Consider the following 130,193-nt stretch of genomic DNA (forward strand, 5'->3'; position numbering starts at 1 on the left):
GGCCCGCAGTGGCTGGCGGCGGAGTCCGCGCCCATTTCCGCCGGCTCCGAGCCCGGCCCCTCGGCCCCGCCGCGCTCTGGGCGCTCGCCACGGCCACCGCCACCTCCAGCTCCACCATGCCGGCGGCAGCGCTGGCCCTGGGTACGTGCTGATGGTGGTGGTGGGAGTGGGGGGGTCGGGGGGGACACGGGACGGGGCCGGGAGCGGGGTTGAGGCACGCTCGGGGCCGGCTTTGCGGAGCTTTTTGGGGTGGGGGGCTCCGTGGTACCGCGGGGCTGGAGCCCCTTTGGACCCCCCTCCCTGAGGCTCCCCGTTCCCCTAAAGGGGGGTTTGGGATCCTACAGGGTTCAGCCACGAAGCGGGGAGCCCCCCGAGCATCACCCGGAGGCACCAGCAGCCAAAGCAGCTCTCAGCATCGTTCCTCTTCCCCAATTCCCCCAAATTTTTGGCTGCCCTCCCTCCCCGAGGTGTTTTCCTGAACCGCTCCTCGCCCCTGGGAGCTCGGCTGCACCGACGGCCTCGACGGCGAAGGAGCCCGCTAAGTGCCTTTAATTTCTTCTAGGCTAGGCTTAATTAGCCGGAGCCTGCTTTGCAATTAAAAAAGCCCGGTGCTCCTTCGCTGGGGGCACCCTGCGATGAGAAAAAGGCTGGAGCCGGCGGAGGCACAGGTGCCGCTCGCGATGCTCGGGGAGCCCCACGGGATGGGGTGGATGGTGGGGACCTGCTCCAGGGGGGCCGTTTGCTGGGCTGCATCCCTTTTGCTTTGATATCCTGGAGGGAAAAGGGTTGTGAGTTGCTTGGGGTCAGCCACGGGGGGACCCGTGGCTGTGCTTGGGTTGGGGGGGACGCAGCATGAGGTGAGCGCCGCTTGGATTCGGGACCACTGCAGGTCTCAACCCCACGTCTCCCTTTTTGTGCTCCCCCCATCTCCCTGCTCTGCTCCCATCCCACTCCCTCCAGAGACCCCCAAACCCCTGGTTCCTATCCCAAAGGGCTCCAGCTCTGCACTGAGCATCCCTCCTGCGAGCACCCACCCCAAAACTCCGCTGTCCCGGCAGCCCCAGCCTCGATCCCTCAATTTGGGGACACCCAGATCGCCGCTGCTCCCGCTGCTTTGCTACCTGTGGGGTTTTTGAGCTCCTCCCCGGCCCCGGTGGTTGCCCACATTGGGGCCGAGCCGCGGGTTTCCCCTCGCAGCCAGCTCTTGGCTTCCCTCGGCGGTGGCGCTCCCGGGGCCGTCTGGCTTCTGTCGGCCTCGAGCCCGGTTTTGTTTAAGTCTCTGCGGTGCCCAGCTGCCGCCGCGTCCTGGTAGGAGCGCTTTTCTCAACCTTATCCAAACAATAGATTGGAGCCTTCGCTTAAAATAACGAGGGAAACCGGAGCCTCCTCCCCCTCGCCCTTCTCCCGCTCCATATATACGCACCTGGCGGCTGCAGAGGGCTAATCTCCAAAGCCGAGGGGAAAACATGAGCAAAGCTGATTAGGAGGGAAAAACTTGAGGCAGGGAACAACCCACGGCGCTGAGCGGGAGCTCCAGGAGCAGAGTTACCGGTCCTGAGCTGCTGGAAATGGGGCTGGGATGGATGGGGGCGCCTGGAGGGATGGTGGTCGTGGTTGGGACCACGATGGGGGCAAAGCCGGGCACGAGGTGGGACTGGGTCCATTGGCAAACCTGTGTCTTGAGCATCGGGCGTCCTGTGCCAGGAAGGTGAGTTTTTGGGAGATGTTCACTCCTTGATGCTGCTGTTGAGACCTTCCCAAACTCGATGGATGGCACAAAGATGGGAAGTGTTTGACGACGGCCGGGGTAACGGGGCCGAGAGCAGGCGTGAAGATCCCACTGGGAAAGGTGGTGTAGGGCTGGGGCGGTTGGGTTTTGGGGAAAGCGTCTTCATCCTGCTCACAGGGATTTGGGATTGGGAGGTGGGATAAGGGCAGGAACGCGCCGTGCTGGGGGGCTGCCCCGTGTCCACACAGAGCTCAGCCCCAGCCCTCAGGGGACTCACGGGGGGAGAGGAGCGGCCCTCGACCGGCGTCAGAACCACAAAACCCTTGCCAAGCGGAGAGCCAGAGGTGACGCAAAGGGGAGGTGGAGCAGCAAATAAGGCCGGGGTGAGCTCACGGGGTGAGCTGGGCTGCTTTTTTGGCTGGGCTCGGCCGGCCCAAACGGCTCGAGCGCGGGCGGGCGCTGTGCCCATCGGTGGAGAGCGGCGGGGGCGTCACCGCCGGAGCCCCCGGGGCCGAGCGCGGGCTCCCGGGCTGGCCAAACAAGAAAGCAGGAGGGGATGATGCGACCGCCCTATGACACAGGGATGAGCCATTTCCCAAAATAACGCCCGGAGTTTCCTCGGCTCGCGTGAAGGAGGGGAGAGGGGCAGGGAGGACGTTGCGCCGGCCGAGCATCTCCCGCTGCCAGCCCTGGCGTAACCCGGGTCAGCTCTGTGCGAGGGGGGGGAAAAAAAAAAGCTGGGAGGAGGCAGGGCACGGCCCCAAATGTCGCTTCCCTGCCAAATGTCGCTTCCCTGGGAAGAAAACACCGGGGGCAGGCAGGGGCTGTGGTGCCGTGGGGCAAGGTGCGACCGGGGCTGGTGGGGAGAAGCCAAAATGGGGAAAACCGCCCCGAAAAATAAACGGAGCGGTTGTTGGCTCGGTTTGGTGAGCCGCGGGAGCAAGCCTGCTGGTGTTGTCTCGTGCTCGTTGCCTTCAGCTGAAGCTTTCTGCGTGATTTAATTAAAGCCGTGCGAGTAATTGGGTCAAAGAGGGGTCTGCGGGCAGAGGTTGTGGGAGGCTCTGCTGCTCTCGACTGGCTTCACACCCCGGGGCCGAGCCACCCACTTAAACCCTCGGAGCCGGTGGGGCTTCCCAAACCCTTTTCCCTGCAAAAAGAGACAATGTGGGGGCTGTGTGTCCTCGAGCAGGGATTTCGGCACCCACGGGCCGGGGGTGGCTGGAGAAGGGCTGAGGAGATGCTGGGCCACTTGGGCTCGCAGCCACGGTCTCATGGTTGCCCAGGCTGGAGCTGGGGCGAGCAGGTGTCCTGCAGGTGCTGTGACAGCACAGTACACCCTGTGCTGCTTATCTTGGGATCCTCTTTAGGGTTTTTAGGGGAATTTTTTACTTCTTTTCTGAAGCCAAAAGAGTTTTTGTCCCAGCTGGGTTGGGACAGCTCCTCTGACCGCTCTCTTCTCTCTCCGCAGGCGTGCTGGTAGCCGTGTGCCATGCCCTGGAGAACACGACGTCGGCCCTGAGCGGTGAGTTTGTTACTCGCAATAATGCCACTGGAAAAGCAACAAAGAAAACCCAGCTGTGGTTTATCTGCTGTAACCCAGCCCACGATGGCTTCCTGCAGAGCCACGCGGGCTCCGGGTGGGCGCAGGAGCCCTGGCGAGCATCGGGGCTTGCGATGTGTCAGCGCCAGGGGCAAGGCATCGTGGTGCTTGCGGTCAGGTTTCCCCTTCCTCCTCGTCGGGACGGGAGCACGTCGGTGATTTGGAGGTTTCCTGCTTGGTTTCCCTCGCCGTGCTGCGGGCGCTGCGGTGCTGGTGCCGCAGGGGCGGGAGCGGAGAGCTCAGGGCTGCAGGGCACGGCCACACAGGGCGAATTCGGGGCAGTTTTCTCCGTTCAGGACCAGGCCTGTTCCCTGCAGCTATCCCAACAGAAAGCTTCGAGGATAAGCGATGCCCTGGTGCTGGCTGGAAGGAGAAAGGTTTTGCTGTGGCCAGGTTCTGGGGCAGCACCTTGCCCTGAGCCTCCGGAGGTGTGGTGTGAGCCTGGCTGCTCCATCTGAAACCAGCTGGAGCGTGAAATGCCGCTGGGGCGATGCCCAGGGTGCAGGAGCAGAGCCGAGTGCTGCCTGTTTTATTTTCCCTGGTTTGTAAAATGAGAGTTGTGCCGGAGCAGCAGCCCTGTGCCCGGCTCAGCGTCCCAAACCGGGTGGTGTTCAGCGGGGGGGAGCGATGCAAGAGCTGCTCCGTGCTTGGTGCTGGGTTTGCAGCCTCCCACCCGAGGGAAAAGCAGTGCCAGACCCCGGGGAGCGAGGCAAAAGGGCTCTGTGGTGGTGATTTCCAAAACTCCCTCCTTGTGGGGGGCGCATCCTAGAGAGCAGACGCTTGCCACGTGGGGAAACCTGGTCCTGCTGCAGCTTTGCGGCAGATTCGGCCGGGAGTGGGGCAATTTGGGCACTGAGGCTGCAGGGGCTGCGATTTGGGAAGCCCTGGGGAGAGGAATTGCTTCCCCTCGCCCCCGAGGTGGGATGCTGCTCGCCAGCCGCCCCGCAGCTCCCTCAGGGCCGGTGCCTGACGCTGGCTCACGGCGGCACCGAGCCCTTCGCGCCCGATAAATCGCTTCATTCATAAAAGCAGCACAATGGGGAGCCGGGAGCCTTCCCCTCTGATTCTCCTCGCCGCTGTTTCTCCAGCTCAGGTTGGGGCAGAAGCAGCACGAGGCGGTTTTGCCATGGGGATGGAGCCGGCTGCCGCGGCGTTCCGTGGTTTGTGGCTGCTCGAAGTGAAGCAGCCTCGGCAGGACCGCGAGCGGCCCGTTTCCTCCAGCACCGGGTTAAAAAGCAGCCACGGCTCCTGGCAGGGATCTGAAACCTCTCCGGGCTGGGAAAAGCGATGGGTCAGCCGTGCTTGCCAGCACGTGGTGAAGGAAAGCGGCTCCCCGAGCACCAGAGCAAGCATCTGGCTGGGCATTGACGGGGCAGGAGGTGAAGCTGAGCCCCACGAACCCGAAAACGGCCGGAGCTGGGGCACTGGGACCTGGGCCAGGGCTCGGTGGTGCTGCCCGCGCCGTGGCTGCAATGTGGCTGGCAGCTGCGAGCGCCGGCGGCTGCTTAATGCGAGCCAGGAGGACGCGGTGCCCCCGCGGGTGCTGAACACCTCCGAGCCGTCCCTACCGGTGCTGTTCCAGGTCCCTGCGAGATGTTTTCCCCCCAGGGATGCGGTGCAGGGGGTGAACAAGGCTTTTTTTCCCCTGATAATTTGGGGTTTTGGAGGATGGAGTGGTGTGTTCAGGATACTCAGGGGCTGGCACATCTCATCCCCATCCGGCTGTGCCGCTCGGGCACCTCTTCCCGTGAGCACAACCGGTGGCTGGGCTGCAAAAACTTGGGATGAACTCCCTTAAGGCTTGCCTGTGTGCATGAAAATCCCCCCAAAGGGCTGTTTTTTTGTAGGGCTGGGGAGGGTGAAGTCATGAGCAGGGAGGGACCGGGCTCTCCTAGATGAAACCACCCCCGAGGATGGGGTTTTTGTGGCGAGGGGCTCGATGCGCTGCAGCTTTCATCTCACAGAGGAAACATCCCAGAGCAGTCGGGGACTTCAACCGCTGCCCGCGCTGGGTTTCGGCGATGCCATCGTGAAGCCAGCAGCCTTTTTCCAAAAACAAAACCAAATCCCAGCTCCTGGCTACCCGAGGATGCTGCCCTGGGACCCACCTTGGGGATCCGAGCATCTCCCCGGGCCCGTGCGGGGTCTCTGCTCGCTGCGCCTCGCGCAGGACCCGGAAGCATTCGGCAGACGTGGGTTTAATTACCCCGGCCTGCCATAAATTCACGGCAACAGGAACTTGAGGTGGCTTTGAAACGACAGCGATCGGATGTGCTTTTATGCGAGGGCTAATCCGAAAGCAGGATATTTGTTTTCCGTCTCTGCTGCGGAGGATAATTTAAACCAGCGCGGGGCGTAATGGAAACCAGCATCCCCGGCGCGCGGCGCTGCTCCCTCCCCAAATTCGGGGCCGGGGCAGACCCGAGGCTGTTGGTTAACTCTCTCCACCCCCGTTTTAAGCTTTAAGCTCTTTAGTAAATTCCTCTAGTGCCTGCGAGGCTTATTTCCCACGGGGGGGCTCGGGTAGGACCGATGTGGGCTCATTTTGGTGGACGGAGACATCCAGCAGTCATGCCGAAATAGCAAAAAATACCTTTTTTTAAATTTCTTTCTATTTTTCATCCTTTTTTTCTCCCTGCTGCAGGTCCGCCGGTGGCGGCAGCGGTGCGGTCCCACTTCAATGAGTGCCCCGACTCCCACAGCCAGTTCTGCTTCCACGGGACCTGCCGCTTCCTCGTGCAGGAGGACAAGCCGGCGTGCGTGTAAGAGCCGCTTCGGAGAGGGGGGAGAACGGTACTGAGCCCCCCAAGAAGTGCCTCGGAGCACAAATTTGGCTTTGGAGCGAGGATGAGGAGCTGCAGAGCCACCAAGGGATGATCCCGAGGACCTGCTGGTGCCACGGGAACGATCTGGGGGTGCTGCCATAATGGGAGGGGGGTGACAAAATCCCAGCTGCAGCACCACGGGGTGGCACGTGCCCCGTTTCGCGGGGTGCCAACACCACCCCTAACTTCAGCGTGGGTTTGGCTGGGAAAAAGCACCCCAAACGCACAGTTTCTGCTTGAAATTTCCCCAAAGGGGTGGGACTTGAACCCGTCCCTGCCATCCAGGGGTGACACTGCTGTCCTCGTCCCGCTGCAGGTGCCACTCGGGGTACGTGGGGACGCGCTGCGAGCACGCCGACCTCCTGGCCGTGGTGGCCGCCAACCAGAAGAAGCAGACGATCACCGCCCTGGTGGTGGTGGCCGTGGTGGCCTCGGTCGTGCTCATCGCCGTCTGCGTGCTCATACAGTGAGTAGGGGGCCCCACGGCTCCCGATGGGGACATTTGGGGTGCGACGCAGGACCCCAAACCTCAATCACCGCCTCCCTTTTGTCCTGCAGCTGCTGCCGGCTGCGGAAGCGCTGCGGGTGCTGCCGGGAACCCCTCTGCGGCCAGGAGAAGCCGGCCGGGCTCCTGAAGGGCGGCGCGTCCTGCTGCCACGCCGAGACGGGTACGGGACGGCACCGGGGTTGGGCGGGCACGGCGGGGCCCCCCCTGACCCCGCTCCCTCCTTCTTCTCCTGCAGTCGTCTGACGCAGCCGGAGCTGCCGCAGCCGAGCCAGGACGCCGCGCCGGGGATGAACACAGCTTCTTTCCTTCGTTTTCCCTGTTTTTTTCCCCTTTCTTCTTCTTTTTTCTTTATTTTCCTTTTTTTTTATTTTTATTTTCCTGGTTTTTTTCCTCCCCACCGTGGGGGATGGCAGCAAGCCCCGCGGAGGGCCCACATCCCCCTTCCCCAAGGTGACGGCAGCGGGGGAACCGACGCAGCGGGCGCTGGCAGAGGAGGAGCTCCCAGTGCCTCCCAGTACCTCCCAGTGCCTCCCGCTCCATTCGACAATCCAGCTCCCACTGCCGTCCGTCCCCACCGCCAGAGCTTTCAGCCCAGAGTGCTGGAAATGGGGGAAAACACCCCAAAATCCTGCCTGCTGCGGAACCGGCCCCTGGAAAGCTTAATTTGTGTTTCTGGTTGTTGTTTTTTCCTTCAAATGCTCTTTTTTTTTCTCTTCTTTTTTAACCAAAAGGCAAAAAGAGAACCCAAACCCAGCCGAGCGCCGGGTCACTGGGTTTATTTTTCTACGAGCGTGCCTGCTGGAAAAAAAAAGTGCCGCCAAGCCCTCAGCTCGGCAATCCTCCAAAGCCCCAACGCCGCATGGACCTTTGGGGACAGATCTGCTCTTTTTAGGACGAATAAAACCGAACCGTAATCCTAGGGAACCTCCTCAAGCCGGTGCTCTAACCTCCCGTCGACTCGTTAATCCTTTCCGTAGTCTTTATCATAACCGACCCGAAGCTTTTTTTTTTTTTTTTTTTCCTTGGTTTTGTTTTTTGTTTTTGGTTTTTTTTTTAGTCATGGTTACTCTGTCTTCTGTATATGTTGCACTGAAAGTTAATATTTAATGTTTTAATTTATTTTGTGTGGTTTAAATTAATTTTGATTTCTATAATATGTTATTGTGATCGGCTGTCCTGTTATTATTTTTTCCCTTCCCCCCTCCCCCTAATATACCTGGATTAGAGTTATTTAAGTGATATAAAGGACACTTTTTTCAGAAGGCTGTGCCTGGGCTCTGGTTGTTGTGCTCACGGTTTGGTTTCTGGGGGGAGTTGAGTCCCTTTTGGGGTTTTTCTTTTTTGCTCTAAGCTCCAGGGTGGCAGCCCCTGAAGGAAGTTGCTTGCAGCTCTTTAGGGGCAGCAACGCGGTGTCACCACCCTACAGCGATGGAAACAACGGCAACGTTTGCACCTTGGACTTGCAAAGTAATGGGGGGGCCCTGCGGGACCCCGGCTGCATTTTGGGGTCCGGGATGGGATAAATGGGGTTGTGCATGCATGCTGGTGCTCCGCCGTGGCCGCCAGCTCCCGCAGCCTCCTGCTGGCTCATGCATTCTCCGGATTTTTGCCCCACGCCGTCACGGCGGTGGCTCCGGGCGCGGGCGGGCCGGGGCTGGCAGTGGCCCCGTACTGGGGATGTGGCCACCAGGCCAGGAGCAGGATGAGGCCGCGGGGGCTCAGTGCAGCGCTGGGGGGGGTTGAAGGGCTCGGTAAAGGCTCAGCACCGAGAGTAAGGGAGGGTGAGACCAGCCCTTGCTCTGTGGTGCTGTACGGGCATTGCATCACAGGCTGGGTGTTGCATCAGGGTGTGCACGTTGCATGGGGGGGGCACAGCAGTGCAATATGTTACAGAGCAGCACTGCATGGTACAGGGGTGCAAAGCAGCATGGCGTGCAGCAGCACAGCATTGCACGGGCATGCAGCATTGCATCTCGTGCAGTACAGTGCACTGGTGCAGCATTGGGCAGCAGGCAGCCTTGCACACCACTGTAGCATTGCACGATGTGCAGCATTGCACGACATGCACTATTGCACACCGTTACAGCATCACACATCCTTACAGTGCTGCACAGCGTGCAGCATCACCCACCAGTGTGGCATTGCACAGCATGCAGCGTTACACACCGTCACAGCACTGCACGCTGTTGCAGTATTGCACACTGTCATACTGCTGCAAGGTGCTGCAGCGTTGCATGCTTTGCAGCATTGTGCATGGTTACAGCGCTATGCACAGTTGCAATGTTGCATGCTGCTGCAACGTTGCATGCCATTGCATCATTCTGCACTGTTGCAGCATTGCACACGGTTATAGCACTGCATACTGTTGCAGCGTTGCACACCATTACAGCATCGCATGTCGTTGCAGCATTGCACATAATCGCACAGTTGCACGCTGCTGCAGCGTTGCAAACCTTTGCAGCGTTGCACACCCTTGCAGCATTGCACAGCGGGTGCCGCCGGGGCTCTCCCCGCCCCTTTCCCCATCCCTGCAGGGCGGTGCCGGGGCTCCCCCCGCCCTCTCCCTCCCCTCCCCTTTTCCCTCCCCTTCCCCTCTTCCCCCCGCCCCGGGGGCGGTGCTGCCGGGGCCGGCCCGGGCATGGCGGAGGAGGCTCAGGGCCGGGTGCAGGCGGCGGTGGAGAGCGCGGTGCAGGAGCTGGAGCGGGACAGCATCCGCGGCATGCAGGTACCCCCAGGGACCCCCCGCGCCCCCCCATCCTCTCCGAGTTACCCCTGCTCGAGCAAAGCCCCCCCGGCCCGTGCAGTTCTTGCCCCCCCCCTCCCACCCCATGCAACCTCTTCGGCTCTCCTGTGCATGCCTGCTGCACGCCCAGAGCCCCCCAGTACAAGCCCAGTGCCTCCCAGTCCAAGCCCAGAGTCCCCAAAGTGCCTGCCCTATGCAACCTTTGTGCCCCCCAGTTATTTGCCCTGTGCAATCTTTGCACCCCCCAAGTGCCTGCCCTGTGCAACCTTTGTGCCCCCCGATTGCTTACCCGGTGCAATCTTTGTGCCCACCCCAAACGTATGCCCTGCGTAAGCTTTCTGCCTCCCCCAACCCTGTGCAAGGCTGTGCAACCCCCTAGCATGCCCTGTGCAAATTTTGTGCCCCCCCTTCCCTCTGCAGCTCATGCCTTCTGCAACCTTTGTGCCCCCCAAGTGCATGCCCTGTGTAAGCTCTCTGTCTCCCCCCACCCTGTGCAAGGTTTGTGCCCCCCCCATGCTCTCTGCAAGTTTTGTGCCCCCCCAGTGCACCCCCACACCCCCCCAAGTGCCCGAGGGGGTCGCACCCAGCTCCATGCACAGCAGCACCGCGGGCTCTGCCTGCTGCAAGGCGCTCACACAAAGTGGGGGGTGTCCCTTGGGGGGGGGGGGGGCTGCACCTTGCTGACCCCATCTCTTTGCAGGGAGCCATGTTCCGGTGCAGCGCCCGGTGCTGCGAGAACAGCACGGCCTCCATGCAGCAGGTGCAGCAATGCATCGAGCGGTGCCACGCGCCCCTGGCCCAGGCACAAGCCATCGTCACCGGCGAGCTGGAGCGCTTCCAGGTGAGGAACAACACAACCACAGTGCAGAGCAGGGTGCACAGCACCGGTGGGGGTCTGCCTGAGCCTGCTGACCCCCTTTCTGTGTCCCCTTGTCCCCGTGCAGGACCGCCTGAGCCGCTGCACGCTGCATTGCAACGACAAAGCCAAGGACGCGCTGGAGGCGGGCGGCACGGAGGCGCGGGTGCGCGCCCAGCTCGACGCCTGCGTGGCCGCCTGCGGGGACGACCACCTGCGCCTCATCCCCGCCATGGCCAAGAAGATGAAGGACAGCCTGGCCGCCCTCCGGCAGTAGCGGGGCGCCAGGGGCGGCGCGCTCATTAAAGGCGAGGAGCCACACTCGGCCTGCTTGAGGGGTCGGGGGGAGCGCGGGGGTGCTCAGGGGGCTGCAGCCCTCTTGGGGGGGGGCTCCTGCAGCAGCAGCCGTGCAGGGGGAGCTGTGCAGATGTGCAACGGATCGGGTGATGCCTTTGTACGGTGTAGGGTGAGCCCCCACAGTGTGCACAGTGGGTGCATTTGGTGATGGTTGCATGTGTGCAAGGTGCCCCCTGTGTGTGTCTGTGTGTGTGTGCAATGGAGGGGTGATCCCTGTGCAGGTGTGCAATGGAGGCGTGGCCCCTGTGTGTGTGCTGAGCACAGCCTGCACATGGGTAGGCTGACCATCGGTGTGTGTGCATGGGGCAGGACAGCAGTGTGTGTGTGTGCAATGCAGGAAGTGCAATAAAGCGCAGTACGGCGAGTGCAATAATGTGCAATACAGATGGTGCAGTAGAGTGCAATGCAGGGGGCATGCAGTAACATCCGATGCAGGGTATATGCAATGCAGCAGGTGCCATAATGTTCAGTGCAGCAGGTGTGCAGTACAGTAGGTGTGTTATGTAGGGTGCATGCTGTGCAGTGGATGCAGTAACATGCATTGCAGTGGGTGTGCAATGCAGGGAGTTCACAATGGGGCAGGTGCGCAATGCAGTGGGTGCAATAACGTGCAATGCAGTGGGTGTGCTGTACAGGTATGTGCAACGCAGTGGGTGCAATAACTTGCAGTGGGTGTGCTGTACAGGTGTGTGCAATGCAGGGGTGCATTAAAGTGCAACGTAGTGGATGCAGTAACTTGCAATGCAGCAGGCATGCAATGCAGCGGGTGCAAAAAATGTAACAGCAGACCACAATGCAGCAAGGGTGCAATAATGTGCAATGCAGCAGGGGTGCAACGCAGGGTGCAACAACATGCAACACAGTGGGGTTGCAGTGCAGCAGGGGTGCAATGCAGGAAGCAATAACGTGCAATGCAGCAGCTGTGCAATGCAGGGTGCGTGCAGTGCAGGGTGCAGTAAGGTGCAGCGCAGCGGCTGTGCAATGCCCGGTGCAATGCCCCCTTTGCAGCCGGCGGTGCCGCCGCGCGCCCAGCGCCACGTGCCGCGGCGCCACGTGCAGAGCTGCGCCGCGCGCCTGCCCCTCCCCCCCCCACCCACCGCCGCCGCTGATTGGCTGCCGGGAAGGCGCGAAGGGCGGGGGGGCGGGGCGGGCGGCGAGGGCCGAGCGTGATTGGTGGGGGGCGCGGGGGGCGGGCGCGATTGGCCGAGGCGGGCGGCGTGCTGACGTCAGAGCGCGGCGCGGGCGGCTGCGTGAGTGAGGGCCGGCGGCGCTGAGGGGACGCCATGAGCAAGGCGCACCCGCCAGAGCTGAAGAAGTGAGCGCGGGGCCGGGCCGGGACCGGGACGGGACGGGGGGCACCGGAAGGCACCGGGAGGGGCTGCGGGGCCGGGGGGAGATGTAAAAATTGAGGGGGGGTGGGCACGGAGCCGCCCGCTGGGCTCCCGGCATGCCCCGCGGCCCGGTGTCATGGCGGCCGTGCCCCCCCCCAGACCCCTTTTCTCCTCAGACCACCCCCACCCCCTAAACTTACCCCTCAGATCACCCCCGTTTCCCCCAGATTTCTCCTCAGACCACCCCCATTTCTCCTCAGATCCACCCCACATTCACCCAGACCCCACCCCCTTAGGACTCCCCCCTCAGATCCCCCGTCACACTCCCCTTTTCCCTCAGACTCTCCCCTTTCCCCTATACTCCCCCCTCAGACCCCCCTTTCCTCTCAGACCCCCCCTTCCCCTATACTTTCACCTCAGACCCCCCTTTCATCAGAACCCCCCTTTCCCCTATACTCCAACCTCACACCCCCCCCCTTTCCCCTATACTCCCCCCTAGGCCCCTCCCCATTCCCGCTCAGATTCCCCCCTTCCCCCCCAGCCCCTCTCCCTTCCCCCCAGCCCTCCCCACACACCTCAGCACCTCTCACCTCTTTTCCCTTTCATTGCAGGTTCATGGACAAGAAGCTCTCATGTGAGTCCCGGCACCGCGCTGTGTCCCCGTATCACCCCCCTTGAGCCCCATTAATGCCAACCCACATCCCATCTCCTGCTTTAAGGAGTTTTTTTGGCCCCACGGCGATGCGATGCTCTAATTTCCCCTCACACACTAAAAAATAAACATAGAAGTTCCCTTGCGGGAAGAGCAGCTGCCTGCCCTTTACACCCAACGCGTTTCTTGCAGTGAAGCTGAACGGCGGCCGCCACGTGCAGGGCATTCTGCGGGGCTTCGATCCCTTCATGAACCTGGTCATCGACGAGTGCGTGGAGATGGCGCAGGGAGGGCAGCAGAACAACATCGGCATGGTGGTGAGTGCTGCAGGGGCGGGCAGGGGGCAACAAACTCTGCACCGCTGCGCAAACTTTAATCAATTGTGTCCAAAAAAGCCACGTTTTAAAAAGCCACAACTCCTGTGCCCAAAAAAAGCCACATTTTAGACTGTCACCTCACTGCTCTCGCCTTCTCTTTGCAGGTAATACGAGGGAACAGCATCATCATGCTGGAAGCTTTGGAGCGAGTGTAGAGCCAGTGAAACCCGCTGTGACGAGACCTAACCCGCCCTGTTTTGTGTACCCTTTTCCCTGAACCTGGAGTGAAGCGTTCAGGAGTGTAAACTTATTTTTTTTTTTAATAAATTTTGTAATGGTTGAAGTAACTCGTGTAAGATGGACTTTTTGTGTAGCCAGAGCGTGACTTTTGTGAGCAGAGCAGTGTGTTGGTAGCTTTAAACCTCAGGGAACACTCAGGATGCTAAATCTCTCCAAGAGGATGTCAAAATGGCTCTACCTTTGGTTTTCTTCCCTAAAAAACAGGCAACAAAGCTGAGCCTTGTTCACGGGGTCTCGATTGCCAAGAAAATGGTAAATTCCCCTCTGCTGATAGTGCTGGAGAACGTTTGTGCTCAAGGGGGCTGCCTGGCAGGAGGAAATGATTTAAATAAAGGTTTTTAAATTAACATTTTTGCTCTCTGTCTGCTCCATGGCATCACTGAGGCCGGTTTGTGCCAACGCTCCGGGACAATGGAGGTGCTTGTGGTGCATGCCCAGGGCCTGCAGAAATGTTGGGAGCTTCCTAAACAAAACTTGGCCTTTTTGGGGTGGTTTTGTGAGCCTGTCAATGCCCCTTCCAGGTCCTCAGTGAACAGGACTTTTTTTTCAGGTCCTTTTTTGTTACTTTTTTAACAAACCTTTTCCTCCAGCCTTTCCTAGCTACGTGACATTTTTGGGAGCCCGCTATGTACAGCGCCGCAGGCAGGCGCCGGGGCTGAGTATGTAACCCATAAATATTTAGGTACCCATCATATAGACGAGTATAAATATTTAGTTTGCTTTCTAGCCCCTCCACAGGGTGGCTTCCAGAAGCTGGAAGCCTTCAAACAGCGCGAAAGGAGAAAAGCAGGGACAGAAGCAGCAACTTGGACGCAATAAATGCGACCCCAGCTGAATTCCTCTGGTAGTAGGCAGGTTTACAAGCGTACAGCTGCCTTTTTGTCCTGCAATTTAGCTTTAATTAGCTAAATTCATCACTCCTAGCATGAGACAGTGCTCGTGGTGGCCTGCTGCTGAGCCTGAGCTCTCCAGGTGAGCGCAGCCTTGCCCCTGCAGCTAACTAACAGGCAATTAATTAACTTGTTCTCCATCAGGGAGGAGTTCCTGTCCAGAAAGCTGGGATTAGCCGCTAGCACCGACAGTATTCCTTCAGTTCTCATCCCTGCAGCACTCGCTGAGGATGACTACACCGCTACGTGGCTGATGAAGGCCCGGTAGCAGCTCTGTGAGAGCGCAACACAACCCAGACAGAGCTCCAGGCGACGCCTCCAGCTCCCTCCGAACCGTCACATTAATTTTATTTTAATGACAACCCGGTGCTTTCTGCATAGTTGGATGTGGTTGAGGTGTCGCAGCAGCGTTAGGTACGGTCAAGGGGACAGAAAGGCTTCTCCCGAAAAGTTGAGCTGCTAAAACCAAGCGGGGCCCTGCTGTAGGCAGCTAAACCTTGACAAAAAGTGGGCATTTTGCCTGCTTCCCACCCATTTTGGCAACTCCCCCAACTCCCTTAGCTAGAAGCAGACCCATCTCCCCCCCCCCCAGCTCACGGTACTTCTGGACGCAAATTAAAAGCTAAAAACGAAGCCACGATTTCCACTGCACCAGGCCCACCCCAAGAGCTAACTACTTGATAGATCCCCAAAAAAAAAAAAAGGTCCAGGCAGAAAAGTTCAGGGCCAAGACGTTGATTTTTTTTCCCCCAACTGAAGGAAATCGACACACACAGGTCTGGGGGGGGCTCAGCTGAGCACAGCGATGCAGATCTGGGGTTGGGCAGGCTCCTCATCGAGAAGGACACTTTAGGGTCAACGTGGCATTTACAGCTTGGGGGCAGAGCGAGTGTTTTGCATGAGAGCGCTCGTTTAAAGCGCCTGCCACCTTTTAATTACCACTCCAATCGAGCAGAGGCAGCTGGATGGCCTCAGGTCCGAGCGAGGCGCTCCTCGGGCTCAGAGCTCCGTCTTCAGCTTCTCGTGCAAGTCCTCCTGGTCGATCTTGTCGGCGTTGCCGTACCAGCGGTGGTAGGCGAGCAGCGCCGCGTTCTTGGCCGCGATGGCGCTCATCTCCATGGCGCTGGCGGCCCACTCGATGCCGTTGAGGTAGTAGAGCTGCTCGTGGAGGATGATCGGGGGTAACGGCTCCGGGGGGCTGTAGTGAGGGTACGCCAGCCACTTCTTCACCTTGACCGAGTCGTAGGAGGAGAAGAGCAAGTTGAGCTGCTCTTTGGTGAGCACTTCCTTGGAAAACACCTTCCAGACGGCCGACTGCAGGGGCAGCTTTCCTTCCTCGCCCTTTTTTTCCACCGGAGACACCACCCCTAAGCTGTTGATGAAGAGTTTGGGATTCTCCGTGGTGAAAATGGCACCAAAACGAAAGGCGGAAGGGTCCTGGTAACCGAAGAAGGAGGCGTTTAAGCGCCCGTGCACCAAGGTCGCCACGGTCTGGTGGTATGGGCTGGAGAACTCGGGGACGGGAGGGTTGAAGTTCTTGAAGGTGATGTTGGCCATCCTGCGGTTCAGCGGAGCAGCGATGACGACAATGTCGTACGTGTCCCCCGTCACCCCCGCCGTCGTGTTGTAGGTGACCTGGTAGAGCTTCACGGGGTCCCCTGGGGAGGAGAGAAGAGCTCAGTCATCCCGTTTCACCGCTGGGGGAAATCCCAGCGTCCTTCCCACTTTTGAATCCCATCCCACTGGGGTTTATTACGCTTTGTTGTCAGCTGAAGCTTTTTGAAGTATTACACGCTCAGATGGTGATCTCTGGCTTTGAAGAGAGCCCAGCTTTTTCATTTTAAAAGACCAAAGAAAGGCAAACAAATGCAACTCACCTGTGGATCTGGGTCTGGTTTTGGGCTCTATGGACAAAACCGTTCCGGAGATAACTTCTGCTTTCGAGGCGTAGATGAGGCCAGTGCAGACGAGTTTGTTTCCCCCTTTTACCGACCAAAGGCCCGATTCTGCCCCTGCCAGAGAGACAGCACCTACAAGGAAACCACGATCATTAGCACTACTTATCCAGCACCAGTCTGTAGGGAAATGCTTGAGGCAGCAAGTGGAAAATTAAAGGAAACGGTGTCCCATCGGGACACAGAGCTTGCTTAATGACAGGGCTAAGTAGGTCACTTAGCAAGCGATTGCTCATTTGCCAGAGTAACCCAGTAACCCAGCCAGGGAGGGCAGCGGAAGGAATCGTTCTGCGATAGGAAATAAATAAATGGGTTGCTGCCAGCCCAGCCCAGGAAGCAGGAACCCCAACACACAAGGTATGAAGAGCACAAGGTCACCAGGACATCATTCCGTCCCGTGTGCCCCTTTTCCCAGGGGGAGGACCTCGAAACACCCACCTACAAACCCGTTTATGTTGACACCTTGCCCGTAATTGACTCTCATGGTCGGGCAAACCACCTCGTTTATGAACTTGTGGGAGAAGCTGGCCTTCTGCATGGCTTCATCGATGGTTTGGTTCAGCATCTGGGTGAAATCGTTCCCTCCGAGGGCATGAAGGAGCCGCTCGTTGCTGCTGAAGGTGTAGTCGTACGTCTGGTAGCGATAGATCCTTTAACGGGAGAAAAGGAAATGCGCTCGCACCAGCTGCACAACACGTGCACCAGCCAAGGAGCTCTTATCGTGGAAACAGAATTCAAGCGTTCAGTTGCTGTTAATTATCTGCTGCCCTTGGAAAATGAAAAGAATCTCACGGTGCCTCCTGGGGTAGGGCTCCCGAGAGCCTTTGAAGGGAGCAGCAGGGCTCATACTTCCAGCCATGACCTAGCCTAAGTGGTAACAGGTCTAAGGAGAGCCCATTTTCAATCCGCTCACCTTTCCTAACCAAAGCACGTTGTGCACTGCTACAAATTCAACGACCTTTAGCACCCAGGTGCCAGAGCCATGGAACGTCTGATCCCCAACCCACGTTTCTGCCGGCAGCACGTTGCCTCATCTCCTTTAAGATTACAGGACTTACCTCAATCTTCCTCCTCGGGAAAAGATTACCAACAGAAAGAGAGCAACCAGAGCCTTGTTTCTCAGCGCCAACGGGACGATTTCACCCATTTTTGCAACTCGGCAGGCACTGCATCCATGCCATCAGCCAGGAACCTTGTCCTCCCTAACGCTCCTGCCACTCGTAAGTAACGTCCAGCGCTCAGCACATGGCTTCCAGCCACCGAGGTGGCCTCCTTACCGCATGAACTTGTCCAGGATGTCCTCCACCCACATGTACATTCGCAGGGGGTTGAAGCCGTAGTGCCAGAGGAGCTTGAGGACGTTGATGATGTACCAGCTGCTCTCCTCGAAGACGAACTCCTCTCCGTTGTAAATGCCCGCGAGGCCGCTGGAGACGGGGGCAGCGGAGAGACCTTGAGAAAAGGGGTGGGAAAAAAAAGGTTATTTAGTGAGGTTGGAATTTCAGGGCTTGGATTTTAGCTTCCTGAGAGGATTTCAGCTTCCTGAGGGGATTTTAGCTTCAGCTGGATGTTATGATTTGGTCCCGGAGCTGTTATAAAGAAGGGAAGGAGTTTGTTTACTTGCAGCCCCCCAGTAAAAGGGGCCCCACCTGCCTCAGACGAGCGTGTGGAATTGCCGGGGAGCTTCATGAGGGGGATTTTTAGGGTCAGGGAGGGGGAAAATAACAAAGCTTCGCCCTGGCTCACCCAGCTCCTTGACGAAGTGCTTCATGTGCAGGTTGAGGGGGTGCAGGACCGAGCCCCCCGCCTCGTAGCCCTCTCCCTCCACCTCCAGCGTGGCCAGGCGGCCTCCCACCGCCTCCCTCTCCAGCACCTCGATCCGGACGCCTCTCCCGAACTTCTCCCGGAGGAAATAAGCCGCCGCCGTGCCCCCGATGCCGCCGCCGACCACGGCTGTGAGGAAGAGGAACCATGAGGAGGAGGGGGAGGAGGATGAGGAAGGCAGCGCGGAGCCCCCTCAGGATCCCCTCCCGGCCCCCCAACCCCGCCGTTACCGATCCTCCCGGGGGCACCGCGCTGCTCCCCTCGGCCCAGGGCGGCCGGGGAGAGGGCGGCGAGGAGCAGCAGGAGGCTGGCGGCCGGCATGGCGCTGCGCGGGGCCGGGCCGGGCCGGGCCGAGCCGTGGGGCCGAGGCGGGGCGAAGCAGGGTTAAAGGCGGCGGGGCGGGGACCGGGCAGCAGCCGCGCCGCTGGTGTAGTGGTATCATGCAAGATTCCCATTCTTGCGACCCGGGTTCGATTCCCGGGCGGCGCACCCCTCTTTTATCCCTTTCTTTTTCTACTTTATTTTATCTTTTTAATTATTTTTATCGCCTAAGGGAGACGCAGGAACACTTTTTAACCTCGTAACACCGAGACGGGGACATAAAAACCAGCAATAACCCCACAATTAAACGGGAACCGGGAGCAAAGCGCATGCGCACAACCGCCGCCTCCCCCCCTCCCTTTTTATCCCCCCTCACGTCTCTTCCCCGCGCGCACGCGCACGCTGAGGTGGCGCGGGGCGCTCGTGCGCCTGCGCCGCCGCCGGGGAGGGGAGGGGGGAGAGGCGAGCGCTATTGGCCCAGCCCCGGCGGCGCATGCGCGCTGCCGCCCCCCCTCGGCCGGCCGGGCCCCCTTCGGCCGCCCGCCGCCATCTTGTGAGGACCCCCGGGCTTCCTGGGCGCGGCGGGGCCGGCGGCGCTCGGGGCTGCCGTGAGGCGCTGAGGGGGCCGGCTTCGGGCCTGAAGAGCCGGGGCTGGCCGGCGGAGGAGGAGGAGGAGCCGGCATGGAGGATGAAATGCCCAAAACCCTGTGAGTGGGGAGGGGGCGACGCCGCCGCTGCCGCCGCCGCCCTTTTGTTCCCGGCTCGGCGGGGAGGGGGAGGCCCCGGGCGCTCTCCTCACCTCCCCTCACGGCTCCTCCGCCACATCGAGGGGCCCGGCGGCTGCTCCCACCCTGGTTCGGGCCTCAGGGCAGCCGGCCCCGACCCCTCAGGGCCCAGCCGTGCCCCCCGCCCCATTCCCTTGGGGCCTCAGCCCTTCGCAGCCCCCCTTCCCCTTCCCCTCCTCAGCAGCTCCGAGCATCGGTCAGCGAGGAGGCAGCCCCGGCCTGGAAGGTGCTCGCCCAGCAGCGAGGTGCTCAGGAGCTTGAGGGAAAAACCCCGCGGAGCCCCAAATCGGCTCCTGGCCAAGTGCCCCTAAAGCACGCTGCGAGCCTCTTGGTTCCCGGGGAGCTGCTTGTAGCTGGGGGGCAGCTCCTCGCCTTGATAAGCACCCTAAATATTATTATTATTTTTTTTAATCACAATGAGTTTTTGCTGGTGGTGTTTGTGCAGCTGATGCCCGTCACTGTCAGTCAGGCTTTTGGTCAGCTGCTGCTCCTGTGGCTGGCTGGGTTTGAAAGGTGTTTGGTGCAGACAGAGGGGTGGGCTTCCCTCCTTCCCCTGGCAGCTTTACCTGGAGCAGTTTCCCTTAATTAACCTAGGATTTGGTAAAATCACAGGCTCACCAGCCTTTCTGTTCCATCAGTGTACCAGCTACCACCGTGAGCTTTGTTTCACGTTGGCGGGATGAACGAGGAGGGAGAGAGGCTCTTGCCAAGCTGAGGGGAAAGTTTCACCCTTGGACAACGGCCGCAGCTATCCCGAGGGCTGCTACATGGCTTGGCTGAGTACCTGGAGGAAAACAAGGCTCTTACGTGACTTAGGCCAGCTCCTCAGCTCCGGGCTTTCCTCAGTGGTAAACCTGTGTTTGCCTCCACGTGTCCTGGTTCGCGCCTCCAAACTATTCTTAGCATCTACAAACATGGGTCAGACACAGGCATGCCGGTGTGTTTATTTAGAGCACTGTTTTCCCTCCTCCGTCCCCGTGAAGTTGTTGCCTGCGGTGGTCTCGGCGGCTCACAGCTCGTGCTGGAGGGAGGGAATTGCCTGTGGTGGAGCACGTGCGGCGTGGTGCACAGCCACGGGCGGCTTTTGGAGCTGCAGAGCTCCCCGTTGGGCGACGTGATGGGAGCTACGTTCCCCTGACCTGCTTCAAGCAGCATCCCCGTGTCGGGCAGAGGGTTTTTTGTGGGGTTTGCAGCTTGGGTTGAGAGCGAGCAGCTTGAGGGAAGGAAAATGCTGCAGAATTCCGGCTCAGGTTTGAAGCGGGTGCTAAATATTTGCTCGCACCAGGATTTCTGGAGGTAGTGCTACAGAAATCCCATCTGGATGTGGGTTTTGCTGCTCCCTTGTAGAGTTTTGGTGTGTTGTGAGGCAAGGATCAGCTGGGTATCCACAGACGTGTTTTTTGAGTTCCCTTAGCATATTTAAGCAGTTTTTCTGGAACAGTTTCCAGATGCTGTTGGAAATAAGGCCTTGTTCTTGTGATGTCCCTGTAACCTGTTCCTTGAAGGGAGAGCCTTGATGTGCTGGTGAACGTTGGGAGCTGTGTTGCTTGTGTAAATGATTTCCTGGAGAAGGGGCTCCCTTCACGTGGCTGCTTACCATCCTCAAAAGTCGCTCTCCAACAGCAGAGATGATGAATCTGAAGAGCAGCTACAAGGCAGACAGCGTTTTTGGACTTGACAGAGAGCTCTTGTTTGTACTTTACATGCGTCTTGAGTTTGTGTACCTGATTTACTCTGTGCACCTAAAAAGATCAGGAAGTGCTAACAGTTCAGCAGTGCTTTTCAAGAAGACACGTGGTGATCTACACACCCTGAGTCGTGTGTAGGGTGCCCTGGATCCTTCATCTGCAGAGAAAAGCAGCACCTGGCTCGCTCCTGAGAATCCAATTAGCAGAAAACAGGGGTAAGAGGGTGCAGGAGGTGACGAGCCTCTCTCTCCGAAGATCTCTGCTCCAGGTGGAGCATCACCCGGCTCACTTCTTGGAAAATTCATGCAGGGCAGTGTCCGGGTGTGTGCTGCACAGAAGCAGGTTGATATCTGGTGTGTAATCACACAGATCGTGTATAATCAGCGTGCACATATGTTGCTGCACTTTATGAACACATTTTGAATGGTCTGGAGAGATTTGTGGGACTCTCAGGGACCTTTTACCGAAATCCCACGTTTTCCAGCCAAATCTAACCTGCGGGCAGGGAGTGCTTAATACAAGGTCTGGTTATCAAAGTGAAAATCCAGCGTTGGCGCAAAGGTCAGGGTGCAGACACCGTGTCTGGAAACTTGCAGTGATAAGTAAACTGTTCATAAACCCGGGAAGTCACGTGGGAGGGTCGTTGCTCAGTGCCTGGGCTTATTTATTAATCCTAATTGCGATAATATTTAAGGAGAGAGAAGAAGCCCTGCTCATTATCAAGCACGGGGTTCATTGTCCTAAGGACAGTGCACTAAACCCTCCTCGTGCCTCAAAGAGCTGATATTGATGAAGTTTGGAGCATGTAGCTGCTTAAAGTGGAGTGCAGCTCTGGCTCGTCCCTGAAATAGTTGCTCCCCTCGAGGTTTGCTGGCAGGGTTTGGGCCATGGTGTGGCTGAGGCGCTCCCCGCAGAGGCCGTGCTTGGCCACACGGCGTTCCTCTGGGGGAAGGTGCTGCTGAGGTTTCTGCCTGCTTCTCCGCATGCTTGCTTAAAAAATCCCGTGATTTGGGATTAAAAAAATAAAAATAATCCCTGTGGATTTACGTTTCCTTGCAGAGAGTGCAAAAGTGTTGTAAAAATCCCAAAGCAAGGTGAGGGGGTGAATTTGTGCTCCGTAAGGCTGATCCTTTCAAATGAAGGAAGATGAGGGAATGCCCTCACTTAGCACAGTCACCCTTGGTTGTTTCAGGGCTTTCAGAAGTTTTTTTTTAAAAGGAGCTGCCTAAACATTGTGTAAAACACTCGCTGAACACCAGATTTAGCTGTTAGGGTGGCTGGGGAAGTGGTGCTTACTGAACGATGGCTGCACGTGGTGGTTGTAACCATTTTTACGCGTGGAAATGAGGTCGTTGGGTGTCCCTATGGGGCTTTCTGCTTGGCTCTGCACCAGGGTAGCATTTTAGGACCGCAGACTTTTGGTGGGACCGAGGGTGCAGGCTGTTGCTGCCTGCCTTAAGTGACCCATTTCTGCCTGTTGTTCCCTGACTCGCTGTACGCCTCATTTTCACAGGCCAACCTGGTGGGGCTGGGTGTTTGAGGGACAACTTTCAGCGGTATTTGCTCCGTTACGTGGCTTTTGTCCCCTGGTGTCCCAGTGGCCGCGTTCCTACTGCTGCTTCAGATGCCAAATCTCTCTCTGGGGAGAGTCGGAGTTGGTGGTGACCTGACAAGGGTCTTGACTGCTTGCATTTCAGTTTTTCTGCTTAAAATCCCTCTTCTCTGCCTCCCCCTGCTTTTGCACCTGCACTTCTAACCTTTTATTTGGTTCTGTAGATATGTGGGGAACCTGTCAAGAGATGTGACCGAAGCTCTCATCCTCCAGCTGTTCAGCCAGATTGGACCATGCAAAAACTGCAAAATGATCATGGATGTAAGAGCCTTTGCCTAATTATTTCCGTGCTCGTTAGAGCAGATGGCTTTGGGTCTTCGAGTATTTCAGAATTCTCCTGGAAATACAGTGTGACCACCTTAAGGGGATGTAATAAAGGTGGAGGTCACAGTCACGTAGTTTTGGCCCAATTTCTGGTATAATATAAGGGGGGGGGTGGCATTTTGAAAGGGACTAAGCAGGTTAATCCATGGGGATATTCGGAATTAGGTTCAAAAAGTCCTTTTGGGCCATCCTTAAACCTTTTTACTTAAACCAAAACCTCCTGGAGCACTGTTCGTGTTTGGATCAGATGAGTTAGGTGTTCAGATTTAATAAGTAAGGGGCTGAGAATAATAGCGAGACTACAGCTTGAAGAGGTTTTGATCAGAAATCTTTTTTTTTTCTTTTCTACCAGACAGCTGGAAACGATCCCTATTGTTTCGTGGAGTTCTACGAGCATCGCCACGCGGCTGCAGCGCTCGCTGCTATGAATGGCCGGAAGATAATGGGTAAGGTAAGCTGTCATGTCTACAGGGTGAGTTGGAGCTGGAAAACACAGGCTGTACCTCAGATTGTGGGGGAGAAACCCCATGCGAGGCCAGGCGGATGCACTGCAGGCGTTAGGCACTTGGTTTGAACAGCGGCCTCAGCGTGGCTGACCAGAAAAGCCTTTTTGGCTGTTGTAGGAAGAATTCAGAATCAAGTGGGAATGTAGGATTGGGGAGGGCTCGGGGACAGCAGCCATAAAGAATATTTTAACTGCACTGGCCTTACCTGGACAACATCCCTTTCTCCTCATCCCTGAAAAAAAAACACTCGCACCCAGCCAAAATATTTAGGCAAGGCACGCTCACCTGCTGTGCTTTTAGCTAGCAGGATGCAGTTTAGAAGAACAAGCCCTCCCCCCAAAAAAAACACCTTCAGCTTAAGCTTTCCCCTGAATCTTGCACATCTGTAGCATCAGAATTAAATGCTGGTGGTGTCTGTGCTCGGTGGTGATTGCTGTGGTCTAACCTGGACAATTGATGTTTGCAGGAGGTGAAAGTGAACTGGGCAACAACCCCCAGCAGCCAGAAGAAAGATACGAGCAGTAAGTGTTGCTTACACATCGAGTTGTTGCCTGATTCGTAGCAGTAGCTTTTAAACATAAGCAGTAAGCATCGTGCGGTTCTGTGCAGTAATGTTTTGATCGTAATCCTAAGATATTATTTAATGTGTTTGTGTTAATGAACTTAAGAACAAATCTAATCTTTGTCATCAGGTAGTACCGTTGTCAACACACTGCGTTCGCAAGGTAATTGTGTCTTCTTAAACATAAAATGAAATCTCTCGAGGGTATTCACTAACCACCTGGAGCTGTGTGTGGGGTTTTGTTCATCATTATTTCATATTTTTTTTTATGAAGAGACTTCCCTTTCGTTTCCCTGTGGCATCAGAAAGCAGCTTAGTGTTCACTATTTAATTCTGGTGCTGGTGTTCAGGTGTTTTGTAGGATTGCAACTGTGAAATTAAAAAGAAATAAATATATATGTGTATAAAACAACAACAAAAAAAAATAATTTAAAAAATACACCTTTTCCTCTGCTATTGAGGCAGAATACTTGGCTCATTTTAACACTGCAGTATGCACTGCTTCAGACAGACTCCTTGGGAACGTGTAAACTTCTTCCCAAATGGGGCTTCTTCATTACCCACTCGTGGCAAGTGTAGCTAGCGCTGTTTTTCTCAGCAAGCTTTGAATTCCTGGAGCCAAGTGGGGTTAAACTCCATCAGCATCCCAGCAGCCTTGAAAGTTTCTTACCTGCTGCAGTGCAAATAAAGTACAAAAGTCTGTGTATTGCTCTAAGATGGTGCATGATGGATTGTTTGGTCGTAGTGGAGGAACTCAGATGCAGGATTTTTGTTTCTCTTTGGTGTGTGTTTCTAATGGATCTGATACAAATTGAAGGGATTACTCTTTCCGTTCTGTTGCCTTCAGTCTTAGTTCACTTGCACATGGATTCACACACATTGAATTCACGTGGATTCACATGGTGTAATGGCTGGGCAACCAAAACTCGGGGCTTTTGAGAACTCAAATTCTTTAACAGCAAACTGTTGCAATGCAAGGTATTTTTTTGATTTGTTCTTCACAACCTACGGTGTTAAATCGGACGTCTAGCAAGGTTCAAAGTATGTCCTGCTCTAGAATGACTGTAACCTGCATTTCTTGAAACTGTGAGGTGTTTCAGTTGATAAGATTTTATATAGTTTATGATCTTGTAACGTATCAAAACTTAACATTAGCGTACCAAGAGAGAGATTTTCTTGTAGTGTGGCACATTAAGTAAATAGCTTGAGACCTTTTATGGTAAATAGACTGGTCTTAAAAGCAGTTTGTAAAAACAAAATGTAAATGCCATATGTCACACTAACTTAAAGTTACTGACAGTATAGTGCTACCAAGCAGTGGATCTGTTACAAGCAGTAGTAAATTCTGTTTCATAGTGAACTCTAGTCTTCATGTAGCGTTTAAGACCTGGAAATCCATGCTATATGAGAGTGCTGTACTCTGTGTACGTGTCTGTGTGTGTGTGTGTGTTCAGGGGTTCTCTTCAAACTTTAAACTCCTTTTTTTTTTTTTCTCTTTCCCCAAAAGACCATTTCCATGTCTTTGTTGGAGACCTCAGTCCAGAAATCACAACTGAAGATATTAAAGCAGCTTTTGCGCCATTTGGAAGAATATCGTAAGTAACTTTAGAGGGTAAATAAACTAAAAGTTCTCTCTCCTAAATGGAGGCAGCCTCATGTTTCAGTAAGTAAAAAATGAGAGTTGACAGAGTGCAGGAATATACATTCATCTGTTCATACAGCAACTCGAGTCTGAAAGGTTGGGTGTTAAGCAGGATGTGTAAAGAGATGTCTTTAGAGTAGCTCATTCTGCTTTCCTAGAACAGTTGCACACGACTTGCTTTGGTTTCATACTCCTTGCATTGTTTGGCAAAGCAACAGTGGAAAAAAAAAGAGAGATAAACGTGGGGTTAAGCATTTAACTTGCCCTCTCAGCAACCACACAAGCATCACGCTTTATAGTTTGTGACTGAGTCCGTTTGCATGTTCACGTCTCGTGAGGCTTTGGAATTTTTGTTAGCCGTGGCGTGCAGGCCACCAGTAGCATCCGTTTTTTTGGCAGTTCAAAGTCCCACTCCCCCAAAATAAAAACCTTTCCAGCGCAAGGCTCCCTGTGGCACCTGAAGGCTGCAGCTCGAGCGGCCTCAAAGTGTTCGGCGCTGTGTCAGCCTGTAGGGCTTGGCCGAGTTGCACTCATCAGTTGTGCAGGGCGATGGTGTAACAAGCGAACGTGGTGCAAACGGGGAATTGTGGCCGCAGGTCTCTGCCTGCCGGTTTGTTGTATGCAGGGTGTAGCAGTAAGGAGCACTTCGTTCATTCCATCCTCCAAATGTAAACCATTAATTTTCCTTGTAGTGTTGTCTGTACTGGACATTGAAGTTTCTTGATGGTGATGTAAGAGAACGTAGAGTGCTTTGGAGTGTTGTGTAGTGAAGCATTTAATTGAAGTAAGTTTGTTTTTTTGTTTTTTTTTTTTTTGTTTTTCCCTCAGAGTCCAGTGTATTACTCTTTTAATGCCAGCTTGATTTCCTCTTATGATAAGGTTTTTAAAAAAAAAAAAAGATCTGAATGTCGCTTGCTTCAGAGAACTGTAAAGCTTGACTCCATCTCCTGTCATCTAGGCAATGTAGAGGGTCAGACTCTTAAGGAGAGTCAATTTATCCTCACGGCCAAATGTGCTCTGGATGGAAGGCTTGAGGGACTCTGAAGTAGATCCAAACTGGCGCTTTGCTGCTGGAATGAGAACGCAAGGCAGGGAGCAGTAGCTGGCTGCGCTGGTGTGAATGTGGTGGAGCTACGAACTAATTTGCCCCAACCTATTCAGCAGTAGGGTTCCGGGGTGACTCTCAGCAGATGTTCTTCTTTACCAAACAAATACTCCCCAAACAGAACTCCTCCTGAGCAAGGGGCAAAAAGTAACTTCTGATTATCCCCTGGGGGAGCAGAACTGATAGCAAACATTGCTCCACGATCCCTATTCCCCTTTGTTCCAGGAGAGCTTTTTGGATGCAGGGCTGCTGCCGTGTAGGAGCAGGGCTGCTGACTGGGCTCTGCAGAGCACAAGGTTTCTCTTCCCTAGCAGTGGTGGTGGCAGGGAAGGGTGAGCAGCGCTCTTTATTTTGTGTCCCTCAGCACACCACTGTGAAGCCAACAAATTGAAAGCTGCAGTTTGCCCTGGCTTAAACTGCCAGTCCAAAACGAGAGGAGTAGTTAAAAAGCGTCCCCATTTTAACTCCTAAACTCTTGTTCCCCCAGAGGGTCAAATAAATAGCAGAAGGGACCTTCATTTTCTACTTATTTAAATTTAACCTGAAGGAATAAATATTGCTACTGTCTCTTAAACAGTCGAATGAAGTTACTTGACTTGACTTGTTCCTCATCAGTGACTAGTTTCTGGAAATGTGGTGCTAATGGAATATTTCCTGATTATTTTTTTTAAACATTGTTTTTGTTGGTGTTAAACTGAGCTTTTTTTTTTCATGAAACCAAGGTTGAACTACTGCATGATTAGCACATAAGAAATTTTGGTAATTCTTTGCATCTGAACTTTTTAATCACTGTAAAAGCACACTTTCATTGTGGTTTCCTTTTATGCTTGCTGTACGCATGTTTTCACTTGTTCTCAAGTCTTATTTTCAAAGTTTTCAGTTGAGGGTAAGTAGAGATGAGTTTTTCCCCCCCTCCCTCTTTAGGCTATTCAGAGCAAACCGATCTAAAAGTACCCGAGTGGCTCTTCTCAGGCAATTTGTAACAAACTACCCAAATTCAGATCTAACCCAGGAAGGGAAATAAATAATTTTATTATTATTATTTTATTTATTTATTATTAAAAAAAAAAAAAAAAAACAATGGGAGGGGGGAGGTATTACAAAAAAATAAAGAAATAATGTTTCTAGCATTGGAAGAGGTATTTTCCTCGGGCCTTAACGATGGTGTCAGTGCTGTGGGCTTATGTGTACCAGAATAAGCTGATGATACACCATTTGCAGTTAATGTAAGGCTTAAAAGAAATAAATTAGTATAACGAACCTTCTCTTCATTGTGACTTTTCTCGCCAGTCTTGGAATGCTAAATGTTGTGCACATGTTACGCTAGTTTCTCTGACCCGTATAATTTTATACAGCCGTAAGTTACATTGCATGACTTTCTGACTGGTTTTCTGTTTTTGTTTCTGTTCTTTACTGCCTGTATGTGTGGGGCAAAGGAGGGGAGGAGAGGGTGGCCTGTAGGTGAGAGCATCTCAGCCCTTGGCTAACTCGTACGCAAATTGCCTGAGAAACACTGTAGAATGACGTTCCACGAGTGGGGTTTAGCTCTTGTAGCTGGGTTCTCTTTTTAACTCAATCTCAAATAATAGGGCTCTGGTTATTTTGCAGAGTGTCTCTGAAGAATGGACAGAATTGCCATGGCTAACTACAAGCTACAGTTCACAGTGGACAAACGTTGTAGTTTTCTTATTTACTTTTCTAAATTTTATTTTTCTTTTTGCTTTTTTATATCTTGTAGTTTCCAATCAGTCCTGTATGATTGCTGTTGTACAAATGCAGTTTAAATTATTTGTAATATGTAGTTTAAAACATAAATGTTTCGGTGTTTTATTTTCTTCAATAATTTCTGAAAATGTCAATCTCTCAAAATTTACAGCTGCCCACAGTCCAAAAAGGGGGTAACGAATTGACCTGAGAAAATTAAAGAATTCAGTTAACAGGCGACGTATGCCTTTTAATTCCTATCTTTTTTCATTTTTTCTATTTAATATTTTGAATGAGTAGGTAGAATGTGTTGGCAAATAGCAAGTTTAAAAATTGCATGGTTAAAGAGAGCCATTCAGCTAATGTTAGTCAGCTACGTGGCTTCAGTGATTCTTTTGAATAGCTGCTTTGACCATGCTTTGTGTCTTAACAGTATGTAAAAGCATTTGGAAGCGGGAGCCAACTGTCGTAAAGTACATACGTTTGTTAGAGAAGCTATTGATTTGCATGTTTACAAAATTAAGTTTAATTTTGCTACTACCTGGCAAAGCATTAGTAAAGTTCTGTTTAGAAAAGAAGCCATTTGCTTTGACTGTGTTGCTGGTGCAATAAACAGTTGACTTTAGTAGAGGTGAAACGTGAGAATAAGCTGTACATGTGACTCAAGTTGTCATTTGAGCAAGGTTGGCTTCGCAAGGTGCTAAACTGCCTCTTGTTTCTGCTTTTTAAGGGATGCGCGTGTGGTTAAGGACATGGCAACGGGAAAATCCAAAGGCTATGGCTTCGTTTCCTTCTTCAATAAATGGGTAAGATTTGGCACGGTCTGGAGCACCTCTGAAAAGTGGGTGGTGGTTTTCAGCAGCTGCTCCAGGGAATGAGAATTTTTGGTCCCCAGCTCGCCCTGTTTTCTGTTTCCCCTCCTGCTGAGGGGCAAATGATTTTGTCTGTTTGGCGAAGCGCTTTAGTATGGCTTCAGTGTTTCAGCCTTGATGGTGAGTGACATCAGAATGAGTGAGGTACAGGAATGACAAAGAGAACATCTCTGGTATATCAGGTGGGATGACCTGTCTGTGTCTTCTTGGAAAGAATTAGGGCAAAGTGTTAAATGCTGTTCATTGGCAATGAGTTAATAGCAAAAGATCTGGGCTGCCTGAGGTTAAGGCGACCTGCTTGGAAGACTGCCTGCCAGCTGAGCTGAAGGTTTTGGTACTTGTTTTGGTGAAGAAACCTTGCTAAAATGTCAGCTGGATGGGGTGTGACTTCAGAAACCAGAGGTCCTGCTGTAGGCAGCCTTTGATGTGCTCCGTGAAGCCGAACAGTGCCCCTTCTCCTCCCTAAAACCCCTTCTTTGAAGGTTTCTTTTGGCAAACTGCAGATGTCAGACAGGGGAGGTGTGTGGTGACTTCACTCCTGTGCCTGTATCTCAAAAGGCAGAAATGTCAAGAATGTTTTTCTTTTTCCCCTCCCTCTCTCGTGGGCAGGATGCAGAGAATGCTATTCAGCAGATGGGTGGCCAGTGGCTCGGTGGAAGGCAAATCAGAACAAACTGGGCAACAAGGAAACCTCCGGCTCCAAAGAGTACCTACGAATGTGAGTGTGTTCAGCTGGGCCTTCTGCAAACCTCCCACCACACACATGGGGAGGAAAACTGTGAAATCCACACATTTGGAGATGGGGGGAGAAGGGAAAGTGGGTACTCAAATGCAAAAAACTCTTGAACACTTCCGAAACTCCTGAATAAATCAAGTGATGGTGATTGTATTAATGTTACCACTAGGGGGATCCATCAAGCTTCTGCATGCTTAGTTTGGGAGCTGTCTGTCAGCACAACTGAGATGGCTGTGTTGGTTGTTTTTTTTTTTTAACTTTGCTCCCTCATTTTTATGGCTTCCTGCTGTGGTAGAGAGCAGATAGGGCTGCATTAAAGCATTTCCACAGGAGAGATTTTAAATGAGGTGTATCGGACCTATTAGATAGCCCTGTGATGTGAATTTAATTTCACAGCACTGTCCCTGTCCCGAGCAGCCTGTCCCACGTGGGAGCTGTTGCCAGAAGTCACGTACTGGGGACCAAACTTCCCTCCTGCCCTGTGCCACCCTTTGTTTTCAGGGTGTTGGCGAGTTGTGCCCAGTGTCTTGTGCCTATGAGTAAACACTCCAGTGCTTAAGAAGAACTTGTTGCCCTGTGTTTTATAGAGCAAAGGTCTGGAGGCTGTGTCTGTCTGAGACGTTAATTCACCACTCTGTGGTTCAGATAGACGGCCAGACATACCCAAGTGAAAGTGCTGACCTTGGTAAATATTTGTCACGAGCTCTGGCGGCCTGGCTCCTTCCTGGAGGCCTGTTGGGATCAGAGTTGTTGCATAACGCGTGTGCGATCGGCTGAAAAACTCTCTAAAAAAATCTCTTGCAGCAAACACCAAACAGCTGTCTTACGACGACGTGGTCAATCAGTCCAGCCCGAGCAATTGCACTGTGTACTGCGGGGGTGTGACTTCGGGACTGACAGGTATCGTGTCTCCGAAACGCGGCGTCCCGTTGTGTGACGCCGAGTGACGCCGCCGTCACCTCATTCTGATGCTCTGCTTCTTGTTGCTTCAGAACAGCTAATGCGCCAGACCTTCTCTCCGTTCGGGCAGATAATGGAAATCCGAGTCTTCCCTGATAAAGGATACTCCTTCGTGCGGTAAGGCTGTGAAGAACTTCGTGAAAATTAAGGGTTCTCTGACTGCAGCCTGGTCTGAAGAGTGAGTTAGGGCTTGGAGAGCTGCTGGCACGAGCAGAAGAAAAAAAACTTAACTCAGTCTAAACAACCTTGGCTATAAACAACCCGGTGTGCTTGTAGCCACATCTGTCTGCTGCCTGAGATGTGTCTTGCAGAAGACTCCTGCTTTCTGACTTAGGGTGATTCTGCTGGCAAGGGTTGTTGGGAAGACCCGGCCTTAGTCCCATGACTACCAGTGCTGATACTCAAATCTGGGACCGGTTTATGCTGCTCTGCCCTTCCCTAGCAGTGCTGCAGTAGCCTTAATCATAACAGATCCCCGACTATTCCTTTTTTTTGTAATTTTCCAGTTGAGTTACTGAGGCAGTCAGTCAGTTTCAGTGACATTTCTGGGAGCACCCTTATCTCTTAGTTGACAAGGCTCCAGATAATAAATAATTATTGACTTGCTCTCCGTGCTGTTAAATTTTTTAACTTATTTACTGAGTGATAATGGAACGAGTTACAACACTGAGACAGGAAAACCGACCTTAGCCTGGCAGTCCTTCCGCTTTGGGGGTGATGAAAAAAAGTCTCTGCAGCCAGCCTGCTCTTCTAGCAGAACTTAAACCCGTGCTGCTGGCTGTGGGGCTCTCTGGGGTTTACTTCCAGATGTTGCTCACCAAATTGTTCATGTTGGTATGATTTCTGTGTCAACAGGTTTAATTCTCACGAGAGCGCTGCACACGCCATCGTTTCTGTCAACGGAACAACTATAGAAGGGCACGTGGTGAAGTGCTACTGGGGCAAGGAAACACCAGACATGATCAGTCCGGTCCAGCAGGTCAGAACTCTCTGCCAATATCAAAGACAAAAGCTTAAAGTTTGTCCCATAAAAACCTGTTAAAAGGCTGTAAAGCCTTTGTGCTTGCTAGTTCGATGATGCAGCACGTGTGAGTTCTGTGTTACCGCTTATTTCAAGTATTTCTCTGAAGCACAGTCAGGGATTTAAAATCCTTTGGAAGATGTGGAATCTTGTTTCTTAAAAAATTGTGATGCAGAATTTAAGAAAACTTGCAGGTAATTGTCCACATGTGGCATTATCTTCTCTGCCAGGAAGGTAAACGGTGCCGTTCCTCTGTCCTGGATCTCTGTGGAAAGGCTCTGGGAGACAACTGCCTTGTTTATGGCTGAAACTTGAGCAATTAAATGTTTGTGCACCGAAGGAACATCCTACTAAATATCTGCATTTCCATTTCTGAATGACTTTTAGCAAGCTTCCAGTTGCAGGCAGATGGGGCAGGCGGGATGAGTCGTGAGGCTGTAAATCGCAGCGTTCCCGGGCACTGCTTAATACGAGGCCGTTTGTGCTTGCAGAATCAAATCGGCTACCCGCAGGCGTACGGGCAGTGGGGCCAGTGGTACGGCAACGCGCAGATCGGTCAGTACATGCCCAACGGCTGGCAGGTCCCGGCGTACGGGATGTACGGGCAGGCGTGGAACCAGCAGGGCTTCAAGTGAGTACTGGGCACGGCCCCGGTGATGGGGATTTCCTACGGGGGAGCGTGTGCTCTCTTCTCCTTTGGAGAGCAGCACGGGGATTTCTGTTTTCCAGCCAAGGCGTTTTCAAAGTGGTTCTTGAGCTTGGATGGGAGTTGAATTGTGTTCTTGCCAAGCAGGGAATGTGCCGTGGGTGTGAAATCCTCTGATTTTGCTGCTGGTAACAGCTGCCATGTTTCTGAGCAGTGACATCAAATGCAGTTCAGGTGGAAGCAGTGAATGCAGATCACTGTGCTAAATCGTGGGCTTCTGAGTGATAGTAGAGTGGTTCTGTTTGGGAGGCAGCAAACCTCTCAGCTCTGGCTGAGCAGTGAAGAGTTCTCCTCCTCTTTCCGGACTGCTGTCAACAAATTCTGATTGCTGTTTTCATTTTGAGTGTTCCTCTTTCTGACTGCCCCTAATTCCTGCACGTCAGGAACGCGTGAGCTTCTCCAGCACCTCTAGGGGCTGGGCTGGGGAGCCCCAACAGTTTCCCACTGTCATGGGGCTGAGCGTTTGGGGTGAAACTCCTTTCCATCCCCTTTTGTAGAAGCACCAGTGCTTGATATCCCTGGTAAATCTGGATCAGGTGCCAAGGCGTGCTCGTTGTGGGCTTGAGTAAATCAGGAAATGATGTGCAGATCCCGGATGGCAACACTCGGGGCTCACACGGGCACGTCCGTTCTTCCTCCGAGTCCAAACCTCACCTAACGTTTTGATTTCCTCCCCTACAGCCAGACGCAGTCTTCGGCAGCGTGGATGGGGGCGAACTACGGAGTTCAGCCACCCCAGGGGCAGAACGGGAGCGTGATCACCAACCAAACTGGATACCGCATGGCAGGCTTCGAAACGCAGTGAGAAAAGGACTCTGAAGCCGAAGGCTGCTGGGCTCGAGGCTGCGAGGAGTGCTGCAAAGCCTTTTGTTTACTGCAAAGAATTACCAGATCAAGTCAGTGCAAGTGTCAGATACAGTGTATTTATTTAAGAGAGAGAGAGAAAAAAAAAAAAAGCGTTTTTAATCATGAAATTGTCATCCACATTGTTTAAAAAAAAAAAAAAAAAAGAGAAAAAAATCACAAAAAACGAGATGCTGGATGTCTGCCAACTTTTGCCTTCTTTTCCTCCTTTCTATATGTGTTTCTTAAGATCCACGTTTGAAACACAGCAAATGCAGGGACTACTGCCACTTAAAATTGGGGCAGGAAATTGCACAATTGTCAAACTTTTTTTCCTTGGAAGTAGCGTGCAGTTTTAGTTTGCATTCCGAATGGTTTAAAAGTGTATTATAAAAGCCGTTGTACAAAAAGAAAAGCCAAAAGCGTGTGAATTCTGGGGACGGCTCCGTCTCCAGCCTTTGCACAAGTCTGTTTTAAAAGAGCCTCTTGTATAAAGCGTCCATCTCTCCGCTTTTGTTACACCGGGTTTTCCACTCTAAGTTATTCGTTTACATCGTTTTGTACCGAAGCGTTTTCTCAGAGTTGTCTTTTTGCCTTACGACCGTGACCGAAGCTCTCACCCCGCGGGGGGACGCGTGACGCTCGCTGCTCAATCGGCTCCCGACCCCTCCGAGGGACCGAACGTCGTGGGCGTTGTGTTCCCCGCGAGCAGGTGCCTACAGCAACCCCCGCCGGGCTCGCGCGAGAGGATTTTTAATCTTCTGGTGGAAAAATCCCTTTTGCGATGTGTACCGGGACACCGAAAACCCTGTTCCAACTCTTACTAAAATGTGATGAATACCTACGAACCAGCTTGGGTTTTGTTTTTTTTTTTTTTTATCTTATCGATTTCTACATTTACATGTACTGATTATGTAAAATATTTTAGCAAATTAATATTTTGCACAAACGTTAGCAAACTTTGTATGTTTCCTTATTTAAAGGTAGGATGCAGAGTCCTTGATTTATGCATAATTTTTTTTTTTTTTTTGCATGTGGATATCAAATATACACTTTGGTAGTCTTTGAATACAACCTCATCTTCTCTTGTTTTTAATAACTTTAAAAAAAAAAACACCAAAAACACCAAAAAAAAGCTTCCAGGTGGCTGCAGGAATGTCTCGTGCTGAGGAAGCTGCTGTCATGTCAACTGGGCGAAGCGTTTTGTGAGGTTCGGAAGCCAAACCACATTTTTCTGTCCTACCTCTTGACCAGCCTTCAAAAAAAAAAAAAAAGAAAAATGGAAAAAAAGGGAAAAAAAGGAAAAAAAAGAACAAAAAAAGGCAAACCTGAAGCTTGGTCTGTGCTCTTATTTATTTCCCTCTATTACTGCTCCGGGCGGGCTCTCCCTGCGGGAGGACCTGCCGCTCGGGTCACTTTTTGGGTGGGAAAGCGCCGAAATCGCCCTTTTTCACCCCATTATTAAAGGGCTGCCCCCTCGGTGGGCACTGCGCCTGCGCGCTGCGGCGCGCCTGGAACTACATCTCCCGGCGCCCCCCGCGGCGCGTCACGTGGGCGCGGCGGGCCAATGGGGGCGCGGCGGCGGGCGGGCCGGCGCCATGGCGGAGGCGGGGGGGCGCTGAGCGGCCTCGCGGCGGGCCCGGGCTGGAGCGGGGGGCGCGCGCCCAGGTAACCGAGGGGAGGGGGGGGGCGGGCGAGCGGCCGCGGGGCAGGAAGTGACGTCAGAGGGGCGGGTGGAGCGGCGGGGAGGGCCGCCGGGCTTCCCTCCCCCCCCCTCCCTCCCCTCCCTCCCGGCGGGGGGCGACGTCACCGCCGTGACGTCACCGCGCGACCTCCTGAGGGGAGGGGCTGAGGGGGGGGGAACAGCCCCTGAGGGGAGGGGGCGCCCGGCCTGCACCAGTGCCTCCCAGTGCAAACCAGTGCCCCCAGCACCTCCCAGTCTCCCCCAGTGCCCCCCAGTACTTCCCAGTCTCCCCCAGTTCCATACAGCCTCTCCCAGTGCCCCTAATCTCCCCCAGTACCTCCCAGTCTGCCCCAGTTCCACACAGCCTCCCCCAGTACTTCCCAGTCTCCTCCAGTGCCCCCCAGTCTCCTCCAGTGCCCCCAGTCTCCCCCAGTTCCACACAGCCTCTGCCAGTGCCTCCCAGTCTCCCCCAGTGCCCCCCAGCCTGGTGGTTCCTGTCCAGTTTTGGGGTCTGGGGGGCTCAGAATCGCCCTCCCTGGTGGTTTCTGTCCTCTTTTGGGGTCTGCTGAGGATGGAATCACCATCCCAAATGATTTCTCTCCATTTTTGGGGTCTTTTGGGGTCAGAATTGCCCTCCCTGGTGGCTTCTGTCCTCTTTTGGGGTCTGGCAGTGATGGAGTCGCTCTCCCAGGTGGTTTCTGTCTGCTTTTGGGGTCTGGTGGGGTCAGAATCGCCCTCCCTGGTGGTTTCTGTCCTCTTTTGGGATTTGGTGAGGACAGAGTCGCCCTCCCAAATGGCTTCTATCCAGTTTTGGGGTCTGTTGGGGACAGAACCCCCTTCCCAAATGGCTCCTGCCCACTTTTGGGGTCTGTTGAGGACGGAGCCGCCCTCCCAACCGATTCCTCTCTGCTTTTGGGATCTCCTGAGCCCACCCCATTTTCCGAAGGCCCTGTAGGTGTCACCAGCACCCCACATCCCCCACGTCCCTTCTGTGACTTCCTCTCCCCATTTCTCTCATCCCCTCACAGGTTTTCCCCCTTTGGCAGGATGGAGCCGGCTCCGGCGAGGCCGAAGGCCCCGTCCTTCCTCTCGGACCTGGGCAAAGCGACGCTGCGGGGGATCCGCAAATGTCCCCGCTGCGGCACCTACAACGGCACGCGGGGGCTGAGCTGCAAGAACAAGACCTGTGGCGCCGTCTTCCGCTACGGCACCCGCAAGCAGCCCGGCGTCGATGCCGTCAAGCTCATCACGGGCTCCGAAGCGCAGCTTTATTCCGTGCGCCAACGGGACCGGGGGCCGGATCATCGGGGTTTCGTAGAGCTCGGGGTCTCGGAGGCGGCCGTGCAGCCGGTGGTCGGCCCCGTGGCGCCGCGGTTGGGCGCGGGGCGCTGCCACGTGCCGGCCTGCCTGCAAGCGGCCGCTCAAGGCGTGGTGGAGAAGCAGTGCCAGCACGTCAAGCTGGCCCTGAGCTGCCAAACGGAAGCCACGCCGCTGGCCCTCAAAAGCTCCGTCCTCAATTCGGTGCAGGCTTCCCCCGAAACCAAGCAAACCCTCTGGCAGCTGGCCGCCGAGCCCACGGGGCCGCTGGTGCAGCGCGTCACCAAGAGCGTCCTGGTGGTGAAGTGCGAGGCCAGCCAGAGGCACAGCCTGGGCTACCTGCACGCCTCCTTCGGCCACAAGGTGAGCGCCAAGGCGCTGGCCGAGCACCGCTTCGTCTGCTCCTGCCAAACCCCAAAACCCGGCAAGGGAGGCGCCGGGGGGAAGGAGGAGGCGGCGGCGGTGCCGGCAGCACCGCGCTGCGTTCACTTCTTCGCCTGCATCTGCGCCTTCGCCAGTGACGAGAGCCTGGCGCAGGAGTTCGCCGATTTCCTCGCCTGTGATGCTGGAGGTAGGTGGGGGAACCACGGGGGGTTTAGGGTTTGGGGTGGTGTCGGGCATTGGGCACACTCGTCGCTGCACCAGGGAAAAGGGAACATCGTGACCGCTCCCCGTCGGCGCTTTGTTAGCTGGTGCTTCGTTAGATGGCACCTCAGTTGCTGCAAAAAACCCTACAAGGAATGGGTTTGCTGAAAAAACCTCTACAAGCAACTGGTTTGCTGCAAAAAAAAACTACAAGTAACGGGTTTGCTGTAAAAAGCCCTACAAGCAACAAGTTTTTTGAAAAAAACACCTACAAGTAACAGGTCTACTACAAAAAACCCCACAGGCAATGGGTTTGCTGCAAAAAAAAACTACGAGCAACAGGTTTGTTTTTGCAAAGAACCCTACAAGCAATGGGTTTGCTTCAAAAAACCCTACAAGCAACAGATTTGCTGCAAAAAGCTGTACAAGCAACATTTTTTTTTGCAAAAAAACATACAAGCAATGAGTTTGCTACAAAAAACCCTACAAGCACTGGGTTTGCTGCAAAAAAATGCTACAAGCAACAAACTCTACAAGCAATGGGTTTGCTGAAATAAAACCTACAAGCAACAGGTTTGCTGCAAGAATAACCAACAAGCAACATTTTTTTTTGAAAAAAAATCCCTACAAGCAACGGGTTTGCTGCAGAAGAGGTGTCCTGAAGCAGCTGGGGAGTGGTTTTGAGCCCTGCCTGGGGATCAGACCCTAAAAACACATGTGTGAGGTGGAAATCATGCCCCAGGCCTGGCTGTGCCCTCCTCAAAAAGCTCTGCCTGGGGCTGGGGAAGGTTTTTGGGGTCCCTCTGGGGAGCCAGGCCACAGCTCCTGGGTTTGGTTCTGTTTTTTTTTGGTGTTTTTTTTACAAGCAGCCCCCCAGGACATGCAGACCTCAATTGCATTTGCTTCGGGGAGCGTCCCCTGCCTGGAAAACAACCCCAACCCCAAACATTTGGGTTCTGGCCCTGCTTCTCCTTCCCCAGCCCTTGTGGGGTCAGCCTGCAGGGCTGCTCGGGGCTGCAGTTACAGGACCACAGGGTGGGTTTGAGCCCCCACAGGGTGGATTTGAGCCCATGGGGGGTGGATTTGAGCCCCCAGGATCATTCCAGCCCACGATGGTGAAGAACTGAGATGATTTTAAGGCCCGATTTCCTCTCCCCTAGGTCTGAAAGGCGTCGCCGTGCCCCCGCTGCTGTGCGGCCCCGAAGCCTCTGCCCTGCAGGCCGGGGAGGCCGCCGCCAAGCCCAAGAAGAGGAAAAAGGACCCGGCGTGTGGTGAGCACTGGGGCTGGAGGGGCTGAAGGGGGTGCAAGGGGTTTTTGGGGGCCGTGGGGCCGTGGCCTCGCTGCCCCCCAACCCTTGGTGTTGCCCCCCAGGGACACAGGCGAGCGGCCCGCTGCTGGCTCAGGACCCGGCAAGCCTGAGGAGAGGCAGCACGAAGAAACCACCCGTGGCCTCCTCGCTGAAAAGGCAAGGTGAGCCCCGGCCCTCGTTAAAAAATAAGAAAATTCAGGAGGTGGAAAATAACCAGGGCCCTGCTCGCCCGGCACGGGGTGGGGAAGCTGGCCCGAAATCGGTTCGGCGCCGAGGGACGGTGCTGAGCTGCTCCTCGGTGGATTTATTCATGCAGAGAGCTTTGGGAAGGTGGCCTGAGGCAGGGATGGGGCTGGCGTGGGCGTCACAGCGATAAAATCCTCATGTGAAGGGGAAACGAGGGGAATCGGGGCAGGTAAAGGCAGGAGAGGGTTTCTCTTGGGGCACTGCCACCGTCTGCAGCGCCTCTGATGGCTGGAGCTGCTTGAAGGACCCATCCTGGCCAAAATTGGGGCATAATTGTTTTTTTTAGTGGCCAATATTTGTTGAGAAGGAGCCGCCGGGGTCTGGCCTGCCTCTGGGAGGTGCCAGGGGGAAAGGAGACACGGAAAGGAGATGCAGCCCGGATAAGGCTCGCTGCCTCGGGGAGATTTTCCTGGGCATGCACGTGCTAACTCTGCTCTCCAGGCAGAAGGCAAAACCATCTGCATGGGTTTGTTGGCTGGCCAGGGCCAAAAGGGTTTGTACAGCGTGGTTTGAACCTTTTTTTTTTTAACCTCTCCGTTGTAGTTTTTGCCCAGAAAGTGGTTCTTTCCCCCCCTGCTTTGTTGCCCTCTTTTTTGCTGGGTCGGATTTGCTCTGTTGCTGTCCTCCTTGAGCAGGTGAGCCCCAAAACAGGAGCGAGCATCAACCCCTCTGCCTGATGCCAGGGAGCTTTTTGGACCTCCCAGGACCCTCCAAACCCTGCTCCTGGGGAAGCTGCTCCCCCACGACACCGTGGTGCCCAGCCCCTAGCTCTTACTGACGCCAGCCCCTTTATTTTTATTACCTTCATCTATTTTTTTTTAAAGCAGGACGCTGCTTTTAAGCTAACCCTTGTGTTTCTGAGCCACTGGGACGCCTGATAGAGCGGTGCCCGCTCAGAAAGGTTTCGCTCTGATTCTTGTCCTCCTGTCTGCTGCCTTTCTGTGTTCTGCTTAACAGAGCCCGTGGCGCCGGCGCCGCCGGGGAACCGGTGAAGGTAAAATGGGAAAAAAAACGAGGAGCTCCCGTGGGGCCGGCCCACACCGCGCTGGGGGGGCCGTGGTTCTTTGTTCCTGCCCGTTTCCTTGCTCCTCGCGCGTGTGTGACGATGGGGACTCTGATTCCCTTCTCTTTTTTCTCTCCTAGGCTGTAACCAGCTGCTGGATGAGGCGCAGGTCACCCTGTCCTTCCAAGACTGGCTGGCCAGCGTCACCGAGCGCATCCACCAGACCATGCATTACCAGTTCGAAGGTAAATCAGCCTTCAGGAACCACTGCCCCCGAGCCCCCGGGGCCAGCAGCGTTGTTTCCAGCGCCCTCTTTAAGCAGCCGAGCTCCCAGCAGCATTAAATAACTTTAGCCCAAAGGGAGGCGCGTGCTCTGCTCAGCTCGGAGCCGAGCGTTATTTTTGCCCTGGGAAGTTTCTGTTTGGCTTTGGTTCCTTCCCCGAGTGTGGAGTTAAGCTTAGCAGGAGCTCGCTGCTGCTCCTTGTGCTCAGGGAAGGGAGAAACTCCCCCTTCGAGGTTATTTATGCGTGAAGAAACTGCCCGGAGCCGAGCCGGAGAGGTGAGGTGAGGTAAGGCGAGGTGCCTCACGTGGCACCGAAGAAATGTTGGGGATCCTCCCTTGCCAGTCCTGAGCCTGCTGCTGCTTTCAGCCCCCCGCGTGCCCCCAAGGCAGGGCTCTGCGTGGTGTGGGGCGAGCTGAGCTCCGTGCACCAGTGGCTGCAGGCAGCAGCTCGCATCTGGGAGCCCAGAGGAGCAGAAGTCAGTGGCGCTGCTTCCTCCGTGGCACTTCCTAAAGCTCTCAGCTGCTGTGCTGGAAGCCAGCTGGGCTCTCCCCAAGCACAAAAACACCCGAAGGAAGGGGTTCTCTCTTTCCAAGCAGCGTAAGAACGCCCCGAGTTGGTCCCAGCAGGCAACCACACACCGCTCTGTGGCAGCTGTTAAGTGCAGGGCTCCTGCAAGGCCTCTGCCCTCCAGCAAGCTGCTGCTGCTGAGCTCCCCTCGCTCACTTCAAGCCCTTTAGGCTGCCCCCGCAGCTTAGGGATTGCATTGACCACAAACCCTACAGGGCAGCTGCTGTGCCCCTGCTGCCCCTCTGCAGACTGGAGCCCCCCCAGAGGGGCTGGAAGCAGCTGGCAGAGAGCACCAGGGGTGGCAGCACGGAGATTTCTGCTGGGAGGGAGGTGGCAGGACCAGGCTCTGCCCAGACGCAGGGCGGGAGGCCAAGGAGGCAAACTGAAACACGAGAAAATGTAGGAAAACATAAGGAAACGCTTCCCTGGTGGTCAGACCCTGGCACGGCTCTTGCAGCCAGCTCGGAGGGCTCCAGTGGTGGAAATCCCAAACCCTGAGCAGGGAACAGAGGTGAATAACCCCGGCTCCCTCCCCGGCTCGCTGCCTCTCGGCCGCTAACCCCTGCCCTCGTGTTTGTGACCGCGCAGGCAAGCCCGAGCCCCTGGTCTTCCACATCCCCCAGGCGTTCTTCGATGCGCTGCAGCAGAGGATTTCCAGCGGGAGCGCCAAGAAGAGGCTGCCCAACTCCACCACAGGTACGACGGGGACTTGCTCACGCAGAGGGAGCTCTCTGTGTGCCTGCTGAGGGAGGAAGAAGCAAGCAGCACGCACTTTGCTACCCCTCTCTTTTTTCTGGCAGCCTTTTTTTTTTGGAAGGAGCCCCACAGGGGTGTGAAGCAGCCCCAGGGCAGAGGACACAGGCTAAGCAAGACCTGAGGTGCAGGAATAAATGCAGCAGGCACAGCTCGAGGCAGCGGGCCAGGCAGGATTTACTTCATTAAAGCAGTTATTATCATGCTCTTAATGGACCAGAAGAGTCCACGAGCAAGTGCAGAGCAGCGTGGTTGGGGGCTGTCTCCGAGGCAGGGCAGCCAAAGAGAAAGAAAAAATGAAGTTGCAGCACCGGCCCCATCCTGCAGCTTCCCCCCAGCATTTTGGGGCAGCCCTAACTCCACTTCCTTCCCCACCAGCCACTCCTAGCTCCGTTTTCCTCCTCCCCAGCCACCCCTAGCTCCATTTTCCTTCCCCCCAACCTCCTCTTGCTCAGTTTTCCTCTCCCTCAGTCCCCACTAAGTGCATTTTCCTCCTCCCCAGCCACCCTTAACTCCATTTTCCTCCTCCCCAGCCATTCCTAGCTCCGTTTTCCTTCCCCCCAGCCATCCTTAGTTCCATTTTCCTTCCCCCCAGCCACCCCTAACTCTGTTTTTCTCCCCCCAAACCTCCCCTAGCTCAGTTTTCCTCCCTCCCAGCCTCCCCTAACTGCATTTTCCTCCCCCCCAGCCACCCTTAATTCCCTTTTCCTCACCCCCAACCCCCCCTAACTCCGTTTTCCTTCCCCAGCCTTCGTCCGCAAAGACGCCCTTCCCCTGGGGACCTTCTCCAAGTACACGTGGCACATCACCAACATCCTGCAGGTGAAGCAGATCTTTGACACGCCCGAGGTAAGGGGGGACGGAAGGCGCTCCCCGCACCACGCTGCCGCGCGGTAGCCGAGCTCCTGACCTGGGTGCTCCCATGCTTGCCGGCAGCTGCCGCTGGAGATCACGCGCAGCTTCATCCAGAACCGGGACGGGACCTACGAGCTCTTCAAGTGCCCCAAGGTGGAGGTGGAGAGCATCGCCGAGACCTACGGGCGCCTGGAGAAGCAGCCGGCCATCCGGCCGCTGGAGCTCAAAACCTTCCTCAAAGTGGGTGAGTGGGCAGGGGGCGGCGCGGCCCAGCGCACGAAGAAACCCCCCGGGTGCTGGGGAATCCCCCCCACAGGGCACCCCTACAGGGGGGAAACCCCATGAGGAAGAGAGGGGCTCCCTCTGTAGCTGGGGGGCTCCCCCCAGACCTCCACACAGGGGGAGTTCCCTCAATAAAGGGTCCCTGCACACCCCAAAAAAGCACTTAGGTACAAGATGAGGTTTTTCTCCAGCCCCTGTTCCCAACAAAAACCATCCTAACGGCCACCTCTGCCTGAAATTGAACACCCATAACAAGTCACACATCGCTCCCCCCCAAAAAAAACTCATCTAGATCCCCCCCTGCAAGGACAGCACCCCAAAACCCAACCAGCCTCCCCCTGGGACCACAAGGAGCGGTCCCAGGCCCCCCTCCTCACCCTCTTCTCCCCCCCAGGGAACACCTCTCCCACCCAGAAGGAGCCCACCCCCTTCATCATCGAGTGGATCCCCAACATCCTACCTCACTCCCGCATCGGCGAGCTGCGCATCAAGTTCGAGTACGGCCACCACGGCAGCCGCCAGCCCCCTGCCTTCTCCGAGCAGCAGGCGCCGGCGCTGGAGCCAGCGCTGGAGCTCGCCCCGCTCGCCACCATCACCTTCCCCTGAGCCCCTGGGCCACCGGGGCCACCAGGCGGGCAGAGGTTAGCCCAGAAAAGACAAAAAAAAAACAGTACGGAAGGGCTGGATACCTGCTTGCCCTCCAGCAAGCAGCTGCAAAAAGAAGCAGTCCCGCTCGCCGGGTGCACGCTGCTCCTCGCTGCACCCAGGAATGGCAGGTGGGGGGCTCGAGGGGGCTGCACCCCAAATATAGGGGTGGCCATACCCAGGGGGGCCCCCCAGCCAAGCATCACCGCCGCCCTGGGGAGCCCCGGCTTCAGTTGGGGTGAGCTGGGGGCTTTGGGGCTGAGCAGGGGCTGGGGGGCACTTGGGGTCCTGGGGACAGGAGGAGACCGGGGTCCTCGCCCCAGCCCTGCAGCGAGAAGAGCTCTGGGAGCTGAGCGCAGTGCTCCAGCAGCCCCCAGACCGTAGGGGGGGCTCCCACCCCCATCCCCGTGCCCCCCTCATTGCCAAAACCTCACAGGCTTGCACCGATCAGGCTGGCACCGCTCACCCTGCTGCAGGACATAGGAAAAAAAAAATAAGAAAAGGAAATAAAGCACCCATCTCAGGCAGTTCTGATTTTCTTCTGGCTGCCCCTTGCTGCGTAGGCACAGCCCCGTGCTGCTCAGCCCCACAAGGATGGGGCTGCAGCACCCACAAACTCACTAAAGGGGGGCCTGGGGGGCACCCCAAGGCTGCTCTGCCACCCCCCAGCCTCAGGAGCTGCCCCTAAAAGAGGGGACCCAGCACCCAAAGCACCCCCAAGCACCCAGGCAGGGTGGGAGCCCCCCAGCAAGCCCCCAGGGGGTTTAAGAGGCTTTGGGATCCCTGCCCTGGATCCCAACGGGGCACAGCCCCATGGCAGGTGGTGGGTGTTGCTTCGTTAGCGCAGCCTTGTTAGGGCCAGCCCCAGGCCCTGCTCTGCTCCTTTGCCCTCCCAGACCCCTTTTCCCTGGGTTTTTGGTCCCCTTTGAGCTCCCCCGGCCAAATTGGTCCCGCTGCAAGCAGGGGAAGGATGCAGAGGAAAAGGGGGAAGGATGGGACGCAGGGTGAAGGGCAGAGGATAAAGGGTGGAGGATGTGGGCTGTGGGGTGAAGGGCATGAGATAAGGGGTGAAGGAGGCGGGGGGAGAAGGCAGGAAAAGGGGGGGGGATAAAAGGTGAAGGATGGGGGATAAAGGGTGGAGGATGAGAGATAGGAAGAGGGAGGATGAAGGAGGAGGGATAAAGGGGGGAGGATGCAGGATGGAGGCTGCAGGGGGAAGCGTATGGGGTAGAAGAGCTGTGAGGATCTGGAGGATGCTGTGGGGAACCAAATTGCACTGCAGAAAAGCCATTGCCAGGCTCAGAGCCTTCATCATTGCCCCAAAAAGGGTGGATAATGAGCAAAACGGGGCTTTTGGTTAGGAAAAATACATCTCTGAGCCCCGCATGGCTTCGCAGCCCCCCCTGGGAGCAGCCTGGGGACCAGTTCTGGCTGCTGGGGGAGGAAGGGGAGGGAGCAGAGCTGAGCCCCCCACCCCAGGCAACATTGGGGTCGTTCTTCAAGACCCAAAGCACAAGAGAAAGGGAGGGGGACACTCCCAGGCACCCCCAGCTCGGTTGGGAAAGCAGCAGGCAGCTCGCTTTGGTAATGAAATAATTTATTGTCTAACAGTCAAACAATACAGAAGTTTACATACACACAGCAAGACTCTCCTAAAACACCTCTGAACTTCCTAAAATCGCCTGTGCTAACTGTAAGAAAAAAGCACCATTGGGTGGTCTCGACACAGGAGGCGTAATGCCGGGGTATTTACACCGGGAGCTGAACGGCCGGAACCAAAATTCGCCTTCTCCCATCCGCTGCTGCCCCGTTCAGTCTGGGAATAAAAGCCAGTGAGAAAGCCAGGCAAGGGGGGGTGGTTTGGGGGCAATTTGGAAGCAAAATGGGGAAAAAAAATAGGGAAAGGGCAAAGAAAACGCAGCAAAAGCGCACCCAGACCGCTTAAAGGGTCAGGAAGGCTCGCGAGGCGTGCAGCAGGGGGATGGAGACGCCTCCGCACAATTTCTTCTGGCTAAAACGTGGGGTGTGGGATGGGAACAGGCACGGGGACGGTCCAGGTGCTTTGGGAATCCGGCTGCTGGCACCTGCCACAAGCGCTACAAGGGGAGCAGAGAGGGAGCGTGGCCAAGGCAGAACTCCTCCCGCTACAGTACAGTGTCAAAACCTGAAATCGGGTACAAAAACGGGGCCGTGGGGGGAGGCCGAGCCCGTACCTATTGCTACAGGGGGGCAGAAGTGCTGCGGGACGGAGCAAGGTGCCGGGGCGGCGCGCGGCCGCTAATGCCCAGGAGAGGAGCAGCAGCGCGGGCAGGACAGCGGCAGGACGCTGCCCGATCCCTTCCTCTGCCCGTCGCAAGCTCTCCCCAAAAATAAGAGCCATCTGCACCGGATCTGCTCCTCCACAAGGAAAACACCCCCCAAAAAAAAAAATTAAAAAAAAAAAATAAGCGTGGTTTGGGCTCGCACACGTCTGTGCAATCGTAAACGTGGGGGGCGTGAGCGGCTCCTCGCTGTCCCCCTTTCTTTTTTTTTATTTAAATAATCTACAAAAATCTAATTGCTGCAGCTTATTTCTTAGTAATGCTGGTGTGAATTCGAGGAAAAGGCTGGCAAAATGGAGAGCGGCGCTAACAGAGCCGCTGGGCGCACCGAGCGGGTGCGGCACCCACCGGGAGTTTTGGGGAAAAAGCCCGGGGTTTCCGCCTCGTGCCAGTTCAACTTTAGTGCCTCGTTTTCCAAGGGTGGAGCCCTTCAGCGCCGTCAAGCTGGAGAGGAGCACGTCCAAACAGTGCAAATGTCAATTAATTACTGCTTTATAGTGGGAGAAAAAAAAAAGTAAAAAGGAAAACGAAACAAAACACACAGCATTTCACCAAAACAACGCCGTTAACCCAAAAAAAGGCACAACACACACACACACACACACTCAAATTTACAGAGTCAAAGCCTTAAGACTGGGTACGCCTAACTGAAAGTGAAACACAGCATTTTTCTCTCTCGGTGCTTTTCTGAAGACTCAGCGCTGTGGTTCCCATCCTGAAGGCAGCAGGAGCCGCAGCGCTGGGCTCGGAGGCACCGAAGCAGCACCTGCAGTGGTGGTGGGGGGAAAGTGGTGGAAAAAAAGAGCTGGAAAGACCCCAAGCCATCGTGCAGCAAAAGGGCAGACCCCAAAGGGCAGCCTCTCAGCTTGCCTCGTGGCTTCTGTCCTCCTATTCTTGTCTTTTTGTGTTGTTTGTTGTTGTTTTTTTTCTGTCTTTTTTAAAGTGGACCGCTTCGAGCTCGCTCTCAGACTCGGGAAGACTCGGACTTCCAGTGCAGAAGGCTTACACGAGGCGTAGATCAGTGCAAATCTGCTGGGCACACAGCTCCAGCTGCTCCAGGAACATTTCTCGTGCTGCTTTTTCTTTCCAAAACTTAGCGCACACAAGCAGAGCACAGACTTCGGAGATTTTAGTGATCCACTAGCCCCGTCTCCCCTCTTCTTGCTTCTCAAAGAGTCCAAATGATCCGAAAATAGCTTAGGGATTAAAAGGTAAAATAAAAACAGGATAATAGTTCATTCATTTGCACCTTGCTGGGTGTTTTAGTGGCTTTTGGCAGCTTGACGAGCGAAGTCTCAGGACCTGCGTGTCTCACGGGAGTGTTTAACAATGGCAGGATGGGTTTTGGTGCCTGGAGGAGCTCCGGAGCCCTTGGAGAGCGAAGCCACAAAGCTGCTCGTGGCCGAACGCGGGGCCGGGAGGTCGGCGTGCCACACCGAGCGCTCGGTGTTCGTCGCCAGAGGTTTGCCGGGTGGGCGGAATAGAAAGAGCTTCAAACGTTTCGAGCCAAAAAAGAAAAGAAATTCTCTCTCTCCGTTAGCAGACCTCTACGTACAAAGATTCCAGAACATCTATAAAAGTCATGAGAAGGTATCTCCGCGACACCAGTTTCATAGAAAAGGAATAAATACTATTTATAGCTCGCGTGGTCTATGTACATTTACGTGTGCTCTGGTTAGCTTCGACCCAAGCGCGTTTGCAGGGTCGGAAACCACGGCTTGCGGGGCAGGGGGTCGGCCCTTCCTTTCCTGTTTGGTTTTCTCTCTCTCTGAGGCGGCAACCAAAGGCTTTGGGAAGCCCCAAAAGCCTTGGGGAACCTCTCTGAGTGCCTAAAAACAACCCCGCCAGCCGGCCAAGTGCTTTAACACCAGCGGCACCCCGTGGGGACTCACCAGGAGCCATGTCCTGGAAAAGGCGAGCGCTCGGCTGCCGGTTATTGCTAAACTTTCAGGAGGGGTGTGAGCGGGGCCAAGCGTCGCTTCTAGAAAACAACTGAGGCATCATCTTTTTTTTTTTTTTTTGTGCTAAAGGGATGGAGATAATCTTTGTTCATCTCTCCGAGGTAGAAAAAATTATCCCCGAGACAAGAAGCATGAAGGACGTCCTAGGAACGCTTGCCTAGAACAGTAAAATACGCGGCCGCAGCGCGTGAGGTCAGACATTGCACAGGACGAGGATCGTACCATTTGGTTTTAGGGACTACAGGAATTTCTGAGACGTGGCAAAGCTGAAGGGGTCCTACCCGAAGCCCTCTGAGTAACGCTCCAGCAGCTCGCAGCCGAAACTCTTCCTCTCGCAGACCTCCCTCTGCCCTCTCCTGGATCCAAGCTACCTAAGGCTGGGTTTCCCTACGGGTCTCCCTCCGGCTTGTTGCCCAACGACGCACGTTTGGGCCCTGCTGCTGCTCGTTAGGGACGTGGCACTGCTGGGCAAACGCCACAAGATCCAGAATACCGGGCGGTAACAGCAAGGCGAAGAACGGCCGAGGTCTCCCGGCGCTGCTGTTACCGCTGCGATATTCTCGGGCGCGTCGAGGTCTGGCTGGAATGTGCGGTCTCACCGAGATGAGTTTCCCCGCCGGGAAGAGAAGCGAGTGGATGCGATGGGCCGCGTGCTGCGGAGGGCAGCGTGCTCCCCGGGCACTTTTTCGGGCAAAGCGGGCTTCGTTTCTGTCGGTGGTGCAAGATTTACGTGCAAGGAGAAGTGCGGGTCCGGCGTCCTACCTAACGAGATCCAACGGGGAGAGAGCGGCGGGCGGAACGGCTCCGGGAGTCGCTCCTTAGAGAGCGGGGCACGGCTTCTGATTGCTCTGCGACTTCAACCTCTTCACGCCGGAGCTGGAGTAGCCCTCGTCGCTGCACACGCTCTGCAGGCTCCCTCTTTCGTCCGAGTCGCTCGGGCTGCTGCTGCTGCTCCAGTCGAGGTCTGCGGGCAGCGAGTCCGTGCTCTCCACGTCCACGTCTATCTCTTCTGCAAGGACAAAGGGCGGTGTTACAGGATGGCCACGAGACCCCCCCCCAGTGCTGCTCGCCCACCGGTGTGGTTCCTCTCACCTCTGTCCGAGTCCGAGCGCTCGGAGGACACGGTGGATCCGATGCTGTCCATCCGTAGCCTCTCCACGCCCATCTTCTCCAGCTGCCTCTTCAGGTGCCGCTGCTCCCGCTGCAGCTTGTCGATTTGGTGGAGGGCTTTCCTGTCGCTGTCTTCAAGCTTCTGCAGAGGTGGCGAGACCAGACAGGGTTACTTCCTCCACCCATCGCAGCCCACAGCCCTTTTATTTTCCATCCCAATGACCCCAAACCTCTCAGACTCCCTGGGAACCCCTTGCTTTGGCCGCACAGTGCAGCAACAACCGCTGTTCCCGGGCACCGCGTGCTCTGCCTGCTCTACACCATTTCAGGCACCAGTGACCCGTGTCTACTGCCACACGGGGGATTTCTTCCCAAGGACTGCACGACTGGGACCAGTAAGAGCTTGCCCATACCCAGCCTGAGCTGCATGAACCAGAATTTCCTCGCACGCACGCACTGCTCTCCTCCTCCCGCAGCCTGGAGGAAATGGAAGCAGCACCTGGCCCAGAGAGCCGGGCCAAACAGACCCGATGACATCCACACCGCACACACGTGAGAGGTTTCCTCCTCCAGACGGCGGCACTGGAGCCAGCCCAACCCTATTTATATATTTTCAGTCTCCGATAAGTCGCTGGCTGCACGCAGGCTGACGCCAGAGCTCCCCCGTTGCACCGCCCCGCTTATCTGCTGGGCCATAAAACTAAATAATGCGCTCAGCGAGAGCTCTGTTGAGTCAAAGTTTAAAGGACAAACAATAAAGTTGTAAACGCTCTGGAAAAGAAAACAAGAGGTCCTGCTAACATCCTCCCACCTCTAGCAGGCAGTACTTTGAACCTGTCTCGTTCCTAAGGCCTCTGGGCAGCTCTGCAGGATAAAACACGTGGAAATTGGGCTTTAGGGCAGAGTGGCAGCTGCCCACGTGCCTGTTTGTAGGGTTTTTACACAGACTTGCTGCAGTAACTGCAGGGAAAACAACCCTGACCTCTGGCATCAACCCCAGGCAGGTTTGAGGCTCCGGATGCCCCCAAATCCTGCACCACATATGGTGGCGAAGGTCTTGAAGCTGAGCTCAGCATTTGTCTAATGGGAACAAAGCTTCCCCTCCCAATGACACCAGAATAAAAGCTTTGGGAATTTGGGGCCAAAAAGCTTTTTCCTGAGCCCTCTGCCCTCTGGGGTTTGGTCAGTGCCATCCGGCAGCACATCAGCAGCTCTCGCACCCCGCAGGTTTTAGGGCACAATTAGGTTTTGGGGCACAATTTGGTGTGTTGCCCAGAGATTCCCCCTGCATGGTCCCGACCCAACCCGGACTCACCTTTATGTGCAATCTCGCTCTCATCAGCAAACTCAGCGTCGTGTGTTTGTTGGTTTCGGGCCCGAGCGGCACCAGCATCTTCAGCTTCTCCAAGCACAACCGCAGGTGGGCTCGCCTGCAAGACATGGACACAGCACGATGAGCGCTCGGGTGCGTGCTCCTCACGCAGCTTTTAACCTCTGCACGCAGAGAGTTGGGGTGGTTACAAGCCAAGAAAGGTGATAAATGAGAGCAATTGCTCATCTGGGCTCAGAAAACCATTTATTCCCAGCACACCGCTCCGAGATCTGATCTCTCAAACCAACAGAGGAATTTCTCTCTGACCCGCAGTATCAGCTTGGTCTCCATGGGTTCTGGCCAGTTTAGGGTAGCCCATTAAGGCAGATGTATGGCCTGCTGCCTGCTCCATCCCCTAAAAACCCCGTGGCCGGCTCTGCAGGCATCCACCAGCTGGTGAGAAGAGCTCCCAGGCTCAGGACCTGCACGGATGAGCTCAGCGCTTCGCTCTCTTCTAAGAAAATCCCCGGCCCCGGTAGCTGGAGATGCTGGAGGTGAAGCCAAAGATCAGCTGGGACTTTGGGCTCGTGTTTTGGCTCATGGCCACGAGAAATCGAGGCTGACGCGCCTGTCAGGCTTCTACAAGCTGTGGAAAGGAGGACGGTCTCAGGACAGACTGGGTTTGACCCACAGAGTGCTAATGGGGATGAGCCCCCTGCCCACACACCACTGGCTACCAGCCTGGGGTCTGCCCCCAAAAACCTGCACCCATGGGTGTCTCCGGTCCTTGGCTGGCTCCAGCCGTGCCTCAAGAGGTTGAGGGCAGCAGCAGGGAGCTGCAAACCCAGCGCATCCCCTATACCTGTTTTGAGTAGGATTTCACCTGCCCTAACACCTGGGCTCATGCTTTATGGCTCCCACCCCGCTGCTGCACCCATGGGTGAAGCTCTGGGTGCCCACGGAGGTCCCTCGGTGGCCGAGGTGCTCCCAGCACGGCCGGTTTGCCTCGTGTCGGGCGCCCCAGCCCCGATATTTAGGTTACGTTTAGGTTGCAACACCGGTCTTTGAAATACCCGAAGCTGACAGAGGCGGCCATGGGGATTTTGCAACGAGCGACCTGCCTATCTCGTTCCGGGCACGTCGGGGAGTAAACAGGCATTTGCCTACACAAAGTGCCTGCTGAATACCAGCACAAACAAAACACGCCCGCTGGGGGGAATCCCAAACACCAACGGGCTCAGACAGGAGCCTCTCCAAAGCTTATTTTCAGTCGCAGGGGGAAAAGAGCCAAGAGGAGCTGTGCAGGGATGGCCGGCTGTGCCATCAGCCCGCATGGTTGAGGAGCCAGCCCCACCGTGCTCCCCGTGAGCTGCAGCAACAAAATCGGGGTCCTCGGCTAATCTCTTTGGCACGGCACCTCATAACCAGCACCGTAAGATCGAGAAGTGGAAAAAAAATCAGTTTTGGGGCTGAGCAGAAGCTGTGTTTCGGTGCTGACACCCAGATGGGATGGGGTGGAGGAGGTGCAGCCGCAACCCGCTCGGCTTTGCCGATGCTGAGCGGTTTGCAGGATTACAACACGCCTCGGTTTCCCCTTCCAGGTGGTGCAGCGTGCGTTAAGGAGCATTTTTTGCAGCTTTTGCCTAACTCAAACTGCTGCCGTGCTTAAAAAAAAACACAACAGAGAGACCTGGCATGAAGGGGAGCGAGCAGGGAGCACCAGCAGGTCAAGACCACGATTCCCCAGCTCGAGCCCAGCGGGGTTTGCAGGAGGACACCTCGGAGCAGCAGCTAACGAGGACAGCTCGCAGCAGCACCTAACGAGGACGGGGCTCGTCGCCCTGCACCTCGTTTCCGCGCGGAGGGGCGGAAGGACGGGAGGTGCCCGTGCTCACCGCGCTCGTGGCGCAACGCAGCCGCCAGGATTTCAACACGGCGCCGCTGCAAGAGGGGTGCAACGCAGCCTGACGTCCTCTGCGGGGTTTTTTGGGTAACCAGATGCCGATTTTCTCAGGCTTTTGAAAGGAGGAATAAATGGCCCTGCCCGTCCCTAACTCACATCACTCGGGGCAGGGGCAGTTCTGCCTCCAGGTACAAACCAACCGAGTCCACGCGAGCCCTTTGCTGGCAGCAGGCAACAAAACCCCACAATATTTGAACCTCTTCCAAGTCAAAAAGAGGAAAAGAGAAGCCCTTAAAGGACTCAAAGCCATCCTCCAGCCCTACAAAGACCTCACCAGCCTGAACTCCAGTAGCTTCGCAGAGAGAGCCGTGCAGGGGGTTAAATTAAACGGGTTTTAAATTAATCAGGGTTTCAATTAAACCCCATAACGGCGCATTATGAAGCCACAGAGCAATTAACACGCGCAGGACCTTCCTGGGCAGGAGGCTTCCAGCTCGCCGCTGCACCCCAAGGATGGGAGCGGTATTTGGAGAGCGCCTGTGGAGCATTTTGGGAGGTGCCTGCACACTCTCCCTACCCCAAAACTGCAGCCTTTTGGGGTCAATGTTATTAGAGTTGAGCACCATCCCCGTCTGCTCACTGCACGCCCAGGGACAGGAAACGCTTGGGGCCTGAGCACCCCGTCTGGGTGACGCCGGGAGCCGCCCGCACACCCCGTCCCGTCCCTCCCTGGCTCCGATGCCCAAATCCCGCTGCCCACGGGCACTCGCTTGCTTCTCCCTCAGGGACAGGACCCAAACGGCCCCAACAGGGGTTGAAGAGAAGGGATTTGGTCAAATTCGGGTCCGGGCGAGCTGCCAGCACTCACCTGTTCTTCTCCATCTCGTTGTGTGTCGACCTGGAAGAGAACGGACACGGCGTTAGGTCCTGCAGGGGGATGCGGTGTGAGAACAAACCCCACAGGGGGAACGGGGACAGGGGAGACCCTGGGGACATCAAACCGGGTGGGGACCGGGCACAGGATGCTTGGTGGCACAGTATGACAGAGAATCACCCCAATGAACGGCAATAAATGGGTGAGGAAAGCCCTAAATTGGGATTTTAACGGGGCGAGGCTCGTTTTTAGAGACTTTCTGGTTATGAGGACTGGGAACATGGGGTTGTCTTGGTGGCAGGGCTCAGGGCACACAGCACACACCCCAAAAAAACTCTCCAGCCTCGTGGCGGAGGCTTTTTGGAGAAGAGGAAGCACCGAGAGAGCGACCGCAGGCCCAGCGCCGACGTGCGTATCTGCGGGCAGGAAGGGGAAAAGTTGCTCCATCCCAACACGGCCCTGAAACCGAGCTCACGGGAACGCAGCCGGGCCTCCGGCTCCACTCACGTTTTTCTCAAAAAAAGACATGAATTTGTGCCTAAAACACCAAAAAATGCACCTACAGGTGCACAAACCCTGCACGCTCCAGGGATGTGGATGCTCTCCATCTTCCGTGGCCCTCCCCGTTCAAGTTCCCCTTTGATTAATTGATTAATTTTCTTTTTGGTGGCTTCGTTTTGGGGCTGTTCAGGGTCTGATCCTTTTAGGGTGTTGATTTTTTGCAGGCACACATCATAATGTACAGGGGAAGGTGGGGGGCTGAGAACCCCCCTCCTGCACCCTAAAATCCCCAGAAAGGGATTTTTGAAGCCCTCCCTCGAGCAGTAGGGCGAGGATGGGCACGGCCAGATCCTGGCTTCCCCGATGACTCCGTGCAGACACGTCCTGCTCCTTCTGATTCACCAAAACCGCCTCAAAACAAGGAATCGGCCCCAAAGCTCCCTGAAGGGGAACTCGGGCGCTGTGCACCCCCCAAAAACCATGTCAGAGGAGGGAACAAAACCTCTGGGGCGCCCCAAAATGGGAAAAAATAAATAAAAAAACAAACAGATGATGGAAAATGGGGGAAAAAACGTGGAAAAAGGTGGTGCCCGCAGCCGGTGTCACGCGGACAAACCCGCTGGGGACGGAGCAGGGGCTGGTGCCAGCTCAGCACCGCTCCACCCTGGGCAAACAGCTCTGGGCACGGCCCCGGCCGGACCTGTTGTGGGGTCGAAGTCCCCAGAGGTGGTCCCGGTCCCCAAGGTGGTGTCACCGCTGGTAACGGGGTCCCGGAGACGCAGCCAGTGCTGAGGTGGGAGGAGAAAATGAATCGGATTTGTTCTGCTGCGTCCCCAAATCATTTGGGGTCGCTCCCTCTGGGCTAGGGTGGGAAATGTTTTGGGGGAAGGCTCCCGGGGTGGGGGGCTCCAACCAGAACTGCTCATAAAAAAACCCAGGGGTACAGGGTCCCCTCTTTTTGGGGTCGACACCCACCTGCAACCCTTGGGGATGTGAAGGTCCCCTCCTTTTGGGGCCAGTCCCCACCTGCCAGCCCCAAGGGACACGAGGGTTTTCTCTTTTTGGGGTCGACATCTGCCTTCCACCCTTGGAGGACAAGAGGGTTTCCTCCTTTTGGGGCTGACACCTGCCATCCCTGGGGGGCACAGGGATCTTCTCCTTTTGGGGACAGGGAGGGGGGTGGGGGATGAGCACCTATGGGTCCATCCCAAAAACAAGGCTTGAGCTGGTGCCCAGGATCCAGAGGGCTTTTGGGGCAGACCCCCAAACCCAAACGGGATTTATCTCAGCACCAAGCACCACAGCAGTGCCCGACCCCAAACCCCGGCAGGATTCATCCCCTAAAGGGAACCGGGATGAGTTTCGCTTTCGACACCGCCCTCCAGCCCGAAATGCTCCGGCGGCCCCGGTGTCGGACCCGGCTGCCACGTCACGGCCGCGCCTTTAGGGCCGGGTTCACCCCAGAAGGGAGGTTCCCGTCACGGCCCCAAGCCTGTGACGTGCGGGACTCCCCCCCGGCACTCCCCCAGCACTGAACCCGGCGGGGTTTTGGGGTCCTCAGGGGGGTTTAGGACACCTAGAAGGAGGTTTTATGGTCCTCAGGCAGGTTTTGGGGTCTCCTGGAGGAGTTTTAGGGTCCTCGGGGGGGGTTTAGGGTCTCCTGGAGGAGTTTTAGGGTCCCCTGGAGGGCACTTAGGGCCCCTAGGTGGGGTTTTAGGGTCACTGAGGTGAGCCCCTAGGGGTGTAGGAGGCTTAGAGCAGCTTGGGGAGGGTTCTGGGGGCATCCTGAGGGGTGTCCTGAGCAGCCTGGCCCCGTGCCCTGTGACAGGGGTGTCCCCAAGTGTCCCCCCCAGCCCTGCCCTATAACGGGGACACCGACTGTGACAGCGGGGTCCCTAAGGGGCCCATCACCCCACAGGAGGGAACACCAACAGCCCCCCGTCCCCCGGTGACAGCGGGGTCCCCAAATCCCCCTGAGGTCCCCAAGACCCCCCCAAGGTCCCCAAACTCCCCCTGAGGTCCCCAAATCCCTTCCCCGCTGCCACCGCTGCCCTCAAAGGTCCCCAAACATCCCCTAAATCCCCAACCTCCCCCGTTACCCCATGACAGGGCACACCGACAGCCCCTAACCCCGGTGACAGCGGGGTCCCCAAATCCCCCCGGGGGTCTCCAACGTCCCCGTGACCTGTCCCTAAACCCGGTACCCCCCGATAACCCCCCGGTAACCACCCCTCACCCCCTACCCCATAACACGAAGCCACCACCACCCCCCCCCGGTCCCCCTGAGCCCCCCCCAGTCCCCCCAACCCCTCCCCCACCCCTCCCGGTTCCCCCCCTCCCCCCCAAGGTCCCGGTACCCCCCGGTAACGGCCACCCCCCCCCCTACCCCCCCCACACCCCGTTACCTGCTTCCCCCTCCGCTCCTCCTGCCCTTCGCCCTCCTCCTGGCCCCTCTCCGCTCTCCGCCGGGCAGCACCGAGGCGTAGCCGTGCTCGGCCTCAGCGGGGCCGGCCCGGTAAGGAGCCGCCGGTACCACCGGAACCCCCCGGGAAGCCACCGGGGAGGCTCCGCTGCCCAGTTCCCTTCGCTCCAGGAACTCGGCGGCCGCCAGCAGCAGCTGGATGCGGCCCCCGGGGTCTCCGCCGCCCTCCCCGGCCGCCGCCGCCGCCGCCGCCGCCATCGCCGCGCTCCGGGGCCCGGGCCCGGGACCGGGGGTGAGCGGGGCTCGGGGCCCGGCCCCGCCTCAGCGTAAGCCCCGCCCCCCGAGCTTCGCTATTGGACGCCGCCTCTCCACCCCGCGCGGGGGTTCGGGCGCTGATTGGGTGGAGGAAGGGGAGGCGGAGCGCGATTGGGTGGGAGAAGGGAGGAGGGGGTGGGGAAAGGGTGAGGGGAGGATGAGGGTGATTGGTGGGTTGGGGGGAGGGGGTGGGGCGCTTCCGGCTTCGGGGGGCCAATGGGAGGGGAGGGGAGAGGGAGGGGCGGGGCCAGGCAGGAACGGGGAAGGGAGGGGCCCCCCCCGAGGAGCGGGGACGCCCCCAGCCCCCCCCCCCCCAGGGCCAGGGCCCCCCCCCCGCGGGACCCCCCCCAAAAAACCCTCCCCCACAAAGGGAACCCCCCCCAAAAAGCAGGGCCCCCAGCACCCCCCTCCAAAAAGCTGAGACCCCCCCCCCAAAAGCCAGAGCCCCCCCCCAAAGGCAGGAACCCCCCTCAGGGCCCCCCTCCAGAACCCCTCCCCAATCAGGACCCCCTCCCTAAGGGAGAGGGACCCCCAAAATCTCCCCCCCAAAAGCTGGGACCCTCCCCAAAATGCAAACATCAGGGCCAGAACCCCCCCCCCCTCAGCAAAGGACCCCCCCAGAAACCCCCTCCCCCAAAAAATCAGGACCCTTCCCAGGCAGAGGAACCCCCAAATCCCCCCTCATTAGCAGGGACACCCCCCAAAATCCCCCACAGGTGCCCCCAAAGCGGATGGGAAGCACCCCCACACCCCAAACAACCAAGAGACCCCCCCTAAAATGCTGGGGGTACCCCAAAAAAGACACCCTCTCAAAAAAAAGAGACCCCTAACCCCCCCAAAAGGGCCCCCTGACCCCAAAAAAGGGGACCCTCCTTTAAGACAAGGCCCCACCGAGGTGGGGGGGGGGCACACCCCAAAACCCGGCCCTGCCCCGGGGTGACTCAGCCCGGAGAACCAGATAAACCTGGCCAGGGGGGGCCGGTGGTGTCACCCCCCAAAAAAAAATAAATTACAACAATAACAACAAAAAAAAAAACACAAGTTTGGGTGTTTTAGGGGCGGCTGCCATCAACCAGCTCATCCCAAAACCTCCTGCCACCTCCCGTAGCCAAAAAGTGGTTTTCTTTCCCCATTTTTTGGGTGTCCGGGTGGCCAAGGCGAGGGGGAGGGGGGTTAATTAGCAGAGCCCTAATGAAGCACGGTGTCTCGGAAATCCCTGGCCTTATCGCGGGGCAGCAGGCTGCCGGCGGGCCGGGGCGTGACGGGGAGATTACGGGACGCTGGCGGCGTCACCGTGCCCGGGGTGTCACCGTCCCTCGGGTGTCACCGTCCCTTGGGCGCCCCAAGTCCCAACGAGGCTGGGATTTAGGGAGGTGTCTCCGCTGTGACACCCCAAACTATTGAGCAGGAACTGCAGAAGACCAAAAAAAAAAAAAAAATCCACATTTTTCACAGCAAGGGCTCCAACCCCACAATTTTTTAAAGCAAAGAAAGGCTCCAATCCCACAATTTTTTAGTCTCCAACCCCACATTTTTTAAAAGCAAAGGCTCCAACCCCCCAATTCTGATAGTAAAGGCTGCAACCCCACATATTTTTTTACAGCAAAATCTCCAATTCCACAGTTTTTTAAAGCAAAGTCCCCAATCCCACAATTTTGATAGTAAAGTCTCCAATCCCGCTTTTTTTTTTTTTTTTACAGGAAGGACCCCAGTCCCTGGATTTTGATAGCAAAGGCTCCAGCCCCAAATTATGATAGTAAAGCCTCCAATGCCTCAATTATTTACAGCAACGACCCCAATCCCACATTTTTTTACAGCAAAGGCCCCAATCCCAGGCTGGACACACTCATCTTCGCCTTAATTTCTTTGACAACCTCATGTATTTGCTGGGAACGGGCGGAATTTTAGGCATCAGGACCCCCCCCCTGCAGACATCTTTGTGGTGTTCCCATAGGGTGCAGCAGCAAGGGGGGACCAGCCCCATTTCCCCTCTATTTTTTTTAGGGGGAAAAAAAGGCAAATATTTGCTGGGGCCTCACGTTGGCTCCTCTCTGGGCTGAGAACAGCCCCAGGAAGGGATGGTGGCTCCTGGGGCTGTGCTGCCACCTCCTGGGGCTGTGCAAGCTGCCTTCCTTCATCACTCCCCCATTTCCCAACCCCATGTTGCCTGTGCTCCCTGTCTAGATTGTTCTAGGTTGTCTAGAACAGGGAGCACATTTGGGATCTGGTTAAGGGAAAGCATTTCGTAATAGTGGTGCTTTAAACGTGGGGAGGGACCCCGCGTTGGAGCAGGGGAAGAGAGTGACAGTGAAGGAGCAGCAGAGACAAAGTGTTATGGACTGACCGCAGCGCTGCAGTGGTCACAGGGCCTTTCATATTGGCTAGAGTGGCTGTAGGGCCCGTCACAGGTTTTGGAATAGCCCCAAGGCCCATCACTGGGCTTGCAGTCGCTGCAGAGCCCATCACTGGGCTTTGAGCAGCCGCAGGGCTGCTCTCAGGGTTGGATCAGATCCACAGGTGTTTTCTTCCTCTTGGAGGTGCTGAGGAGTATTGAATAGTCTTCAAAAGGCATAGGCCAGAGTGCAGAAAATGTGTAGCTGATGCTAGAACCAGTTACGTTTTGTTGTTGTTCTCTTTCTTTCTTGAGAAAAGATGAAAAATGTGTATTTTGGCAAAGGGGGAGAGTAAGGCAAGGGCAAAGATGAGCATGGATTTGAAAGTATCTAAAGGATGAATGTTGCCAATCACCTCGTTGGAAAGAATTGACTGGAAAACAATAAGATCCTAGAATCATAGCATATCCAAGCTGTAGGGGGCACTCGGGGATCATCAAGTCTGACTCCTGGGCACTGCCAGGATCGGGGCACACCTCTCTAAAACCTTTTAGCAGCACTGTAGGATACCACATTTGTTCAGGGCTGAATTCCAAAACCATCGCTGTGTGACCGTGATAAATACTGGCCCACATCCCCTGACACCCCTTGCCACCCAGAGCCATCCTGCCTCAGGGCTGATCTCGGGCTGGAATTTTTAACTCCTTGTCTAACCACAGGGGTTGTCATTCGGGGACAAATACTGGGTTAAGTACACCATCGCTGCAAGAGGAGCACAAGGAATCTGAAGGAAAAGAAAAACTCATAGGCATTGATAAAGAGTTTAATAAGAAAGGAATAGAAAATGATAAAAATAATACAATCAATTAAAAAGACAATAAATAAAATTTATTACTGTAAACAATTTTTTCCCAGCCTAATGATCTCCTATCACCACCACGATCACCCATCCTAGCAATTTCCCATCCCATCATTTCACAGTCAAATGAATTCCCATCACCGCCGTGACTTCCCACCCCACTGATCATTTCCTGTCCCAGCCACCTCCCATTGCTGCTCCCAAGGCTCAATTCCCAACTCCCATCCATCCGTCCGTCCGTCCGTCTGTCCGTCCGTCCATCCATTTTCTCCTGTCCGTGCTCTCCATGCCCACATCCATGCACGGCCTGAGCATGGGGCAGTGGGAGCAGGCTGCATGAAATCCCCTCGGCATCCCACTGCAAGAAGAGCTGCAGGCAGAGGCCTTGCTGAGTGAACACCTACACCAGAGGAATTTAAGAAAGAAGGCAATAAAGAAGAGAAAGGACCAGAAAAGAAGGAATAAATTTTCAATGCCTGCCATTTGGTGTCTCAACAAGCAGTTCCCTTGCCCATCCCAGCAGCTTCCATCGCAGCACTCCCAACACTCATTCGTGACCCCCCTACTCCCCATCCCCCCGTTGCCCATCCCTGCCAGTGAGAAACACTGACTGCATCCAGCACTAAAGCAGGGGAAGGGCAAGCCAGGAGGGAAAGGGCTGGGGAGAGTGGCTGAAGCTGGAGCAGGTGCCTGCAGAGGTCTCTGCCTGCGTGCTGAGCGGGTCTGGGTGCTGTGGGTGCCATCGAGGAGGTCACGGGTAGCCGTAATACTCGGCTATGGCCGGGGGCTGCTGCTGCCCTTGGCCCCCCGCAGCTGGCAGGCCCAGTGCTCTGGGCGCCGGCTCTATGGCAGCATCCCCTGCTCATGCCGTGCTGCCTGGTGGTGCTGGCACCTCCTTTTCCTTGCCGCCAACCGGGGACTGGGGGGCAGCGGGCACAGCGCTGGAGCCTGGCACTGTCGGCGGGGCGCTGGGCATGCTGCTGGGGCTGCTGGAGGTGGGCTGCGGCTGCACACAGGACGGCTGGTGCACTGGCCCCAGCACCTTGGCCCTGGCCCCCAGCGGCTGCAAAGTCTTGCTGGGGGTCTTTGTCCTTGCGTGCTGGCGCTGCAGCGTCTTGGCCCCGCTGGCTTGGGCCCGGAGCCTGTCCTGGGGCCGCACGGCACAGGGCTCCCCACTCGGAGTCTCCAGCAGCAGCCGCGCTCTGCGGGGAGGTGGCGACGCTGCTCCTTGCCCCCCTGCAGCCCCCGGGCTTCGTGCTCTCTTGCTGGGTGCCGTGGTGCTGTTGATCGCCGGCTGCTGCCCACTGCTGCCTGCTTCCGTGCTGCTGCCAGCCCCCGTGCTGCTGCCACCCGTCTTCCCCTGGCACAGTCTCTTGCGGCCTTGGCCAGCCTGGCCCAGCAGCATCTTCCTCTCCTTGCTGGGGGGGTTCTCTGTTGTCGGCCTCCTGTGCTGGCAGCTCTGCGCTGTCCCGGGGGTGCTGCTGGGCGCAGGGCGCTTGGCCCCCCGCTTGGTGCCGGTGGGCACAGGGGCAGGCGGGGGGCTCTGGAGGGGACCCAGGGGGCGTTTGGGCAGGGGTCTCCTATGGTCACTGTGGCCCTTGGGGTTGGGGCGTTTCTTGGGGGAACTCGGGGGGGATTTGGGCTGGGGTCTACTAAGGGCACTGGGAACCTTGGGGTTGGGGAGTTTCTTGGGGGAACTCGTGGGGGATTTGGGTCTACGAAGGGCACTGGGGACCTTGGGGTTGGGGCGGGTCTTGAGGGAACGCTGGGGGGGTTGGGGCAGGGGTCTACTAAGGGCACTGAGGAACTGGGTGTCAGGGAGGCTCCTGGGGGGACTCAGGGGTGGACTGGGTAGGGGGCTCCTAAGTGCACTGGGCAGGGGACTGGCTGCAGGGCTGAGGAGGGGGCTCACTGCTGGCACGACGGGGGACTGCAGCGACAGCCCACCCTCGAGCTTCTCGGGGCGCACCCCAGGGGTTGAGGGGACCTCACCGAGGGCTCCTGTGGCTTCCAGTCCCTGCGTGCTCGGCTCCTCGATGTCCTCGCAGAGGTCAGGCAGCTGCGAGAGGAAGCGGCTGAGGGCAGGACTGCTGGGCAAATCGGGGAAGGCGTCCTGGGGCTCCACGGCATCCAGGCAGCTGAGCAGCTCCTCCAAGCCGGAGCTGTCCAGGTCGGCCGGGAGCTGGTCCTGCACGTGCTGCAGCTGCTGGCTGTCCCCTGCCAGCTCTGGAAAGGCCTCGGCGAAGGCATCAGGGCCCAGCTCCAGCAGCTCCAGGGGCTCCTCAGGCACCTCTGCAAGTGTCGCCGCTGAGGACGAAGCAAGACAATCCCCCAAGACGGGCAATGTCAGCTTTGCCATGGCCCCTGGGTGTGGGGCCACAAGCGGCCGGCTGTGCCAGTCCCAAACTCACCGTCGGGCGTCGCCGTCTGGGTGCTGGCGGTCCTTGGAGCCTGGGCAGGCTCGGGGGGAGTGTGGCCGGGCAGCGGGGGCCCCTGGTCCTCGCTGAGCCCCACGGCGTGCAAGCAGGGCTCCGGCAGCTGCCCCCGGCTGCTGCTCAGGGTGCGGGGCGTGGGGAGCGCCTGCCCCCGCAGCGGAGGCCCCGGGACGAGGGGTGGCGGGGGGTTGCGCTGGGCGGGGGCCTGCAACAGGCAGGTGCCTGCGGGGTGCAGGAGCTCCCCATGGAGCACGGCCCTGGGCCCCAGCCCCAGCGCATGGTGGGGCACCAGTGTCCCCGTCACCATGGGCTGTCCCCACTGATGGACGGGGGCACAGGGAGGAGCGCTATGGGGGAGCTGCCCCACGGTGGGTAGCTGCACCAGCTGCAGCTGGTGCCCCATGCTTGGGAGCTGCACCAGCTGCAGGTTTTGCCCCACAGCAGGGAGCTGCACCAGCTGCAGGTTATGCCCCACGGCGGGGAGCTGCCCCACAGCAGGGAGCTGCCCCCCGGCGGGGAGCTGCCCAAGCTGCAGGTGGTGCCCCTGGGCTGGGAGGTGCCCCCCAGGTGGCAGCTGCACCCCGGCGGGGAGCTGCAGCACCTGCCCCTGGACCCCCGGCACCACGTGCCAGACGGTGGCCTGGGGCAGCGCGGAGGGGAGGGTGGGTACCTGCGGGGGCTGCAAGGGCAGCGCCGTCGCTCCGGGGAGGGAGGGCAGCAGCCAGGCAGCCACCGTTGGCGGCACGGCTGGGACGACGAAGGGGGAGTTTTGCGTCTGCGCAAGCCGCGGAAGCCGTCTGGGGAAACCCTCTGTGGGAAAAAGGGCGCTGGGCTGAGCTCTGGGGCGCTGGGCTCGCCAGCAGGGCCGCAGCCCCGGGAGGAGCGGGAGCCGGCTGCTGGACCTGCCATGGTGGCTGGAGAGTGGGGCGGTTGCTTGGGGAACCCGGGCAACGGGGGTTCCGTCCCAACGGCTCACCAGCCCCTCGCCGACATCTTGGGGAGGACTGCAGGCTTTGGACCCAAGCAGGCTGCCCAGCGCAAGACTTGGCCATCCCCAGCAGGCTTGCCCTCCCACGCAGCACTTGCCATGCCCACCACGCTTCCACACCACCACTTGCCCAGCCCAAGGCTTACCCAGCCCAGGACCGGCTTCTCGGCCTCAGCGGCTGTGCCCATCCTTGCCTTTTCACCTGATGGCACATTCCTAGCAAGCCAGGCGAAATCTGTCCCATCAACACCACGCGTTTCTTCAGCCAAAGAGATCTCGTCCCAAAGAATTCCCCTCTTGGAGGACTTTTCCAAGCACTTCCTTCCCCAGGGAATGGTACCCGCCCCATTCAAGATTTCCCATCCCAGTACTTTCCCATCCCAGGAGTGACTGCCCATCCCAATGCTTTTGCTTCCCAATGCTTTCAAAGCCCAGGAACATTTCCCATCTCTCTCCTTTCCTAGCCCAATGGCTTCCCACCCCAAGGAAGCCTTCCCATCCCAGCAAGGAGTTCTCGGCCCACTCAGCATTCCCCATCCCAAGCATTTCCCAGTTTCACCATCCAACACACAGCTTGGCCACCCCACAGCTATGCAGAGATCACAAGAGGGATTTGGACGATTCTGTTATCGCACGGGCACAGACACTTGTTGTGCTAAGGGTTGTGAGGGTTGTGCTTTATTGCAGAGCAACTCGGAGCAGCGGTACCGAGGATACCGCCGTGCATGAGGTGAACGTGTCTGTAATAAGCTCAATTCCAAGGCAGCAGAGAAGAGAAACGGCAATAAAGTGGAAGCAGTCCGCGGTAATAACGAATGCGTCATTAATAGCGAATTAATATTAATTCGTTAGTAATAATGAATGACGTCACTACAGCCCCCATGACGTCACGACCGGCGGACCGCTGCGGTGCCTTCCGCCAGGGGGCGCTGTGGGGAGGCGGCCTCCTGGTGACACCACCCCCCGCGTGACGTCAGGGCGGGGCCCAGCGCTCCTCAGCCCCCCCCCCCCCGCGACCCCCGCGGTCGGGGCCCGGCTGCTCCCCCCCCCGCGGTGCCCAGCGCTGCCCGGAGCTCCCCAAAGCAGCCCCGGCACCGACCCCCCCCCCCGGTCCCCACAGTTCCCCCAGAGCTCCCCACAGCCCCCCAAGGCTCCCACAGCCCCCTCACAGCCCCCCACTCCCCCCCACAGCCCCCTAAGGCTCCCACAGCCCCCTCACACCCCCCCACAGCCCCCCAGAGCCCCCCACAGTTCCCCCAGAGCTCCCCACAGCCCGCTAAGGCTCCCACAGCCCCCTCACAGCCCCCCCACAGCTCCCCAAGGCTCCCACAGCCCCCTCACAGCCCCCCACACCCCCCCAAAGCCCCCCACAGCCCCCCACAGTTCCCCCAGAGCTCCCCACAGCCCCCTGAGGCTCCCACAGCCCCCTAAGGCTCCCACAGCCCCCTCACAGCCCCCCACACCCCCCCATAGTCCCCTAAGGCTCTCACACACCCCCCACAGCCCCCTCACAGCCCCCCACAGCCCCCTCACAGCCCCCCACAGCTCCCCCACAGCCGCCCTCCAGCTCCGCACAGCCACCCCCCCCCCGGCACAGGGTCGCATCGTGCAAATAAACAAACAAACAAACAAATAAATAAATAAAAGCGCTTTACTGGGGGTGCTGGGCAAAATGGGAGGGGTCCCGGGCGCTGTGTCCCCCCCCCTCCACCCTCTCCGCGAGGCCCCACGCAGGGCTCCGGGGGCCGGGCTCAGTCCGTCCCCGTCAGTCCCACCCCGCGGCGGGGCGGGGGCCGTGCCCAGCCCTGCCCCGAGCCGTGCCGAGCCGTGCTCCAACCTCTCCCGGGACTGCCGGTGAGTGCCGGGCACCCCCACCCCTTCCCCGGTGCCGGGGGGGTCGGCTCCGAGGGCCTGGGGCAGCCCCGGGCCGGGCCTGCGGGGACAGCACGGGCCGGGCATGGGGAGGGGGTGGGGGGTGGATTTAGGGCGCTGCCACTCGCTGGGGGTCCCCTGGCATCCCTGAGGGGCTGTAAGGGGGGAGCGGGCTGGGTCGGTACCGGGAGAAGCCGGAGATGTCCCGGGGGGCACCCAGGGAATTTTCCTCCCCGGGTCCTGTGCTCCAGGCTGTGGTCAAAAGCTTGGGGTCACGACCTGCGGAGCTGTGGGCGCTCAGGGCACGGTCAGGGAAGCACATCGGGGAGCAAGTCTGGGTTTGGGTCGGCCAGAAGACGCCGAAGTTTCGGCTGGTGGCTGAGAAACGGTGTTGGTGTTGGGTTCTGCTTTTAAAGGGCGGCGGTGCTGGCTGAGGAATTCCGTGCTTCTCCGCTAAAGGCTGCCGTGGAAAGCTCGGCTGTGGCAGAGCTGGGAATAAGGGAATAAGGGAATAAGGGAATAAGGGAGGGGATGCGTCCTGCCACCCGGCCGCTGTGCCTTGAGCCCGTTCCAAGGCAGGGCACCAGGCGTGGTGTGTCAGCAAGCCCAGCCCTTCCGTGCAGTTTGGAGCAAACGTGATCGGGATGGGGTTAGCCGAGGCACCTTGGTGCCTTGCTAGCTGGCTTTATGCGTGCAGAATTCTTTGATGCACGGAGTTAAGTGTTCCTCCAGCCCTGAAGCTGGTTTTTGCCATTTGAGCTGTGGGCCAGGAGTTGTGGGAAGCGGCAGAGCAGTGGCAAATCTGACCGAGCAGTGCCTTCCTTCCCTGCACTAGCAAAGGGAGCGCACAGGGGTGCTTCATCCGTCCAGTGCCCCCAGCCTGAGCTGCTGATGGGGACACCACTGCCTGCGGAAGGTGTTCAGGGGCAGGGACCGTTGCCAAAGAACTGCTGAGCTCTTCCCCCTGTAACCTCAGTGCCTTTTTCCTTATGGCACCACATACACAAACACGCTGGAACATAAAAGCGCTTCCAGCTTGCACGGCAGGGTTAGAACCACTGCCTTCTGCAGTGCTCTGCTCTTTTTATTCACAGGGATGTTTAATCTGAATGAAGAAATCGGAATCTTTAACACAGTCACTATTCCGTGTGACATTTCTGTTTTATTGCTGCTGTAGTTTCCTATTGCAGGGGCCTTTGCCCTGAATCCAACACATGTATCATTTCCTTCGGTTTGGTTTTCTTTCTGCCATCGTATTTCTCATCGTATATCTCTTCCTCTTTTCCTTGTTTATTGACATTTCTTTTGCCGTCAAATCTACTTGTTAAACCAGCTTGTTCTGCTTCTGTGTACAAAGCAACTGAACGGTAAAACTGTTGGAAAAGCTTCTGTGAAATTCTAAGCCATTATTTAGGTTCTGGATAAAGCAAATAAAAAAAAAAAATAGAAAGCTGCCTTTATATTTCTGTAAGAGATTTTCCTGCGGTCTAGGTCACAATTTGTCTGCTAATATCTCCAATCACACGAAAGGGAAAACAAGCTCGATTTTCCGTGTGCTGCCTGACTGTAGGTGTTGTAATAACGTACAGGAAAACAGGAAAGCACGGAAGAGTGCCTACGTGTAACACCTCAGTGGCCAATGTCGTGCTGAGCTAACTTGCCTGGACAGCAACACCCCGATGGTGTTCCAGATTTGTAAGAGTCATGTGCAGTGTGAGCACAGACTCGGCTGCTGTTGCACAAGGATCTGTGCTCACTGACAGCAGCTCCGGAGCACCGTGGGCAGGACCAGGAAGCGATCTGACAGCCATGGCATCATCGTTGCTGCTGCAGGGCTTCAGTGTAAGGAGCACAGCTCGGGCCATGCTGAACTCGAGGTGCGGGGAGATGGACCCGGTCCTCCTGCTGGACACCCAGCCTGTGGGTGTAGGGTGTAGGAGAGGGGTACAGGAAAAACCTTGGGCGTGTTTGTGTGCAGGAACAGGCCCTGCGCACGAAAACAAAAGTATGAGCAGAAGAAATAAAGTCTGGGGAGGTGGCAAATTAACTTTTTTTTTTTTTTTGGTGAGGTTTAATAGTTAAAACTGCGGTGCTACAAGGAATTACAGGTTGCAGCAAAGTGAGGAGTTGAATGCAGCAGATTATAAGGAAGAGGGAAAATGCTTCTGTCCCCGAGTGAGCTTATCCGTGGCATCCTCATCTGCACCTCAGGGCTGTCTCTGCCTTCCAGGAATATCTGTGCGTGCTGGTAGGGCTGCACGCATCCGTACCCACACCCACCTCCTTGCTCTCCCCTGGCGAGGTCGCAGCCCCGAGTTTTGATGGGGACGGGAGTCAAATCAGCTTGCTCCCAGGGCAGCATCACTGCTTCTCCTTGTAACCTCAGCCAGGCTATCACGCTAGCCATAGAAACTTCTTTCAGAGTGGTGCACGACATCCCTCTCACAGGCAGAGCCTCTGTGGAGCAATGCCCCAGCCCCGTCCTGCTGCACACCAGCCTTTGTTCATGCATTACTACCCAGCAGGCACCCCAGGGCTGCTGTCGTTGCTGTGGGCATTCAGTGAAGACCTCAGAGAAATTATTTGATTATAATCATACTTTACAGTCCCGATTACTTAACCAGGGTCATTAACTGGCAAGGGTGGTATGGGTGGCAAGAGTGGTATTAATTATTTGCTAGAAAACTGACACTCCCTCTTTTTGTTATTGCAGTTGTCGAGCTGCCGAGGGACTTGTACAATAGCAGATTGACCAAAAGCTAGAGCAATGGTGAGTGTGCTTGTTTTCTGTACCATGATGTGCCGGGCATTTGCTCTAATCAGATAAATGTGGGGAGTGTAGATAGAGCAGGAAGAACACTGTCTTTTTATGAGTTTAGGGGTGAGTTTATCACTTCCCTGTTTCCTCATACTAGAGGTCAGTGATCCACATGTATGGGCTTTTCCTCTTTGAAAGTTAATGGAAAACCCAATCAGATATTAATTCACAGGGCAAGTATTTGAGTAAACTCTCTAGGCATACTCTTCTTTCCTGGTTCAGCCCACAGGGTTCCCATCTGTACAATAGTTATTTCCATGCCTTGCTCTCAAAAGCCTGGCCTGCGTGAACGTTCAGCACCTTGCTGTTGTCTCTTTGTGGAAACTGACACCTGTAGGAGACGGGGTCACCCCGCAGAGATGGCACCGGACAGGATGCAGGAGGAACCTGTTTGTGAATCACCATTTTGAGCAAAACACGGCACGTCCTGGGCATTACAAAATCACAGAACAGTGGAGGCTGGGACACCTCTGGGCCCCTCTGGTCCCACCCAGCTCCAGCAGGGCCACCCAGAGCCCTGCACCACATCCAGCAGGGTGCAAAGACCCCGAGGAGGAGGCTCTGGCACCTCTCTGGGGACCTGTGCCAGGGCTCTGGCACCTGCCTGCCATGGCCATGCTTTGTGCTGCTCAGGGGGAACCTCCTGGGCTCCAGTTTGTGCCCAGCACCGCTGGGCCTGGCACTGGGCATCGCTGGGAGGAGCCCAGCTCCGTTCCCTTTGATGGGAACAGATTTCTTTACTATTTGCATAGGAAAATGCTGGTAATGTTCAGACCCCTACAGGGTCTGAACAGAGATGCCAGGTGTCCATCCTTTGTTTAATTACAAACCAGATACGACGCAGGCAGCAATACGGAGATATCTTCTCTGTGTAGTTCTGTCTTGTGGTTTATTTCTTATGTGCCTGGGAAGTCCCTCTAGACTTGTCACTCTTTTGGGTGGGATGGAAGCCTGAAACAAAATCACTTGAGGGGGTGGAGTGTACTTGCTATTGCTGTATTTGCATCTTTTGTGTCTTTTTTTTTTTTTTTTCCAACTCTACTGTATGTTTGCATCACTGTAAGTCTGCCTTTTGTAACTCCTTTCCTGTGGCTTTAGGCAACAATCAAGGGGGTCTCAAGTTTCAGTGCTGAGCAGGAAGCACAGGCACTAAGGAAGGCTATGAAGGGATTTGGTAAGTTGATCTCCCTCCATGGTTAAACCTTTTTTTCCTCAGCACTGAGAATGTTTGCTCTGGTGGTTTGTTAGAGGGGAAGTCTAGCCATTCGCATTGCCCCAGTGCACTGCCCACCCCAAAAACTCTTTGGAAATGAAAAGAGGCATCCTGTCCCTGAAATGCAGCCTCCTCTGGTGGTATGGATCCTGGCACCCTCTGTGCTCTTAAATACATGGAGTCAGTCTGGTCAGTGGGGATTGTGTCTGAATGGAAACAAAGTCAGGAGTGCAAAGGGATGGAAGGTAATGTCAGAGTGGGGACAGCACTGATGACCACAGTGTGTGCTGAAGGGTGGTTTTTTAATGTTTCATTGCTGGTACCATGTCTGTTTATTTGTGAATTTGTGTGTGGTCTCTCTCAACGTTGTCCGTTGTCTCCAAGCTGCTCAAAGGTATTTTATGATGGTAATCCCACAGACTGGGGACCCTGTACCTGTCCTGAGGTGCTACACTGAGCTTTCTGATGTGATACGAGAGCACTGAGAGGAATCAAATGACTTGGTCATGCTGAGATTTGAGCCCAACTTGAAATCCAGGTCTGGCCACAAGAACATCCTTAGTCTGCCTCCAGTCTCATCTCCCCTGCAGTACGGATCTGCCATGCTGCTGGCCAGGTTGAGGCACTTCTGTACACAGATCTAGTCCCAGTCCTAGAGAAGCAGGCTGTGTAAGGGACAGAAGATGGCACAAGGCCAGGGGACACTTCTGGTGCTTGTGCAAGCAGCCAGACTAGCTTTCCTTTGTTTCTTTCAGGCACGGATGAAGATGCCATCATTGACATCTTGACCAAACTAAACGTTTCACAACGTCAGCAAGTTCTGATCACCTATAAAAGCACTATCGGCAGGGTAGGTAGTCTGCAGAGATTAGTGACTGTGCTTTTAACTGGGAGATGGGGACAACTTTTAGGTTATGTCCTTTGGGTTAAAAGTGAAAAACAATCCAGTCTCCATAACAGTACGATTAGTGGAGCCATCCCCTGGCCAAGTTTATTTTGTTTGTGTTCACTTCAGAGCAACTATTTGTGTAAGGAGGATTGGAGCCTGAAGAAAAGTGGTGAAAGCGTTAGTTCCTTCTGTTCTCTAAGGCTGTACCTTCTTCCAACTCTCTTCTCCTTTTTTTGGCCCTCTAGGATTTGATTGACGACTTGAAGTCTGAGCTGAGTGGGAATTTTGAAAGGGTGATCATTGGGATGATGACTCCTACCACCCTGTACGACGTGCACGAATTGAAGAGAGCTCTGAAGGTGTGGAAGTCTTCCTTTTGTATTGCTTAAGTTCTGGTCAAGTTAGTATGATATGAATTAATTTCTTATTGATTATTAACTATTATATGAAGAATCCCGGTTGCACATCAGAAGCAGTTTTTGGTATCATCTTGGATCTTGTCTTGGCAATTCCCTAGGGTGCCGGAACAGATGAAGGTTGCCTGATTGAAATTCTGGCTTCTCGCACAAACGAGGAGATTCGGCGCATTAATGAGACCTACAGGCTTCGTAAGTAGTGCAAACTGCTGGCCCTTGTCATACTGCCTAAAAGTCAATCTCGTGTGCAAGCATGCACACACACAGAGGAAGGAGAGGGGTCCACTAGCCTTTAAGTGTGACAAATTGGCCAGACCAGCTATTACCGTTTGTCCAGAGAGAACCTCTGGATGAAACTGATGTCAACAGTAAGACTGCTAACAGCCTCAGAGACTAGAACTTCACTGAAAATTGAATTAGTGTAGATAAAATGGGGTGGGGTGTTATGGATGTATGGATCTATTGCCAGTTGTATACTGTCTGTTCTTCTTAATTTGGGGCTGTAACACTAACTATGATGGCTGGAGAACTGTAATGATGAGCCCTGAGCACAGTTCTGTACTTACCTAGCTTATGACTGGCAAATGCTGTGGACAGTATCCAGGTGGACCTGTTACTAACAGATGCCATCCGTGTGTGTGCTCCTTCTAGAATATGGCTCTTCCCTCGAGGAGGACATTGTTTCTGACACATCTTCCATGTTTCGCAGAGTCCTCGTGTCCCTTGCAACGGTAAGCCCAGTCTAGGGGAAATGGGGGTGAATCTTCCTGTGGCTGATAGGCATGCTTCTCTGTTCAATGGTGATGGCTTTTATTTCACTTTTCACCTCGTGTGTCCCCTTGCCTGCTTTTCAAACCCAGCTTCTGCAGGGAGAGGAGTCTGCGCATGCATTCATGCAATGGACTCTTTTTAAAATGGCCCAGGTAAAGCGGATTGCTGCTCATCTCAGAAGTACAATCAGGTCTGAGCCATATTTCACTGTAGTTGTAAGCTGCTGTTTACTTTTAAGGACTCCATTATACTCCTACAGTAACTTTTTTTTTTTTTTTTTTGAATAGGGAATTGCTTCCAGTAGTTGTTCTGGTGAACTGAGTCTTTTGTCCTTGTATGTCTGCAGGGAAACAGAGATGAGGGGATGTATGTGGATGATGCCCTTGCTCAGCAAGATGCTCAGGTATGTGGTAATTTTCTTCCTTGCAAGAACAGTCTGTTCATCTCTACATGATGCATGGTGAATCCCTGCTTTTCCAAGACCTCTCTTTTTTTCAAGGCAAGAGAGTGAACCTGAAGCTATGTTAGACAGCAGCACCCTAGGTGGAGACCTGGTCTTTGTTCTCAGTTTTGACCCTTAGAGAAGCCTCTCTGCTGTTCTGTGCCTCAGGCTGTGAAATGGGGGTAACGGTTCAAGCCTTGTTTGCGAGGCTCTGATGAGAGAGCTCTAAACAGACTGGGTGTTTGGCAGGGGAGATGACAATTCCGTTGAGAGTTGCTGTGCTTCATTAGATGTTGGAAAACATCTGTGATCTAGACAGGCCACAGGCCAGCAGTGCTCAAGCACCAAGGAAGTAAAAATCTCATCTTATATACACCCAGTCTTCCCCATTGGCCTTATTTTGTCTATTCACATTGTCTTTAAGTGCCTGTATGAAGCGGGGGAGAAGAAGTGGGGAACAGATGAGGTGCAATTTATGTCCATCCTCTGTACACGGAACAGGTGTCACCTGCTAAGAGGTAGGACCCTCCACAGTGTCCTGGAATATTTTTTTTCCTTCCTTGTTTGAGCATGATGTTTTTGTAGGTCTTCATATGTGTTCAGTAACTGCAAACTCCTCTGAGGCAGCAGGTGTCCTCGAGAGAGCCCAGTTGTATCCATTTCTTTCAGGCTGTTTTATTCCCTCCTGAGACTAAAAGGGGCTTGAGAAAAAAAAACATAGGTACAACTTGCTGCTGCTCCAGCTTTTAAATTGGAGATAATAAAGTTTGACTCCCATTGGGGCAGAGAGGAAAGAAGCTAAGCTTTTAAACTGTCATAATTAACTAGCAGGTCTTGGAAATGCTAGCAGCCATGGTGGGCCAATTAGCAACACAGTTAATAATTAAAATGAATTATTTCTCTGTGACAGCCCTGATTTAGTTTACAATGCTGCAGTAATGATACAGTGATCATGCAGAATATGAGGTGCTTGATCTTGCAAAGTGATCCTTTGTGGTTTGCATGCTTCATGCCGCCAGGAATTTCTCTGACTTTTTATCACGGATTCTTCCCCCTAGTTTTTGATGTATACAGAGGGATTGCTAATAAGGACATAACAGACAGCATTAAATCTGAGATGTCAGGAGACCTTGAAGATGCTTTGCTAGCTGTGGGTGAGTGCCCTGCTTTTAAACTTTGTCTGCAAATTAATTACATAATTAGAGATGTTGCATCTTGTTTTGACTGCTTTACATAGCTACAGGAGGCAGCCATGATTTATTTGTGTGTTTTTGTTTGTTTGTTTGTTTTTACACTATACAGATACAATCAGGTGAGAAAGTGTTGTGCTTTATCACATAGTTTACTTGGCCAAGTGATGCTTTGGCAGCTGACATTTGCTGTCAGGAGGCACTGAAGCATTAAAGAGCATACAGCTGTGCACTAAGCACAGAGACGTCAGCTCACAGCAGGTCGCTGTCTGTGGATATCCCTTCCAACCCAAACCATTCTATGATGTCTCTGCATTGCACCTGCTATTTGTCAGCCTTTAATTGAATCTTCACAGAACAAACACCTCCGCTAAGAAAGTTCTGCAAAGGTGTGGAAAATCTTCTCTTCCTGTTTTTATTGACCTTCATTTCTTGTTTTTTTATCTCTTACAGTAAAGTGCATGCGCAATAAACCTGCATATTTTGCTGAAAGATTGTACAAATCCATGAAGGTAAAGATTTTTTTAATGTGAGATTTCTTTTTTTTGATGTCTTTTTTTTTTTTTTTTTTTTGGCTTGTATTTCCATGCTCAAGTCGGTAGCATCATAGCAATCATTAGATAAACACTACTGTTAATGGGGAAATAGATCTGAGCTTTTCTGGAAGAGCTCAGACTTTCCTGAAGCTCAAAGTAATGTTCTTCCTCAGCAGAAAGCTGCTAGTGGATCACACTTTTAATGCAAAAATGCTCTAATTAGCAACAGATTCTGCAGAAGACTGAGCAAGAAAACCTTTGTGTCTCTCACTGGTTTATCCAAAACATTTTGTAGTTAGTTGTATGTGGTTGGATTGCTTTTTAGGGCCTGGGAACAGATGATAACACGCTGATCCGAGTGATGGTGTCCCGCTCTGAAATAGATATGCTTGATATCAGAAGAGAATTCCTGACCATGTATGGGAAATCTCTCTACTCCTTCATTAAGGTAAACTTCTTGGTGTTAGAAACAAAAAGCTGGATTTGCTAAGTGGCTTAAAGGAGACAGCTACCTGACACCTACTGGGTATTTTAGAGCAGATGAAATTAAGACACTAGAATAATGTACCGAAAATATTCTTGAATTTTCATTGTCAAAAAGGATACAAACCCTGAAAAAAAAAAGGGGGGGGAAATGTATGTGCTGGAAGAATCCAGCCTTCCATAGAGCTCTAAAATGAAGCATGATCCTTTTTCTCTTTTCTTTCCAGGGAGATTGCTCAGGAGACTACAGAAAAGTTCTGCTCAGACTCTGCGGTGGAGAGGATTAAATGATGCCTGGATGATGGGAAGCATCATAAGGATTTAGCTCCTTCTATTTCTTTCCCCAAATAGCTTATTAATTGCTATAAGTACTGACTTAGGTTAATTAATGAAATGGCAATTCCATTTAACCCTTACGATAAGCTTTTATGCTCACAACACCCATTTATATACTACTTGGGCTAGTAAAGCCCATCTTAAACAGAACACTTTAACCAAATCTACATTGTTTTTGCTTTCTGACAAGCTGTCCTTTTGCCTTTGCATTTACCAGCAAAACTTATCAACTGAAGCAAATTTGGACACAGAATGTAGGAAGCTGCAGAGCGAAAAATTAACCTCATCAATACGGGGAGAGTGCAGAATATAGACTTGCTTCAGCTTTTGCAAGATAATTAAAAACCAAAGAAAATTAATCATGTAAAATACAATCATATTTAAATCTTAACTTGCTCTCTGCTAGTGTGGAACCTTAACAGCCTTGTGCTTTATGTATATGTTGCCTATAGATTTGAAGATAGGGAAGCTGACGCTGGTGACATCAGAAAGAACCCTTGCTGCCCTAGGCCTGGTTACAGGTCAGCCCTTGGTCTGTCGTACTTGACTTGGGAGTGTAAATCATCATGTTTATATTTATTACAAACAGTTATTTTGGATAAAGCAGTACCGTTACGGAATGGCCTGTACCCAAATCAACACTACCTGATGCCTTATAGTGGGATGCCTTGTGCTGGAGTCATTTACTAAATCTTACCAGTGCTGGCTGGTGGGACTCCTGTATAACACTACAGTTAGAAACTCCAGTGTGGGTGCCAGTGTGACATGGAATTCCATACCAACTGCTAAAATAAACTTTTCTTCCAAGCCCTACACACCTGTCTGCTAAGCTGAGCATTCTTTTCTCTACAAAATGTGCTTCCTGTTTGCTTTTTCTTTTTTTTTTTTTTTAATTTTTTTTTGTTTCGTTGTTGTTTTTTTTAACTGTTGGTGTATAATGCTCTGTTGAAGGCATCACAGATTCGCAATGGAATTTGAGGGCACGATGCCAGTATGGCCTACGTGCCATTCTGTCACTTGTTTTGTTCCAAGCAGGGTCATGCTTGCCTCCAGAGTGCTCCAGGGCCTTGGACAGGCTTTACCAAGCTCCAGGCAAGCCCCATGTTGCAGCCCACATCACAGCCTCTAATCTGGTGACTGTGACTTAAGCTGGTGACTTCTGGCACCAGAGGAAGGCTCCTGCACCATGTAAAGACTTACAACTACAAAGTAGGTTTGCCGCCCTCAACATTAAGAGGAGGCAGACGTGCCTCCAAGCAAGGAATCCAACCATAAACCACTTGTGTGGTTTACCATGCAAGGCCACCAGGAAGAAACACTGAGTTGTAATGAGTGACTCCCCCTTGGGGAGACAGGGAGTCCTGCAGCACTGCAGGTTAGCAAGGAAATGCCTACAAGGCACCATTGTGGAGAAATCCCCAAAACCCTTTCTAGGAACCCAACATGCTGGGGTGTGTCCCTGAGGTGCCTGTATGTTGATGCACGTAGTATGAGGAATGAATGTGATGACTTAGAGATGTGCGTACAGTTTCAGGGCCAAAATTGTACTAGGACATGGCAGGATTGCTCCCATACTGGAGTATTGCAATGGAAGGACACAGGCTGTTTCGGAACAGGCTGGGAAGATGAGGAGGGGTTGCTGCCCTCTGTGTGAGAGCTGCGAGAGCACACAGAGCTCTGCCTGAGGATGGACAAGGAGCTGGCTGAGAGTTGGTGGCTTTAAATTAAAGGGAGGACAGGGCTAGGTGACATTGTAGTGGGACTCTGCTACAGGCCACCCAACAAGAACAAGCAGATGAAGCCCTCTACAGACAGGTAGGAGCAACCCCACGTATGCCAGCCTGGTCCTTGTGGGGGACTTCAACCACCCTGGGGTCTGTTGGAGGGACAGCAGAGCAGGACGCCAGCTCTCCAGGTTCCTGGAGCACTGCGGTCACTGCCTGCTGCAAGGGACAGGGAGCCAACGAGGAGAGGAGCTCTGCTGGGCCTCGTGCTCAGCAGCAAGCTGGGGGCTTGTGGGAATGTGGAGGGAATTTTGGAGGATCTGAAGGGAATTGTGGAGGATGTGAAGGGAATTGTGGGGAACGTGGACCCCACCCTCTGGTGGCTCCACCATGAGAGGGTGGAGTTCAGGACCCCTGGAGCAGGGGGCAGGGTGAAAAGCAAGCTCACAGCTCTGCCTTAACATTGGTGATCCCATTCCTGCACGTGCAGGCAGCATCCCTGTATTCTTCCCAGGATACAGACCCCTGGTTCCTGTGCATTTCCTTCTCACATGCTACTTTGACCAGGAGTTCCTGATTCAGCCATGCTGCTCCCTTGCCTTCCTTGCCTGATTTCTTACACGTGGGAATTGAATGCTCTTGTGCTCTAAGAAAAATGCCCGTAAAGACCCACCGGCTCTATTCTGCTCCTTTATTCCTGGGGGCAGCTTTCCAGGGGGTACTAACTGCTAATTCCTTAAGCTGGAAGTTCACTCTCCTAAATGTCAGGGTCTTGACTTTACACCTGCCCCTTATCTCGCAGGATCGTGAATTCCACCAGGCAGAGTCACTGCAGCCCAGGCTGCCAACAATCCTGACCTCTCCAATTCATCCGTGTTTGTAAGCAGCACGTCCAGTAACACTTCTCCTCTGGTTGGGCTCTCTATCACCTGCAATAAGAAATTATCCTCCATGCACTCCAGCAGTCTCTTGGGCTGCTTGCAGCTTGCTGTGCTGCCTTTCTGGCAGATGTCAGGGTGTTTCAAGTCCCCCAGCAAGGTCAGTGTCTGCACACATGATGGTTCCTGTAGCTAAAGTAAGGACGCTCGTCAGCAGGCTCCCCTTTATGAAGCAGCCTGTTGTAAACACCAACCATGAGGTTTCCTTTTTGGCTTGACCTCTAATTTTTACCCACAAGCTCTCAACCTATCCACTGCTGCTCTCCAAAGCCAGCTCTGTGCAGTCAATCCACTTTTTCACATACAGGGACCTGCCTGCCCCTCCTTCCTTGCCTGTCCCTTTTGAACATTTTATAGCCATGCATTGCAGCGCTCCAGTTGTGTGATTCATCCCACCAAGTTTCAGCAATAGCGATTAGATCTGAGCTTTCTAGCTGCAGTGACTTCCAACACCTCATGTTTGTTACCCAAGCTACGTGCATTGCTACAGAGGCTCTTCAGTCAGGCTGTCAGCCATGTCACTTTTATAAAGGAGCACACCCTGATTCCTTTGAAGCAGTTCCAAGGAGTTTCACTGTTAATATGTTAACAGCCTCTGCCTCTTCTCTGTTACCCAAAACTCCATCCCCTTCCCTGGTTCTATCTAGTTTGAAGCTCTCCTTGTAAGCCTGGCCAGCTTGTTGGTGAAGACTCTTGCCCCCCTTGGTCAGGTGAAGCTCATCAGCTCCCAAAAGACCCGGATTCTCAAAGGTGGATCCAAGATCATAGAAGCCAAAGCTCTGGTGATGGCACCAGACACAAAGCTGGGCACTGATCTGCATGATGTGTCGACTTCTGCCAGCACCTCTGGCAAGACGGAGATCATTGGGCACCGGCCCTCTCTCTTGTGCCCTCTGTGCTCTGAAGTCCTGCTCAATCTTGCCCATGTTTTGCTTTAACATGTCATTGGTGCCCACACAGAAAAGAAGCAGGGGATAGCAGTATGTGCTTTTAACCAGTTTTTAACACAGCAGCCTCTCTGTGACACCCCAGGATCTCGGTCCCTGTCCAACAGCAGACTTCCCTTGACTGTGTCCCAGGTGAGCAGATGGGTGCCTCAGTGCTTCTCAGCAGGGTCATCCACTACCATCACTCACCACTTTGTTTTGCAGCCTTTGTCGTATGGTGATTGTGCAGTTCATCCCTGCAAATCTTGCTCGTTATTTTTGTCCACTGCCAAGGCTTCATATCTGTCACTGGCTGGTACATACATGTACATGGAAGAGGAGCGAGGTGATATCTTGCTCCCATGGGTCACCAGAGGCCATGGTGCCTCCTTCTCCAAAGTCCTGTCTGTTTGCTGTTGAGACTTTTCGATAGTCCTTGGAGGTTGGTGCCACAGGGCTCTAGTGTTTCCCCTTGGGAATCCAGAGAGGTCCCAGTTGACTGGAAGCTGGCAAATGTGGTCCCAATTTTCAAGAAGGGCAAGAAAGAAGATCCTGGCAATTACAGGCCTGTCAGTCTCACTTCAGTGCTTGGCAAAATTATGGAGATTATTCTGGGATTTAATGAAAAACACCCAAAGGACAATTCAGTCATTGGTCATAGCCAATACAGGTTCACTAGGGGAAGATCATGTCTAACCAACTTAATTTCCTTCTACAACGAGATCACCCAACTAGTTGACCAAAGGAAGTCAGTCGGTGTAATCTTTCTGGATTTCACTAAAGCTTTCAATACTATCTCTCACAGTATCCTTCTGGACAAAATGACCAGAATACAGTTGAATAAAAGCATAATATGTTGGGTAAACAATTGACTGGTGGATCAGGCCCAGAGGATTCTTGTAAATAGGGTTAAATCAGGCTGGTGACCTGTTACTAGTGGGGCTCCCCTGGGCTCCATTTTAGCACCAATCTTCTTCAGTGTTCGCATAAATGATTTGGATGTAGGACTTGAAGGATTTTTGAGTAAATTCATGGATGATACAAAATTGGGTGGAGCTGTTGACTCCATCGAGGGTGGTGAGGCCTTGCAGAAAGATCTGGACAAATTAGAGAGCTGGGCAATCACCAACAGTGTGAAGTTTAACAAGAGCAAGCACCTGGGAAGGGGCAACCCTGGCTGTACATGCAGACACTGATGAGATGCTGGAAAGCAGCCCCACAGAGAGGGATCTGGGGATTTTGATTGATAGCAAGCTGAGCATCAGCCAGCAGTGTGCCCGGGTGGCCAGGTGGGCCAACTGTGTCCTGGGGTGTATCAAGAAAGACATTGCTAGCTGGTGAAGTGACTGTCCCACTCTACTCCGCTCGTGCGGCCGCACATCGAGTACTGTGTGCAGTTCTGGGTGCCAAAGAAAGATATAAAGCTGTTAGAGTGTCCAAAGGAGGGCAACAAAGATGGGAAAGGGTCTCCAGGGGTATGCATATGAGGAGCAGCTGAAGTCAGTTCGACTGTTCAGCCTGGAGGAGACTGAGGGCAGACCTCAGGGAGGTCTACAACTTCCTCGCGAGGGGAGCAGGGAGGCAGGCGCTGATCTCTTCTTTCTGGTGACCAGCGATAGGACCTGAGGGAATGGCTTCAAGCTGCGACAGGAGAGGTTGACGCTGGAGATCAGCAAAAGGTTCTTCACTGGGAGGGTGTCTGCGACAGCCTTGCAGTGATGTCATGCTTGAGGTTGGAGTGGGACCCCTTATGTCACAGTGACAGCTGCCATATTGCCACATGCGCTGTCCCCGCTGCGCAGAAGTGCAGAGGAGGAGGAGAGTGGAGAAGGAGTTTCCTGTTGGGAATCCCCACCACAAGGATGCAATTTCCCTTTGTCAAGCTCCCCGCGCTGCAGGTGCTCAGCCTGGATGGTAAGGCCTTCAGGAGCTGTGCCACCAGTGTTACTGGGTGATATCAGTCCCCAACACTGCAGCTGCGGGGAGGGCTGGGGAGGAGTGCAGGAGGCCCCAAGTGGTTTTCCTGTATAGCTGAAGGGTGACAGTGGCAGGAACTCTGTGGTGACACTTCACCAGGGAGAGGGTCAGCTCTGGAGATCAGCATTGGAAGGGAAAGGGAGAGAAGGGCAGAGAAAGGAAGGGCAGGGGATCCTGTTGAAGGCTGTCTGACCTCCCTGCATTTCTAGAAACTGCCTGAAACACGTGTGTTGGCGATCTGGGCTTTCCTTGCAACCAGCCACAGCCTCTGGCTGTTTCCCGCTGGCTCTTCTGGTCTTTCCAGATGGGCTGAAGGGGCCTGGAGCTGGGGGGCCACTTCCCCTTGCAGACGCCAGCTGGTGGGATGCCAGTGCCCAGATCCCTTCTGCAGCCCCTGGCTGAGCCCAGCCCTCTCTCAGGCTCACCCTGAGGCTGAGAGCCTGAAGGCAGCCAAGAGTTCAGCCCTGCAGCCCCTATGTGCATTTGCTCCTGCTGACACCTCTACCAACCGCTGCACACTCCAGCTCCGTGCTTGGGCAGGAGCTGAATGGAGGTGGGCTTGCTGGCCCAGAGCCTGACATGTCTCTCCCTTGCTTTTCAGATGTCATAAGAATTTGGGACGGTGTGTCCCAGTACATGCTCCAGCAGTTTGCACTGAAAAAGGTGAGCTGTTCCTCTTGGCACGTGGATGCTTTTTGCAGTCCTGGCAGCCCCGCTGCCATCAAGTGCAGCCATCCACCCACTTCTCTGAAATGCTCCTGAAGGGCATGGAGGTGGGGCAGCACTGTTCCTGTGACATCCGATGCCAAGAAGGAAATTTGGATCTGTTAGAAAAGAGGCTTCAAGCCTTCCTGGCACCTTCCTGCTCTCATAGTTGGAAGGCAGAGGCGGCCCAGCAGAAAGCCTGGGACTCTTCTCAGGGATCACACAATTGCTCAGCACCCCGCAGGCCTTACAGAGCTCCAGGATGCTTTTTTGGCTTTTACTCTCCTTCTGTGCTATAAGGGGGAAGAGAAGATAGGAGAAAACAACATCTTCTCCTGAGCAGCTCTTCTCCAACTCTTTCTGAAGAGCCCCATCCCACCTCCTTGCACCTCCAGAGTGGAGGAAGCACAGAATGCCAGTGTCTCACTCCAACGAGTACATGTGTCCTTCTAAAAGCACTTCTGTTCTCTGCTCTCCACAGGGTGTGGCTGTAGATGTGCTTGGCGTTTTCTACATACTGCAGAAGCACAGCAGCATGGTTATGCCCAGGTTTCACCTGTCAGAGAGGGTCGCACAGGCTCAGGGGCTCAGCTATGCCAGCAGCGACATCCCCGGTATGCCAAGGGCACAAAGCCTTTGATAAGCCTTGCAGCGCTGTCAGGCTGATGAGCCACTGCCCACCTGACGCTGTTCCTCTTTTGCTGTTTTCTAGATGACCTCAAAGTTGTCCCCCTGGACTATTCTGAATTGTCACAAAAGACATCCATTCCCGAGAAGCTGGTGAAGGAGTGTGTGAACGACATCGTGGTACTCTTCACCTGGGGTGCCGGACTGGGGGAGGATTACGACCTTGTTTTCAAGGGCATCGGTTCTCTGATGAGCCGAAACAAGATCCTCACGATGAGATACCACCCAGAGTTTCTCCTCGCCATTGATGGGACTGGAACTGTCTTAGAATGTCTGCTCTCCGTAAGTTTAACGTTTTTTTTCCAGAGCTCTTTCTGAGGCTCAAGCCAGACACCTCCCTAGCCTGGGATCCCACTCCCAGCAGCTTGGGGACAGAGCACAAGAGTAGGACGAGTTCTGTTGTGCTGCTGGTGAAAAGGGAGCGGGGGGAGAGTTTCCTTGAGGGAGCTACACTGAGCAGTGGCAAGGTGTGCTGCCTTTGTGGGCGATGGGATCCTTTCTGGAGCCTCATCTGCCACATCTCTGTCCTTTCGGCAGAACCCACGGACAAAGATCTGCGTGCTGTCAGGCAAAGAACCTGATCCTTGCCACGTGCGTCCTGGTGGGATCCGCGTGCTTCCAACGTGAGTACATGCTCTTGTGAAGCCCTTGGCTCCTCAGCTCCTCCTTGGTAGGGCTTTCACCAGAGCTGCCTGCTCCTGTGGGTAGCCAGGAATCCCTCCATGAGGGAAGGACGGACAGCTTCCTCCACGTGTGCTTTCTGCTTCTGGGCTCTGGCTGTCCTCTCCTGCTTTAGTTTGGAGGAGGGATTGTGCTCTGCACTCCCAGCATGGACTGGACCTGGAGAGCAATTCAGGCATCCTTTCCCATCGAGATCCGTCTCCTTGTTCCCTTTCTTGGTGGGGCAGTGGCAAAAAGCATTTGAAAAAGCTTCTCAAGTGTCTTCTCTCCTGGCTTGTACCTGAGAGGCCTCTCAAGGGTAGTTCAGCTGCTCATGTCTTCTTCTTTCTAGGTTTAAGATCAAGCTACCCCCTGGCAGAAAAGCTGGAGAGCTTTCCTCCACTGAGCGAGACAGTAAGAAAGAAAGTAAGGACTGTCCGAGTAAGGACTGAGCAGGTCTGCACCTCCTCTTGTCCATGTGGTCACAAAGACGCTGTTCTGAAGAGGTGTCTTCTTTCCCAGGGGCAGGCAGCCCTCAGGCTAAGCATCTCCGCCACCAAAAGAAACGTCCACTGAGCAGCCTGAAAGCGGCGAAGGACAAGAAAGGGCAACAGGACAGTACAAGGAAGACTGTGGACAAGTGAGGCTCTTGGGAAAGCAGATAAGGGCAATGGGATGGTCTGGTAGTCATGGGAGCGGGAGATTTCCCTTGGACATGCCATCTGTATTAGCTCTGAAAGGCTATTAGCACATCTCAGAAGGGCTGGTGTTTGCCAGCCAGACTGCAGGTATACAGCAGTGTTTTGTGAGACACGGGGGTCAGCCTAATTCCTTCTCACCTTCTGTCCATCCAGCAATGAGTTTAGCGCACTGTTAGCCAGCCTGAAGACACAGTTTGAGGCTGAAAAACAGGAAGTCTTGGCAGAAGACCTGGCTAAGGAGAGAGCAAGTGAAGGTAACGCAAGCCCAGACTACCCAAAGCATGCCCACTGCCCCAAGTTGCAGCTCCTCTGCAGAAGGACACTTCCCCACACCACCCCATTCCCGAGCAGATCTTGCCGAGTGCTCTTTCACTTGAGCACTGTCACAGGACTGAGAGCCTCCTAGGAAGTGTGACTCCATCAGGGTCACTGCCACAGAAAGCATCCCACCAGTACCCAGCAGTTCCACAGGCGCCTCGGGTCTGAGCTGCCCCAAAGACGTGGCTTTGGCCTGGAGGTCTGAAGGCCTTTCTCTTCTCTTGCTTCAAGTACATCTTCCCAGTAAGCCCCTGCTGCCCCGAAGGAGGCTTTCCCCCATGACGCTTCCTGTGCTGAAACCAGAGGACAGACGGGGAGAGCAAGCTGCAGGAGACAAGCCCCCTGAGAGGTGAGAGAGATGGAGAGACACAGAGGGCACTGGTGTGCCCTGGTCGTGGTGGCAGGGAGATGTTTGTGTCGGCCACATCACCTCTGTTAACTTGGGAGGGCTCTTTGGATGTGTGCGCGTTTCCTGCTGGAGGGCCCAGCACAGTGTGGCTCGGTGAGACCCCCGCATCACATCAGCTTCAGCTTTGTGCCTGTCTTGTTCCCAGGTCTGAGCTCTGCCAAGCACCATCTGCCACTCCGGGGCTGCTCCAACGCCCCCGTGGAAAAGAAGGCGTAGGTAAGGAGGGTGAGAAAGATGGAGAGGTAGCAGATGGGCCCCAGCACAGGCTTGTGGGTTTCCCTCATGCCTTAGTGTGGGCAGAGGCAGCCAGGGCTGTGTGTGGTTGCTGGGACAGCAAAATGTCTCTCACATGGCTGGGTTTGCCTCAGAGGGTCCATCTTCAGGGCTCACTGTGGAGGGGGACCCTGGCCCAGCACCATGCCCCATGCTGCAGTTGCTCTGCTGAGGGACGTCCCCACGGCACCCCGTGCCCTAGTGTGACTGGCCAAGGTCTGTGTGAGGGGTGGGCTTGTGCTGGGGGGAGGAAGAAAGGCGGGCTGTCTGTCCTCACTGCAAATACCTTCTGCCTTGAGGGAGGGTTGAGGCGGGTGGTATTAGGCAGGTGGAATTTTCTTCCCCTTCCCTAATGCCATCTGCCCCACCAAGTCTCTGTGAGGTCTCCAGCATTCCCTGGCAGGCCCTGCTCCTCAGGAGATACCCTAGGGAAAAGAATACTGGACAAAGAAAACCCAGGGGTCAGAGTTGCTCTCTGGACCTGCACAGTTGGATGAGATAAAGGGTTCTCAGGGGCCCCCACCCCACAACAAAATGTGACTCCAGGACCATTAGGGTTGCTGCCACAGAAAGCATCCCACTGGTATCCAGCAGCTCAGCATGCACCTCGGGTCTGAGCTGCCCCAAGGACGTGGCTTTGGCCTGGAGGTCTGAAGGCCTTTCTCACGTCTTGCTTCAAGGGCATCTTCCCAAGAAGCCCCTGCTGCCCCGAAGGAGGCTTTCCCCGGTGACGCTTCCTGTGCTGAAACCAGAGGACGGACAGGGAGAGCAAGCTGCAGGAGACAAGCCCCCTGAGAGGTGAGAGAGATGGAGAAATACAGCGGGCACTGGTGTGCCCTAGTCATGGTGGCAGGGAGATGTTTGTGTCAGCTACACTGCTGGGCAAAGGGCATGGAAGTTTTCCTGCAGGAGATAACTGGCAGTTCTGCTTTTCTCCCTATGTCTCCGTCTCCTTTCACACTGTCCCTGCAGCCCTAAGCACAGCAGCGTGACCACTTTCAAGTGCTCAAGCAGTGTGATGTCTTTCAAGTCACTGTCAGCTGGGGCCTTTGCACAAGACCATCATCTCAGATGATGCTGTCTTTCTCTTTGTCCCACTCAGAGAGGGCTTAGTCCTGAGCACCTCTTTCTCTGTCTTTGAGAACACAAATCGTTGGCTTTACAGCTCTACTGAACAACCACCTTCTACTGCAGAGGCACAGGCTTGCAAAATAGATGCAAGTGTATTTGGTGGAGTCCCAACACTACCCACTTTGTATTTTTAGTGTGCTACCAGCCATTGAGAAGGACTATTCAAAGGAGGGCATGAACAAAATGACGCACCACGTCAGGAGGAAAACTGAAATCCCTGCCTGCAAAGGCCATAAGAGAGTAGGACAGGTACGTGATCTTGCCCCATGTCAGTTCTGCATTGCATTGAGGAGTGGAGAAGCACTGATGGTTGTGCCCAAAAGACTGGAGAGAGTCCAAAGGAGGGTCACGGAGATGATCAATTGGCTGGAGAATCGGCCCTGTGAGGAGAGACTGAGGAACTTGGGTCTTTGACTCAGGAACCTGGGTCTTTTCATAGAATCGTAGAATCATAGAATATCCTGAGTCGGAAGGGACCCATAAGGATCATCAAGTCCAACTCCATTTCACCCTGGAGAAGTGAAGGCTTGGGGGGACCTCATCACAGTATTCCAGTATTTAAAGGGTGGCTACAAAGCCAACAGAAGCTCTCCTTTCACAAGGGCAAACATGGAGAAGACAAGGGGCAGTGGGTACAAGTTGCACTGAGTGAAGTTTTGTCTTGCTAGGTCTTAGGACCAAAGGGGAACAGTTAGGTGTGCACGGAAAGGAAGAAGACACTCCCTGTTGTGCCTTGTTCAGAGCAGGGGATTTTTCGCTAATGGCATTAGGAGCCAGATGCTCAGTACGAGGCACAGGAGCCCCCGAAGTCCTGAGATTAATTCTGTCTGTTGTGTGTGTCTGTGGCCCCCCAGGAGGTCTGCTACCTGTGCATGCAGCAAGAGGAACAAAGTCTGCGGGCAGCCCTGCTGAAGCAGAAGGAAGAGCAAGAAAGGGCTGAGTGGGCAGAACTGCAGGCCTGGCAGGCCAGGATGGCAGCGCTGCGTGCCCAGGTACTGGCAGTGACCTCAGCCACGCAGAGGACTGGCATTTCTGTCCCCTCGCAGGGCTGCTGAGTTGTTTCCCCAAAACCCAGGGGGCAACTCACTGCCGTCTCTGAGTCTCCTCTGCTCCTGTCCAGGAGAGAGAATTGCTCAATACCGGACTCAGTGGACAATTTGTCAACTAGCAGACAAACCCAGCCCTCTCCTTCCTACCTTGAACATGGGGAGGCTCCACCAAGGCTGCCAGCCCTGGCATTGGAGCAGCAGCTCTCCCAGGCAAGGGCTATCCCAGCCCCAGGTGGCTGCCTGCAGGGGAGAGCTGGGCACAGGACAGCTCTTCGTGCTCGCCTGTTCTGCTACAGGCATGATGTACTGGTTTGCCCCTCCTAGTACGGTGAGGTTTTTAAGTCTGATTTGTAACCAAAACCTCTGGACTTCACCAGCCACCCTGACATAAAAAGAAACAAGTTTGTTTCTTTTGCTTCATTGCTTGAAAGACGAAGCCTTCAATGCTCTTGTGCTTGGAGGAGCAGACTAGGCTGTGTCTGGAGAAAGGCTGCACAATCCCCAGGTGCCTCCTGTGCTGTGCTGTGCAGGGATCGTTCCTTTGCTGGCCCCTCAAGCCAAAATACATTCCTTTTTTTTTTTTTCTTTTTTGTTTCCCTCATTGCATAACAGAGAGCACATGCTGCATGGAAGCTGGAGGTTGCTAAAATAGCCAAAAAGGAAAACAGAGAATACGATTACCCGGTAAGAAGTTTATAAAAAAAAAAAATTAGGTCCCCAGCAGATAACTGCTGTGTCTCAGCTGTGCCACTTGGGAAGTGCAGCGAGCCCCTGCTCAGACCTTGGCACCTCCATGGGGACTTGCAGCGATGATTCTCCAAAATCCCCTGGCACATCTGCAGTGTCCCTGATGCAGTCCCCCACTGGGCTGGTGCTTCTGGGCACACTCATTTGCCCGCTGCTTGATAAGCCTCGCTCTCTCTCCAGAAATCCTACTGGTCCCCTCCTCCATCCTACGCCATAAGAAGAGAGTATGACAGAGAGCTCCAGGAGAGGAGGGAGGTGTGGGGAAAGGAGCCAAAGCATACACCAGTGAAGACCTCACTGCAACAGTAAGTGTGCACAGCTCCTGCCATGTCCTGGTGCAGTGGCAGCAAGACAGCATGGGGCCAAGGACCCTGTCCCTGGCACAGCTCAGGGGCTGCATGCATCCTGCAGTTTCTCCTGGCCTGGGCATCTCCCTGTCTTACCCCTGGTTCCAGGTACCTCTCTACAACTCCAAGTGAATGCTTAGGGCTTCTAACCTGAGGGATGTGGGAACAAAAGGAACCATGGGTGTGAGGAGTGGGGCAGGCCTAGGGCAGGAGGAGCCTGAGCCAGCAGGTGAGAGCAACGTTGTCCCTCTGTTGCAGCCATCAAGCCCTGCCAGCCATCTGGGCAAAGTTTTAGAGGTGGACGGAGCCGGCTGGGGAAGAGCAGAACAGAAAGAGCAAAACAGGACTCACAGCAAGAGTGTGCCTGGTTCCTCAAGTGTGTCCGAGCAGGGCTGGTGCTTTGCCTTCCTGCAGGGGGAGGAGGCACCAGCAACACCATCTGGCTGCAGAATGACACCACTGTGAAGGAATCCTGTTGTTTCCACCTAGCAGAATGGATCTCCCCAGCCATCTGAGATTCACCCAAAGAATCAACTCTTAGTTAAAGCAGTAAGAATGTAATGGGACACAAATATCAGCTCAAGCCAGGTGCCTCCAAGGAGGGACCCCACCCAACACTTTCCCTGGCTTCTTATACCCGTACAACCTTCATTTTGTCCGCTATACTCAGTTCTCAATATATATATGTTTTGTTCCTTCAGGTTGGTTGTTCTTTGTTGCAGGACGGGATGGCTTCTGTTACCTCCCAAGGCAAGGTGGCTGCTGTTATCTTGCAGGCTCTGGTCAGCATGTCCCCCCTTTCCCATCAGTGCCACCCAGGCCCCCACACAATGTCACTCACTGGTGCTCAGTCAGCACTATATACCAGGTGATGCAGAGCTCATGCCGTGGCATAAGGCTTCACTAAGTTTACTAACGTGAAACAACAGCCACCTGAATTCATAGAATCATAGAATGGCTCAGGTTGGAAGGGACCTCATCCAACTCCAACCCCCCTGCCATAGGCAGGGATGCCACCCACTGGATCAGGTTGGCCAAGGCCCCATCCAGCCTAGCCTTGAACACCTCCAGGGATGGGGCATCCACAGCTGCTTTGGGCAACCCGTTCCAGTGCCTCGCCACCCTTACAGTGAAGAATTTCCTCCTAATGTCTAATCCAAATATGTTCTCTCTATGTTTAATTGTTGAGGGATTTTTGAAGCAGCAAAGATGCCATGGCTTGCTGCAGCTGAGCAAACCAAGCTACCGGGACAACTATGAGAAGTTCCCATGACAGTGTTCCCACATCACCCAATTGAGGAATTTAGAAAAATATTGGTGCCAGCAGCTGGCTTCAAGGACGGGATCTACGTGACTGCTAATCACAAGGGGGTTGTTTTCTTGCAGGTGGTTGTTTTCATGCAGTTGTTTGTCTGAGTGCTTTTGACCAATAATCTTGTGTGTGACACCATCTGCTCCTGTTAAGTTTATTATAAAAGTCAGGCTATTTGGGTAATAAAGGGAGAGCATGATCCTGTCTGTCGTGTTTTCGGCCATTCTTCCTGCAACATTTAAGACCATTCCCTCTTGTCCTATCATTATCTACTTGAGTAAAGAATCCTTCTCTTTTATAAGACACCTTTAAGTACTGAAAGTCCACAATGAGGTCTCCCTGGAGCCTTCTCCAGGCTGCACATGGCCAGCTCTCTTACCCTTTCTTCATAGGAGAGGTGCTCCAACCCACTGATCATCTTTGTAGCCCTCCTCTAGACTCAAATTCCTTACATACCAGCACCTTGTTTCTCTTATAGTGTCCTCCCTTTGTTTTTATGAGCATCCCTGCATTCTACAATACATACATTTCAAACGTTCACTCCACCTCTGTGTGTTTATGTATAATCTCCACACACATGCACAGAAGATAATAAGAAGCAAGCACACGAAGAATATTATAATCAATACAAGGATTGGATGTAACATAAGATTTCAAACCCCAGTAGTAGTGGAAGACCATCCCAACAGTACTTCCTACCAGTGGTATCCACCATCTTTCTTAGCCCTCTGTTTGGGAACAGGCTGGGAAGATGAGGAGGGGTTGCTGCCCTCTGTGTGAGAGCTGCGAGAGCACACAGAGCTCTGCCTGAGGATGGACAAGGAGCTGGCTGAGAGTTGGTGGCTTAAAATTAAAGGGAGGACAGGGCTAGGTGACATTGTAGTGGGAGTCTGCTACGGGCCACCCAACAAGAACAAGCAGATGAAGCCCTCTACAGACAGGTAGGAGCAACCCCACGTATGCCAGCCTGGTCCTTGTGGGGGACTTCAACCACCCTGGGGTCTGTTGGAGGGACAGCAGAGCAGGACGCCAGCTCTCCAGGTTCCTGGAGCACTGTGGTCACTGCCTGCTGCAAGGAACAGGGAGCCAACGAGGAGAGGAGCTCTGCTGGGCCTCGTGCTCAGCAGCAAGCTGGGGGCTTGTGGGGAATGTGGAGGGAATTTTGGAGGATCTGAAGGGAATTGTGGAGGATGTGAAGCGAATTGTGGGGAACATGAAGGGAATTGTGGAGGATGTGAAGGGAATTGTGGGGAACGTGGACTCCACCCTCTCATGGTGGAGCCACCAGAGGGTGGAGTTCAGGACCTCTGGAGCAGGGGGCAGGGTGAAAGGCAAGCTCACAGCTCTGCCTTAACATTGGTGATCCCATTCCTGCACGTGCAGGCAGCATCCCTGTATTCTTCCCAGGATACAGACCCCTGGTTCCTGTGCATTTCCTTCTCACACGCTACTTGACCAGGAGTTCCTGATTCAGCCATGCTGCTCCCTTGCCTTCCTTGCCTGATTTCTTACACGTGGGAATTGAATGCTCTTGTGCTCTAAGAAAAATGCCCATAAAGACCAACCGGCTCTATTCTGCTCCTTTATTCCTGGGGGCAGCTTTCCAGGGGGTACTAACTGCTAATTCCTTAAGCTGGAAGTTCACTCTCCTAAATGTCAGGGTCTTGACTTTACACCTGGCCCTTATCTCGCAGGATCGTGAATTCCACCAGGCAGAGTCACTGCAGCCCAGGCTGCCAACAATCCTGACCTCTCCAATTCATCTGTGTTTGTAAGCAGCACGTCCAGTAACACTTCTCCTCTGGCTGGGCTCTCTATCACCTGCAATAAGAAATTCACCTCCATGCACTCCAGCAGTCTCTTGGGCTGCTTGCAGCTTGCTGTGCTGCCTTTCTGGCAGATGTCAGGGTGTTTCAAGTCCCCCAGCAAGGTCAGTGTCTGCACGCATGATGGTTCCTGTAGCTAAAGTAAGAACGCTCGTCAGCAGGCTCCCCTTTATGAAGCAGCCTGTTGTAAACACCAACCATGAGGTTTCCTTTTTGGCTTGACCTCTAATTTTTACCCACAAGCTCTCAACCTATCCACTGCTGCTCTCCAAAGCCAGCTCTGTGCAGTCAATCCACTTTTTCACAACCTGCCTGCCCCTACTTCCTTGCCTGTCCTTTCTGAACATTTTATAGCCATGCATTGCAGTGCTCCAGTTGTGTGATTCATCCCACCAAGTTTCAGCAATAGCGATTAGATCTGAGCTTTCTAGCTGCAGTGACTTCCAACACCTCATGTTTGTTACCCAAGCTACATGCATTGCTGCAGAGGTTCACAGAATTCACAGAATTCACAGAATTTTCTAGGTTAGAAGAGACCTCAAGGTCATCGAGTCCAACCTCCAACCTAACGCTAACAGCCCTCCACTAAACCATATCCCTAAGCTCTACATCTAAACGTCTTTTGAAGACTTCCAAGGATGGTGACTCCACCACTTCCCTGGGCAGCCTGTTCCAGTGCCTCACAACCCTTTCAGTGAAGAAGTTCTTCCTAACATCTAACCTAAAACTCCCCTGGCTCAACTTAAGCCCATTCCCCCTCGTCCTGTCACCAGGCACGTGGGAGAACAGGCCAACCCCCACCTCGCTACAGCCTCCCTTGAGGTACCTAAAAAGAGCGATAAGGTCACCCCTGAGCCTCCTCTTCTCCAGGCTGAACAAGCCCAGCTCCCTCAGCCGCTCCTCGTAGGACTTGTTCTCCAGGCCCCTCACCAGCTTCGTCGCCCTTCTCTGCACCCGCTCAAGCACCTCGATGTCCTTCTTGTAGCGAGGGGCACAAAACTGAAAACAGTACTCGAGGTGCGGCCTCACCAGAGCTGAGTACAGGGGGACGATCACCTCCCTAGCCCTGCTGGTCACGCTGTTCCTAATACAAGCCAGGATGCCGTTGGCCTTCTTGGCCACCTGAGCACACTGCTGGCTCATATTCAGCCGACTGTCCACCATCACTCCCAGGTCCTTCTCTGCCTGGCAGCTTTCCAACCATTCCTCTCCCAGCCTGTAGCTCTGCTTGGGGTTATTGCGCCCCAGGTGCAGGACCCGGCACTTGGCCTTGTTAAACTTCATGCAGTTCTTCAGTCAGGCCGTCAGCCATGTCACTCTAATAAAGGAGCACACCCTGATTCCTTTGAAGCAGTTCCAAGGAGTTTCACTGTTAATATGTTAACAGCCCCTGCCTCTTCTCTGTTACCCAAAACTCCATCCCCTTCCCTGGTTCTATCTAGTTTGAAGCTCTCCTTGTAAGCCTGGCCAGCTTGTTGGTGAAGACTCTTGCCCCCCTTGGTCAAGTGAAGCTCATCAGCTCCCAAAGGACCCGGATTCTCAAAGGTGGATCCAAGATCATAGAAGCCAAAGCTCTGGTGATGGCACCAGACACAAAGCTGGGCACTGATCTGCATGATGTGTCGACTTCTGCCAGCACCTCTGGCAAGATGGAGATCATTGGGCACTGGCCCTCTCTCTTGTGCCCTCTGTGCTCTGAAGTCCTGCTCAATCTTGCCCATGTTTTGCTTTAACATGTCATTGGTGCCCACACAGAAAAGAAGCAGGGGATAGCAGTATGTGCTTTTAACCAGTTTTTAACACAGCAGCCTCTCTGTGACACCCCAGGATCTCGGTCCCTGTCCAACAGCAGACTTCCCTTGACTGTGTCCCAGGTGAGCAGATGGGTGCCTCAGTGCCTCTCAGCAGGGTCATCCACTACCATCACTCACCACTTTGTTTTGCAGCCTTTGTTGTATGCTGATTGTGCGGTTCATCCCTGCAAATCTTGCTCGTTATTTTTGTCCACTGCCAAGGCTTCATATCTGTCACTGGCTGGTACATACATGTACATGGAAGAGGAGCGAGGTGATATCTTGCTCCCATGGGTCACCAGAGGCCATGGTGCCTCCTTCTCCAAAGTCCTGGCTGTTCGCTGTTGAGACTTTTCGATAGTCCTTGGAGGTTGGTGCCACAGGGCCCAAGTATTTCCCCTTGGGAATCCAGAGAGGTCCCAGTTGACTGGAAGCTGGCAAATGTGGTCCCAATTTTCAAGAAGGGCAAGAAAGAAGATCCTGGCAATTACAGGCCTGTCAGTCTCACTTCAGTGCCTGGCAAAATTATGGAGATTATTCTGGGATTTACTGAAAAACACCCAAAGGACAATTCAGTCATTGGTCATAGCCAATACAGGTTCACTAGGGGAAGATCATGTCTAACCAACTTAATTTCCTTCTACAACGAGATCACCCAACTAGTTGACCAAAGGAAGTCAGTCGATGTAATCTTTCTGGATTTCACTAAAGCTTTCAATACTATCTCTCACAGTATCCTTCTGGACAAAATGACCAGAATACAGTTGAATAAAAGCATAATATGTTGGGTAAACAATTGACTGGCGGGTCAGGCCCAGAGGGTTCTTGTAAATAGGGTTAAATCAGGCTGGTGACCTGTCACTGGTGGGGCTCCCCTGGGCTCCATTTTAGCACCAATCTTCTTCAGTGTTTGCATAAATGATTTGGATGTAGGACTTGAAGGATTTTTGAGTAAATTCATGGATGATACAAAATTGGGTGGAGCTGTTGACTCCATCGAGGGTGGTGAGGCCTTGCAGAAAGATCTGGACAAATTAGAGAGCTGGGCAATCACCAACAGTGTGAAGTTTAACAAGAGCAAGCACCTGGGAAGGGGCAACCCTGGCTGTACATACAGACACTGATGAGATGCTGGAAAGCAGCCCCACAGAGAGGGATCTGGGGATTTTGATTGATAGCAAGCTGAGCATCAGCCAGCAGTGTGCCCGGGTGGCCAGGTGGGCCAACTGTGTCCTGGGGTGTATCAAGAAAGACATTGCTAGCTGGTGAAGTGACTGTCCCACTCTACTCCGCTCGTGCGGCCGCACATCGAGTACTGTGTGCAGTTCTGGGTGCCAAAGAAAGATATAAAGCTGTTAGAGTGTCCAAAGGAGGGCAACAAAGATGGGAAAGGGTCTCCAGGGGTATGCATATGAGGAGCAGCTGAAGTCAGTTCGACTGTTCAGCCTGGAGGAGACTGAGGGCAGACCTCAGGGAGGTCTACAACTTCCTCGCGAGGGGAGCAGGGAGGCAGGCGCTGATCTCTTCTTTCTGGTGACCAGCGATAGGACCTGAGGGAATGGCTTCAAGCTGCGACAGGAGAGGTTGACGCTGGAGATCAGGAAAAGGTTCTTCACCGGGAGGGTGTCTGTGACAGCCTCACAGTGATGTCACGCTTGAGGTTGGAGTGGGACCCCTTATGTCACAGTGACAGCTGCCACATGCACTGTCCCCGCTGCGCAGAAGTGCAGAGGAGGAGGAGAGTGGAGAAGGAGCTTCCTGTTGGGAATCCCCACCACAAGGATGCAATTTCCCTTTGTCAAGCTCCCTGCGCTGCAGGTGCTCAGCCTGGACGGTAAGGCCTTCAGGAGCTGTGCCACCAGTGTTACTGGGTGATATCAGTCCCCAACACTGCAGCTGCGGGGAGGGCTGGGGAGGAGTGCAGGAGGCCCCAAGTGGTTGTCCCGTATGGCCGAAGGGTGACAGTGGCAGGAACTCTGTGGTGACACTTCCCCAGGGAGAGGGTCAGCTCTGGAGATCAGCATTGGAAGGGAAAGGGAGAGAAGGGCAGAGAAAGGAAGGGCAGGGGATCCTGTTGAAGGCTGTCTGACCTCCCTGCATTTCTAGAAACTGCCTGAAACACGTGTGTTGGCAATCTGGGCTTTCCTTGCAACCAGCCACAGCCTCTGGCTGTTTCCCGCTGGCTCTTCTGGTCTTTCCAGATGGGCAGAAGGGGCCTGGAGCTGGGGGGCCACTTCCCCTTGCAGACGCCAGCTGGTGGGATGCCAGTGCCCAGATCCCTTCTGCAGCCCCTGGCTGAGCCCAGCCCTCTCTCAGGCTCACCCTGAGGCTGAGAGCCTGAAGGCAGCCAAGAGTTCAGCCCTGCAGCCCCTATGTGCATTTGCTCCTGCTGACACCTCTACCAACCGCTGCACACTCCAGCTCCGTGCTTGGGCAGGAGCTGAATGGAGGTGGGCTTGCTGGCCCAGAGCCTGACGTGTCTCTCCCTTGCTTTTCAGATGTCATAAGAATTTGGGACGGTGTGTCCCAGTACATGCTCCAGCAGTTTGCACTGAAAAAGGTGAGCTGTTCCTCCTGGCACGTGGAAGCTTTCCGAAGTCCTGGCAGCCCCGCTGCCATCAAGTGCAGCCATCCACCCACTTCTCTGAAATGCTCCTGAAGGGCATGGAGGTGGGGCAGCACTGCTCCTGTGACATCCGATGCCAAGAAGGAAATTTGGATCTCTTAGAAGAGAGGCTTCAAGCCTTCCTGGCACCTTCCTGCTCTCACAGTTGGAAGGCAGAGGCGGCCCAGCAGAAAGCCTGGGACTCTTCTCAGGGATCACTCAATTGCTCAGCACCCCTCAGGCCTTACAGAGCTCCAGGATGCTTTTTTGGCTTTTACTCTCCTTCTGTGCTATAAAGGGGAAGAGAAGATAGGAGAAAACAACGTCTTCTCCTGAGCAGCTCTTCTCCAACTCTTTCTAAAGAGCCCCATCCCACCTCCTTGCAATTCCAGAGCGGAGGAAGCACAGAATGCCAGTGTCTCACTCCAACGAGTACATTTGTTCTTCTAAAAGCACTTCTGTTCTCTGCTCTCCACAGGGTGTGGCTGTAGATGTGCTTGGCATTTTCTACATACTGCAGAAGCACAGCAGCATGGTTATGCCCAGGTTTCACCTGTCAGAGAGGGTCGCACAGGCTCAGGGGCTCAGCTATGCCAGCAGCGACATCCCCGGTATGCCAAGGGCACAAAGCCTTTGATAAGCCTTGCAGTGCTGTCAGGCTGATGAGCCACTGCCCACCTGACGCTGTTCCTCTTTTGCTGTTTTCTAGATGACCTCAAAGTTGTCCCCCTGGACTATTCTGAATTGTCACAAAAGACATCCATTCCCGAGAAGCTGGTGAAGGAGTGTGTGAACGACATCGTGGTACTCTTCACCTGGGGTGCCGGACTGGGGGAGGATTACGACCTTGTTTTCAAGGGCATCGGTTCTCTGATGAGCCGAAACAAGATCCTCACGATGAGATACCACCCAGAGTTTCTCCTCGCCATTGATGGGACTGGAACTGTCTTAGAATGTCTGCTCTCCGTAAGTTTAACGTTTTTTTTTCCAGGGCTCTTTCTGAGGCTCAAGCCAGACACCTCCCTAGCCTGGGATCCCACTCCCAGCAGCTTGGGGACAGAGCACAAGAGTAGGGCAAGTTCTGTTGTGCTGCTGGTGAAAAGGGAGAGGGGGGAGAGTTTCCTTGAGGGAGCTACACTGAGCAGTGGCAAGGAGTGCTGCCTTTGTGGGCAATGGGATCCTTTCTGGGGCCTCATCTGCCACATCTCTGTCCTTTCGGCAGAACCCACGGACAAAGATCTGCGTGCTGTCAGGCAAAGAACCTGATCCTTTCCACGTGCGTCCTGGTGGGATCCGCGTGCTTCCAACGTGAGTACACGCTCTTGTGAAGCCCTTGGCTCCTCAGCTCCTCCTTGGTAGGGCTTTCACCAGAGCTGCCTGCTCCTGTGGGTAGCCAGGAATCCCTCCATGATGGAAGGACGGACAGCTTCCTCCACGTGTGCTTTCTGCTTCTGGGCTCTGGCTGTCCTCTCCTGCTTTAGTTTGGAGGAGGGATTGTGCTCTGCACTCCCAGCATGGACTGGACCTGGAGAGCAATTCAGGCATCCTTTCCCATCGAGATCCGTCTCCTTGTTCCCTTTCTTGGTGGGGCAGTGGCAAAAAGCATTTGAAAAAGCTTCTCAAGTGTCTTCTCTCCTGGCTTGTACCTGAGAGGCCTCTCAAGGGTAGTTCAGCTGCTCATGTCTTCTTCTTTCTAGGTTTAAGATCAAGCTACCCCCTGGCAGAAAAGCTGGAGAGCTTTCCTCCACTGAGCGAGACAGTAAGAAAGAAAGTAAGGACTGTCCGAGTAAGGACTGAGCAGGTCTGCACCTCCTCTTGTCCATGTGGTCACAAAGACGCTGTTCTGAAGAGGTGTCTTCTTTCCCAGGGGCAGGCAGCCCTCAGGCTAAGCATCTCCGCCACCAAAAGAAACGTCCACTGAGCAGCCTGAAAGCGGCGAAGGACAAGAAAGGGCAACAGGACAGTACAAGGAAGACTGTGGACAAGTGAGGCTCTTGGGAAAGCAGATAAGGGCAATGGGATGGTCTGGTAGTCATGGGAGCGGGAGATTTCCCTTGGACATGCCATCTGTATTAGCTCTGAAAGGCTATTAGCACATCTCAGAAGGGCTGGTGTTTGCCAGCCAGACTGCAGGTATACAGCAGTGTTTTGTGAGACACGGGGGTCAGCCTAATTCCTTCTCACCTTCTGTCCATCCAGCAATGAGTTTAGCGCACTGTTAGCCAGCCTGAAGACACAGTTTGAGGCTGAAAAACAGGAAGTCTTGGCAGAAGACCTGGCTAAGGAGAGAGCAAGTGAAGGTAACGCAAGCCCAGACTACCCAAAGCATGCCCACTGCCCCAAGTTGCAGCTCCTCTGCAGAAGGACACTTCCCCACACCACCCCATTCCCGAGCAGATCTTGCCGAGTGCTCTTTCACTTGAGCACTGTCACAGGACTGAGAGCCTCCTAGGAAGTGTGACTCCATCAGGGTCACTGCCACAGAAAGCATCCCACCAGTACCCAGCAGTTCCACAGGCGCCTCGGGTCTGAGCTGCCCCAAAGACGTGGCTTTGGCCTGGAGGTCTGAAGGCCTTTCTCTTCTCTTGCTTCAAGTACATCTTCCCAGTAAGCCCCTGCTGCCCCGAAGGAGGCTTTCCCCCATGACGCTTCCTGTGCTGAAACCAGAGGACAGACGGGGAGAGCAAGCTGCAGGAGACAAGCCCCCTGAGAGGTGAGAGAGATGGAGAGACACAGAGGGCACTGGTGTGCCCTGGTCGTGGTGGCAGGGAGATGTTTGTGTCGGCCACATCACCTCTGTTAACTTGGGAGGGCTCTTTGGATGTGTGCGCGTTTCCTGCTGGAGGGCCCAGCACAGTGTGGCTCGGTGAGACCCCCGCATCACATCAGCTTCAGCTTTGTGCCTGTCTTGTTCCCAGGTCTGAGCTCTGCCAAGCACCATCTGCCACTCCGGGGCTGCTCCAACGCCCCCGTGGAAAAGAAGGCGTAGGTAAGGAGGGTGAGAAAGATGGAGAGGTAGCAGATGGGCCCCAGCACAGGCTTGTGGGTTTCCCTCATGCCTTAGTGTGGGCAGAGGCAGCCAGGGCTGTGTGTGGTTGCTGGGACAGCAAAATGTCTCTCACATGGCTGGGTTTGCCTCAGAGGGTCCATCTTCAGGGCTCACTGTGGAGGGGGACCCTGGCCCAGCACCATGCCCCATGCTGCAGTTGCTCTGCTGAGGGACGTCCCCACGGCACCCCGTGCCCTAGTGTGACTGGCCAAGGTCTGTGTGAGGGGTGGGCTTGTGCTGGGGGGAGGAAGAAAGGCGGGCTGTCTGTCCTCACTGCAAATACCTTCTGCCTTGAGGGAGGGTTGAGGCGGGTGGTATTAGGCAGGTGGAATTTTCTTCCCCTTCCCTAATGCCATCTGCCCCACCAAGTCTCTGTGAGGTCTCCAGCATTCCCTGGCAGGCCCTGCTCCTCAGGAGATACCCTAGGGAAAAGAATACTGGACAAAGAAAACCCAGGGGTCAGAGTTGCTCTCTGGACCTGCACAGTTGGATGAGATAAAGGGTTCTCAGGGGCCCCCACCCCACAACAAAATGTGACTCCAGGACCATTAGGGTTGCTGCCACAGAAAGCATCCCACTGGTATCCAGCAGCTCAGCATGCACCTCGGGTCTGAGCTGCCCCAAGGACGTGGCTTTGGCCTGGAGGTCTGAAGGCCTTTCTCACGTCTTGCTTCAAGGGCATCTTCCCAAGAAGCCCCTGCTGCCCCGAAGGAGGCTTTCCCCGGTGACGCTTCCTGTGCTGAAACCAGAGGACGGACAGGGAGAGCAAGCTGCAGGAGACAAGCCCCCTGAGAGGTGAGAGAGATGGAGAAATACAGCGGGCACTGGTGTGCCCTAGTCATGGTGGCAGGGAGATGTTTGTGTCAGCTACACTGCTGGGCAAAGGGCATGGAAGTTTTCCTGCAGGAGATAACTGGCAGTTCTGCTTTTCTCCCTATGTCTCCGTCTCCTTTCACACTGTCCCTGCAGCCCTAAGCACAGCAGCGTGACCACTTTCAAGTGCTCAAGCAGTGTGATGTCTTTCAAGTCACTGTCAGCTGGGGCCTTTGCACAAGACCATCATCTCAGATGATGCTGTCTTTCTCTTTGTCCCACTCAGAGAGGGCTTAGTCCTGAGCACCTCTTTCTCTGTCTTTGAGAACACAAATCGTTGGCTTTACAGCTCTACTGAACAACCACCTTCTACTGCAGAGGCACAGGCTTGCAAAATAGATGCAAGTGTATTTGGTGGAGTCCCAACACTACCCACTTTGTATTTTTAGTGTGCTACCAGCCATTGAGAAGGACTATTCAAAGGAGGGCATGAACAAAATGACGCACCACGTCAGGAGGAAAACTGAAATCCCTGCCTGCAAAGGCCATAAGAGAGTAGGACAGGTACGTGATCTTGCCCCATGTCAGTTCTGCATTGCATTGAGGAGTGGAGAAGCACTGATGGTTGTGCCCAAAAGACTGGAGAGAGTCCAAAGGAGGGTCACGGAGATGATCAATTGGCTGGAGAATCGGCCCTGTGAGGAGAGACTGAGGAACTTGGGTCTTTGACTCAGGAACCTGGGTCTTTTCATAGAATCGTAGAATCATAGAATATCCTGAGTCGGAAGGGACCCATAAGGATCATCAAGTCCAACTCCATTTCACCCTGGAGAAGTGAAGGCTTGGGGGGACCTCATCACAGTATTCCAGTATTTAAAGGGTGGCTACAAAGCCAACAGAAGCTCTCCTTTCACAAGGGCAAACATGGAGAAGACAAGGGGCAGTGGGTACAAGTTGCACTGAGTGAAGTTTTGTCTTGCTAGGTCTTAGGACCAAAGGGGAACAGTTAGGTGTGCACGGAAAGGAAGAAGACACTCCCTGTTGTGCCTTGTTCAGAGCAGGGGATTTTTCACTAATGGCATTAGGAGCCAGATGCTCAGTACGAGGCACAGGAGCCCCCGAAGTCCTGAGATTAATTCTGTCTGTTGTGTGTGTCTGTGGCCCCCCAGGAGGTCTGCTACCTGTGCATGCAGCAAGAGGAACAAAGTCTGCGGGCAGCCCTGCTGAAGCAGAAGGAAGAGCAAGAAAGGGCTGAGTGGGCAGAACTGCAGGCCTGGCAGGCCAGGATGGCAGCGCTGCGTGCCCAGGTACTGGCAGTGACCTCAGCCACGCAGAGGACTGGCATTTCTGTCCCCTCGCAGGGCTGCTGAGTTGTTTCCCCAAAACCCAGGGGGCAACTCACTGCTGTCTCTGAGTCTCCTCTGCTCCTGTCCAGGAGAGAGAATTGCTCAATACCGGACTCAGTGGACAATTTGTCAGCTAGCAGACAAACCCAGCCCTCTCCTTCCTACCTTGAACATGGGGAGGCTCCACCAAGGCTGCCAGCCCTGGCACTGGAGCAGCAGCTCTCCCAGGGAAGGGCTATCCCAGCCCCAGGTGGCTGCCTGCAGGGGAGAGCTGGGCGCAGGGCAGCTCTTCGTGCTCGCCTGTTCTGCTACAGGCATGATGTACTGGTTTGCCCCTCCTAGTACGGTGAGGTTTTTAAGTCTGATTTGTAACCAAAACCTCTGGACTTCACCAGCCACCCTGACATAAAAAGAAACAAGTTTGTTTCTTTTGCTTCATTGCTTGAAAGACGAAGCCTTCAATGCTCTTGTGCTTGGAGGAGCAGACTAGGCTGTGTCCGGAGAAAGGCTGCACAATCCCCAGGTGCCTCCTGTGCTGTGCTGTGCAGGGATCGTTCCTTTGCTGGCCCCTCAAGCCAAAATACATTCCTTTTTTTTTTCTTTTTTGTTTCCCTCATTGCATAACAGAGAGCACGTGCTGCATGGAAGCTGGAGGTTGCTAAAATAGCCAAAAAGGAAAACAGAGAATACGATTACCCGGTAAGAAGTTCATAAAAAAAAAAAATTAGGTCCCCAGCAGATAACTGCTGTGTCTCAGCTGTGCCACTTGGGAAGTGCAGCGAGCCCCTGCTCAGACCTTGGCACCTCCATGGGGACTTGCAGCGATGATTCTCCAAAATCCCCTGGCACATCTGCAGTGTCCCTGATGCAGTCCCCCACTGGGCTGGTGCTTCTGGGCACACTCATTTGCCCGCTGCTTGATAAGCCTTGCTCTCTCTCCAGAAATCCTACTGGTCCCCTCCTCCATCCTACGCCATAAGAAGAGAGTATGACAGAGAGCTCCAGGAGAGGAGGGAGGTGTGGGGAAAGGAGCCAAAGCATACACCAGTGAAGACCTCACTGCAACAGTAAGTGTGCACAGCTCCTGCCATGTCCTGGTGCAGTGGCAGCAAGACAGCATGGGGCCAAGGACCCTGTCCCTGGCACAGCTCAGGGGCTGCATGCATCCTACAATTTCTCCTGGCCTGGGCATCTCCCTGTCTTACCCCTGGTTCCAGGTACCTCTCTACAACTCCAAGTGAATGCTTAGGGCTTCTAACCTGAGGGATGTGGGAACCAAAGGAACCATGGGTGTGAGGAGTGGGGCAGGCCTAGGGCAGGAGGGGCCTGAGCCAGCAGGTGAGAGCAACGTTGTCCCTCTGTTGCAGCCATCAAGCCCTGCCAGCCATCTGGGCAAAGTTTTAGAGGTGGACGGAGCCGGCTGGGGAAGAGCAGAACAGAAAGAGCAAAACAGGACTCACAGCAAGAGTGTGCCTGGTTCCTCAAGTGTGTCCGAGCAGGGTTGGTGCTTTGCCTTCCTGCAGGGGGAGGAGGCACCAGCAACACCATCTGGCTGCAGAATGACACCACTGTGAAGGAATCCTGTTGTTTCCACCTAGCAGAATGGGTCTCCCCAGCCGTCTGAGATTCACCCAAAGAATCAACTCTTAGTTAAAGCAGTGAGAATGTAATGGGACACAAATATCAGCTCAAGCCAGGTGCCTCCAAGGAGGGACCCCACCCAACACTTTTCCTGTCTTCTTATACCCATACAACCTTCATTTTGTCCGCTATACTCAGTTCTCAATATATATATGTTTTGTTCCTTCAGGTTGGTGGTTCTTTGTTGCAGGACGGGATGGCTTCTGTTACCTCCCAAGGCAAGGTGGCTGCTGTTATCTTGCAGCCTCTGGTCAGCACGTCTCCCCCTTTCCCATCAGTGCCACCCAGGCCCCCACACAATGTCACTCACTGGTGCTCAGTCAGCACTATATACCAGGTGATGCAGAGCTCATGCTGTGGCATAAGGCTTCACTAAGTTTACTAACGTGAAACAACAGCCACCTGAATTCATAGAATCATAGAATGGCTCAGGTTGGAAGGGACCTCATCCAACTCCAACCCCCCTGCCATAGGCAGGGATGCCACCCACTGGATCAGGTTGGCCAAGGCCCCATCCAGCCTAGCCTTGAACACCTCCAGGGATGGGGCATCCACAGCTGCTTTGGGCAACCCGTTCCAGTGCCTCGCCACCCTTACAGTGAAGAATTTCCTCCTAATGTCTAATCCAAATATGTTCTCTCTATGTTTAATTGTTGAGGGATTTTTGAAGCAGCAAAGATGCCATGGCTTGCTGCAGCTGAGCAAACCAAGCTACCAGGACGACTATGAGAAGTTCCCATGACAGTGTTCCCACATCACCCAATTGAGGAATTTAGAAAAATATTGTTGCCAGCAGCTGGCTTCAAGCACGGGATCTACATGACTGCTAATCACAAGGGGGTTGTTTTCTTGCAGGTGGAGTTATTTTCGTGCAGTTGTTTGTCTGAGTGCTTTTGACCAATAATCTTGTGTGAGACACTATCCACCCCTGTTAAGTTTATTATAAAAGTCAGGCTATTTGGGTAATAAAGGGAGAGCATGATCCTGTCTGTCGTGTTTTCGGCCATTCTTCCTGCAACATTTAAGACCATTCCCTCTTGTCCTATCATTATCTACCTGAGTAAAGAACCTTTCTCTTTTATAAGACCCCTTTAAGTACTGAAAGTCCACAATGAGGTCTCCCTGGAGCCTTCTGCAGGCTGCACATGGCCAGCTCTCTCACCCTTTCTTCATAGGAGAGGTGCTCCAACCCACTGATCATCTTTGTAGCCCTCCTCTAGACTCAAATTCCTTACATACCAGCACCTTGTTTCTCTTATAGTGTCCTCCCTTTGTTTTTATTTGCATCCCTGCATTCTACAATACATACATTTCAAACGTTCACTCCACCTCTGTGTGTTTATGTATAATCTCCACACACGTGCACAAAAGATAATAAGAAGCAAGCACACGAAGAATATTATAATCAATACAAGGATTGGATGTAACATAAGATTTCAAACCCCAGTAGTAGTGGAAAACCATCCCAACAGTACTTCCTACCAGTGGTATCCACCATCTTTCTTAGCCCTCTCCAGAACATGGTGTATTTCCTTTGTATCATGATGGACGGTGATAAAGATTTTCTGTCCATTATCTCATATATGCTCTAATAATTCGTGTAAATCATTGACCGTATACAGTCCTTCCCATTTTGGGTCTAGCTTGGTTTTCTATGAAAATATTTTAATTACTACATCATTCCCTGGCTGTATGTCATGCACCTATAATCTGGGTGGTACCAGCTGATACCATTGTGCATATTTATGACTGTTTTCAGCTTTGGCAACTACATTATGTATTGGGTTACTCATTCATCTCCGTCCAACATGCTGGGCTTAGCTGGGATAGAAGTTCCTGGCATAGCCAAATGTCTAACAAAGAGAATTTGGCTGGTGTTAGCCCTTGGGTTTGCCTTGGGCATTCCAGACATTCCATAGGGCTAAGTTCAGGGCTTCTGGCTACCTTAATCCTGTATGGATACGTAATTTTGCTATTTTTCTCTTTTAATGTCTGATTCATTCATTCCAACATTTTGAGGTGGGCGATAGGGAATGTGTAGGTCATAAGATTTTATAAAGTTGTTTTATGAGTGAACCGTGTGAGGTTCAACAAGGCCAAGTGCAAGGTGCTGCACTGGGTCAGGGCAATCCCAGCCATCAGCACAGGCATTGGGGTGAGTGAATTGAGAGCAGCTCTGCTCACAGCAGGACTCAGGATGATTCTTGTAGATGGCAAACTCGACAATACTCCCCTTGTGTCTTGCTCTTGACGCGCAGAAAAGACTCCATAACCATAGGGTTGTAAAGTAGGTATACTTCATTGTGGTGCACCGGGCACACTGGGAATAGCTTCCCTCAAAAACTGTGCACCTGCCTGGTCGTCTCTCACAATTTTATACACGAATACTGTTACATATTACATGAGCTCTAATACATATTCATTATTTTCCCCCAAAAGGTGGACCTCTTCCAAGTACTCATTTCCATGCTCCCCGCCCTTAGCTCCTTCCAGTTGCGCCTGCGCAGTGTAGCCTAGTGGTCGTGGGCAGGGGTCTTTCAGGATGAAGGCAATGAGGAAGAGGAGGTTAAACTTTCTTTACCTTTGTGGACTTTGACCCTCTGTTGGACAGCTTAGGCCTTTTTTGCTTATCTTTGCCTTGTTTCCTGCCAACAAGTTGTTCATACTTTCCTAACGAGATGTTCATTCTTCCCTCCTCCGTTGGCCTTGAACAATATCTTCTTCTTACATCTGCTTCTCATCTACAGCCCTATAATTAGGATATTTTTAGGTTCTCATCCATATTCCCAGTAATTAGGATATTTTACCATATATGCAGCTAAATACTAACTCAGATAGGTTTTAGCATCTTCCCCATCTCACTCTGGTGAGGCCACAACTCGAGTGCTGTGTTCAGTTCTGGGCCCCTCACTAAAAGAAGGACATCGAGGCCCTGGAGCATGTCCAGAGAAGGGCTACAAAGCTGGTGAGGGGTCTGAACCACAAGTCCTGTGAGAGCAGCTGAGGGCACTGGGCTTGTTTGGTCTGGAGAAGAGGAGGCTCAGGGGAGACCTTATTGCTCTCTGCAACTACCTGAAAGGAAGCTGTGGGGACCTGGGAGTCAGCCGTTTCTTGCAGATAACTAGTGATAGGACTAGAGGGAATGGCCTTGAATTGTTCCAGGTGAGGTTTAGGTTGGAAACTGGGAGACATTTCTTCTCAGAGAGAGCAGTCAGGTATTGTAACGGGTTGCCCAGGGAGGTGGTGGTGAAGCCAGGTATAGAAGAATGGGGGCTTGCTTAATCACATTAAAAATAGATGTTGCTGAGTGTCTTTGCTTACTACTGTGCAAATTAACTGAAACAAGGAGCCTTGGAGCCCCTCACAAAGGATGGTTCCTGATAAAAATGGGGAACCTGTCTCAAAAAACAGCTGAGACCAACCTTGTGGTTTGGTCAAGAGCCAAGGAGCAGCAGAGTCTGCACAAAAGCAGGAGGTCAACTAGTGGTGATGAAGAAGAGTTATCAGCCTTCATCCCCATGACCCCCGGCGACCACCACCAGAAGGCACTGCGCAAGCGCAGACAGGAGGAATTTATGGAAATGACTTCTTGGAACTAATTTTAATATGAAGCGGGGATAGGTTATGCATATGTATAGAAATACCGGGAAACTTCATGCATATGTAACTCTTTACTGCATATAACCATGGCCAGTTGCTGCATTGGGGTGCGCATGCCTTTGGGAGCTATTCTGCATGTGTCCGGTGCCGAAATAAACCACACAGCTACTTTATAACTCATTTGCTTTGAGTTGTAGAGTTCTTCCACAAATCAGTGGAGTCACCGTCCCTGGGGGTGTTCAAGGAAAGGTTGGATGTGGTGCTTAGGGACATGGCTTAGTGGGTGACAGGGACCTCACGGGAGGCTGGAGCGAGGTGGGGATGGGGCTCTGCTCCAGGGGATAGGATGAGGGGAAATGGCCTCGAGTTGAACCAGGAGAGGTTTTGATCGGGTATTAGGGGAAATTTCTTTACTAAAAGGGCTGCGTGGCATTGGGACGGGCTGCCCGGGGCGGTGCTTGAGTCACCATTCCTGGGGGTCTTCAAGAAACGTGGATTTGTAGAGCTTAGCAGCATGGTTTAGTGGTGGATTTGTCAGTAGTGGGGTTAGGGTTGGACTGGATGATCCTAGAGCCCTCTCCAACCCGACCGATTCCATGGCTCTGCTCCTTCATGCCTGCTGCCCACGTGGCCGTAAGGGAGGAATGGACAGGAAAAGCCAGAGGACAGAGGAAGAGATGTGTCGTGGGAGGGAAGCACATACAGTGATCCCCTCCTGCAGCTGCCTTCAGCACCCATGAAACATGGTTTGGAAGTCTGTGTTCTTCTTGTTTTTAATGCGAAGAAGTAGGTCTAGTCTCCCAAGCACGGTGGCATAAAAAACATCTGAAAGAAGAAATGAAAACGTCTGTCAGCTTCAGTGGGCAAGGGATGGAGACTTGAATGTTGACAGGGTGGAGAAAGTGGCCTTAGAGCTGGGTGCTGCGGAGCTGGCTGTACAATCACTAGAGGGCTCCCGGGCTCTTCGGCAGCATTGCTGGTATTCACACCCCTGGACAGGAACCGCCGTGGGATTTGCCTGCCTTGTTCCTGCTCTGCAAATAGCCCTCGCTGGGCAAATAGCCCCGATTTTGGTGCCGCGAGTGGCACCCGGGTGGTGCCTTGCAGGCTGCCGAGGCGGCTCCTGGCTCCCAGCCCCAGCATCCCTGCCGGGGACTGCTCCTCGCTGCAGGTTTCTGTGGCCAGGGCAGAGTTTGTGGTGGCTCCTCTAGTGTGGTGTGGGCATTGGATGGAGGCTCTGGAGGCTTTCCCTGGCACAGGGCTGCCCTGGGCACCTCCAACACTGGTGTCTGGCAGCCCCTAGCCGAGGCCTGAAGCTTGTCCGGTGTTGGAGAGGGTGGCCAAAGGGAGAGTTTGGGCAAGGACAGGCAAGGAGACAGCAGGGAGGCCCAGCAGAAGCCCTTGGGGTGGCCACGCAAGTGCAGCTCACATTAGGGTGTGGGTGTGCTGGGAGGGGAGGAGAGGAACCCAGGGGAAGGGATCTGAGCAGGTACAGTGGCAAGCAAAGTGTCTTTGCTCACACAGGGGGAATGGAGGAGGTGTAAGCATGCGGGGAGAGCAGGAAGGGACTCGGAGCAGCCTAAGAAAGGAGGAGATGTGAGTGCTCCAGGCTGCAGAATAAATGGGATGTGAGCACAAAGGAACAGGACATGGGTGCTTGGGGATGTGAGCAAGCAGGGCGGGCACTGGGGCATGCCTGGGGCTGGGAGGGCAGAGGGGACATGTGCTTGCCTGGAGGGCACGGTCTGCTTTGCATCTGCTCTCCCAACGGGAGAGGGCACCAAGTCCAGGAACACATGGCGAGGGCTGGGAGGCAAATTCAGAGACAGGTTACGTGAAGGATGGGCCCACACCACAAAGGCGTTTCTTCCCTAGGTTGCTGAGCAGCTGGAGGAGGCTGTTTGGATTTGGGACTTCGCTGAGCGCCGTGTGCTTGGATTGCCATTTTAAAACAACCAGAGAAAACCCAGTGTGGAGATATTTGAGAGCAGAAGGGGCAGAACTCAGCGGGGACCGATTGTCCCGTATGGCTCCGGGTGGCTGCCCAGAGTCCTGGCGGCGGGGCCAAGCTCTGCTGGTGCCTTGTCCTGGCAGAAGTCCCGGCACCGAGGGTTACCACGTGCGTCACAGCAGGTGCTGGCCCTGAGCTCCTGGCTGGTGAAGGAGCTGGAGGTGCTCAGGTGGCCGTGCTGGGTCCCCTGAGGGGCAGCTGGCTCTGGCTGGGGAAAGCCTGGGGGAGAGGGTCAGCCCTGGAGGTGAGCAGGGGACAGGGAGGGAAGGGCAAGGGGTCCTGCCAGAGGCAGGCTGACATCCCTGGGTCTCCAGGGACCACCTGAAACTCCCATGTTGGCTATCTGGGCTTTCCTTTTAACCAGCCACAGCCTCTGGCTGTTCCCCGCTGGCTCTTTTGATTTTTTCCAGGTGGGCAGAAGGGGCCTGGAGCTGGGGGCTGCTGCACCAGGACGAGGAGAAAAAGGGTCCCTGAGCTGGTCCAGGTGATAGAGCAGTTGGTAGCAGCTCTGCAGAGCAGCTCAGCAGCACCGTGACCCCATTCAGTTCTGCTGGGCCACCCCGAGCGCATTTCAGGCACCTCTGCTCCCTAAACCCGGGCATTTCTGTGAGCCCCTCACTCCCCAGCTCCTCTTCCTGAATCGTGCTGCAATGCCCCATGCCCAGGAGGGTTTCAGGGGAAAGCTCAGCAAATCATATCCAGCAGACCATAGCCTTGGAAAAGCAAACTACACCAGTGCCTCGAGCTTGGGATTTACAGACTCACCATGTTTTATGGGGCAGGGAGACGGAGCCGTGATTTCGTACGTGACATGGGCACGATCTGGAACGGTGACTCGCAGGTAGCTTCCCAGCCACTCTCTCTGCTCCAGTGCCTTAAGTGGCATTAATGTCCACGTTCGGGCATCTGTTTTATGTCCTGGGCTCTGCTCCTGGAGCAGAAGCCAGTGCTGCTGCAAGGCTGCAAACCCAGCGTGCTGGGTCTCACGGCCCCGCTGCTCAGAAGAGGAGCTGTAGGGCAGACCTGCTGCGGGTCCCAGGTAGCCCTGCATGGCCCTGCGGAGTCGTCTGTCCTGTTGCCCTGGGCCATAACCTGGCGAAAGAGCTGTGGGTACAGCCACCGGTACAGGTGTCGGTACACCGACTTCACGGGTTGTCTTACTGAAACAGAACAGAGTTTACCATTCCCCATTTTACCCCTAGCACCAGCGTGGAAGTGGATTTAACACCCGCTGTTAACTCCAAATCAGGGGTCCTGTAGTATCTAGGGGAGGTGGGTGCAGGCCGACGTGCCCGTTTCTCTCCATTACCCTTTCCCCAACAGGTTTGGCACAGTGAGCCTGTTAGGGTGACTGGATGCAGCCCCAAGCCATCCACGGTTGCTCTGGGTGCTCAGGAGGTCACATCCCTGCCTCTGCACCCTGCTCCACCCCGTGTCCAGGCAGGACCCCACCAAGCCACCGCACCTTGTCCCCACCCTCCAAATAAGCTGACGGCAACGTTATGGTTTGGTGGAGGTCTGGAGAGGTGGGAGCACATCTCCTCCCTCCGCGGGGCCGGGGATAGCCATGAGCCAGGCTGGGAGCAGCTCGATTTGGGGGGGACCTTCCTACCCCAAAACCCAAGCTGGGGCCTCTCCCCCTCTGCAAGGAGCCTCCTCGCTCAGAGCCCTCCGGTACGGCCGTGTCTTGTCCCAGGGAGCCTGGAGCTGGACCCAGCGCTGGTGATGTGGGCTTAGCGGTGCTGAGCGGAGGTGCTAGCCAAATCCAACCGAAATAACTCTGGGGCCGTTCCTTCCCTGGGTGCATGGCCCGGCATCCCCCCGCAGAAGGTCAGGAGGTTCCTCACAGCCCATTTCTCCAGGCCGCCGCAGTTCCTCTGGATGGCAGCACAGCCCTCTGGTGCGTCAGCCGCTCCTCCCCATCCTCTGTCATCAGCAAAGCTGCTGAGGGTGCACCTGCCCCGTGCCCAGGTCAGTAACGAAGGGGTTGGACAGCACGCACTCCAGCTGCACTTTGTGCCACCAACCCCGGCGGTTCAGACAGTTTTCCTTCCACCTCGCTGCCTGCCTACCTACCCGGTGCCTCGTCACTTTGTGTATGAGGATGTCGTGGCCAGCAGCATCAAAACCTTGCTAAAGTGGAGGGGAACAACGCCCGCTGCCCTCCTCTTCCACCCAGCCAGCCACCTCGCTGTGTGGGCAGTCGGGCTGGCTAAGCTCAGTGTCCCTGTTGGAAGTCCACACTGCCCACTCCTCATCAGGTTTTTCTTCACCATGTGCTTGGAAATCATTTCCAGGAGGAAATGGGATTGGGAGCCCCAAGCCCTGGGTCCCCACAGCATCGTCCAGGGGCTCCCACCTGATTCTCCAGCAGATGCTCACCTGGGACAAAAGGGAGACCATGAGGGACAGGGATGGGGTCAGGGTGCAGGGTTGTCCTCTGCCACCACGGGGGGAGCCAGGAGAGGTAAGGAGACCCCAGCACCCATCTCCCCTTGCCCTCAAGCCTGCCCAGGGCCGCGGCACAGCTGCATGCGCCCGGTGCTGCACGTGGCCGGGGACACGGGGCCAGCAGGGACACGGGGCCGGCAGGGACACGGGCCGGACTCTGGCCCTGTGACGCGGGGTCAGCGGGGTGGGGGCACCCAGGCCACTTCCCCCAGCGGATGCCAGCAGCAGGCCCACGTCAGAGGTGGCCCCACGAGGCGATGGCTCACGACGACCCAGCCCCGAGCCACTGACCCGTGCTCCGGCCACACACAAGCCAAGTGCTGGACACGGGTGGGCTCCCTGCCAGCCCCCCGGCCGGACACCCCGGCTTCCTGCGCTGTGCTGACCCCCTGCCCCCGGCCGGCTCTGCCCGCTGGGCCGCGGTTCCTGCCGGGCAAGGGTCGCCCGAACAAGGGAAGAGCTGGGCAGCCGCGGGGCACCGGGCACGGCCTCGAGGGGGGCACGGAGCAACGGGGCAGCGCTCACGCACGTGTCCCCGTGCACGAGGAAGCAGGAAGCGTGCAACAGCGGCGTGCAAGGACGTGCACACACCCAACGGGAAAACAGCGGGTGGGGGGCTTGGGGCCAGCCCCGGGCACCCCGGGGGGCTCCTGGGGGCGGCCACAGCCAGCACCGGGGGGAAGGGGGGACACGGGGGGACACGGCGGGCCCGGGGCGGCCGGGGGCTGGTGCCCGGCGGGCCCCGTGCACGGGAGCTTCACGGCGGTGCCGGGTGGAGCTGGGGCAAGCCCGGGGCTGTGCCCGGTGCCGTGCCCGGGGCCCGGATCGCGCCCGGTGCCGGGGCCGGTGTCGGGGCCGCGCCAGAAGCGGGCGGCGCCCACGTGGAGCCGGCGCGCGCTGCCCGCCGAGAGGCGCGCCAAGAGGTCCCCGAGCAGCTCCCGGCCGTTGAGCGGCCGGCAGCCAATAGCGGCTCGGCCCCGCCCTCCCGGCGGCCGGCGGGCGAATGGGAGCGCCGGGCGGCTCCGGACGTCACGGGGCGGGGCGGGGGATGGCGGCGGTCACGTGTCAGGGAGGCTATAAAAGCCCGGGAGGGGCCGGGCCGAGCTCAGCGCGTCCCCAGCCCGCGTCCGGTGCCCGCGTCCCGGTGCTCCCGGAACCGGCCCCGTCCCGGCCCCTGGGCGCTGTCGGTGAGCGGGGCGGGGGAGGGCGGCCATGGGCGGGGCTCGGAGGGGGGGGGTTGGGAGGGATTTGGGAGGACCTGGGGGGGCACATGGGAGGGGTTTTGGGGCGATTCCGGTTGGTTTCGGGGCTTTTCGGGGTTTTTCGGGGCTTTTGGGGATGGGAGCGGCCGTTGTGTCCGCGCGGTGCCGCCCGCTCAGCGCCCGCTGTCCGCAGGATGAAGAGGCCGCCCCCCCGCCCGCCCTCGCCATGGAGCCCGGCCCGGCCCTGACCGCCCCCGGCCGCCCCGCAGCCGCCGCCGCCGCCGTCGCCGCCCGCGCCCTATAGCAGCGGCCCCGCGTCCCGCCCGCAGCCCTATTTAATTTTGTACCTTATTTATTGTCGCACCTCCGTACCTCACGCTCTGTTTACATCCCGAGCCCACCCCCACCCCGTCCCCAAACCGCCGGCAGCAGCCATGGATTCGGTCCCCACCGGTGTCACGGCGCTGGCGGAGAGCGGCGGCGCGGTGCCGGCTGCGCTGACCGGCTTCCTCTGGATGCTGGTGCTGGGCTTCATCATCGCCTTCGTGCTGGCCTTCTCCGTGGGTGCCAACGACGTGGCCAACTCCTTTGGGACCGCGGTGGGCTCGGGCGTGGTGACGCTCCGCCAGGCGTGCATCTTGGCCAGCATCTTCGAGACGGTGGGCTCCGTCCTGCTGGGGGCCAAGGTGAGCGAGACCATCCGCAAGGGGCTGATCGACGTGGAGATGTACAACGCCACGCAGGAGCTGCTCATGGCCGGCTCCATCAGCGCCATGTTCGGTGAGTGCCCGCGTGCCGCGCCGTGCCGTGCCGCCCCGTGCCGGTGGCTCCGTTACCAGCCTTGTTCTCGCCCTTCAGGATCGGCCGTGTGGCAGCTTGTGGCTTCGTTCTTGAAGCTTCCCATTTCGGGTACCCATTGTATCGTCGGAGCAACGATTGGCTTTTCCTTGGTGGCCAAAGGGCAGGAAGGTGTCAAGTGGTCTGAGCTGCTAAAAATCGGTGAGTGCAGCGAGGTGATGGCTCCAGGCACAGTGCGACCACCTCTGCGTGCAGCACCAGCCCATGCTGCCACCCTGCATGTCCAGGGCTTCCCCTCCCAGCAGCGTGGTTCTAATCACACCTCTTCTCTCCTAGTGATGTCCTGGTTCATCTCACCCCTCCTGTCTGGCATCATGTCTGCTATCCTGTTCTTCCTTGTCCGTAGGTTCATTCTTCATAAGGTAAGGATGGGCCAGCTGTGTGTTGTGACAGCCTGGGGCTGCTGGGGGCTCGCAGCGTGCCCGTTAGTGGGTCTGGTTGGCTTATGTGCATCAGAAGTTCTGCAGGTGCATGGGTTTGGATGTGTGCTTGTGGTGAGCCTTGAGTGGGCACCGGTCCAGGAGCAGCTGAAGGGACCTAGGGGAAGACGAGAGCTGCACTTGTTCTGTGAAGTGGAGCCCAGGAGATAAGGAGGCTTCACTTACCTCCTCCAAAACATCTGGGCTGGCAGTGTCCCTTGCCTGGCTGGAGGAGAACCAGCTGCGGCTTCCAAGTAGCAAAGCAGCCTGGAATTGATAACATCAGAGCTTCTTGTCAGGATTTTCCTTGACTCATGGTGCGAGGGTGAGCCGTGCTGCAGATGAAGGCAACGACTGACAGCGATGGCTTTGTTTTGAAGCCGGAAGGGACAGAATTGTCCCTGGTGCTGTGGAAAGTGTGCTTTCCCCCCAGGAGAGGCTGGCTGGGCAGCCCACACCTCCAGGCTGTTCTGTATCACCACGAAGCAGAGCAGTTTCTGCTGGTTTTATTTTTCTGAAGCCGGGCAGGGTTCTTGCACCTCTCTGGGTGCTGCTGTATGCCAGGAGGCACGACTTGTGGCCGTGCCAATTTGCACTTCCTTCAGCTTGTGTGATCTGCTCTGGCATTAGCCTACAAAGGAACTGCTGCTTCCCGTACGTAGGAGCAGCGTTTCCATCCCAAGTCACCTGCGAGCAGCAGGTCTAAAGCTACTTTGGGGGGCTCAGGGGCTGCATTTGGGGCAGCATGCCCTGAGGACAGAGCTCAGGGAACCCCGGTGTCCTCTTCTTGGTCACCGTGAGTGCAGTGCCTGGCCTGGGAGCCAAAGTCCAAGCCTGGGGTGAAACCTGCAGCTGAAGCTCCTCAGGCAAATTGTTCCAGGTTCTTCTCTGCCTTAAAACTTGGTCAGGTAGCAGCAGCCTCCTGGCAGGGCTGCGAGGCTCCAGGTGAACTCAGAGGCTCTGTGGTGGGGCTTGAGAACGAACTTTCCCTGTTTGAAGGGTGTGGAGGTCCAGGAAAAGGAAATTGGCACCCAAAATGTTGCAAATGGAGGTGGCGGCTTTAATGTCACCTTTTGGAGGTGACAAACCTCTGTGAAGCACGCGACACTGCTGGTGAGGGACACTCAGCCAGCCGTCCAGGGGAGCCAACTCCAGCATTGTTGTGTAATCAGTTTGTTCTGCGCATTTGAGTTTAATGACTTAAATGAGTTTAGGGCTGGGATCTAACTACTTCTGCTTCGAGAGATGTTAAGATCGTATCGCTGCTGCTTTCTGCCTGGCAACCTGCTAAAACAATCCGGCGTCACTGCTGTCGGAGTAACCTTGCATAACTGGCCTTTGAGAGCTGTGCTTGCCCCCCGTGCTTCCTGTTGTCGAGTGGCCCTGGCACGGAACCGGCTGCTTGCGGCCCCCTCGCCGTGGTCGGCAGCGCTCCGTGCACTTGCATCAGCACGGGACCCGGATTGCTGGGCAGCGGTAGAGATTAAGTGCTCCTGCTGCTGGGGCGAGGGCCTCTCTGCGCAGGTATGAGGCCGAATAAGCTGCTTGTGGGTGGTGGACTTCCTTGTGCAGCCTGGGTCAGCTGGAGAGGCAAAACTGACAAATGGTTTGGTCTGAAAGCACCCGGTGAGGTGAAAAATCCTGCGTGGTTGGAGCCTGAGGAAGGGCTGCAAGAGCTTGCGTGTGTTTGCAGGGGGTGTCGGGGGCCTGGAGGTGCCCCCTGGTTCTGGCTGGGGGCACGCTGCAGGGCTGAAGGCCTGGGGAGTCTCACGATGTGGCTGGGGGTGGCCACTCCTGTGGTGCTGGGCTCTGGGTTCCTGCAGCTCCCCACCTTGTCTTGTAGGCAGACCCCGTCCCCAACGGCTTGCGAGCTCTGCCTGTCTTCTATGCCTGTACCGTGGGGATCAACCTCTTCTCCATCATGTATACCGGCGCGCCCTGTAAGTACACGTCTGAATACTTGAACCTGAATTTTGGAATTCTTTACAAAGCCTCCATTAAATGCACGATTTACCCCTTTTTGCTTTTCAGGGCTGAATTCTCCTAGAAGGCGGCTGGCCTGTGCCGGTTACAGAAGGCGGCAGGCTAGCGTGCGCTGAGTTCTGTACTAGATAGTTCCCAGCCAGAGGCCTGCCCAAACTAAACCCCACAGACCTTTCTCCTTAGACTCCCCAGCACTGGCAGATAACGCGACTTCCCCTTCTCCTTCTCTCTAACCTGTGCTAACCTCAGGTACCAGCTGCTGCTGGGAGGCTCCTCGGGCTCCCCACAATCCGGTAGTGAGGCTAGGAGCAGGGCTGGAGGCCGGGCGTGGAGCCCGTGGCCTCTCTGTTCACCTGGGCCCTAAGAATAAACTAATTATCCCCGAGACTTCCTGGCGAGAAGAGCTGGCGCACTGCAGCTGGCACCTGTACTGAGAAGAGGAGTTCGCTGCAGTTTGAAAGCCCTTTGGGAACACCAAATTGAAATGTTTGTTTGGCTGTTGTGTAGGGGGGGGACAGAGCCGGGCAGGACGGGAAAAGCACAGCCCTGTCGCCCGCCCGCTTGGCACGGGCGTAATGAGCGGCGTACCCGCAGAGCCCGAAGGCAGGCTGGTGGGGGAAAAATACCAAATCATAACTTCCATCAGTCAGAGTAACTCGGCGTGAGCTGTTTTCAGTCTGAGTGGGTTTCCTGTTGTGGAACAGTGGAAGAGGTCGCTGGAGGCTGACAGGAGGCAGTGCTTTTTGAGGCTTTTGAGGGTTTTCTCTGTAAACAGTGCCTGGAAGGCTTGCGAGGGCCATCAGCTCCCTCCCCTTGGTGTGCCTGGTGCGGTGTCCAGCCCGGCGGGCACGGGTGAGGAAGAGGAGGAGGCTGAGAGGCACCGAGCTCACTGAGCAGCAGTGCTGCTCCGGGTTGATTCACAGCTCGGCCTCCCCAGGTGGATTCGTGTTCAGCCCGAGTGCCTGGCTGGAGGAGTGGGGCGAAGCCTCACGCTGCTCCCTGTGGGCTTCATAGCCCTTGGCAAGCCAAGGTTGGAGGCTGCCCAGGGCTCAGAGGTTATCAGAGTGTGTTATGGTGGTCTGAGGGCTGCAGCAGGACATGCAGGAGCTGAGCCATCACGAGCACTCCATCTCCTGACAGGTTGCAGCAGACCGTGAGGTGTAAGCGCCTGCTGGAAGTCACGCTGCATGTGGGGGCGCTTGGAACTAGGTCACTTAACACCTTGGGTGCCTCTCAGCAGGTTTCAGCAGAGAAATCACCTTGGGAGAGGTGCTGGGGGCAGCCCGGCTCTCTGGTGGGAGCAGCCGAGGTCCTGCCTTTGCTCTCCCCCCGGCTTCCCAGCCCGATGTGCCAGGGGAGGCAGCACTCACTGCCTGCTGCAGCAGCCTGGCTGCGTTTTTCTGTGACATTGCAGCAAGGCAGGACACGGGGCTGTGCGAGGCGGGCGCGAGTATTCCTGGGGCTGCTCAGGCAGAATGCACACCGGGCGCTAATCGGGTTTGGCTGCGGGAGGGAGGAGGGAAAGTGTCTGAGCATGTGAAAGAGATTAGCTTTTGATGGGGGAGATTGTACCCTGGTGGGGCTCCACGTGTGCTAAGCTCCTGGTTTCCGTGTGGTCAGCAGTGGATTTCCCATTAAATTGGAAGCTCGCTGGCGGGCCGGCCAGCCCGGGCGTTGCAGGTGGAGCTGCTCTGCACACCCAAGTCGTACACGGAGGGGGCTGTGGCCCTGGGGTTTTCAAGATCCGTTGTTTTATTTCCTAGTGCTGGGCTTTGACAAACTTCCTCTCTGGGGTATCCTCCTAATTTCGGCGGGGAGTGCTGTTGTCTGTGCTCTCGTCGTCTGGTTCTTTGTATGTCCGAGAATGAAGAAGAAAATTGAACGTAAGTACCCGCCTCTTTGTGATCCTTTGGGGGAGGGCGCGCTTACTAACAAACTTCCTTTCGCAGCGGGGAGACCTCATTAGCCCCAGGGCTGTTATTAGCAGGGATCCTTAGCTGCAGTTATCACTTAAGCTGCTCTGCCAGCCCTGAGTCACCGGGTGCATCTCACCAAGCCACGGGCTGGGCCCTGCGAGCTCCTTGCCACCTGGGGGCTGCTGAGACCCCAAAACCCCCCTGGGAGCAATGTTCTGCTACCTGGCAGCTGCTGGGCAGGGCAATCCTGAGCTGCTCTTGGCACTGTGGCTCAGGCAGGAGGCAGCGAGGCTGTCAGCTGGCGTAACCTTTAATCCCGGGCATACCTGGTGATCAATCTTTGGCCCAGCAGCTGCAGATAGCAAGTCAGAGCTGCCTAATCTTATGAAATCCTTTCCCCGTGGCAGAAATGTCTGTTGAAAGGCATCCAAAACAGCAGTCCCGGCACCCTTCTAACAGCGCAGGCAGCTCGGAGCTGTGCGGGGTCTCGCACACGAGCTCTGCGTGCAGTCAGCTTCCTCGTTGGATGTAGGTGAGGGGATAGCGAGTGTCCTTGTCAGGCTGGTGGAGCTGGGGTGTGACTAACATTTTTATGGCTGCCCTTGAAATCCTTCCAGCTGCCGGAGCTTCACGCAGCTCCTCCCTGCCTTCAGCTGCTGTGCGTGGGGCTGGGGGCTGCTGGGGGCTTGGTGCCAGGGTGGGTGGCAGTTGTGGTGGAGGTGTCTGGATGGGCTGAGCTCCTGTTTCCAACCGCTGTTTGCAAGTTCCCAGCAGGAACAGCCTCAGCTTCCTGGGCTTGGTGAGGCACCGGCTTGGCTCCCCTCGGAGCAGGAAACCAAGCAGTGCGGGGAAGCTGGAGGCTGCTCCTGGCAAGCCGGGCTGTTTGGGTTTGCAGCCCGGTGGCAGGAGCTGGAGCCAGGCCCCAGGCAGTGGGGAGAGGATGGAGAAGTTCAGGGGGTCCCGGGAGAGAAGCAGGGCCCTGTCTGGGTGCTCCCCTTGTCTTCAGGTGCTGCGCTGCCCGGGGGTGCTGGCAGTAAGGGAGAGGGCACAGACTGAGAAAAACATGGCTTGTTTGTTGAAAGAGGAATCTCTGCCCTCGGAATAACCAGCAACATCCCCATAATGGTGCTCACCACACCCGGTGTGGGTGTGCAGGGGCTAAAAATAGGAGATGAGCTGGCTTGTGACAGTCTGGCTGCTGAGCGTTGGGCAAGGTGTGACTGATGAGCATTGGGGTGAGAGGGAGCAGCTACCAAAGTTCAGTGCTGGGGAGGTGGAAGCCAATTTGTCTGCCATAAATCCTAGCCTTGAGGGCCATGGGCCTCGCGGGCAGCAGGGCGGGTGTGGATCTGGCAGAGGGCAGGGGCTTTATGGCATCTGCTTCTCTTGGCAGGAGAGATTAAATCGAGTCCTTCTGAAAGCCCCCTGATGGAGAAGAACAGCAGCCTGAAAGAAGACCACGAGGAGCCCAAGGCCCCTCTGGGCGATGGTCCAGGCAATGCCAAGAGCCCCATAGCCGAGGTGGTGTCGCCTGTGCCACACCGGGTGGTTGTGGAGGAGAGGACGGTGTCCTTCAACCTGGGGGACTTGGAGGAGGTCCCGGAGCGCGAGAGGCTCCCGAGCGTCGACCTGAAGGAGACCAACATTGATAGTGGTGAGCACTGGGGGGTTGGTGGGGAGGGTGCTGGGTTCTGTGGGTCCCTGGGCACTAACTCCCCTCCTTTTCCCTCAGCAGGAGCCGTGCAGCTGCCCAACGGCAACCTCGTGCAGTTCAACCAGGCCGTGAGCCACCAGATGAGCTCCAGCGGGCAGTACCAGTACCACACCGTGCACAAGGACTCCGGCCTCTACAAAGAGCTGCTGCATAAACTGCACCTGGCCAAAATGGGGGACTGCATGGGGGACTCGGGGGACAAGCCCCTGCGCCGCAACAACAGTTACACGTCCTACACCATGGCCATCTGCGGCATGCCCCTGGACTCTTTTCGGGCCAGGGAGGGTGAGCCCAGGGGTGAGGAGATGGAGAAGCTGACCTGGCCCGCCGCTGACACCAAGAAGAGGGTGCGCATGGACAGCTACACCAGCTACTGCAACGCGGTGGCGGATACGCACCCCGCTGCCGACGTGGATCTGAACGCTGCCCAGGTGGAGATGGGCATCGGCAACAGGAAGGGCAGCAGCAGCTCCCTGGAGGAATGGCAGGACCAGGACAAGCCCGAGGTGTCCCTCCTCTTCCAGTTCCTGCAGATCCTCACTGCCTGCTTTGGCTCTTTTGCTCACGGTGGCAATGATGTCAGGTCAGTGGGGCTGGCCAGCCAGCTCAGCCCTTCTGCTGTCTCTGTGGGGCGGGCGCTGCCCTGCTCAGCTGACATGCCAGCTAAGGGTTGCCTTCCTCTTGCAGCAATGCCATCGGCCCTCTGGTTGCGCTCTACCTCGTCTACCAGACGGGCGATGTGGCTACGAAAGTGGCGACTCCCATCTGGCTGCTGCTGTACGGCGGCGCAGGGATTTGCATCGGTTTGTGGGTGTGGGGACGGAGAGTCATCCAGACGATGGGCAAGGACCTGACTCCCATCACACCGTCAAGGTAAGGCAGGGCTGGAACCGTGTCCTGCTCCCAGAGCCCTGGGCGAGGCGAGAAGGGCTCTTCTCACACCCCTCCAGTGCTTTACCCGGGGCACGTGTGGCCCCGTAATGCCTCCCTGCCTGCTGCCCCCCGCTGCAGGGGCTGTGCTCCAACCTCCTGCGCTGGAGGAGTTGGTCCCAGGCACGGAGCTGGTCCCACTGTGCAGGATCTGCCTGGGCCCTGTGGGGGGAGCAGCCCCCAGCTATGGCTGGGGCCAAATCATCCTGATGGTTGGGGGGGCACTGGGTTCCTGGTGCCAGCCCCGTGCCGCATTCCCACGCATTTTGTGTCCACAGTGGCTTCAGCATCGAGCTGGCGTCTGCCCTGACCGTGGTGATCGCCTCCAACGTGGGCCTCCCCATCAGCACCACCCACTGCAAGGTAAGGATGAGCCCGGTCTCTTCTGCATCCTGTTGCTGATGGGGGACAGGCTGCTGCTGACCCCCTGAAACAGAGCCGTGAGCCTGTGGGATAAGGGAGCTGGTGGCAACGAGGGGCTTGTGCCAGGTCTCCCTGCTGGGGCTCAGCGTGTGGGGCAGCCCCACGGGCGAGGGCTGCGCTGAGACGGGGCCGTCTCCTCGGCAGGTGGGCTCGGTGGTCTCCGTGGGCTGGCTGCGCTCCAGGAAGGCGGTGGACTGGCATCTCTTCCGCAACATCTTCATGGCCTGGTTTGTCACCGTGCCTATCTCGGGCCTCATCAGCGCTGCCATCATGGCTGTCTTCAAGTACGCCGTCCTGGGAGTGTGAGGCGCCTGCTGCTGCCCCGGGCCGCTCGCGCTGTGCCTGCTTTCCGCTGCCGACCGTGAGGGAGCCGAGCTCGCTCCCCCGCCGCCTCCTGGCGTGCCGTAGGCCTGTCCTCATCCACAGGGCTCCCCTCCCTTCTGCCTAGTGTTGTCACTGAAGTATCTTTTGTTTTTTAATGGTTTTGGCGCTACGTTTTTAGAAGGGGGTGTGCGGCTGTGAGCCTGTGCCTGCCCGAGGCATGGCTGTCCCACTGCTCTGTAGGTCTAGATTAGCAGTGACGTGGGAGGACACTTTTATTTTATTTTTATTTCTCATGACTTTAATTCGGATCCCGTTGCAGTGATTCCTCCCCAGGAGGAGGAGGACTGGTGCTGCTGGTCCTTGCCCCAGGCTGGGGGCCGCAGGCTGCGCTGTGCTCAGCTTTGCCTCCATCTGCAGTGGTGACGCTGCCCCGTGTCCCCCTGTGGCTGGGGGGCAGCCCTGGGCCCCCCAATACCACAGCCCCTGCTCACTGCTGCTACCTCGGACTCAATAAAGAAATCCTTCGTACACCAGTGCTGCGCCTCTCTTTTTGGGGGGGTTCTTTGGGTTCTCCTGGCTTTCCCCCCCCATTTCCCAGTGCTGTCCCCCCACACCCTGGGTGTGAGCGGGGCCTGTGGCCCTAGATAAGAGCCCCACATGGCCCCTGCTGTCACGGGACACGGGGGAGGCTTATCACGGCCCCACAGCTGGGGCTGACCCCAAATTGTCACTGCTTTCAGTGGGGCTCCTGGCCAAGCCTGGCACAAGCCCTTGGGGGCCTGGGGGTGCACAGTGCCCCCCACTCCCAACCTCGGGGGCCGGCCCCACAGTTCTTGGGGTTTTGGGGGGCGCTTCCCTCGTGTAGGGCCGAGGGGGAGAGGCCGGGGGCGGTGCGGGGCCGGGCCTTGACCCTTGGTTAATGATTGCCCGGGGGCACCAGGCCGCCCGCAGCCTCCTGGCGCCGTCGGGGCCGCGGCCGTGGGAGGGCGCCGCTGCCTCGGGGCCGGGGGGGAACCGGGGGCCGGGGCTGGGGCCGCGGGGCCGGGGCGGGGCGCGGGGCCCCGTTAAAACGGGCGGAGGTCGGAGGCGACCGGAGGCGGCGGTGATGGGCAGCGAGGGAGAGAGGGGCCCGGGGCAGGGCGACCCCCGGGCGCTGCGGAGGGACTGCCAGCACCGGTGGGGGTTGGGGGGGGGGCTGGAGGGGCGGGGGGAGGATTTGGGGGGAAATGGGCAAATTTGGGCATAGAGGGGGGGTGAGGCCGGGGTCCCCTTGCGCTCGCCCTGAGCAAACGGGGGGGGCTCCGTGCCCTGCGCCCCCAGCCCACCGTGGCTCCGTTTCCAGCTGAAAAGCCCTTTTTTCTACTAAAAGCCCTTTTTTCTACTGAAAAGCCCTTTTTTTTCTGATGAAAAGCCCCTTTTTCTGCTCTGATCTCTCCCCGCGGGGCCCCTTGCCTGGGGAAGGGACCGGGCACCTGCCGTGGGGGGTCTGCGCTCCCCCCGCTGCTCCCCAAACCCCCCCAGTGCTGACCCCCGGTCGCCCCCAGGATCTTCGTGAACCGCAGCCTGGCGCTGGAGAAGATCAAATGCTTCGGCTTCGACATGGACTACACCTTGGCCAGTGCGTGGGGCGGTGGGGAGGGGACGTAGGCAGATTTCGGGGTGCTGCCCCCCCGCCCCCAGCCCGCACCCACGCCACCCCCCTGCCCGCTGCAGTGTACAAGTCCCCCGACTACGAGGAGCTGGCCTTCCAGCTGCTGCTGGAGCACCTCGTCTCCATCGGGTACCCCCACGAGATCCTCGCCTACAAGTATGACCCCACCTTCCCCACCCGGTGAGTGCCGGCGGGCTTTGGGGACGGGATCGGGGGGGACACGCGTGTGGCAGGGGCACCGGGACCCCCCACTCCATCCCACACCGTGCTCACGGGGGTCCGTGCTGCAGGGGGCTGGTGTTCGACGCCCTGTACGGGAACCTGCTGAAGGTGGACTCGCACGGGAACCTCCTGGTCTGCGCCCACGGCTTCCGTTTCCTCAAGGGGTGAGTTCTGGGCTCGAGGGGGTCACAGGGGTCCCTCGGGGTGCAGGCGGTGAGGTTTTGGGTTGTGGTTGGAGCGGCAGGATCCGGCCAGGTGCTCCCCACACTCACAGCGGCTCCGTGCCCTCTTCCCAGGGCTGAAATCCTCCACTACTACCCCAACAAGTTCATCCAGCGGGACGACATGAAGCGCTTCCACATCCTCAACACCCTCTTCAACCTCACGGGTGAGCGACCCCCCCCCAGCCTCACCCCCCGAGCCCTCCCCATGGCTCTGCCCCCACTCACGGCCGCTTTCCCTGGCAGAGACCTACCTCTACGCCTGCCTCGTGGACTTCTTCAGCAACTGCTCCAGATACGTCAAGTAAGAGGGAAATAGGGGAGGGGACAGGACGTGGCACCCCGCCAGTGGCAGTCTGGGTGAGGAGGGGGTCTCAGGGGGCCTCCCGTCACCTTCACACTCCATTTTCCCCCCTGATTGCAGCTGCGACACCGGGTACAAGCACGGGAACCTCTTCATGTCCTTCCGCAGCATGTTCCAGGACGTGCGCGAGGCCATGGACCAAGTCCATCTCTCGGTGGGTGCCATGGGCATGGCTTCACCCCCAGAAGTTTTTTTGGAAGGGGGGGAGTGGGAGGGACAAAAAATGTCTGGATCCTGGCACCACGCCGAGCTCTCACCACCCGTCCCCTCTGCAGGGCTGCCTGAAGGAGAAGACGCTGGAGAACCTGGAGAAATACGTGGTGAAAGATGTGAGTGGCTCTGAGCCCCCCCACCCCAAAACCAGGCCCCCATGCCCCCCCCCGACCCCCAGTGCCTTGACTCTGCCCTCGCCAGCCCCGCGTGCCCCTGCTGCTGAGCCGCATGAAGGAAGTGGGGAAGGTCTTCCTGGCCACCAACAGCGACTACAACTACACCGACGTGAGTAGCAGCACCCTCACGCCTGGGGGGGGAGAGGGCACGGAGCACAGCCCCCCCCACCCCACAGCTGCCCTCCTGAGGGACGGTGTGGTGGCAGTGCCCCCGGCTGTCGTTGCAGGCCATCATGTCCTACCTGTTCGACTTCAGTGACGGGGACAAGGTGAGGCCGTGCTGCGGGTGCTGTTGGCAGCCCCCCCGCCATCCGTGACCCCCTCTTGTCACCCCCCCTCCACCCCGTACCCTGCTCCCCGGCAGGCCGAGACCCCGCAGCGCCCCTGGCGCTCCTACTTCGACCTCATCGTGGTGGACACCCGCAAGCCGCTCTTCTTCGCCGAGGGCACCGTCCTGCGCCAAGTCAACACGGTGGGGACCCGGCCGCTGCGTGCCACCCTCCTGCCACCTTGCGCAGCACGGGCACAGCGTGGTGGCTCCGGCACAGGTGACAGCTCCACCAAGGGGGCTTCTTTCCCCACAGGACACGGGGAAGCTGCGCATCGGGACATACACCGGCCCCCTCCAGCACTGCGCCGTCTACTCCGGCGGTGAGTGCCCGGCCGGGCTGCGCGGTGGCGCGGGGACACGGCAGCACCATGCCCTGATGTGTGGCTGGCACAGGCTCCTCGGACGTGGTGTGTGACCTGCTGGGCGTGAAGGGCAAGGACATCCTGTACATGGGGGACCACATCTTCGGGGACATCCTCAAGTCCAAGAAGCGGCAGGGCTGGCGCACCTTCCTGGTGGTGCCCGAGCTGGCCCGCGAGCTGCAGGTGTGGACGGAGAAGAGCGGTGAGCAGGGCTTGGCTGGGGCAGCCCTCCAACCTGGGACCTCCAGCAGTGACAAAAGCAGACCTGGGGACAGCCGAGCAGGGCGGGACGTGTCCCAGCACCCTGTGGTGGCCGTGCCGGGGCCGGTGGCTGTGCTGAGCTGGACCCTTTGCTATTGCAGAGCTGTTTGAGGAGCTGCGGAGCCTGGACCTCTTCCTGGCGGAGCTGTACCAGTGAGTGGGCACTGGGGGGGGCTGTGGCTGGGGCACCACGGGGTGCAGGGACCTGGAGGAGACACGTGGAGGACCCTCGGGTGAGCTGTGAGACCCCGCTCAGGGCTTGGCTCCCGCTGCAGGCACTTGGACAGCGGCAGCAGTGAGCGCCCGGACATCAGCTCCATCAAGCGTCGGATCCAGGTGACGCCCGGGGACCCATCCCCGCTTGTGCCCCCACATCCAGCACCCCAGCACGGGGCACCGGGTGCCCTGACCGTCCTGCCGTGCCCGCAGAAAGTCACGCACGAGATGGACATGTGCTATGGGAAGATGGGCAGCCTCTTCCGCTGCGGCTCGCGCCAGACCCTCTTCGCCAACCAGCTGATGCGCTACGCGGACCTCTACGCCGCCTCCTTCATCAACTTCCTCTACTATCCCTTCAGCTACCTCTTCCGGGCGCCCTCCGTCCTGGTATGCAGCTCCTGCCCCCACGCCGTGCCTCGGTTTCCCTTCCTGCCTTGAGGGGGCTCTGGAGGACCCCAGTCCGTTGGGTGCTGGGCGCCAGCCCCTCTCGCCACCCCCTCTCTCCACTGCAGATGGCCCACGAGTCGACGGTGGAGCACGGCCCCGTGGACGCCGTGGAGGTGGGCAAGTCCTGGCCCGGTGCTGGCACCCCAATGACGGTTGGGTCCTGTGCCCACTGAGCCCCCCTCCTCTGTCTCAGGTCACAGGGGTCCCCCAGGACTCCATCAGGGAGGAAGAGGAGGAGGAGGAAGAGGATGGCGAGGCCTGAGCCCGTAGCAGCACTGCTGGCTGCCGATTTGGTGGGTGCCAGCCCCCCGAGGGCACTCAGTGAGCCCAGAGGACCGAAGCCGCCTGCAGGACGATCGGTGGCCCCGTCCTGTCCCCGCACAGCGGTGCCCTTCTCTTCTCTTCTGTTTTCACCCTTTATTTATAAAAGGTTCTTTAACTCCTGGCTAAGCTTTATTGGTGTCATAGAGTGGAAGAGACATAAAATCAGTTATGAGGAAAACTTTTGCCCCAGAGCTTGGGAGATGGGAGCAAAGCACGACTCCCAAATCCTAATCCTGCAGCTGGGACTATGTGCAGACCCCTGGGCAGGGGGCGGCAGCCCCAAACCAGCCCCCTCGCTGCCAGCAGGGCCGCATCCTGCACCAGGACCTCCAGATACGGCACCTCAGCCATCGAGGCTTCCCAGTAAAGATGCTGAGCGAAGCCAGCAGTGGCTGTGGTGAGATGCGAAGACGAAGGTTGGGGCTCTGCCCTGTGCTTTATGGCAGCAGCACCGTTTCACCCCTCTCACAGTAGGGAAATGGGGCCGTGCTGCCAGAAGGGTCCTGAGTGCACCAACAGGGCCCAGCTGCACCCCCTGGCCTCCCCCAGCCCCACCACGCACAGAGCTCAGGCCTGGCAACCCCCAAGGACCCCCAAAAGGGGGCAGACCACCACCTGTGTATGATGGCTGCATCCGTGGGGGCCTGTGCCCAAGCTGCTGCGATCCTTCAGGCACCCCAGGACCTCCAACCTCTCCTGGGGGCTAGAGCATGGCACAAGTCTGGCACGGTTGGTGCCACCATGGGTGGCTCTGGCTGTCCAGGACAGGGTCTGTGTGTGCCTCCTGGCAGGGAGATGTCAGCCAGGCAGGGCACTGTAGCAAAGCCCTGGGGACACCACTTCCTGAAGCACCAGGGGGTGCTGGAGCATCACAGGGACCCAGCGATGTCCTAGAGCACAAAACCCAGGGCGTGCATCAGAGCAGAGCCACGGGCAGCCCCAAGGGCAAGGAGCCCAAGCCTCCCATCCCGGACCTCACGCACTACTCATAGGCCACACTGCACCTCTGCTGCAAGTTATTTAATATTTGAAATATTTGAAAACAGAGGAAAAGGCTAATTACATGCCACCCCTACGTATTTACATCTGAGAGGCAACAGGAGAAGTGGGTGAAGTAAGTGCATGACAGCAAGAAGCACGGGGCAGCCAGCGCCCCTCGGGGAGCACTTTGGGGCTACAACTTCAAAATCTCCATCTCTGCCACCTCCGGCAAAGCCTTGTTTTTCCGGAAGACGTACTGCGTGTCCTCTTCGTCATCCAGGATTTCATTGAGGGATGACACGACAGGGTCGTGGTCCTTCAGCATCACGGGGTAGCAGCTCGCGGCCCTCTCTATCCGCAGCGAGCGCCGCACCGGCGTCAGGAATTTCAGCTCCTGGCCTTCTGGCAGCTCCCTTCCCCTGCGGGGAGAAGAGCCAGGAGGTAAACCCTGCAGGCAGGAGCACTGGCACGGGGAGAAGGTGCTTGCTGCCAGCTCTGCGGGCAGCTCCGCTCACCTGGGTATGGATGTCACCTGCAGTTTGATGGAGGAGATGGGCAGGCTGGGCAGAGAGCTCCCCGCCACGCTGGGAGTCGATTCCGTGTGCTCCCTCTCTGCCAGGCAAGGCGCTGTGGGCTCCCAGGGCATGGGCTGCTCAGCATTTTCCCCTGAGAGGAGAGAGGAGAAGGGCAGCACGGTTGTAGAGAGGGCAGAGCTGGAGCAGGCTCACAGCACCGCAGTGCTCCGCCCGCAGCTCAGGGCACCTCGCTAGAGGCCTGCTGGGCTGAGGCCTGGCCCCGGCAGAGGGCTCCTGCCCCGTTTCTGAAATCAGGATTCTGGACTTTGACAATGCTCCGTCACCATCAAAGTCAACAGGGACACCGGGCACAGGCTGCAAACTGTGCTGCTTCCCTGCCCGCAGCAGCAGGGAGCCCCAGCCTGCCAGCCGGCCCCTCCGTGCGTGTGTTACCTCCTGGCAGCTGGCCTGAAGTCTTCAGAATATCAAGGACAACATCTCTGAGCTCCTGGAGTGGCTGCAAGAAAAGCCAAACACGGGTCAAGGCAGGCATGACTCAGGAACAAAGAGTAGTCCAAAGAGAACGGGAGAAAAGGTTGCTGCTGCTGCACCCTGTGCTGGAGGGAAAGGCTGACGGCTGCAGCGGTGCCCTGCCCCAAGTCAGATCTGCGAGCACGCTGCGGGGTGGACACAGCCCAGCTGGTAAATCCCACCAGAAATTGCTGTTACACCTCCCAGGCACGGAGCTGCCATCGTGCTGCTTCCAGCCACAGCCCAGGGCACTCGGCCTCCCAGCCCTCCTCTGGAATCTGAGCCCAAAATCTGCCCCTCGTCTTGACGTGACCCGCTGGCACAGGGCAGGGATCGCAGGGAGCCACCAAGGGGAAGCGCTCACGGCGCTCCCTACTCACGGTAGCACCGGCTGAGATTGCGGCTTTGTACAGCTCCACCACGTCAAAGGGGCCGCTCCGGGCGAGCAGTTTCGCTTTGCAGATCCAGAACTTGGCGCATTTCTCTGCTCGGGGCTCGTGGGACAGAATTGCAGAGAACTCCTCCGACTGGACACCCTGCGAAACAAGGACAAGGTGTGAAGAATGGGGCCACCCCTCAGGGCCAGCGCTCCCGGGCAAAAGAGGCAGGGTCTGAGCCCGGATTTTGCTTTTTACAAGTCTCTTGCATGACCTTGGGCAGATCATTTCTCTGCCTCCATTTCCCCCTCAGTAAAATACGCACTGCAGGGGGATGTTGAGGGAGAGGTTCCCCAGTGCAGGCAGTAGCAGGGCCACTAACCCCTGGCGCTGGGCTAGCAGGTGGCATTGCCAGGGGTGATGTCCACCAGGGACACGTCTCAGGGTGGCTCACACAGCCTGGGCTGCTGCTGCAGAAATCCTGCTGCAGACCGGTACCAGGACAACGGGGACACACGTTGGCCACGTTACTGGGTGTCACTGTTGTCCTTGTCATCGCCCTGCGTGCCTTTGGCCTATCCCCATAACTCCAGGGGTGAATGGAGCATTAGGACTTGTATTTTTCCCAAGACAAGCAAGAATCCTCGCTCTACACCCGTGTGAGCACGTGGCCCTCATCTCCTGAGATGCTCCAAGGGAAGAGAAGCCTCTGAAAGCTGCCACTTTCCCATCCACACCTCCTCGATGAGCTTCAGGCACTCAGTCAGCAGGTTGTTGATTTTGTCCAAGTGGAGCTGCTCGGGCTTCTCCGCTTTCTCTTCCTCCTCAACAGCTCTACAGACGGGCAGCTTCGCTCTCACTGGCTTTTTTTTGGACTGCACCATAGGTGGCCGTTTGTAGGTCTTGCCTTTGGATGCCAACCACTGCTCCAGTTGCCTCCTGTTGAGGGACCAAGGGATCGCTGTTACCCCCACTTTCTGACCACCAGCACTTGCCGGGCTATTCCCCATCTTCCCCTTGGATCTCACTCTAGCCAGATTCAGCTGCTCAGTGGGAACTCCAACCTAAAAACTCATCTGAGCCAGACTGGGCAAGGCAAACCCGCCCAAATTTGTGTGTTTTGAAGATTTTTGAACAGGAGAGCAGCTGCACGAACCAGCAAGGCTCCACCTGCCAGCCACTACGACCACTTGCTGCTGGCTGTGTTACGCACGGTAGGGGACTGCCAAACCTCTGGGGGGAAAAGGGGAGCCCAGAGCAGCCCCAAACCACCCAGCAGCTGGCTGAGGGAGCCCGGCCCTACAGGTAGAAGCTGGCTCAGCAGCTCTGTGCTCTGCTGTCCCCTGGAGGCAAGGACAGAGCCAGCCCGAGGCGCTACTCACCTCCGATCCTCGGCCGTCTGGGTCTTGGGGACGCGCCCTGCGTGCACCCCGCGTGCCTGCGGCGGCTCCGGGTTCAGCCTCTCCCTTCTGCTCACAGCCCCTGGAGCTCTGGGGCTGTGAGACCGGCCCATGGTGGCTCTGGCTTGAGACAACGCCGTGTGTCTGGGCGGCGCCTTCACGTCCTTCCTCTCTGCCCCAACTTTAACCACGGGCCTTTGCCCCGACACCGCGGCGCCCAGCCTCACGCTGGGGGTCCTCGTGGACCCCAGGGTTGTGGTCCCCTGGGGCCTGCTGGAGGCTGGAGGCTTCGGGGGAGATCTTTTCGCTTGGGGAGCCCTACTGTGGTGCTGAAGGCTTCCCCCCGGTAGCGTGCCAAGTAGCTTTCCTACAGGTTGCCCTGCTGTATTCGTTTTTTCATGTTTTACTGCTGGTTTTTTGTGTAGCAAATTAGTAGAAACAGCAAGCGCCCGAGGGGGTTGCAACAGCTGGGTTTTGTCACTTGGTTTTTGAGATGCACTCTTTGAGCTTGGCAGAGACTTCCTGAATTTGTCCTGAATCAGTGTTTTCTTAGCCTGGCAGCTATTAATTGTCCTTGACACAGTGCCTGAGGTTTGCCTATGAGCCAAGGCTCTCTTGTTCGTGACGCTGTTTCCATCCGACTGAAAAGCTCTGCTCTGCACGAGGTGTGTAGGTGCTTGTGCTGAGAAGTTCTCTTTGTTGCTCTCTAGCTGTTCCTGCAGGCCCTCGGTCAGCAAGCAAGGATCCCCAGAAGCGGGGCCACCACATGCAGTCTCCTCAGTCCCTCCTGGGTTTAGGGAACCAGAGGCAGAAGCTGGGAGCCTCCCTCTGGGAGGTGCAGAAGGGTTGACACCTGGTACAAGCCCTGAGGACAGCTTTGTGCTCTTCCCCGGCTGCTTTGGATGTACCACGGCTGCTCCCCACGATGTACTTGGAAACTTCTGTGGGGCAGCGCGGCCCCCCGGCCGCACGGGCTTGCTGTCCCTCTCAGCATCCACCGCCACGTCTGGGAGAACATCCCTCTTGTTCCTGTTAGCCTGGAGAGAGACAAGGTGAAACTCAAGCCCCAAAACCAGCAGGGCCCAGAGGTCTCCAAGCCCAAAAGATGAGGAGGGCTCAGCTTGATCAAACCCCAGCAGCTCGCTCCTACCCCGGCCCTGCCAGCCCAGGGGGGCACAGCAGCATCACAGCGGCTGCCAACACAACACCCGCCAGCACCCAGATGAAGGGCAAGTCTCTCGGCCCAAGTTCCCCTGCAAAATAATTAGTTGTCTTATTGCCAGCTGTTTAGCAACACGTTGGCTGCAGCTCGTTTGGGGTCAGGAACTCGCTGTCCTGGTTTGTGGACCCTGTTCTGCCTGGACGTGCTTCAAGCGTGAGATGTAAAACCAGACTGAAAAGATTTCTCTTCTACTTACATGTTCTGGTTTAGAAACTGGTTTTAGGACTGGCTCCAGGCGATTAATCCGGTCATTTAAATAGGGCCTGCAGAAAGGCAAACAAGTTATCGGGGTATCCAGCAGCTCTCTCAGCAGAGGTTCAATACCTGAAACACTTGCCGCTGTTTCAGCAACCGGAGCTTACGAGAAGCCTTTCGAAATCAAAAAGCTGCCAAGGAAGCCACCACGTCACGTTTCTTTTTCTCCCGTGCGGCAGCGGAAAAGCGGCACAATAGGCTGACACCCGGGGCCGTCACACAGCTCACGACCGCCGCCGCCAAGAAAAGCCATCAAAGCGTTTCCTGCAGCCGAGGGGCCGGGCAGGCAGGATGCGAGGGGCTCGGACAGCTCGTGCCGCCCCTTGCCCAGCTGGGACCCCGTTTCCCCAGCCCACTGGGGCCGTGCAGCCGTCACGGCGGCGCCTCGGAGCGCGCCAGCACCCGCTGCGAGCCCCTCAGCAGCCCACCCGCTGGCAGCAAACAGGAGCCCGCTATCAGCAAGGAGCAGCAGGGTTCTCCCAGCATCTGCTCCCACAGCTGGCTCGGGACCTGCAGTGGGTTTATGTGGCAAGGGTTTGGTAGCGGGGGGCTGTAGGGGTGGTTTCTGTGAGAAGGAGCTAGAAGCTGCCCCACGTTAGGTGAGGAAGCCACTGCTGGCCAGAGCTGAGCCAATAAATGATGCTGTTTGTGCCTCTGTGAGAGCAGATTTCAGACTTTCTCCTGAGGGATGGACCCCGTGGTACGGGCCCATATCTGGAGCAGTTCTGGAAGAGCTGCTGCCTGTGGGAAGCCCACGCCGGATCAGTTCATCAAGGACTGCATCCCGTGGGTGGGACCCCACAGCACAGGGGACGAGAGTGACCGAGAAGGAGCGGCAGAGAAGAAGCGCTGTAGACTGACCATAACCCCCATTCCCCCGTTCCCCTGTGCCTCTCAGGAGGAGGAGGTGGAAGAGGGTGGATGCAGGGGAAGGTTTTGTTTTCTTTCCTTTGTTTCTCACTTCTCTAGCTTGGTAGTAACAGGTAATAAATCTTACTATCTCCCCATGCCGAGTCTGTTTTGCTCATCAAAATAATTACTGCGTGATCTCCTTGTCCTTATCTCAACCCCTGAGCCCTTTTCATCGTGTTTTCTCCCTGTTCCTCTTTGAGGAGGGGGAGTGAGAGAGCGGCTGTGGTGGACCTCGGCCGCCCACCTGAGTAAAACCAGCACAGGAACCCAGCCCAGCTGCCAGGCAAGGCTGACACCCCTGCAGACACCTCACTGCAACCGGAGAGCTCGGGTACTGCCCTCTGCTCTGCACCAATTGCGTGCTATGCCATTAAGATCATGAATTTGGTTTATATTCTATTTGTGGTGTTTCTCAGAGCCTGGCACCAGGGATTGGTTCACCCTTTCTGGTCCCTGGTCCTGCTTCCCTTTGTCTTCTCCCCATGGGGAAGTTTTATGGCTCCCAACAACAGCATGAGGAATACTGCAGCAGAGCCTCAACTGCTCGGCAGTTCCAGATAAAAGCTCTGCAGAGTGAGGCCTCGCAAGGGGCTGCTTGTGGCAGCGCATCAGCACAGCCCAGCAGCAAAGGGGCTGCCCGGCCAGGCAGCTCGCTTAAGAGGTCTGAGGGTCATGCCTAGCTTCACTGTTTGTGTGCTTTTAAGTGCACCAAAAAAGCCCTTTCCTAACTCCGGCCTGTCCCAGAAGGCTACCAAAAGCGGCACTCAAGCTCGGGTGACCCTTTTTCAAGACCCAGCAGCGCCTTTGATGCAAGAAGCCGTGCTCAAAACCCAAAATAAGGTTTGGTGGAGGCTCAGAAGACGCCCAGAGGAGACGTTTCCAGCAGGGAATATTGGTGCTGAGACCACAGCTGTGCTGCCAAGCAAGAGCACAGCAGGGGTGCTGCGGGACCAGAGCTGTCCCAGGCCGTGGTGGCCCGCAGACGAGGCTGTCCCCATCGGGGAGCTGCTGCAGTGACGAGGCACAGGCCGGCAGGCTGCACGCCGTGACTTACTTGGTGCTTGGGTGTTTCAGCTTTCCTTTGGCTGCCAGGTACTCCTGGAGCTGCCTCCTGCGCTTGTCTGCAAGGAGATGGTAGGGAAGGATCAGGAGGTGGTTAGGGCCCGAGGGAACAGTTCACACTAGGGATCAGGAGGTTCCACACCCAGAGGGGGGCTGGGTGCTGGAGCGGGCACCCCAGGGCAGGGGTCACAGCCCCAAGCCCACTGGAGCTCAGCAAGCGTTTGGACACTGCTC

General features: G+C 55.7%; 13 protein-coding genes and 1 long non-coding RNA gene across 23 annotated transcripts in view; 10 read left to right on the top strand and 4 right to left on the bottom strand.

The window, feature by feature from the left end:
• The first annotated feature begins 64 nt into the window (after positions 1-64).
• TGFA (transforming growth factor alpha) lies at positions 65-7,924 on the top strand. The gene is made up of 6 exons (XM_084499203.1): positions 65-141; positions 3,198-3,251; positions 5,974-6,091; positions 6,471-6,620; positions 6,713-6,822; positions 6,898-7,924. Exons 1-6 carry the CDS (start codon positions 117-119, stop codon positions 6,903-6,905), a joined length of 465 nt encoding a protein of 154 aa, XP_084355329.1. The 5' UTR covers positions 65-116; the 3' UTR covers positions 6,906-7,924.
• A 1,350-nt stretch (positions 7,925-9,274) lies between these two features.
• FAM136A (family with sequence similarity 136 member A) lies at positions 9,275-10,538 on the top strand (the record flags this gene model as incomplete). Its single annotated transcript, XM_084499215.1, has 3 exons — positions 9,275-9,387; positions 10,106-10,246; positions 10,350-10,538. Exons 1-3 carry the CDS (start codon positions 9,301-9,303, stop codon positions 10,536-10,538), a joined length of 417 nt encoding a protein of 138 aa, XP_084355341.1. The 5' UTR covers positions 9,275-9,300.
• On the top strand, positions 10,453-13,265 carry SNRPG (small nuclear ribonucleoprotein polypeptide G). Of its 2 annotated transcripts, none has more exons than XM_084499217.1 (4): positions 10,453-10,569; positions 12,561-12,583; positions 12,794-12,918; positions 13,083-13,265. In XM_084499217.1, exons 2-4 carry the CDS (start codon positions 12,565-12,567, stop codon positions 13,131-13,133), a joined length of 195 nt encoding a protein of 64 aa, XP_084355343.1. In that variant the 5' UTR covers positions 10,453-10,569; positions 12,561-12,564; the 3' UTR covers positions 13,134-13,265. The 2 variants fall into 2 exon arrangements, with proteins under 2 accessions (XP_084355343.1, XP_084355342.1); XM_084499216.1 differs by lacking the exon at positions 10,453-10,569 and adding an exon at positions 11,813-11,933.
• LOC311424411 lies at positions 10,663-11,345 on the top strand. The gene is made up of 2 exons (XR_014686081.1): positions 10,663-11,253; positions 11,304-11,345. It is a non-coding gene; the product is annotated as an uncharacterized lncRNA (long non-coding RNA).
• A 1,562-nt stretch (positions 13,266-14,827) lies between the features above and the next one.
• On the bottom strand, positions 14,828-18,275 carry PCYOX1 (prenylcysteine oxidase 1). Its single transcript, XM_084499205.1, has 6 exons — positions 18,118-18,275; positions 17,810-18,016; positions 17,341-17,515; positions 16,502-16,713; positions 15,986-16,138; positions 14,828-15,766 (listed from the first exon to the last, which is right to left on the bottom strand). The coding sequence occupies exons 1-6, from the start codon at positions 18,206-18,208 to the stop codon at positions 15,108-15,110; spliced, it is 1,497 nt and encodes a 498-aa protein (XP_084355331.1). The 5' UTR covers positions 18,209-18,275; the 3' UTR covers positions 14,828-15,107.
• A 431-nt stretch (positions 18,276-18,706) lies between these two features.
• Positions 18,707-34,122, top strand: TIA1 (TIA1 cytotoxic granule associated RNA binding protein). 5 transcript variants are annotated; one of them, XM_084499206.1, is made up of 13 exons: positions 18,730-18,915; positions 22,458-22,554; positions 22,970-23,068; positions 23,590-23,644; positions 23,816-23,848; positions 25,193-25,280; positions 28,867-28,942; positions 29,618-29,726; positions 30,549-30,644; positions 30,737-30,821; positions 31,560-31,683; positions 32,217-32,356; positions 33,113-34,122. In XM_084499206.1, exons 1-13 carry the CDS (start codon positions 18,890-18,892, stop codon positions 33,234-33,236), a joined length of 1,152 nt encoding a protein of 383 aa, XP_084355332.1. In that variant the 5' UTR covers positions 18,730-18,889; the 3' UTR covers positions 33,237-34,122. The 5 variants fall into 5 exon arrangements, with proteins under 5 accessions (XP_084355336.1, XP_084355332.1, XP_084355333.1 ...); XM_084499207.1 differs by lacking the exon at positions 23,816-23,848 and having other exon boundaries at positions 18,731-18,915; XM_084499210.1 differs by lacking the exons at positions 29,618-29,726; positions 30,549-30,644; positions 30,737-30,821; ... (1 more) ...; positions 32,217-32,356; positions 33,113-34,122 and adding an exon at positions 28,041-28,106 and having other exon boundaries at positions 18,707-18,915.
• Positions 34,123-34,852: 730 nt separating this feature from the next.
• LOC311424232 (uncharacterized protein C2orf42) lies at positions 34,853-44,785 on the top strand. Its single transcript, XM_084499204.1, has 9 exons — positions 34,853-34,942; positions 35,987-36,846; positions 38,021-38,131; positions 38,233-38,331; positions 39,560-39,664; positions 40,859-40,966; positions 41,772-41,872; positions 41,960-42,122; positions 42,555-44,785. Exons 2-9 carry the CDS (start codon positions 36,006-36,008, stop codon positions 42,764-42,766), a joined length of 1,740 nt encoding a protein of 579 aa, XP_084355330.1. The 5' UTR covers positions 34,853-34,942; positions 35,987-36,005; the 3' UTR covers positions 42,767-44,785.
• On the bottom strand, positions 44,386-55,635 carry MXD1 (MAX dimerization protein 1). Of its 2 annotated transcripts, XM_084499213.1 has the most exons (5): positions 55,193-55,627; positions 52,281-52,310; positions 49,513-49,627; positions 48,180-48,339; positions 44,386-48,096 (listed from the first exon to the last, which is right to left on the bottom strand). In XM_084499213.1, the coding sequence occupies exons 1-5, from the start codon at positions 55,465-55,467 to the stop codon at positions 47,906-47,908; spliced, it is 771 nt and encodes a 256-aa protein (XP_084355339.1). In that variant the 5' UTR covers positions 55,468-55,627; the 3' UTR covers positions 44,386-47,905. The 2 variants fall into 2 exon arrangements, with proteins under 2 accessions (XP_084355339.1, XP_084355340.1); XM_084499214.1 differs by lacking the exon at positions 52,281-52,310 and having other exon boundaries at positions 49,513-49,657; positions 55,193-55,635.
• A 3,943-nt stretch (positions 55,636-59,578) lies between these two features.
• On the bottom strand, positions 59,579-61,107 carry LOC311424397 (uncharacterized protein; the record flags this gene model as incomplete). The annotated part of the gene is made up of 2 exons (XM_084499498.1): positions 60,452-61,107; positions 59,579-60,385 (listed from the first exon to the last, which is right to left on the bottom strand). Exons 1-2 carry the CDS (start codon positions 61,073-61,075, stop codon positions 59,579-59,581), a joined length of 1,431 nt encoding a protein of 476 aa, XP_084355624.1. The 5' UTR covers positions 61,076-61,107.
• A 2,787-nt stretch (positions 61,108-63,894) lies between these two features.
• On the top strand, positions 63,895-73,920 carry ANXA4 (annexin A4). The gene is made up of 13 exons (XM_084499218.1): positions 63,895-63,993; positions 66,725-66,781; positions 67,928-68,003; positions 68,798-68,892; positions 69,177-69,290; positions 69,449-69,539; positions 69,999-70,078; positions 70,465-70,521; positions 70,985-71,078; positions 71,619-71,714; positions 72,204-72,262; positions 72,612-72,734; positions 72,997-73,920. Exons 2-13 carry the CDS (start codon positions 66,779-66,781, stop codon positions 73,054-73,056), a joined length of 948 nt encoding a protein of 315 aa, XP_084355344.1. The 5' UTR covers positions 63,895-63,993; positions 66,725-66,778; the 3' UTR covers positions 73,057-73,920.
• A 4,635-nt stretch (positions 73,921-78,555) lies between these two features.
• On the top strand, positions 78,556-82,366 carry LOC311424212 (coiled-coil domain-containing protein 81-like; the record flags this gene model as incomplete). Its single annotated transcript, XM_084499172.1, has 10 exons — positions 78,556-78,607; positions 79,272-79,333; positions 79,857-79,989; positions 80,088-80,344; positions 80,600-80,685; positions 81,075-81,148; positions 81,245-81,362; positions 81,577-81,682; positions 82,045-82,090; positions 82,296-82,366. The coding sequence occupies 10 exons, from the start codon at positions 78,556-78,558 to the stop codon at positions 82,364-82,366; spliced, it is 1,005 nt and encodes a 334-aa protein (XP_084355298.1).
• Positions 82,367-109,600: 27,234 nt separating this feature from the next.
• On the top strand, positions 109,601-118,446 carry SLC20A1 (solute carrier family 20 member 1). 2 transcript variants are annotated; one of them, XM_084499220.1, is made up of 10 exons: positions 109,601-110,126; positions 110,205-110,345; positions 110,481-110,566; positions 112,467-112,563; positions 114,370-114,489; positions 115,916-116,176; positions 116,255-116,819; positions 116,924-117,109; positions 117,445-117,529; positions 117,734-118,446. In XM_084499220.1, exons 1-10 carry the CDS (start codon positions 109,781-109,783, stop codon positions 117,893-117,895), a joined length of 2,049 nt encoding a protein of 682 aa, XP_084355346.1. In that variant the 5' UTR covers positions 109,601-109,780; the 3' UTR covers positions 117,896-118,446. The 2 variants fall into 2 exon arrangements, with proteins under 2 accessions (XP_084355346.1, XP_084355345.1); XM_084499219.1 differs by having other exon boundaries at positions 109,644-110,126; positions 116,258-116,819.
• Positions 118,447-118,817: 371 nt separating this feature from the next.
• On the top strand, positions 118,818-122,825 carry LOC311424242 (cytosolic purine 5'-nucleotidase-like). Of its 3 annotated transcripts, XM_084499223.1 has the most exons (18): positions 118,818-119,089; positions 119,458-119,531; positions 119,627-119,744; positions 119,855-119,950; positions 120,083-120,174; positions 120,254-120,311; positions 120,432-120,525; positions 120,647-120,700; positions 120,786-120,869; positions 120,988-121,029; positions 121,125-121,232; positions 121,345-121,411; positions 121,485-121,655; positions 121,816-121,867; positions 121,990-122,050; positions 122,144-122,320; positions 122,446-122,493; positions 122,574-122,825. In XM_084499223.1, exons 1-18 carry the CDS (start codon positions 118,833-118,835, stop codon positions 122,640-122,642), a joined length of 1,722 nt encoding a protein of 573 aa, XP_084355349.1. In that variant the 5' UTR covers positions 118,818-118,832; the 3' UTR covers positions 122,643-122,825. The 3 variants fall into 3 exon arrangements, with proteins under 3 accessions (XP_084355349.1, XP_084355348.1, XP_084355350.1); XM_084499222.1 differs by having other exon boundaries at positions 121,990-122,320; XM_084499224.1 differs by lacking the exon at positions 119,458-119,531 and having other exon boundaries at positions 119,003-119,089.
• Positions 122,826-123,709: 884 nt separating this feature from the next.
• The window catches only part of CKAP2L (cytoskeleton associated protein 2 like), a 7,620-nt gene continuing 1,136 nt past the window's right edge, over positions 123,710-130,193 (bottom strand). Inside the window, exons 2-9 of the mRNA XM_084499221.1 lie at positions 129,952-130,018; positions 127,927-127,993; positions 126,491-127,545; positions 125,846-126,047; positions 125,112-125,267; positions 124,654-124,717; positions 124,201-124,351; positions 123,710-124,104 (exon numbers count right to left, since the gene is read on the bottom strand). Coding sequence (XP_084355347.1) covers positions 123,879-124,104; positions 124,201-124,351; positions 124,654-124,717; positions 125,112-125,267; positions 125,846-126,047; positions 126,491-127,545; positions 127,927-127,993; positions 129,952-130,018 — 1,988 coding nt within the window. The 3' untranslated portion in view covers positions 123,710-123,878. The remainder of the gene's footprint in view (positions 124,105-124,200; positions 124,352-124,653; positions 124,718-125,111; positions 125,268-125,845; positions 126,048-126,490; positions 127,546-127,926; positions 127,994-129,951; positions 130,019-130,193) is intronic.

Source organism: Aythya ferina (assembly GCF_964211825.1).
Source record: "Aythya ferina genome assembly, chromosome: 27".
NCBI lineage: Eukaryota > Metazoa > Chordata > Aves > Anseriformes > Anatidae > Aythya > Aythya ferina.

Excerpts from the sequence above, each read along its gene's own strand:
- TGFA (XM_084499203.1), top strand. The coding sequence starts at position 117 with ATGCCGGCGGCAGCGCTGGCCCTGG. Across the intron at positions 142-3,197 it reads GGCGGCAGCGCTGGCCCTGG|GCGTGCTGGTAGCCGTGTGC; the intron begins GTACGTGCTGAT and ends CTCTCTCCGCAG. Across the intron at positions 6,092-6,470 it reads GAGGACAAGCCGGCGTGCGT|GTGCCACTCGGGGTACGTGG; the intron begins GTAAGAGCCGCT and ends GTCCCGCTGCAG.
- SNRPG (XM_084499216.1), top strand. The coding sequence starts at position 11,902 with ATGAGCAAGGCGCACCCGCCAGAGCTGAAGAA. Across the intron at positions 12,584-12,793 it reads CATGGACAAGAAGCTCTCAT|TGAAGCTGAACGGCGGCCGC; the intron begins GTGAGTCCCGGC and ends CGTTTCTTGCAG. Across the intron at positions 12,919-13,082 it reads AGAACAACATCGGCATGGTG|GTAATACGAGGGAACAGCAT; the intron begins GTGAGTGCTGCA and ends TTCTCTTTGCAG.
- PCYOX1 (XM_084499205.1), bottom strand. The coding sequence starts at position 18,208 with ATGCCGGCCGCCAGCCTCCTGCTGCTCCTCGCCGCCCTCTCCCCGGCC. Across the intron at positions 18,017-18,117 it reads CGGTGCCCCCGGGAGGATCG|CCGTGGTCGGCGGCGGCATC; the intron begins GTAACGGCGGGG and ends TCTTCCTCACAG. Across the intron at positions 17,516-17,809 it reads GCACTTCGTCAAGGAGCTGG|GTCTCTCCGCTGCCCCCGTC; the intron begins GTGAGCCAGGGC and ends CCTTTTCTCAAG.
- TIA1 (XM_084499206.1), top strand. The coding sequence starts at position 18,890 with ATGGAGGATGAAATGCCCAAAACCCT. Across the intron at positions 30,822-31,559 it reads AAAGGATACTCCTTCGTGCG|GTTTAATTCTCACGAGAGCG; the intron begins GTAAGGCTGTGA and ends CTGTGTCAACAG. Across the intron at positions 32,357-33,112 it reads TGGAACCAGCAGGGCTTCAA|CCAGACGCAGTCTTCGGCAG; the intron begins GTGAGTACTGGG and ends CCTCCCCTACAG.
- LOC311424232 (XM_084499204.1), top strand. The coding sequence starts at position 36,006 with ATGGAGCCGGCTCCGGCGAGGCCGAAGGCCCCGTCCTTCCTCTCGGAC. Across the intron at positions 38,332-39,559 it reads CTCCTCGCTGAAAAGGCAAG|GCTGTAACCAGCTGCTGGAT; the intron begins GTGAGCCCCGGC and ends TTTCTCTCCTAG. Across the intron at positions 42,123-42,554 it reads CAAAACCTTCCTCAAAGTGG|GGAACACCTCTCCCACCCAG; the intron begins GTGAGTGGGCAG and ends TCTCCCCCCCAG.
- MXD1 (XM_084499214.1), bottom strand. The coding sequence starts at position 55,467 with ATGGCGGCGGCGGCGGCGGCGGCGGCCGGGGAGGGCGGCGGAGACCCC. Across the intron at positions 48,340-49,512 it reads GAGCGAGATTGCACATAAAG|AAGCTTGAAGACAGCGACAG; the intron begins GTGAGTCCGGGT and ends CCACCTCTGCAG. Across the intron at positions 48,097-48,179 it reads GCGCTCGGACTCGGACAGAG|AAGAGATAGACGTGGACGTG; the intron begins GTGAGAGGAACC and ends TTGTCCTTGCAG.
- ANXA4 (XM_084499218.1), top strand. Across the intron at positions 69,291-69,448 it reads AATTGAAGAGAGCTCTGAAG|GGTGCCGGAACAGATGAAGG; the intron begins GTGTGGAAGTCT and ends GCAATTCCCTAG. Across the intron at positions 71,079-71,618 it reads CAGGTGTCACCTGCTAAGAG|TTTTTGATGTATACAGAGGG; the intron begins GTAGGACCCTCC and ends TCTTCCCCCTAG.
- SLC20A1 (XM_084499220.1), top strand. The coding sequence starts at position 109,781 with ATGGATTCGGTCCCCACCGGTGTCACGGCGCTGGCGGAGAGCGGCGGC. Across the intron at positions 114,490-115,915 it reads AATGAAGAAGAAAATTGAAC|GAGAGATTAAATCGAGTCCT; the intron begins GTAAGTACCCGC and ends TTCTCTTGGCAG. Across the intron at positions 117,110-117,444 it reads ACTCCCATCACACCGTCAAG|TGGCTTCAGCATCGAGCTGG; the intron begins GTAAGGCAGGGC and ends TTGTGTCCACAG.
- LOC311424242 (XM_084499222.1), top strand. The coding sequence starts at position 118,833 with ATGATTGCCCGGGGGCACCAGGCCGCCCGCAGCCTCCTGGCGCCGTCG. Across the intron at positions 120,870-120,987 it reads GCGACTACAACTACACCGAC|GCCATCATGTCCTACCTGTT; the intron begins GTGAGTAGCAGC and ends CTGTCGTTGCAG. Across the intron at positions 121,233-121,344 it reads TCCTGCGCCAAGTCAACACG|GACACGGGGAAGCTGCGCAT; the intron begins GTGGGGACCCGG and ends CTTTCCCCACAG.